The 144,179-nt window shown below is 35.8% G+C and overlaps 5 protein-coding genes and 1 long non-coding RNA gene across 8 annotated transcripts in view; 2 read left to right on the forward strand and 4 right to left on the reverse strand.

The window, feature by feature from the left end:
* Window positions 1–6,040, reverse strand: part of LOC129254011 (uncharacterized) — a 23,614-nt gene extending 17,574 nt beyond the window's left edge. Inside the window, exon 1 of one of the 2 annotated variants that reach the window (XM_064095123.1) lies at window positions 5,497–6,040. The gene's annotated coding sequence lies outside the window, so the exon portion shown is untranslated. The remainder of the gene's footprint in view (window positions 1–5,496) is intronic. The other variant, XM_064095124.1, reaches the window with a different exon arrangement.
* A 2,405-nt stretch (window positions 6,041–8,445) lies between these two features.
* Window positions 8,446–26,643, forward strand: LOC129254007 (RING finger protein 151-like). Of its 2 annotated transcripts, XR_010292651.1 has the most exons (6): window positions 8,474–8,913; window positions 17,959–18,328; window positions 18,559–19,024; window positions 19,368–19,564; window positions 24,232–24,734; window positions 24,801–26,643. XR_010292651.1 is itself a non-coding variant. In XM_064095125.1 (5 exons), exons 2-4 carry the CDS (start codon window positions 18,158–18,160, stop codon window positions 19,556–19,558), a joined length of 828 nt encoding a protein of 275 aa, XP_063951195.1. In that variant the 5' UTR covers window positions 8,446–8,913; window positions 17,959–18,157; the 3' UTR covers window positions 19,559–19,564; window positions 24,232–26,643. The 2 variants fall into 2 exon arrangements, 1 of the variants encoding a protein (XP_063951195.1); XM_064095125.1 differs by having other exon boundaries at window positions 8,446–8,913; window positions 24,232–26,643.
* Window positions 26,644–28,086: 1,443 nt separating this feature from the next.
* Window positions 28,087–73,256, reverse strand: LOC129254009 (protein virilizer homolog). The gene is made up of 32 exons (XM_064095126.1): window positions 73,010–73,256; window positions 65,348–65,460; window positions 63,599–63,731; window positions 62,557–62,722; window positions 61,174–61,905; window positions 60,405–60,616; window positions 58,706–58,842; window positions 57,573–57,795; window positions 55,262–55,343; window positions 53,289–53,499; window positions 51,305–51,563; window positions 50,630–50,733; window positions 50,084–50,196; window positions 48,704–49,063; window positions 48,004–48,153; window positions 46,960–47,151; window positions 46,360–46,445; window positions 45,613–45,759; window positions 44,579–44,750; window positions 44,123–44,259; window positions 43,268–43,467; window positions 42,379–42,540; window positions 41,057–41,162; window positions 40,156–40,388; window positions 39,099–39,387; window positions 38,179–38,430; window positions 37,395–37,507; window positions 36,762–36,838; window positions 35,504–35,673; window positions 34,522–34,733; window positions 32,178–32,501; window positions 28,087–30,030 (listed from the first exon to the last, which is right to left on the reverse strand). The coding sequence occupies exons 1-32, from the start codon at window positions 73,052–73,054 to the stop codon at window positions 29,940–29,942; spliced, it is 6,003 nt and encodes a 2,000-aa protein (XP_063951196.1). The 5' UTR covers window positions 73,055–73,256; the 3' UTR covers window positions 28,087–29,939.
* Window positions 73,257–79,548: 6,292 nt separating this feature from the next.
* On the reverse strand, window positions 79,549–101,969 carry LOC129270772 (uncharacterized). The gene is made up of 12 exons (XM_064095127.1): window positions 101,795–101,969; window positions 101,385–101,569; window positions 92,688–92,877; window positions 91,068–91,101; window positions 89,964–90,046; window positions 89,602–89,655; window positions 87,988–88,155; window positions 84,166–84,295; window positions 83,866–83,956; window positions 82,706–82,810; window positions 82,148–82,277; window positions 79,549–80,761 (listed from the first exon to the last, which is right to left on the reverse strand). Exons 1-12 carry the CDS (start codon window positions 101,852–101,854, stop codon window positions 80,723–80,725), a joined length of 1,269 nt encoding a protein of 422 aa, XP_063951197.1. The 5' UTR covers window positions 101,855–101,969; the 3' UTR covers window positions 79,549–80,722.
* Window positions 101,970–108,143: 6,174 nt separating this feature from the next.
* Window positions 108,144–116,719, reverse strand: LOC135153314 (uncharacterized). The gene is made up of 3 exons (XR_010292772.1): window positions 116,493–116,719; window positions 116,078–116,268; window positions 108,144–109,680 (listed from the first exon to the last, which is right to left on the reverse strand). It is a non-coding gene; the product is annotated as an uncharacterized LOC135153314 (long non-coding RNA).
* Window positions 116,720–130,208: 13,489 nt separating this feature from the next.
* LOC129254005 (mRNA (2'-O-methyladenosine-N(6)-)-methyltransferase-like) overlaps window positions 130,209–144,179 on the forward strand; it is a 20,422-nt gene continuing 6,451 nt past the window's right edge. Inside the window, exons 1-14 of the mRNA XM_064095128.1 lie at window positions 130,209–130,312; window positions 133,664–133,937; window positions 134,215–134,405; window positions 134,965–135,116; window positions 135,659–135,813; window positions 136,588–136,735; window positions 137,772–137,855; window positions 138,648–138,747; window positions 139,354–139,516; window positions 139,834–140,009; window positions 140,777–140,863; window positions 141,521–141,705; window positions 142,321–142,414; window positions 143,487–143,587. Coding sequence (XP_063951198.1) covers window positions 133,673–133,937; window positions 134,215–134,405; window positions 134,965–135,116; window positions 135,659–135,813; window positions 136,588–136,735; window positions 137,772–137,855; window positions 138,648–138,747; window positions 139,354–139,516; window positions 139,834–140,009; window positions 140,777–140,863; window positions 141,521–141,705; window positions 142,321–142,414; window positions 143,487–143,587 — 1,901 coding nt within the window. The 5' untranslated portion in view covers window positions 130,209–130,312; window positions 133,664–133,672. The remainder of the gene's footprint in view (window positions 130,313–133,663; window positions 133,938–134,214; window positions 134,406–134,964; window positions 135,117–135,658; window positions 135,814–136,587; window positions 136,736–137,771; window positions 137,856–138,647; window positions 138,748–139,353; window positions 139,517–139,833; window positions 140,010–140,776; window positions 140,864–141,520; window positions 141,706–142,320; window positions 142,415–143,486; window positions 143,588–144,179) is intronic.

Here is a 144,179-nt window from a genome sequence, read left to right on the forward strand (position 1 = left end):
ACGCTTGGGTTTTACCCAACTATAAGGCCTGTTTTATCATGATTATACTTGTCAATATGGTCAAAAGCAAAACTGTGAAATAGCGAAGTAAAATGGACAGTTTCGGCGTCGTCTTTGAAGTCGACGAACAATTCATCCGTGCGACACTGTTCTTCCAACGAAGGAGACTGGTAAGAATTTAAACAAAATAATGTTGCATATTGTTTGAATGCTGAATACAATAACCGAAGCTTCATGTTATGCTATAGGTGTATTGTAAGAGAAGTTGCAATTGTAGTAGCCATATCCCTTTTTGTTTATATCTATCGGCTCGACCGAAAATATAAATTCCTACATTAATTCTCATTTATATATCAGTTGTATGTTTTTATGATATAATGATAATAACAACCGCCACCACAAATAATAACAATTAATAATACTACTATTCATCATTATTATCAGCATCGTCGTCGTCATCATTATCATCATATTCTGCAAGAGCGCAATGTGATTCAGACAGTAAAAAATAATGCTAGTCGTTCAGATATATTGTTCTAAATCAAACTTCTAAATGAAATCGCTTAAACGGCAATCATATGCCTATTTTCTCTTCAATCATATTTCTTTGAATTAAAATGAATCTATTACAAGATTTTTGTTTTACTGTTTCTCTATCATAACAAGTGGAGCGCCTCTGGCACTATGACCTGCATTACGCAATTCAATACAACAGCATTGCTGGCTTTGAAAACTAATAAAAAATAATTATTCACAAAAATCACTATTCATACAGTGATACGATACTATGTTCATTGACCCTAAATGACATTTGACCTTGATCATGTGACCTAAGACTTGTCAGTGATACTTGATTACCCCTATGTCCACATTTCATAAACTATATCCATAAACTTTAAAAGTTATGACGGCAGTTTAATAATTACCTCCAACATGGCCAAAGTTCATTGACCTTAAATGACCTTTGACTTTGTTCATGTGACCTGAAGCTCGCACGAGATGTTTAGTGATAGTGATACTTGATTACTCTTATGTCCAAGTTTTATGAACTAGCCCGATACATTTTCAGAGTTATGGTAATTCAACGAATACCCCCAACACTGATGGCCAAAGTTCATTGATCTTAAAGTTAAATGACCTTTGACCTTCAGTTGGTCATGTGACCAGAAACGCGCACATGTTGTTCAGTAATACTTGATTACGCTTGTGTCCAAGTTTTATAAATCAGATCCATAAACTTTCAAAGTTATGATGGTAATTCAACAAATACCCCCAACTTGGCTAAATGTCATTGACCTTAAAGTTAAATGACCTTTGACCTTGGTCATGTGACCTGAAACTCGCACAGAATGTTCAGTGATACTTGATTACTCTTATGTCTAAGTTATATGAATCAGATCCATAAACTGTATGATGGTAATTCAACAAATACCACAACTTGGCCAAAGTTCATTGACCCTTAAAAAAATGAAATTAAAAACTATAGCCCTTTTAAATCAATATTTACACCTACTCACAAAAGGTCATAATATTCATCAATTTGTAATTAAAAATAAGTGAGATCTTTAAAGGGGGTGAACTGTATGTGGTCTCTCATGTGTTATAAATACATAGTCTTAAATATACGTTTTCAGATATCTACTAATACTACAGAGAATAAATTGACCTATAATTATATTTGTATAGAGAAACTGAAATGATTTGAAAGGAAAAATAATTATTTTGCTACTTGGTAACATAATCAATGCGGTTTAAATGTTTTGAGTAATTAATTAGCATGTTATCATTCAATTGGGTCTATATTACTAGACTACACTAGCATTATGGGTCAGGAAAGTGGTCTGGTATGAGAAGTTGAGGACTCGAGATGGCGCTATTAGTTTCTGCTGTAAATGTAAACAATCGATTGTATATTCTCATCATTTATAGCTACGTAATTCACAATTCATTATTCTTAGCAGTGGTTGCCCACCCCCCCCCTATTTTTCTTACTTTCCTGAGGGGGGGGGGGCACAAAGTTGTGTATTATAGACCTACAGACAGTGGTTGTTGTTTTTTATTTTCATTTTATAATGTTGGTAGAGGGCCTTTATGCATTTCGTCGATCTCTCGTATTATTTATTATTTTGAAATATCGTAGGGCATTTTCTTGTCGTCTTTCTTCTGGATTCCTTGGATATGAAAGCAAGGAGAGATTCGTTTCGATGATCCTAAAATTCTAAACTATACATTCGCAGATATGTTTTGAAAAGTCCATGTTGTTTTGTTAACAACGTGTTTTATTTTATATTTATTTATGTATCATTCATTTAAAACATGGTATATATTTTTCAAATGTAGCCTAGAGAATAAAGACCCAACCCCAAGAAAACTGGATAACCCCGGATATTTTGGAGACTGAAAAATGTATGCAAGTTCGGTGAGGAGATTCAACAGAATCTCATCGAGACCGCGAAAAGCTAATAATTCAACCGAGTCGAGTTCACTTTTATCTCTTGATTTTATGGTCAGTAGGACCAGGGGTTACCAAGAAATAAGTGTATTTTATTTCGAGTGAAGAACGTTGTTTCTTTGTAAATTGTATCAATCAACGCTCTGTTTTATTTCAAGACTAATGTGCAACACATAATTTTAGGTTTTTATTGTTTTTCTGACAAATAATAACTGTCAAGAAAAAAAATATGATTCAACCATTCATTATTCAAAGTAATTAATTTTTTTTCTTACTTTTTGGCATTTATATATACGTTCCCTTTAAATAAGTCCTGGATACAATTTGCAATTCCATGTATATTTCTTGAGACCTATGGAAAGTACATGTTTGTATTTACATCAGGGTGTCATAATGTTTCACTGTCGTTATATTCTTGTTTGATCGCAACACTCCATGTGAATACCTGCACATTATTGAAACTTAGATTTTTAGGGGGTTTAGTAAGGTGACGTCACAGTACTCTTCTTTTTTCGTTAGCAGTTTCGTCCCCCCATTCCCCGGTCGTGAAAAAAATTGCCGCCCCTGCATAGCAAAAAAAAAATATGGTGTAGATTGGTGTACATAGAAAAACACACCAGTCCGGTGTTAATATATTTTGGTGTTCGACGGGTGTTATGTAACACTCGTGATTGTTACTTTTACACTTGTTGGTGTTATGTTCAAAAGCTAGTTTGTAATGTTACACCTTAGCAAGTGGTCCTACAGGAACACCAACTGGTGTCATTTATTTCAACACCCAAGTTTTTACACTGTGCTAAAAATCAAGGTATAACTTTGAAGAGTACAACTTTTGAGCATAAATGTTTTTTTTTTTTTTTTTTTTAAGTAATTTCTTCTCATTATTTCAAGTTTAATGTAACATGTTACTAGTATTGGTCCATTCCTCCTCTACTCGATTGATTTCTCTTCATCCTTTCCTCATTTTATAGCAGATGTGTAAATCGCAATAACTACATAAAACCAGAAAATATGTCAATATACAATCAAGATTCCCAATCAATAGTAAAGTTACTATTTGTTTCTACAAGATTACAATTGAATATACAGTTGAAATAATGATTGTTATTTTTTTTGTCACAGAGACCAGCATAGAGACTATACAGACTAAAATTAGCCAACGGTGACAACAAAGGGTCTAAAGGTCATCATCAGCCGGAATCGCACTGATACACGGGTATTACATTTCCACTGTCGACAATGCATTGAAAGGAAGTATACGCATGCTTGTTATATTTCCCGGTAATAATAACTTGCTGTAGTGTGTGCCAAAGTGTAGTTATACAGTATACACATAACACATTTCAACTTTGCTCTGAAGTAGGCCTACATTGATCGGCCTCAAATGACTTCTTATAAAAAGAAATGTATGATTAACTACCATTTTAAAAGTTTTGAATTTGGCATTTCAGGAACAATATTCCAATACAAATAGAAATAAAAGATAATAAAACTTAAAGGTCAAGTCCACCCCAGGAAAATGCTGGCTTGAATAAATAGAGAAAAATCAAAACTAGCACAGTGCTGAAAATTTCATCAAAATCGGATGTAAAATAAGAAAGTTATGACATTTTAAAGTTTCGCTTATTTATCACAAAAAAGTGATATGCACAACTAGGTGAGTCAGTTGATGATGTCCATCACTCACTATTTCTTTTTTTTTCTCTTTTTATTCAAATCAACTTTTCGTTGCGGTGGACTTGTCCTTTAATATAACACTATACTACTACTGCCACTACTCTATACTTTTACTGCTATAGGCCTATTTCTACTACTACTACTACTACTACTACTACTACTACTACTACTACTACATATACATACATACCGAGGTTTTTACCTGACTGCTAAGAAAGCACGAATGCCTGTGAGCAAGCAACCAGGGGACCGACGGCTTAAGGTCCTCTCCGAGGGACCTGGTAATGAGGATAAATGCCTTGCCAAAGGGCACTAGCGCATCACTTGGGAATCGAACCCGGGTCACCGGAATCCGAAACCCCCGCTCTACCGACTGAGCTATCGCGCCTCCATTTACTACTACTACTACTACTACTACTTCTACTACTACTACTTTTACTACTACTACTACTACTACTACTACTACTACTACTACTAGTACTTAACTACTACTTCTTCTCATTCTCCTACTACCACCACTACAACTACTTCAACTAACTACATGTAACTACTACTAGTCTACTACTACTACCACCAATTAACTTCTACTAATACTACTAGTACTACTACTATTACCACCAACTACTACTACTACTACTACTACTACTACTACTACCAACTACTACTACTACTACTAATTCTACTACAACTATTACTAATACTACTATCAATAAAACTACTACAACTACTACTACTAATAATAATAGCATTAATAATAATAATAATAATGATAATAATAATAATAAATCTTGATAATTCTTCCTCTTCCAGTTTAGTTCATACGAACAATATTTTTACCAAAAACATGAAAAACTTTAGTTTACCTACTTTGTGGTATCAAATTTTATTAAGAAATATCTGCCCCCAAATTGGTGATTAAAAGCATCAAGAAGTAACTGAATTATGATATATGCCCCTCCACTAACCCCTCACTCTCTCTTTATAGATACAGAATAACAGTGGTGTAATGAGCCCAAAAAATTGAGGGGGCCAGAAATGGCAAATGGGGCTGAATTTATAAAAAGTTGCGAGCGAGCGAAGTGAGCGAGCAAAAAATTTGAACGAAAGGATCATTATAGCCTAACTAGTACTAGTAATAAAATTAAAATGACAGTAACGTTTTAAAACATGAAATTTAAAACTCAGTATGTGATATCTCAACGCAGATTACTCTGATGTGAAACGGATTGACTCATTGAGTTGGGACTGGTTATTGAAAACTAACTGATGTTTATCACAATTTTGCAAGTAATGTGGTTGTAAATAAATCACACACGATCGAATGCCAGTTTTTCCAAGCGGAATATCTCTCTCTCATACCGTCTTACCTTTCAAACAAACAATAGCGATATCGATGATGAGATCGGGTTAATGACTGACCTTTTCCGCCCACCGGTCACCTAGCTAGAAATCGAGGTGAAGTCCGAATTCGAATGAAACAAAATGTTTTAACTTGATGATGGTTGTTGAGTCACAAGCAATTGCAATGTCAGCAAATGTTCAGAGATGAGTGATCTCAACGACTGCAAGAATTTCAATTCGACGCAATAACAGCAGCAAATTGCACCAAATTGCTGTGGTTACCCGATTCTGTGTTGAGCGATCAGAGCTGATTCAAGTGTTTCTTCTCTACGAGGACAACGTAGCATCTAAATTTACCATCGTCTCTGAAATAGTTGGGCTATATATTCTCAAAAATGCACGAATGAGATAATATCGGAGGTTACGTATTTCCTGCTATGTTCTGTTTTGTAAACAGACTAGTAGAACATTACTCCTAGGAGTAAGATATGTTGTACTCAACGAGTAGTCGACGTGTACATTCGCCATGTATAAATACGTGTAGGGACTTCCCATAAGCAGCAAGAATCCCCTTTCCAGCATTCGTAATGGGGAAGTCCCTATTTCAGAAACGTGTTTATAGAGGGCGCTGTTAGCGATGATTCAATGAGAATGTGTTTAACAAATATAAATAAATAAATAAAATGGCCCTTGAAAGTATGGAAAAAATCCAAAAAGAATAAGATATTACCAGGGATTAATATAGGTTGGAAAAAAAATGAGATCACTCAATAGCAATTTCAAACTAACACGGTCGAACGTGGCAAGATCAAGGTCCATTTTGTCATGTCATAATTGCATATCGGTTTTTTATCCGAAGTGGATCTTCTTTTGGGGCAGTAATAGAAAGGTATCCCAGATACTCTAATGATAGGTATTCATAAACTCTATAGACATGATAGATGTCGTTCCTGTTGATTTGAGCCATTTTCCAAGTCGAAGTCCAACCTTTCTCCGAATCTGTTTCTGAGACGTTTTATTGTTCTTCTTTCGGAACGTGGCTAACAAGAAGGGTTAAATTTCTCGGGACCTTTAAAATATGCTGCCCTTTCCAATTAAATGTTTGAAAACAAAAGAAAGCGTCAGAACTAACCATTCGAAATATTCATTATCTCAAAGGAGACCTTTAGTATTATCATCATAATTATTATTATCATTATTGTTATTATTATCATTATCATTATTATTATTATTATTATTATTATTATTATCATTATTATTATTATTATCATTATTATTGTCATCATCATCATCATCATTATTATTGATGCACTTTAGGTTATAAAATTGTATTCGTATTTCACTCTTCGTGAATTAACAACGAAAGCTTGGAAAGTAACATGATAAACATAATATACAGGGGCCGCGGAAGTGCCCCCCCCCCCCCCGACTTTTTCCAAAACCGTGTACAAAAACGTAAAAATGACCATATTATGATTGTGATTTTTTGCATGGTCAGCCCCCCCCCCCCCCCCCCACTTTGAAAACCGTTCCGCGGCCTCTGATATATTCCTTTTCTACAACTGGCTTATTTCCAGCTTGCAAACTAATTCTCAAAGTAAGAATAACAAACTTAAGTAGCACATGTTATGACGAGTTTTTGTAATGGAATATGATGTGCCAACAAATCTGGCTTGGTAAGCCCTATTTAGAAAATATTATACAACGGTTGATTTCCGCAGTGCATTCCCATCAGTCAATACTTATAAAGCTTATGTGTTCATAAATCATAAATCACTTTTTACAATTTTTCGTATTATTGGCATCATTTTGACTGGAATGGATGAAGTAATACTAAACTAGCTTAACAGAAGGAACGTTCAGAATCGAATGAAAATAGCAATTATGAAATTATTTCGGCTTTGAATTATTTTATGAAACAGCTATGTAAAAAAAATATGGAAATGAGTGAGTGCATCATGCTATCATTTTGATTTTAAGCTTTTCCATAGATGTTTGTAAAGTTTTTTTTTTTTTAATAATAACTGTAATATGTCATAACTTTTCAATCCAATATTTGATCAAGTGTAATACTTTTTTGTTACAATGTTTCTCTTTGAATTCAAATCTTCTTATTGGAAAGGTATGTTGCATTTATGGACATGTCCTTTATTTGAAGTAAAATTTTTGTTTATGTGATATGACCTTAAATTATTTAAGATATTTGAATGAACAAGTGAGGTCACCCCAAAAGAATGAAAACAAACGTCTCTCAAATTCCCTCGAAATCTCGTCTATCCTTATGGTGGATATCAAAAATTTCAAATGAAAATGTGTAGTGACCTAAAATATTATTCAAATATATCTCAACGAACCTTGATCATGTTGATGTCATTCCGAAATTAATAATAATACAATCTCGCTACAAATTCAATCAAATTTCGCTCCATTTTAATGTCAGGGCTCCGTAACACAAAGATTAATCGCTAAATGAACTGACCAATCAATATCAATGTTACATGCGTATTTGGTTTAAAATACTGACGAGGGAATAATCAGTGCGCTTCTTTCATATTTGCAATCCATCGCAAACCTTTGTGTTACGGAGCCCTGGTGGGTGTTTCATAAAGCTGTTCGTAAGTTAAGAGCGACTTTAAGAACGACTGGTGATCCTTTCTTGTGTTAAATGGTATATTCAGTGGCGATGGTTAAGCGCGTAAGAAAGGTTCACCAGTCGTTCTTAAAGTCGCTCTTAACTTACGAACAGCTTTATGAAACACCATTCATGTGACATGGAGTCCCGCATCGAGTAATATACAGTTTTTATTCTGAAAGTTCTATTTTGGAAATAATGTATAATGTAAGGTATCAATCCAGTGTTAAAGAGACCACACCCTGGGGTAATACTTTGGTATAAAATGTGTTCACATTTCATTTGGGGGTTTCCGCGTTGTGGGGGGGGGGGGTATTTTCCTTTATCAGCATAACAATAGCGCACCCTATGAATAGCACAGAAAATGCGTTACGTCAGAGGGGTGTAACAATGGACCGCAAACAGTGGCTAATCCACACGTTCTTCTATTCACCCAGGGTCGATGCCTTATTGCGAATCCATAGAATTATAGTGAATATGAAAACACGCCTTTTGAATGCGTTTTACATTCCATTTCTGCTGGAAAGTGGGGCTGCCAATATAGGACGAAAATAAGGACGTTAATTTTGTTTGTCATGAATCCCGGGTCATGAATATTGGCCTAATGGATCATGCTGATTGATATACTCTCGAGTTCCCGATGTTATGACGGGCAATCTGTTTTCTTATAAGTTAGTGATTGGTGTAACACACGTATCGGGATCCATGTGATGTACGACGTCCTCAGGTCCTCAGGCTTTTAATGGTGCTGGAGAAGTTTTGTGACAAGATAAACTTTGACACCATCGTAAATTCTTCTATAACATACAAGGTAAAATCAACGATAACATAATTATGCCTAAACATGCTAAATGTATGTCCATATAATTATGTAGAACTTAGATCTATATTTCCAGTGGGTGTCTACATTGCGTTTGTCTGCCTTATTTGGTGGTGATTGATCTTAGAAATCAGTGTTTATGATGATCCCGGGTGGCACAATGATAGACGGGATTTGGTGGAGGTAAGACTATGATAATTTCTATACCGAGTATGCCAACCTATGTGTTACTGAAACTTATTCTAGAGAAATGAAATAAAAGTACTGTGGACACGTTGAAACACAGAAACCATGACCTCCCTCGCGCTTCGAGTTATTATTGATTTATGTCGTGGCACTCTTTTTTTTATGACTATACTCAAAGTGATTGCCCCCTTTTAAACTCTGAATATAAAACATTTCCAGTCCGCTTACGTTCACATTAGTGAACTGGTGAAATATGTCTGCTCTTTATGGATTCCTAAAAACAGTCCTTAAATGGCCCTTTTTCTGGTCGGAATATCCACAAATTTTCAGCTCGCGCTCTAAATTTTTGATTGGTGAGATACGTATGGTCTTAGCGAATTCTTAAAAACAAGCCTTAGAATGCCCCTCTTCAGATCTGAATTTCACAAATTTTCAGCTCGCGCTTCGTGCTCGCAATATTTGATTAGTGAGATACATATCATGTTCAAGATTACAATGACTTCTAAAAGTGCTTCATGTGCATCGTTGTAATTCTACCAAAATCAGCATTATGGTGAGATTATGAGATATGTATGCTCTTCATGAATTCTTTAAAAAAAAATCCTTAATACAACCTTTTTGGGGGTTAACATATAAAAAAATTTCAGCTCGCACTTCGCGCACGCATTATTTGTTTAATGAGACAGGTATGTATCATGATTACAAACATTTGCTTATAATATCCATTTTTTTTAAGGTCTGAATATCAAACAAAAGCGGCTCGCGCTTCGCATTCGCATTATTTGATCAGTGAGATACATATCTGTTTACGGCATACATGTAGTCCTTAAAAATCTTAAAGTCTCTCTCAGCATTTTATTGAGCGCGCTTTGCGCGCCCAATAAGTGTAAGTGACACGATTTTTTTTGTTGGTGCCCCCCCCCATGCCGTTACCCAAGGTACGCCACTGGGGAAGGGGTCGAGAGAGGTTAGAAGAGGTGGTTCTTGGAGGATTCTATGCTTGTCCCGTATTTGGATCCCTTTTTAGGTTCTTCATAAAATCATTTAAGGTTCTTGAGCTCACGTAAAAAAACCTTTTTGGGAATCTTTTTTCTCCAGGGTTCCTTTATCCAATTCACTCCTTTTGTCTATGAGTGTAAGAAACTTATTACTTAATGTCACTTATGTCAAGCTGTTCGTATTTAAGACTAGCATTCGATCTATTTCCATCATAAATTCTCTCTCGGTTAAGGTCAAGTTTGGGGTAGGGTATATAGCCTGTCTCCCATGGGTATTTCTCCTGAGAGCAACTTGGGCCAGAGGTCATTCACATCATACATTCTCCAAAACACATACCTTTACGTGCTTTTCCGAGGGAAGCGTTTCATGGACCTTTTCGTCAGTGAAACTGTTCAAAAGCTACTGAAATCCTTGGATCTGATTGGCTGAGAGCAACTTTTTTCCACTGGAAATCATTGACATGACGTCTCGTGAAAAGGGTCACCTGATCTAAAACCCGGGCCATAAACCATAACACATAGCGATCTAGTTGTGGATTTTATTCTCTATCATGTCTATACCAGCAGCAATGATGCTGAGTGGGTGTGGAGTGTTGTTGCCATGTACACAGGATGGAAAACAGCAAAATAGTTTTGCTAGGGATATTTGATGAGAAGATATTATGCCGAATGATATCTTGTCTGGTTTGTTCCATGGCTGTTCTGATTTGGTGATGATGATCCGTCCTCTCCTCATTATTTTGCTTCACAGCAGTTGCCAGGTAAGCGCTGCATGTTCTATAGTTTCTTCATCTCCATCATTTACATTTTCGAATTTCAGAAGTCATTGGTAGGCCCATGCATGGCCCTATATATTCTTCGCTCTGCGTTTTGTGAGATGAAAAATGTTTTGTGTTTTAAAGGTCAAGTCCACCCAAGAAAAATATTGATTTGAATCAATGGAGAAAAAAATCAGACAAGCATGATGCTGAAAATTTCATCAAAATAGGATGTAAAATAAGAAAGTTATGACATTTTAAAGTTTCGCTTATTTTTCACAAAATAGTTATATGCACAATATAGTCACATGCAAATGAGAGAATCGATGATGTCACTCAATAAAAAAAAAAATTCACTATTTCGTTTGTTTTTAATGTTTGAATTATACAATATTTCAATTTTTAAAGATTTGACAAGGAGGATCAACTTGACTGAACATTAAAATGTTGAACAATGGTAATTCCACATGTTCAGGGGGAAATAAACTTTGTTTCACAGGACAATGAGGAGAAATTTAGAATATTTCCCAAATATTTCATATTTCACATAATAAAATACAAAAGAAATAGTGAATGAGTGATGTCATCAGCTCCCTCATTTGCATACCGATCGGGATGTGCATATAACTATTTTCTGAAATCAAGCGAAACTAAAAATGTCATATCTTACTTATTTTTCATCCGATTTTGATGAAATTTTCAGTGTTATACTAGTTGGATTATTCTCTTTTTATTCAATTCAAAACTTTATGTTGGGGTGGACTTGTCCTTTAAGTCTACAAAGCTATATACTTGCCGTACGATCTATGGTTCTTTTCAGATGATGTTATTGACAAATATCTGAATTCAAATTCCTTTTCAAACTCAATGAAAATGGTTATGGTTTATGAGGCGCCGAATGTACCAATATTATATAGAACAATTATTTGTTATATAATCATTATTTATTAAATAATAACTATTATTTATATATAATTTACATTTTATTTGTAAATAACTACTATTATATAAAATATCATTTCTAATTATTTATATATAATTCCAAGTAATACTTCATTATTTGTAAATAATAATAGTTCGACATTCCATTATTTATAAATAATGATTATTTGTTTTTCATTATTTATAAATAATGATTATTTGTTTTTCATTATTTACAAATAATGATTATTTGTTTTTCATTATTTATAAATAATGATTATTTGTTTTTCATTATTTATAAATAATGATTATTTGTTTTTCATTATTTATAAATAATGATAATTTGTTTTTCATTATTTACAAATAATGATTATTTGTTTTTCATTATTTATAAATAATGATTACTGTATTTGTTTTTCATTATTTATAAATAATTTGTTGAGTTTTCCATTATTTATAAATAATGATTATTTGTTAAATAATGAAAACGTCTACTTCATTATTTATAAATAATTTTTTCGAGTGCACCATTATTCTCATTATTTATAAATAATCATTATTTAATGTTCGAGTTTTCCATTATTTATAAATAAAGATTATTTGTTAAATAATGAAATATCTACTTCATTATTTATAAATAATAATTTTGTTTCAATATCCCATTATTTATAAATAATCATTATTTATAAACAATTTTTACAGTTTGCCATTATATACAAATAATCATTATTTATATACAAATAACCATTATTTATTAAATAATGCCATTATTTATTAAATAATGCCATTATTTATTAAATAATGCCATTATTTATTAAATAATGCCATTATTTATTAAATAATGGAAAACTCGCTATAACATGCAAATGTGGGACCGCCCATGATATGAATATTCATGATGCGATTTCCTTTTTCGTGATTTTTCTTCACAAATTTTTGTCCATTTCCTCTTCATAATGACATTTCTTGAAGCAATTTTCTAGGGATATGGTCTGATTGTAATATTCTTCATTTTCTATATAACTTCGTCTTCGTAGAAATATCAAAAAGTGTAATTTTATACGATTTTTCCTACAGTTCACAATCCCCATAGGCGCGCGTGTACGGTAGGGACAACCGGTGAATCGACGGAGTGCTCTTCATCGAAATACTACGTTGGTTGGTCCCCGGAAGTGGCGGGCGGAATTTAGCCCGAATCCTCGATGGAAGTCGATCAAGTGCATATGAGCTGAGAGAGTGAAATATCAGTGTACTTGTACAGGCCCTTCTACTTTTTATAAATATTTCTTGTTGCTTTTTTTGTTAAGTTAATTTTTCCTGGTGTAGAGATAAGTTTCAGTTCTAATAATGCACTTCAAATACATTTTGGAGCGTCTGTTTGAGGCGTTTGGGGCGATTTCACCCTGGCCCCAAAATGCTCGCAACGACAATACGGGGGCATGATGACCCCTAATTTTTTAAAAACTTATTTTTCTATTGAAAATTATCACAAAATTCACCAAAAGTGTGCACGAAAGCCTTCGTATTTCACTTTTAAAACTCCAAAAAGTGCCCAAATGACAAGCTTGGTCGCTTCGCTGTGTCGCTTTCAACTTGAGAACGTTTACGCGTCTGCTTCCCCCCCCCCCCCCCCTCCTCCGAAAGAAATTCTGTATACGGCCATGCTCTAAAGAGCCTGGCACATTGATTTATGTATACTTTCATTTTCATTATTTTTATCACATTATCATCATGGCCTTACACAGAATTTTTACCGGGGGGGGGGGGGGGGGAGCAGCTAGGACGCGCGTAAAGTTTCTCAAAAAAATCTTGAAAGCGAGACAGCGACGCGACCAAGCTCAAATGACAAGCTTGGTCGCTTCGCTTTTTCAAGATTTTTATGAGAAAGTTTACGCGCGTCCTGCTCCCCCCACCCCCCCCCCCCCCCGGAAAAAATTCTGCGTATAAGGCCATGATGATAATGAGATAAAAATAATGAAAATGAAGTATACATAAATCAATGTGCCATATGCTCTTTTGAGCATGGCCGTTCACAGAATTTCTTTCGGGGGGTGGGGGCAGACGCGCGTAAACGTTCTCAAGTTGAAAGCGAGACAGCGAAGCGACCAATTAAGCTTGTCATTTGGGCTTGGTCCCGTGGCTGTCTCGCTTTCAAGATTTTTTTGAGAAAGTTTACGCGCGTCATGCTCCGGCCCCGGCCCCCCTGGAAAAAATTCTGCGTAAGGCCATGATGATAATGAGATAAAAATAATGAAAATGAAGTATACATAAATCAATGTGCCATATGCTCTTTTGAGCATGGCCGTTCACAGAATTTCTTTCGGGGGGTGGGGGCAGACGCGCGTAAACGTTCTCAAGTTGAAAGCGAGACAGCGAAGCGACCAATTAAGCTTGTCATTTGGGCTTGGTCCCGTGGCTGTCTCGCTTTCAAGATTTTTTTGAGAAAGTTTACGCGCGTCATGCTCCGGCCCCGGCCCCCCTGGAAAAAATTCTGCGTAAGGCCATGATGATAATGAGATAAAAATAATGAAAATGAAGTATACATAAATCAATGTGCCATATGCTCTTTTGAGCATGGCCGTTCACAGAATTTCTTTCGGGGGGTGAAGCAGACGCGTAAACGTTCTCAAGTTGAAAGCGACACAGCGAAGCGACCAAGCTTGTCATTTGGGCACTTTTTGGAGTTTTAAAAGTGAAATACGAAGGCTTTCGTGCACACTTTTGGTGAATTTTGTGATAATTTTCAATAGAAAAATAAGTTTTTAAAAAATTAGGGGTCATCATGCCCCCGTATTGTCGTTGCGAGCATTTTGGGGCCAGGGTGAAATCGCCCCAAACGCCTCAAACAGACACTCCAAAATGTATTTGAAGTGCATTATTAGAACTGAAACTTATCTCTACACCAGGAAAAATTAACTTAACAAAAAAAGCAACAAGAAATATTTATAAAAAGTAGAAGGGCCTGTACAAGTACACTGATATTTCACTCTCTCAGCTCATATGCACTTGATCGACTTCCATCGAGGATTCGGGCTAAATTCCGCCCGCCACTTCCGGGGACCAACCAACGTAGTATTTCGATGAAGAGCACTCCGTCGATTCACCGGTTGTCCCTACCGTACACGCGCGCCTATGGGGATTGTGAACTGTAGGAAAAATCGTATAAAATTACACTTTTTGATATTTCTACGAAGACGAAGTTATATAGAAAATGAAGAATATTACAATCAGACCATATCCCTAGAAAATTGCTTCAAGAAATGTCATTATGAAGAGGAAATGGACAAAAATTTGTGAAGAAAAATCACGAAAAAGGAAATCGCATCATGAATATTCATATCATGGGCGGTCCCACATTTGCATGTTATAGCGAGTTTTCCATTATTTAATAAATAATGGTTATTTGTATATAAATAATGATTATTTGTATATAATGGCAAACTGTAAAAATTGTTTATAAATAATGATTATTTATAAATAATGGGATATTGAAACAAAATTATTATTTATAAATAATGAAGTAGATATTTCATTATTTAACAAATAATCTTTATTTATAAATAATGGAAAACTCGAACATTAAATAATGATTATTTATAAATAATGAGAATAATGGTGCACTCGAAAAAATTATTTATAAATAATGAAGTAGACGTTTTCATTATTTAACAAATAATCATTATTTATAAATAATGGAAAACTCAACAAATTATTTATAAATAATGAAAAACAAATAATCATTATTTATAAATAATGAAAAACAAATAATCATTATTTGTAAATAATGAAAAACAAATTATCATTATTTATAAATAATGAAAAACAAATAATCATTATTTATAAATAATGAAAAACAAATAATCATTATTTATAAATAATGAAAAACAAATAATCATTATTTGTAAATAATGAAAAACAAATAATCATTATTTATAAATAATGAAAAACAAATTATCATTATTTATAAATAATGAAAAACAAATAATCATTATTTATAAATAATGGAATGTCGAACTATTATTATTTACAAATAATGAAGTATTACTTGGAATTATATATAAATAATTAGAAATGATATTTTATATAATAGTAGTTATTTACAAATAAAATGTAAATTATATATAAATAATAGTTATTATTTAATAAATAATGATTATATAACAAATAATTGTTCTATATAATATTGGTACATTCGGCGCCTCATAATGGTTTGCGAGTTAATTATGCTGGTGGGATTTTTTATTTCTGAGACCATGGACTAACTACCTACATTGATGGGTGCATAGAGTCTACACCCATAATTATGTACTTGGCTTTTATCGGCCGTTTTCTATTTTCTCAACCAAGGGTACTGTTGATCGAAGCACCCGGTTTGAAAATTTTGATATTAATTAGGTATAATTAGTATTAATTAATCAATTGTCAATTATGTTCTAATGATAGAGATAAAACAATTCAAATACATTATTGCATTGATAATAGGGGTAATCTGTTTAGATTCAAATGGCACTTGACATCATTATGTTAAAGCAGAAATTAAGAGAGAGAGATTTTCATGAAAGATATTTTATTGCATAACTTTTTTTCATCAGATCGAAAGTTGATGACTGTCCTTTTCGATCTCAGGAATCCATTTATTTGTGCCTAACGCCTCACGAACAATTCCGAGGTATTTGACATGTTAAGACAGAATAAAGATAATTGTAGAACTCTTAGTTTTGTATACAAGCCTGCCCAGCTCGAACAAACATTATTCTTGATGCTGTTCAAAGCAACTTAAAGAAGAATAAACATGACTTTTGCCCTTGTTATACATCGGTAAACTGGTTATAACACTGATGAGTGTAATGTAAAGTTTGTCGACAAGATTATTATCGCAAAGGTCAGAATGACCACATAAACGAAAATGGTCCACGACATGTTACTTTCAAAATATTATTATTAATACACTCTATATAGATATATTCTTATATCATTCTTAGCCCTATCATAGTCCTTATTTTTCTTATACTATTACAAATGTTATGTGTTATGATTATGAATTATTGTTATTCTTTAGTAAAGCAGCTGCAGTAGGAGTAGAATAATCATGATAACAATATAGTACGATATAGTAGATATAATCTCATTTCATCGAAATAGTTTGTTTCCTATATACTTCTCAGGTAAAGATTATAGATTATTAATATTTAACCATTCGAAACGTTTTTATTTGATTGAACGAGGTTAGGAAAGAATTAATAAACGTGTAAATTTGTGTTTCATAAATTATACCTTTATTCCTCTGACTGTGTACGAACAGCTGCGCCTAACCAAATTAATCAACAATATTTAATTACGAAATAATGCACAGAAGATAACGATCTAAAAAGCAAATTAACCATGGAAGTAATTTGACCACGAATTTGACCTCCATTACTGTACACTCATAATCTTTCGAATCTTCAAACATTTCTGTGATGAGTAGCAGTAGCAATAAATCGGGAGGCTGAGGGCAAAACTGACCTGAGATATCTTTTACAAGCAATTAAGTGGTGAATAATGGTATATTCATATCTCATTTACAAGCTATCAAATGGTATCAATTTGATTTAACTGCTTTTGTCAACATAGTTGTATATTGAGTTTTGATGTGTACTTATCTGAATAAGTATTCGACATTATGTAGGTCTATTTTCAGAAGTCGAATTACTTCTCTTCGCGTTCGCATCGTTCACTTTTTTGTGTGTGGATAATTTTCATCAACATTATGTATACGGCTGTGAAATATTATGTTAGTATGTATATTCAGCAGATAATTGTGAAATTCTTTCACCATGAATGTTGGGAATTATTTGTGAAATTTTTTCTCTGATTAATTCATTTGTGAACTATTTGTAATATCTACAGGCGAGGGGACAAGGCGATTTCAAGCTTCATTTTTTCTAATGTTTGTGAAAATATCTCGGCTACTCACAATTTACCAGAGTATGCTTTACCGCACAGGTTTTTTTTTATTGTATTTACATAATATTATGTTCTATGCTCACAAAAGTCTCACCACTCCTAATATAATAATGTGAATCAACACGTTGTGTTTGTACTTTTTAAAAGTTTCTGTTATGCTATACGCAGTTGATGATGTCGAAGTAATTGCTGTCTTCTAACCCCCCCCCCCCTTCCGTTTATTTCAGGGCGTGGTCTTGGCGTGATTCAGGTGACACTCATCGTCTCGTTGACGTTCCTCCTTGCGACACCAATGGTATATCTCGGCAGTTTACACACTGTTCATTGCCAACCTCGTCGGGATCAACTGTGAAAACTGGTAGCATTCCACACCAGCCTTCAAATAGCCATCTTGCCAGCCCTGGTTTCATCAGATCTGATCTGGCGATGGGTTACGACCAGGATCGATTTCTAGGACCAATCAAGGATGGTCTCATGTGCAGCATCTGTAAGGATGTCCTGGAGGAGCCACTACAAGCTCCGTGTGAACATGCCTTCTGTGCAACATGTATCCATGGCTGGCTTGTCCATGAGAGAACGTGTCCAGAGGATAGACAGGTACGTCATCAAGGACTTGTTCATACATGTATGTAGCGCCAATATCACTAAACCTATAGATTCACAATAATCATCTGATGTATTTTCTGTTTCATTTCATGAAACATATTGCTTCGTATGTAATCCTTCTTTGTAAGCCAACTTAATCACTGTCGCAAAAACCAAAGATTATCCGAAATTTAAAAACAAAGTACTCAAAACTTCACATTTCCCTTATTTCATTTCCTTAGAATCTTGAGGAATGTGACCTTCGACCTCTGTTCCGGTACATGCGCAATGACCTGAACAAACTTCGACTTCGATGTGTGAATGCCGACAACGGTTGCTCTGAAGTTTGCAGTCTTGAAGTCCTGAGCAGACATGAAGCAGAATGTTCCTTTGGAACCGCCGAATGCCCGAACCGAGCACGGGGTTGTGAAGAAATTCTGGAGCGTCGTCTATTGGATTCCCATTTAGCCAATTGCAGCTACCGTAGCTCCAAGTGCCCAAATGGCTGTGGGCTAACCATTCTCAGCTCAGAACTCGAATCCCATAACTGCGTGTCTGAACTTAGAACCGAACTTGAGCTCTTGAGATCGGAGATGATATGTAAGCAGGAGGATCTCCGACATGAGATGCAGTTGAGGCTTGACTCACAGAGAGCCCATATGGTTGAAAAAGTGGGCACCATGCACCAAACGATGGACCAACTCAGAGGTATAAATCACACAATCCACCCCCATGACACACCCATCATCTCTCTCTTTCTCCCTTCGTTTTTTTTTCTTCAAATTTATACACTTGAACATTAAGCCATTTCTTTTCCAAAGTCTTTATTTCTTTTCTTCCTTTTCCCAATTGTTTGTTTGTTTCATCACTTGAAAAATAGCCAAGTCACGATGAATAAAATTATGCTTTTATTTTTAACCTCGTGTAAAAAAAAATCTTGATGAACAAATACATTGATATAGCCTTTCTTTAACATACCAAGCAGCTACAAACATCAGTGAATGTGGATTTGTCTTTTAAAAAGGTTGTTTACGTTTTTTTTTCTTCAAAGGAGACATCACAAGTCTCCAGCATGAGCTCCGTGTAATGAACGCCCTGGAAACCCAGAGGAGACAGCACATGGAGGCCCTGGAGCTGGAGCGGAAGGAGCTGAAGGAGCTCCTTAAATCTATTAACGAGGGAGAGACAGCTCGTAATACGTGTAGGGTGTGTAAGAAGACAGAGATGGTTACGGCGCTATAACATAAGGTATGATACCATACTCTTTAAAGGTCAAGTCCACCTCAGAAAATTGTTGATATGAATCAATAGAGAAAAATCAGAAAAGCACAATGCTGAAAATTTCATCGAAATCGGATGAAAACTAAGAAAGTTATAACATAATAAAGTTTCGCTTATTTTCCACAAAATAGTTATATATGCACAATTTAGTCACATGCAAATGAGAGAATCGATGATGTCCCTCACTTACTTTTTCTTTTGTTTTTTATTGATTGAATTATACAATATTTCAGTTTTTACAGATTTGACAATGATGACCAACTTGACTGAACCATAAAATTTTAAACAAGGGTAATTCCACATGTTCAGGGCAGAATAGAACTTTGTGTTACAGGACAATAGTAGAAAATTAAAATATTTCATATAATAAAATTCAAAAGAATTAGTGAGTGAGTGATGTCATCAGTTCACTCATTTGCATACTGACCAGGATTTGCATGTATCTATTTTGTAAAATTAAGCGAAACTTAAAAATGTCATAACTTATTTTACATCCGATTTTGATGAAATTTTCAGTGTTGTGCTTGTTGGATTTTTCTCTTTTTATTCAAATCAACTTTTTGTTGGGATAGACTTGTCCTTTAATGGTCAAATACACCCTAGAAAAATGTTGATTTGAATAAATAGAGAAAAATCAAACTAGCTTAACACTAAAAAATTTCATCAAAATCGGATGTAAAAAAGGAAAGTTATGACATTTCAAAGTTTCGCTTATTTTTCACAAAACAGTGATATGTACAAATCGGTGACATGCAAATGAGACAGTCAATGATGTCCCTCACTCACTAATTCTTTTGTTTTTTATTGTTTGAATTATACAATATTTCATTTTTTTAAGATTTGACAATAAGGACCAACTTGATTGAACCATATAGTATTAAACAATGCTAATCCCATATGCTCTGGGAGGAATTAATCGTTGTTTCACTTGACAATGAGGACAAAATCAGAATACTTCATGTTTCATATATAAAATACAAAAAAAATAGTGAGTGGATGATGTCATCAGTCTCCCCATTTGCATATCGGCCAGGATGTGCATAACTGTTTTGGGAAATTAAGTGAAACTTTAAAATATCATAACTTTCTTGTTCTACATCCGATTTTTATGAAATTTTCAGGGTTTTGCTTGTTGAATTTTTCTCTTTTTATTCAAATCAACTTTTTGTTGGGATGTACTTGTCCTTTAAGATAACATTATTTCACTCAATGTGACTTGTCTCCATTTTTGGTTGATACGGTTGATAGATCTAAAGTATATACATTATGTTATATCTTCTGTAGATTACTTTGTGGATAAATTATTTAGAAATGTCGATATTACATAATGATGTTTACTGTTTACCGCGATGAAATGAATATATTTCAACTCAACCTTAACTTCATATTTACGTTCTATTTGTCGATATTTTCAGTGTTGTAGGCCTGCCTGTTCGATTGTTATCAAATTATTCATTTTCAACGTGACATTTCTGTAGTTTTCTCATTTCCAAGTTTACTTGTTCTTAGAAGAAAATAAACAATAAACAATAGTTGCCCCAACTTTGGAAATCATGTGATTCGTATCATTATTGAACTCAGAAATGTACTCCAGTATGTTTATTTACTGTTCTAGTAACCACGCAACCCCATTTCAGAATGGGTCATGTTTAAAGAGGGCAAGCATAGGGTGAGCTCAGGAATTCTCAAACTAAATCACCAAAGTACTTATAAAAAATGTAAAATTTGTCTAGTCTTATATCCAAGGCTCTTATGCATTATTCCCTAATTCATCAGTTAATAGTATTTATTAGTCTTTTTTTTTTCTTACTTTGTTAAATTTTGTAATAGTTTTATATCGATCGTGTCTGTATATCGTCTTAACTTAAATCATTCTCCAATCGATTTATTTGTGATTTTTTTTTCTTCATCTGATCTCTTTGACTTAATGTAATACTTGATTTGTTTTATTGTGTATTTTTAATTATTTTGTCTTGGTAAGTATGTACCGTAATATAACACAGCGCATGTTTTATTTTCTTATACAAGTACATGGATTATGTTTGGATTTAGAAAAAGAATAGAAGTAGAGATGAGAAGGAGAATGAGAAGAAGGAGAAGAAGGAGAAGAAGAAGAAGAAGAAGAAGAAGAAGAAGGAGGAGAAGAAGAAGAAGGATAAGAAGAAGATGAAGAAGAAGGAGGAGGAGAAAAGAAGAAAAAGAAGAAGAAGAAGAAGAGGAAGAGGAAGAAGAAGGGGAGGAGGAGGGAGAGAAGAAGAAGCAGAAGAAGAATATGAAGGATAAGGAGAAGAAGAAGAAGAAGAAGGAAAAGAAGAAGAAAAGAAGAAGGAGAGGAAGAAGAAAAGGAGGAAAAAGGAAGAAAGTAAGAAAGAAAGAAAGAAAGAGAGAAAGAAGGGAGAGGAGGAGGAGGAGGAGAAATTCCCCTCCCCCTCCTCATCTCCTGGAGAAAGGGATAAGATAAACATGATAATCAGAAGAATGTCTTTTAAACATGTATTATACAGGTAACATAGGCCTTATACACATGTTTGTGAAATGTGTTTTACACCCTTGGTACATACAGTATATTGTAACAAGATATTACGACAACTGAGCTTGACATCTTAGATGAAACTCATTTTCAAAAGAAGGCTACACAAAGATGAAGTACCGTGACATCGAATATCCAGCCCGCGTCTGTCTGTAGTCTGTATGCTTCAAACCCCCTTGTAGATTCCCAGACAGGCATGCAATTTTATTTGTCACTTTCAAGAAAATTGCAGCTAGTTTTTCAAATTTGTTTTAGCCCATCTTTGTCTTTGACTGAAATATGAGTGAATATGCGTGCACAAAGTTACTTCATCCCCCCCCCCCCCCCCTCTATATCTCTCTCCCTCTTTCTTTTCGTTGCTAAGAAAATACATTCACGTAGTAAGTCACCCCGTGAACTTTTATAATTAACAATCGGAACTAAAATCTCCATATTTCCATCAATATTTTGTTATCCCATCATTAAGTTTCTGGTAAATCTCTTCGATATAGGCCTATAACAATGTGATTCGTTGTTTTGTTGGCTTGTTTGTTCGTTATTTGTTTAAAGGACAAGTCCACCCCAACAAAAAATTGATTTGAATAAAAAGAGAAAAATCCAACACACATAACACTGAAAATTTCATCAAAATCGGATTGTATGAAATATGAAATATTATAATTTTCTCCTGATTGTCAATTGAAACAACGATTTATTCCCCCCTGAACATGTGGAATAACCATTGTTCAATACTATATGGTTCAGTCAAGTCGGTCCTTATTGTCAAATCTGTAAAAAATGAAATATTATATTATTCAAACAATTAAAAAAAAAAATAGCGAGTGAGGGACATAAATAAACGAAACTTTAAAATGTCATAACTTTCTTATTTTACATCCGATTTTGATGAAATTTTCAGTGTTATGCTAGTTTGATTTTTCTCTATTTATTCAAATCAACATTTTTCTGTGGTGGACTTGACCTTTAAGTGTATTTTATTACTTGGTGTGTTTTGGATTGTATTAGTTTAAATCAAACTGTGCACAAAACTATGCACAGTCGTTATAATGTATAGCTGCTTAGATTTTCTGTTTTATTGATATTTGTCACGATCAACATCAAAATGTTATGACATTGAAGAATACAGAGTAACCGTCGTGTGGGGTATAAGCTTCACGGGATCAACGCGTCAAGAATATCTAATATAAATGGCTTACAATTTGCCCAGGCGTCGAATGTCATGACATATTACCCCCCCCCCCCTTCAACAACATTGACGCTGTAACGTGATTAGACCTCTGTTATGGTATTTTGTAAGTGATCCATTCATGTTTTAGTCTAAGAAAGGAACAGAGCGACTGAGGCTTCGATGAAGTGAGTGTAATTGTGTTAAAGGGAATCCTTATTAGATGAGGCTGAACATTAGGTAAGAATAGAAAACCGGAATAGAAAAACACAAATGGACGTCTTACCACCCGTGAATGAAATATTCATGGAAGGAAAATTTGAATACAAGTTGCTAATAAGGCCTACATATCATGACGAATTTTGAATTTTATTTAAAATCAATAAGATGATTTGTAGGAATTAGTGTAGCTGTATTTCATTACTAATTCATTGTGGCTATCAATATATTTATTGATAAACAGCAATGTCAATACATGCTGAAAAGGTAATGCTATTAGAATAGGCTATGCAAGCATTGTGGAATCAGTCTTCTTGCTTTTTTTAATTAAAGTTTTTTATAATGAATGAATAATTTATTTTGACAGGCCCAAAATAAATGACCTAATTTTCGAATGAAAAGATAATCATTCTCCATATGGTATTTTCTCTCAAAAAGTTAATTTAAAAAAGACAAAATCAACCACTCCCCCCCCCCAAAAAAAAGAGAGAAATCCGGATTCTCGCGGAGAAATAATAAACATTCATCGTAACCAGGGGTCCGTAACACAAAACTAAGCAATGATCGTAGAACCTTATTTTTTTACGATAGATTGTATTGGCTACAACATACAATCAATCGCAAAGATCAAGCGTACGTTTAATCGCTTATCTTTGTGTTACGGGACCCAGATCCACTCTGATTAAATATCTCTTCTTACATTCGTCTCTTTTCATACAGATCTACACCAAGACGTCAGACCAAAAGAATTGCCAACAATCATTCATCTAGAAAGCTACCTGCTGCCTTATATATATTTTTAGAATCGTTAATACCTCAATCATAATTGTATAATATCTAAATTTGATTATATTGTTAGGCCTATATGCATCAGCAATTAAGAGACTCGATGTGTTTCAGCTATATTTCATTCAGAAAGTTCATGCAGTTCGAAGATGTAAAAGATCGAGAGTGAAAGGAAAGAAATGCAAGATTTTTCCATAATTGAAACCCGAATAAACTTGCAAAATATTGATATTAATACGAGGAGCATTTCATCAACATTTCTGTCCGACAAGTTGTCAGATCTGACAACATTCCTTGATTTTGATTGGCTAAGAAGCACTCTTACTATGGTAACTGTCGGATAGAACAGGACTTGTCGGATAAAACGACCGACAAGTCCTGAAACGCTCCCCAGATCTGGGGCCCGTTTCATAAAGAGTTGCAACTGGTGTAACTTTGCCATTATGGCAACTATCATGGTAACCTTTATTTTGATTGGCTACTGAGCCCTGTTGCCATGGTAGTTGCCACAATGTCAAAGTTACAACAGGTGTAAGTCTTTATGAAACGGGTCCCAGATTAATATTTCACTCGCAATAAAAGGATGACTACCATAATTTTAGTTCAATGCTTTAAGTCATGCTGTATCGCACAAGTCACATTCAAAGCATTTATTTGTAAAATTTTCATGATATATAACTACATACATGTAAGGTACGAATTCATGATAACTTAACAGGTTGTAAACAAAAAAATGAGAGCCTGTTCTAAAGCGATCTGTATTTTGCACAAAATGGAGACAAATGAATTGAATGTTTAGTTGTTTTTGTACATTGAACTATTCTTATTCTACGGTTGTTATTGTGATTAATATAGTGTGGTGAAGGTACAGATTTGGTACACCTAATCATTATTCAATATGTTGCTTCTTTGCTTGATGTAATACCAACCCCCTCACCCTTCACTCCCTGACCTACTCACAATGCCCCATCCAGCTAGGAAGTGTCTGTCATTAACGTGAGCATATTTTATTCTGCTAGAATTGTTCAAAAATTAGGAACTTCCGATCACAAGTCATAGTCATGCATTATAAGCGACATATTTGCTTGGGTTATAAATAGAATTGTTTTTTTTAGATTTCACGCCTATATTATTAATGGTTGTATTTACTCCTATCATTATTGTAACAGTTTGTTTTTAATGTTCCCTTATGTTATTTTCTTTATTCTCTGGGAGAAAGATTTTATCCACCCCCCCCCCCATTTACACACTCTTCACTTCTATCGATACTTCTACAAATTTTATTACATTATCATCCCCTCTCTCTGTATCTCCCCTCTCTCTCTTTCTCTCTTTATACATCTCCCACTCCCCTTCTCTTTCTACCTCCTTACACCCCCCCCCCCTCCTCTTCCCAATTCTGTATAAACTTATTCTTTTCCCCTTTTTTACGTCCTAAGTAAATATTATCATTATCACATTATACAAAGGGATAAGAGGAAAATTCGGACCTCGTAATCATCTATATATACTATGTCACCGATGTATTGCGGTTTCTAATAATAAGCATATTATAAAGGCCATCGCAAGGCATAGTTTCATAAATAGCAGCCGTATTCCGGAATGGTTCAAATATCACAATGACTGAGATATTTTCTGTGCCAAATTAAAGACGATAAACAATGTAAGTGGTGCTTCTGACTATCTATTCAAGTCCATTTTGACATAAAAAATGAGAACATAAACGAACTTTTTTTTTCGAATATCAAAGAACAACAACGTTATAAATTTGAAGGTTTACAATGTGTGACGTCTCATGCGAGAAGCCCCGCCGCCCCGATATATCTTTCTCTTGTTTGAAAATGAATGTTACATACGCATTCATTTATGATCTGACAATGTTTGAAACGCGAGATATTTAGTCATTTGAGTCGTTAATATCCTGGCATTTATATTAATTGACACGATAATGTGGGAGATGCTCGCATGAGATGTCAAAATAATCGCAAACCTTATTAAATCATCTGCTTTTAAACCCAACTTGAGGTCAAAGGGGGTCAAAGTTGAGTTACACTCTGTATTACCGTATGCCTACCGGCGAAACCCACTGCAGACCGACCAAATACATTATGTCATTAAGAAAAATATATTTTCGGATCGGAGTTAGTTTGGTGTGTGTGCATGACAGGATGTGCCTCATACTTTCTCTTGTTATTCATCATTAATAATTATTTAATCGTGAAAAGATTTATTGAAATGTATGTTTGAATGATTATATCAGTGTGAAGTTTTCTACTGTATTCATTTAATTAATTCGTGACGGTGCTTGAAATTACTATTTCAACAATAAATTATTAGAAACAATTACATGTGTTTGTATTCGTCCGTCTTGTTTTTTTTTCAGGTGATCCGTTTGCGCTTCACTTATCTTCTCGCTATCTTTTCTTTATTCTATTTATATAAATTAAATATGAAATCATATTGAATGCTGCAAGACCCCCACTCACCATAGCTTCTTTCCATTAAACGAAATTTCGAAAAGTTTATACTGGTTTATTTCTCACGTGTCAGCCCCTGGACATCCAGGTTACTGAAGATCAATAATGGTACATTTCAATGGGATCACTGCGATTTTGAAGATGTGTTGCAATAGTTTTTAGGTCACGTGACACTTAGCCCGAGAATTGCGCAATGCAGTAAGAGCGCGATATACCCGATATGCAACTGCTCGGCTCAAGAAAAGTCGGCACCCGTCCAGTCCACCCCCACTCTCTCTCTCTCACTCACATATTTTCCTTCTATCTTCGGGTAAACCTCTTTTTTCATTTCTGCTTCTCTCTGTCTCTCTCCCTCCACGATCCCCAGTTTTTGTTATATTTTTATTGCTGTCACCCCCCCCCCCCCCTCGATTCACACCTTCCTCTCGTGTTTCTATCACTACACTGCAATCTTTACATTTCTAACGTCATATTTCGTGGATTCATTCAAAGAGACATGGTATATCCACTAGTATCAATCTCTTGCCTGCTCTATTGCATCAATTTCGTGTTTAACATTTCCTAATCATCTTTTATGGAGGGGTGTGGAGAGAGAAAAGAAAAGTGATTTGAGGATGGAGATCAGTTAGCAATAAAAAAAAAGAGTTTAGAAATGGAAATGTGAGAAAGATCATTAAAATGGAGATGGAGGAAGAGAGAGGCAGGAGGGTGATATAATATATCACAAATAACATAGGGAAAGACTAAGAAGGATGTAGAAAAATGGGAGAAACAGTGGCGGCATCAGAAATATTAAAGTGGTGAAGGGCTGGTTACTCTACAATTTTGTGCATGTGGGTGTGTGTCAATTTCAGAGAGGGAGGGGAGTCCCCTCCTTGGTGCTACCACAGGTGAGAGAGACAGAGAGCATGAACTATTTACATTCCGATAAAAAACATGTCCATGAGTGAGAAACAAAAATCTAGCGGAGACAAGAAAATACTGAATGTTGAGTCAATATAATCTAGATTCTAGAAAGTAATATCAAGAAGGTCAGGGGCAGATCCCCCCTGGATCCGCCAGTGAATAAGGTGTTTCATCTAAAATATCAATGCTGATTTAAAGGTGGCAAAGTATGTAAATCTCAGCTGATTATCAAAAGAAAATTACAAGGTATTGTTATCAATCACTGAAATGGTGCCATTTCATTGGTAGAGAGAAATATTTGTTATCGATAAAAAATGTAGGGAAATATGCCATGAGTCCCTAGATTAATCTACTAAATGATATTACAGACCGCACCAAAGGATAAAAACAATTGTACTCTGTAAGATCTCATGAAAAAGTGTGATTTTATTCTTGGTCAAGATTATTTACAAAATAATCACAATTAATGTACTGACATTTCAATGTGCTCACAAACATGTTTTGTACACATACAGCAGCTAACACAGCTTTCAAATAAAAAAAATCAAGATCATTGAATATTTTACAAAAGACCAAGGGTTTTTATGTACAACAACCGATTCAAAAAATAAGAATTAAATGGGTGCATGTCTCAAGCTGACAAGCTGTATAAGAATAATTGCATTTATCAATCATAAGCATTTTATGACATCTCTTAGATCTGTGAGGATATGAGACAATCATATAAGCTGTCTCACTTTTAAGTGTATCAGGGTGTGAATTGCAATATAGGTGCAGGTAAATGTGTTGATATATCATTAACACATCAAATGTAATCTTAAATCTTCATATCATTATATATGACACCTACATGAAGATCACAATAGTGTTTATCTTTAACCCTAACAAGGTTTAAAAAAAATCCTGTTTTAATGTCAGATAAGTCAATTTATTCAATTTCAATTAATTATCTCAGATTTCCTGTCGATGATAAACATGTAAACCAACATATATATCTCTGAAAATCCACGCTTTAAATCATATCATGATCAACATCACATTGATACTATACTTGAAATGGTTCAAACGACAAAGTGATATTTGCATAATGTTTGATTTTGTGGTTCCTTTCATATATTTTTTGGTGCTGCATGGGCTGGCAAAACACCAACAAACTTACATTTAGCCAATACAAACAGATAAACATTAAATGTATTGTGTGAGTTGGAAAATGACATTTAAACTCAATCTATTCATAGAAAAGAAAAAAGAATTGCTCATGAACACTCCCCCAAGGTGACTGTTCACATCAATCATTCACTATGTCACTATTCTCTTATGCCCCCTTAGCAATCATATAACACTATCATGAGATTTATCCATCAAATTAAGAGCATCTTATATACCGGTATGTAAGATAATGTGATAGACATGTCTTGTTACAAAGCAAAATAACAAATTGGAAAGCTATTCATTACATGTGAATGGTATACGTGTCATTTCCCAGTATTCAAAGCCTGAACCTGGCAAAGCATCTTTCCTGACATTTTTCAATCAGTTGGGGTTTCCCACATTACATGATACTATTGAAATATGAAGTAGTAACTGCTCTTTAATTTCTAAGATTACAGAATAGTGCATGTAGAAGCTAATTGAGGCAACAGCAATTTTGAGAAGTGTCTCAAGTTTGTTGATCTCTGTGCAGAGTGGGACGTGCTGTCAATCCATGTGTGATGGCCCTCTTCAAAGAAGTATTTTATTGTGTTGATCTTTGCAGAATAAATGATGTCAACTGTCTGTTCCACTTTTGTACAAAGAGGATTGTGTTTCAGTTTATTGATATCAACAATAATAATAACATATATAGCGCTTCATACTCAAGTTTCTAAGTGCTTTACATTGTAATTATTATTATCCAGTCATACGATCCATCACTGTTCCACACATAAAGTGCACCATCTCCACGCCCTGGGGAGTATCCTGGCCAGGCAACCGTTTATCGGTGCACACATGTCAATCTAATCACACTGACTAACACATCCTACCGGGTACCCATTTAACACCTGGGTGGAGAGTGATAAACGTGGATAAGTGCCTTTCCAAAGGACATTAGTGATCTCTCTGTAAAGCAAGTTTGTCATATCACAGTTTACTAAATTTTCTAGTAAAGGGGTGGCTTAGTCTGCTATGGCACTCATTACGTCCTTTCTGTCTGCAGGTTTTCCACGTCTGCTACAATCATCTGAGCAGTTATTATCCTTGAGAGCTGTCTTTGTTGATCTACCTGGTGAATGATCGACTATGTCTGCCTTGGTTTTCACGGCTACCTCCTCCCATCCTATTCCCTCGCATCGGCTTAGGTGTCAGGAACCTTATATGAATCAATGAGACAAAGTAGAATCAAACAAGAACATTTGTGAATTATTTCATTTTATAAATTGACTGAAATCATACATGCAAAAGAAAGTACACTCAGATAAGATAATGGCCCGTATTCTGATAGCAGGTTTAACTTAAACCCAGGTTTAAAGTTGTGGTTTAAGTATGGAAAGCCAATTGTTACATAAATCACTAACAGTAGAGATATCATACTTCAGCTCATTTGGCTCTCAAATCATTCATAACTGTCTAGGAAGTATAAATAGATGATTGTCTTCACCATTGATGAATCAGGAAAGAGCACAGTAAACATAAGAAACATACAACTTAATAAAAATTTTGATACTTTTGGCTTTCAATACTTAAACCACAACTTTAAACCTGAGTTTAAGTCAAACCTGCAATCAGAATACAGGCCAATGAGTTTAAGGCACATCTAAAGTTACATTACTTAAGAAAACAGAAATACATTTATGACAGCCAACGGTGACACTAACTGATTCTTTGATTATATCATATCTGATTTTAAAAACTTCAATATTTATGGATCATCTAATCAAGTGACTCTACACTGAATCAGAATAAGTTACAAAAGCAGATAATTTTATGTTATACAAAGGTATTTAAACCACACTTTACATATTAGGAGCAAAAAACAAAAAAAAGTAATAGGGAGTCTGTGACATCATCCTCTCTTTCATTTGCATACCGACCACATTTACCATATCACTGTTATTTGATTAAAAAAAATTGAAACTAAAAAATGGCACAATTTTCTTATTTTACATATGCTTTTTGATGACAACTTCTGTTTTATGCTTGTCTGATTACTTATAAATTTATTCAAATCCATATGTGGTGAAGGTATTCTTGGCCTTTAAATGGATAACAACTGCTGGTATTTTTTAATACATTCCCAGACTACACCACTTCTTAACTTAAATCTCCAAGAAATCGCTCTTTCTTCAAGAAATAGTGCTACTCTGCCATAAATTCTATTTCATAACATGATTTACTCTCACAGACCAACCCTTTTGCCTCTCTACATTTGCTTTCATTTGCTAAGATAACAGTTTTGTTTGGCTCTGTCCCAGCTACGTAAAATCCCCAGCAGTGAAAACATTTCATAATACAAAAACCATGCCGTCTCTGTGAACTTCACATTACAGATGTTTTCAATCCCAGACATACCATAATGATGCATATGGGGAATACCCTAGTCTAAAAATAGACTGGAATGAAAGGTACACAAGTTTCTCAGCTTGAATTGCTGATGGACAGACTAATGAAGATATATCTTTACTCTGACTCCAGAAGAATTATCTTAACCCACTGGAGACTGATTTCTCTGTAAGACATGTTCTCCATGGACTCCAGCGCATATATATGCAGAGTCGGTCTCTAAAGGGTTAATTGTTCTTGAAGCTTGATTAGGAAATATGATATAATCAATGTATTTTCCCCTGATTCATTCTACTAATAATCACTTGGTAGATGGTAAGGCTCACTTAAGTAGCACTTGTAACATTGGGAATTACTGCTTATAACTATTTAAAAAAAAACTATAGCAGGAGAATAGATAATTATGGAGCCTTCCTCATAGGCAAAGAAATATGAGGAATGTCTGAACCAGAAGCTGGAATTTGGAGATTTCAGAAGCCTGATTCATGCTCTCAACAACAACATATTTCAAAGGGGATAATAATAAAAAAAGAGAGAGGATATATTGCTTAAAGTTTCATGAAACTCGAACAGAGGATAAAAGTCAGAGTTTTGACGATTCTAAATTTAGAATTTGTAATATCACACGCAAGCAGCTGCCCTTTATGTCATGTAATATGGATTCAATTAATTCCCATTTTTTTCAATGGTTCATAATTTAAAAGATTTGTCTTATCTAAAATTATGTGTCTGGTGACATAATGAATGCACCAATGTAACCCAACATTTTCTGAGAAGATGACATTTTATGGAATTTATTTCACATGACATATAGTGAAGCTGCTCGCACAAGACGTCAAAAATCTAAATGATAAAAAGCTGTTACTCTTTGATGGATTTTTACCAACCTTCACTTATATGTTCCTTTTTTTTCTGAACTTTCCTTTTAAATCAGTCAGTATTTACATCAGTACTCACCTATTTCCACTATCCATGCCTCCCCATCTCTCTCCACCACCTTGTGAGCTGCTGGGTCTATACCCCCTTCCACCACCTCCACCACCACCTCCTCCTCGTCCACCTCCTCCACCACTGCCACCTGCCCCTCGTCTTGGGCTGAAGGGTACCCTTGACATGCCCCCGCTACCACCACCACTGCCACTACCGCCCCTTCCTCCTCTTATTCCTCCACCACCCCTGGGGCCACCGTGGGGCTGGTAACCCCTGTCGTGACCCCCTCCGCTCCGGTTGTACGACTGGTCTCGTGGTCCCATCCGGTTGTCTGGTCCACCATCAGAGCGACTGGTATGAAAGAGAGAAATTTTGTAAACAAGGAAATTTATTTTGGTGAATGTGACTTTTCGTCTGGCATTCACTATAGTATCACATACTCTCAACCTTTGCTATATTGCTAGGCACGTCATCGCGATGTATTTTAAAAGTGCTACGTATGAGCGAATACTATTATCATTTTTTATTTATATAATTCTTATGAATACAGTGTATTAGATGCCAATCATTTGCTTGGTTGTTTTTTAACATAAAAATGTTGTATAAATGTAAGAGATCTAACAAAAATATCAGTGATTTCTTTTCTTCTTTCAATAACACACGACTTAAGGTAGCATAAAGGGGAAAAAATAAAATATGGGCAGGGCAATGCCACTTCATAAAGCTCTCAAAATGGTTGCCATTTTGCTTTCATTGCACAACACATGTAAACTTCCCCAGTACCATCAGCTTGTATGGAGAAAACATGTCTGTGCTTTATCTCAACATGCCTATATTACTAGTAACATTAATGTTGTATCCAGTGATTTTAAAACCACATTTTAAACCTTGTTTGGATTGCGAAACTGGGATAGACACTCTTGAACAAACAAAAAAATATATTACTTAGGCAAGAATAGCACACTGGTATGGATTGTATATGGGTGACGCTGCAAAATGTCAATGTGTGACTGTTCAAAGCACAGTGTTTGCACTTTTCAGATACATGATGTCGTAACAAAACCCAATACTTGTCATGAAATATCAGCATTTTCACAATAATTTGACCTCCATTCCAGAGTTTGATAATTTGCTGAATCATTAATTAAATTGAATTTGCAGTTTTTTCACAAAAAGAACATTCATTTGATAGACAGAGAATATTGCATTCTCAACTTCTCTAATTTCAACTAACAGTATGTATTCAAATGAACAAGCATAACTGCGTGAATAAAGGCGACCGCACACCTTACGATTGGTCTGCGACCCGATTTCAGAATACAATGTAGAAGACTTTGATGCTAATATTGAGACTTGGAATATCTTACTGTGTAATGTTCTAAATCATCGTACGAATACCTATGTTCAAATCTGTGTCTATGCTATCATCCTTCTAAGAATAAAAGCGAATTTAATATCTAGTCGTAATGACGTCATAGCAGTCGTACGATTGGTTACGATTTGAAACTAATTTGGCCTTTACTCCAAAATAATGGCTTGCAATCTTTCAAAATGGTTATATTAGTATTCTTTCAATTAATTTTAACCTCAAATAAAATGATATGTTCCATGCACATTTTCAGAAAATGAGCAAAATGCGATTTGTTCCAAAATCGGATCGCGAACAGTCGTAAGGTGTGCGGTGGCCTTTACACATTGACATAAGGATAGCATTTCATGTGGCATTTTCTCACGGATTTTCATACAAATTTTCTCTCAACCAATCACATACATGGATTTTACTAGCTTATAACAGCACAGCTGTCAGTAAAAACTGAAGGACAAAACATTCATGGAATGCTCCCTAGTTCTAGAAAGAAGATCATAATTATAATGGATAATATAGAGCAATAATTACCAGTTATCTGTTATTTTCTTGCTATTTCATTTATTGATTTGTTGTTTATATGATTGACATTAGTTACCTCTTAAAAGTTGTACACTTATATTCATTCTTTGTTTCTATTTACATTTATTATATTGTACTTGTTTTATTTACGTTCTGTTTAAATCGTAAAGTGCTTAGAAACTGTATTGTATTAAGCGCTATATAAAAGCTCCATATTATCAATTATTACTAACTTGTTGGGACAAGTGAAATCATGTATTATCAATTTCAAAACTTTAATCTGGAAAATGTTCAAGTTTCTTTGATTTTTACAATGATGATTCGTACTCACAAACACTCTGGCCCTCTAACACAAACCTTCGCAATTAGTTGGACAGTTTTTATGATAGATTTTACACTGTGGTCAATGCAATCAATCGTAAAAACATATGCTAGGATCTCTGACTGAGCTTTGAGCGAGGGAGCCCACTGCTATTCTCTTACCTCCTTTGGGGGAATCCCCTGGGTCCACCTTCAAAGGGCCTTTGCTGTCGATTGACCCACTGACCTCGACCACGCCCACCTCGTCCCATCGGACTACCATCATCTCTTCTGTAATTCGGTCCATTCCACGATCCTTGGTTGTTATGGAAACCACCTCTTCCTCTCATCCCGCCCCTCTGGAAGTCACCTCGTATGCTCCTTCCTGGTGGACCCTGATGGATAGAACGAAACATGAAACTATCATCAACCCATTGCATGTTGGATATGGATGATCACAGTACTAAGTCTGTTAAAGGGAATTACTGAATTCAGTAAAGGGAAGAACAATTTACAATCTGAATATGGTTCAGTTTGGGTCATTCTAAGTACCAACATAGACACACATAAACTCATATATTTTTTTTCAATTTCCAAGTGTTCATTTGTTAATATTCTTTTATTTCCATAAGAGAACAAAGAGGCCCGTATTCTGAAGTCAGGTTTATCTTAAACTCAGGTTTAAAGTTGTGGTTTAAGTATGGGAAGCCAAAAGTACCAAAATTTTTATTAAGTTGTATGTTTCTTATGTTTACTGTGCTCTTTCCTGATTCATCGATGGTGAAGACAATCATCTATTTATACTTCCTACACAATTATGAATGATTTGAGAGCCGAATGAGCTGAAAGTATGATATCTCTACTGTTAGTGATTATGTAACAATTGGCTATCCATACTTAAACCACAACTTTAAACCTGAGTTTAAGTTAAACCCGACTTCAGAATACGGGCCAGAGAGTTTAATGTTGACAATTACAGACAACCTCACAGCGAATCATACTGAAGATATTCATGAAGTACCCTTTATAACTATGTTCCTAAATTTACGGCAACAACCCATAAATAAATTTCAACTTTATTTATCATCACTTTAAGGATAAATACAATACTGTACGATTATAGATTTTCACACTTCTGGCAGACGATGAAAATACATTTACTTACTCTTTGTGATTTCTGTTGCTGTTGTTGTTGCCCACCTGTATGATCTTGCTCTGCATTCATGAAATCATCAACATGCATTGAGGGCGGTCTACTGGTATTCTGAGCACGCTGTCGGAAGAGATCGTATCCACCACGCCCTCTTCGACCAAAATCTGGTCTTCCATAGCCTCCTGACATGGTAACAAAGAGATTTAGAATTGTAAAAGTCATGTTACAATGCATAGCATCATCTTTTAGTCATGTGATCATGTCCCAAGTTGTGTGACAAAATGGTCACTTTCAGATCTGCAACAAATGTTGATGAAATGACTGAGGTGGCTTACAAAAATCAACAGCCGGGTCTTTTCTGCAGTAATCTCGCAAGCGGCTTTTCATAGTTAACCTCACATCCCATCATTGAAATTCAATTCGGCTACAGGAAAGACGCTGCAATGGCTTTTGCAAGAATCCCAATATTAAGGCACTATGCGGCTTTTGTTTCTCTACGATGAAATGTAAGGATTCACAGTGAAGACACTTGCGGGAATCCTGCAGGAATACCCAGCCCTGGGGTCCGTTTTATCAAACTTGTCACAATAATAAATATACAATAGCAATTAAAAGCTACTGAAATCCTTCGATCTGATTGGCTGATAGTAAATTTGTTATTGAAATTGTGCATTTGTAATCATAACTCTTCATGAAACAAGATCATGACTTTGGCAAGGTGTTCTTATGTCCTGTAATACAAAGACACATAATCACTTGTAACTCTTTCATGGTTCCCAGCTTTTCAAGAAAACAAAATTCTCTGATTTTTCCCTGATGAAGTTTAAAAATTCCCTGATAATTATTTAAACCCATTCCCAGTTTCGCATGTTTTCTAAGTTGTTGCAATGAATTACACATATTTTCAGTGTTAGAGGCCTTATTTAGGTCATGTGCTACAGCTACCAGTACTTGTACTGCAGTCAAAGAGGCTACACTAAAAAAAAACCACCATAACCAGTCACTCAATGTATGTTGTTTTGATATGCAACAAAATCTAATGAAGTATGACTGAATACCTTGCTTTTGACTTATGGGCCGATCAAAATTCCCTGATTTTCCTCTCATTTAATGCATTTTTCCCTGATTTTTGCCTGACTCGCAAAAAGTAAAATAATTTTCCCTGATTTCCCTGCTGGGCTGGGAACCTTATCTTTGGTACATGTCTTACCCGACTTACGAATGATATTCATCATAAGATAGATCATGGGGGCATGATCACGATACTCACTGTGTGCTCGACGGATTCCACTCGCTCCTTTGTTCCCTGAACTGAATGTCAGAGGGTTGTATCGTCTGGTCAAGCCCCTGAATACATAAATCACAGGAGAATTAAAATACATAGCTATGAAAATATCAAGTTACATTTGACCGCATTGACTGCAATATTCAACAAACACCTTTTAGTGGAGCAAGTGAATTAGGCTTTTGAAATCATTTATATGAAATAAAATTGAGCACAGAGTGACACAATATTTCAAATTAATTGTTGAAAGAAAATGAGAAAAATTGTTTGCTAAAGCTCAATGAAAATGTAGACTGGATTTATTAAAGAGTGAATATAAACATAATATGAAATAATAAAATATACAACTAATAACAAAAAGAAAATCAGGTGATCAATGAGAATTTCCATAGTACTTCTGGCATAAAAACACAAGATATGTCTAAATAAGACTTTTTTTAATTTCTATGGATTACTGAAAAAATAAAATACAATTCAATGACTAACTTTTTCATAATTCAACATTTATTGTAATTTTCCTGCTTTTAAGAAAACATTTCTTTTTGTCAGCACTAGACCTGGCTTAGAATCTAGACATCACAAAGTGAAATGATTCAAATCAAAGATCATGTGACATACCTCTTCTTCTTGTCAGGTGACACATCTTCCACACCAAGTCCCTTTGCAAGTTCTGATTGAAGGTCAAAGTTTGGCAATAGTTTGGCTCTGATCTCTTCCAGGTCACAGCGAACCTGCATACCGAATGAAATAGGGTTCATCAGCATTAACAGAAGAAATACAAGTATTATCCAGGGGTCATGACATTAAGGCCCGTATTCTGAAGTCAGGTTTAACATAGACCACGGTCTAACTATGTGCAAAAATTATGGGAAGCTAAAAACTCCAAAATTCTGCTTATATTGCATATTTCTCATATTTACTATTTTGTTTCCCTTTGCTTTCATAATGAAGAAAAATACTTCAATTATCACTCCCAGACATTTATGAACAATTTGAGTATCAATTGAGTTAATAAATTGGATGTGAACTAAGGATTTGTGCCCCAATTGGCTCTCCATAATTGAACAACAACTTTAAACCAGGGTTTAATTTAGGCCACAGGCCTAAGTGTCTTTTCCTATAAACCAAACCATGTTTCAAATAAAACGTTAACAATAACATACTACCATTCTACAGCAAATTAACTCTCATTAATAAGATCTCATCATTTCAGTAGCTTCTAACTTGCCACTAATAAGAAGTTTCAAGAAACATAGACATGGGTTCCTGTAACACAAAGCTTAGCAACTGATGCTCGAATTGATTTTCATGAATGATCGTACATTGTAGGCAATGCAATCAATCATATAATATCATTTTATATTCAATTGCTAAGCTCTATGTTACCTAGCCCTGTTCTTACCATTTCTGGTTCGGTATCCAGCTCATCGAGGGAAGGCAGCCCGATCCACATTCCCGTGGTCCCCCGCTCGTCGTCATCCTCCGTCACGTAGAAGACAAGACGGCCGTTGAACTGGTCATGGAGGGTCAAACTATCGGGTAGCATGGAGTACGGTGGGTTGGATAGCTTGGTTTCAGGGTTGTCTAAGGCTTGAAGGAGAGAGGTCACGGTGTCCAGGAGATGCTCCATCGTCTCATCGTGCTTACAACAATCCTAGGTTAACAACAAGAGAAAGGTAATGGATGTTATGGGCAACTATGCTAGAGCAGGGGTAATAATTTGAAGAGTTCAAGTGTGTCATGGTTGACAGATGTAAGCCTAAAAACGAATCCACTATCATTTTGATAAAACTGCCCTAAAATCATGAATCAAATGGTAAAAGAATGTAAGAGTTACAAGCAATATAAGAATACATTAATTAATGATATTAAAGTAGATATTTGTTGTTATCAATTCACTAATAATTCATATTTTATTAAATACTCTGTTGTAAAGTTGGACGCTTTTATATTTAATGACCATTAAGTTTTGTTAATGTAAAACAAAAGATTAAATTCTGACATGATTAACTTTTAACAGTCCCATCCACTCTCCATGATTTTAAGTCTCATTTTCCCTTAGTTTTAAGAGATTGACCAGGCTGAAAAATACATGAATGCTTGTAAGTAATCAGATAACCAAATGAGTCGCGTCTTCAAGGAGCTGACAATGAAGATAAATGTCTTATCAAAGGGCACTAGTGCATCAACTTGGTTTCGAACCTTATTCACTTACTGATAAAATCACTCCTTTAACCAACTGAATTTTCAACATTCCTTTGTTATAACAATGAACTAATCAAAACTTAGTTATCAGTCATTCCAAAAGACAAGTCCACATACCACAAGAATCTTCTCCAACCTCCTCAGCGGGTGTGCAGCATCTTCAGACCACCTCAAGGACTCTCCCAGCTCCGTGACATCCATGGCTAGTGTCCTGTACCCTCCAGATCCTGCAGCTCCACCTTCCTCCCCCATACTTGTCTCCTGGTCTCCCTCCCTGGAGAGGAGGAGGTGGAGCAGGTCCAGTGTGTTGGACAGGGTGGAGAGGTAGTCAGAGCTCTCCCTACTGAAGGCCTCTGTAAGACGACCCAGGAGACTGTGGAAGGCTCCAGGTCTCTTGTCCAATGAGCTGATGATCAAATGCAGATACATACTAGTGATGAGTTTCATTTCTCTTAACACAGTTTTATTTCTCAATACATCTTCACATAAGCTTGGTAAATAAACATTCAAAATACTGAACACATAATGCCTAAACAAAAATACATAAATGGGGGATGATCAATGTGCTATTCTGTCATGGTACCACAAACCTCTGCTACATTTTTGTATATGAGGTAAATGGGACATAAAGTGCCAAACACAAAGTCCTTGTTTGCCAAATGGCTAGAAAAATCTTTCGATAAATCAAATTCTCAAAGATCAAAATATATCAATCAAATTGTGCACACAATGCTGGACAAAAATCAATTAACAATGAGCGGAACAAAAAAAACTCCCCAAAAGTAATCAACATAAATGTAGCAGTTTGTCAATTCAAGTTGAATATTATAAATATTCCTAGGTTTGTTGTGGCAGCTCTTCTAGCCATGTCAGAGTAAGCTTGAACCCATTGAATACTGAAATATGTTCACATCCAGAGATTTTGTACAAGGATTGCCCTATTCTCGATGCAAGCTTCTTCTTCTTGTCGGGTCACTACACAAGACCTGTCCAGTGGAGGGTACAAGATCTGGCTTTGGGGTTAAAGGACTCCTGGGGCCCGGAACACAAAACTTAGCAATGATCGTAGAACACTTTTCTACGATTGATTCCATTGACTACACTGTACAATCAATCGTGAAAATCAAGCGTATGATCAATCGCTATTGTTTGTGTTACCGAACCCAGATCTAACCTCTTAAGATGGAAGAAGCCATAGTTGTGATCCAGGAGCATGGTCAGCATGCGAAGAGCTGGGAGGATGCTTGCGTAGGAATGGTTAGGACAGGTCACGTGATCCAGCAATGCTCCGCAGACCATGTCCATGTGCTCCCTAGAGGGCAGGCTGCAGGATAGATGTTCATTCATCAGCATGGTCTCGGAGGACATGAGGGTGATCTCAGGGTCACAGATGGACTGCAAAAAGGTCTGTCGATTACAAAATGTAGAATGTGACAGAGTAAATATATCCATTACCATCAACATGGCCAGCTATGCATGCTGCCTTTCAGGGGGAGGGGGGGGGTGGGGTTCTCGGCTTTAATAATCCATTCCTCATTTCTTATTCTTCTTATTTTCACTGATTTCTGAGGCATTATACAACACAACTAGTGAATATTCTTTGTCATGCAATGGTGCAATATTTTGCATTCAGTGAATAAAAGAGACTTTAAATTCGGCTATGCCTCACTGAATAGAACATCTTAATTTCATCTTGTGCAAAATCTTGTACAATTGTACTCGTGAATATTCACTTTTTACTGTTGAATGCTTCTTACAAAGAGAATGTTACTCATTTCACATCTTTTTCCAAACACCTTAGGAATTTAATCTCGTGATAAACTGCCAAGCGATATCCTGTATGAATCCCAGTTCTATTTCCCCAAATCAAACCACTATGGCATGCATGACACAAAATACAATTATTGCATAAAAACGACCATTCCCTGCTATGTTATGCACACATGTCCACCCCCACCACACCACCCCCGCACAGGAAGATGCCTGAGATTCAAGGCGAGTTTCCTTGCCATAAAATCAAACTACATAACTTGATGATGTGCTTCTATTATTTTCCTTCTCTAAACGTCACTTACCACTATGCATTCTTGAGCCTGCTGGTGGGTAGACGCTCTATAAGGCTCATTCAATAACATCAGTAACCGTGGCAACACATCAACAAACTGCTCGTCGCCCTTTGCACTAGTAGATAAACAAAATTCAAGTAGTAATCAGTAATATATCATGAATCGATAAGTAAACTCTGCATCATAATAAAAGAGACTTGATGTTTTGATGTTAATCTAAATCAATCTTTACTAAATATTATCAATCTATTTGAATCCAACTTGGGCAAATACAATTTGAGGTTGAGTGTGTGAGGGTGTTCCTTTATACAAGTATAGATGACAAAATATAATATATACATCTTAAATTTCTATGAATCTTAAACAAATAGCATGGTACTACAAGGTCTGTTCAGTGCCCTTATCTGCATAAAGGTTTGGCTGCAGTGCCATAACACAAAACAAACACAACATCTTGATATAGGATGGAATACAGACATGCTTTTCAATGCAAAATTGACTGGGAATGAGACTTTACCTTTATGTCTTCCTAATTCATTTGTGTGTCATACTCCGTCGAGTGCTCATTCAAAAAACTTTCATTATATTAACCTTTTGAGCTTTATTCCAATTTTGGCCCATCAATTATTCCTTTGTATAGCTGAAACACCAGATAATTAGTGATATTGCTCTAACACTATCTAGTAATCAAAACATTCTGGTTATAACACCACTGCTGGCATTTCTATTTGTCAATAAACTATCCTACTTACCTGCTATTCCTCAAGATACTTCCACATTACATTTTTAATACCTACAAAATCTCATTTAAAACCTGGCAAGTTGAACAGGCTTTAAGATTATGTAGCTCTCATCTCCTTTATTCTTGTATATTTTTCTACTCAGTATATGTTTCTAGAAACTATCTCTACTGCGCAATGAGCATCTAAACAAGTCCAAGGATCAAATCCCACCACAAGTCTCGTGTTTATCTACATTTGCCACTCTCCACCCAGTTGTAGTAAATGGCTACCCGAAAGTAACTCCTTGAATGCTTGAGCACCAGATCAGGGTAACCATGCTACAGCTAAAGTAAAACTATGCAGCGCTTTACTAATGTTTCATATTACTACTTTTTTTAAAATCATTATATTATTATTATCATTGTTGCTGTTGATTTTATTGTCGTTATTATCATCATCATCATCATCAAAATCATCAAAATCATCATCATCATCATCATCATCATCATCATCATTATTATTATTATCACCATCATCATCATCATCATCATCATTATTATCACCATCATCATCATCAAAATCATCATATCATCATCAATATCATCCTACCTGGATCTTGAGAGCTGTAGGAATGCTGCCTTGATGGCCGGTTGAGAGATGAGATAGACCAAGAGAGTCAAGACTCTAGCAGCATCGGCATTACATGGTCTTTCCTTGTTACTACCTTCATCTCTGGGTTCAAGGCATGACAACAGAGCATGGAGATAGGACCTGGAACAAACAGAAGAGGAAAACTAAGAGAAGTAATTAAAGAGCTCGAGCTCGTTCCTGCGGTGACGCAACATTTGCTCCTGCGACATTTGCTCTGGTCTTATACCTCAGAGGGCATAGGTTTAGAGTTAGGATTGCCATGGAGTTTTTGGTTCAGAATAAATTTTAGATAAGGATTAGGGATAGTTTTTGGATTTTAGGTTTTATGTTTGGCTTAACGGGCAGATTTTCCATCGGAGTAATTGTCGCCGGAGCAAATGTCATGGAACCATCCCTGCACAAAGGACATTTTGGCTGTGTTTAAACGTTGGCCATCTGGTCCCTAAACAAATAAAAAATCTTCATCGTAACAGACTAATAACAACACTCATATGAATTAGGTAGAATTATACGGAATGCGGAGTAGCACCTTCTCTATTGATTCAGTTCCTCCGCTGTTCAGAGATCGGCGTGCGACATTTTTTCATTACTACACAAAAGAAATGTAACAAAGTTACAATGAAAGGCAGGATGTCCTCATCTTGTATTGCTATTTGTCTAGCACATGGTGATCAAGATGACATTAAGCAGTGCTAATGCAGGTGTAAGAAATGGCAATGGATGTAGCTATTCTACTTATTTGAATTTCTATGAGCACACCTAGCCATATCCCTTACCCAATCACTGTTTCGCAATAATCGAACAAATAAACCTAATCCTAAAATTGTGATGATCCCATTAAACTGACCTGATGACCAACAGAGCTGTCGAGCTAGCTACATCAGCCAACTGGCAGCTGAACCTCCTTAGGAAATGATGAAGGAGTGGAGAGCTGGACAGGGAGAGCTGTCCAAGAATCTTCTGAATGGACGCAGTCTCTGAGTGGAGATGAAGGCTCCATAGACGACGGAGGTTGAGGGCCTGCTGTACTTCCGACTCAGATAAACTCTTTAATATGTGAGAATAGATTTGAGAGTTGGTTTTAACTATTGAAACATTGATAACAGTTCTTTAAAGAGATATCCCCAAAACTCATAAAAGATTATGAAGAGTCATTTTCAGAATTATCACATGGTCATGGTAATAGAAACCCTTCTGTTAGATTTAAGATGGCGAGTTGGATTTACCTGACTGGAATAAATGCATGTGAATTTTTGTAAAGTGTAAAATAAAGAAAGCATGAATTCATTTCTTCACTTTTGTAAACACATCTCTATAAAATGTAGCGGTGTTACACCATCGTCTTTCGAGACAAACAGATACTACTACTATACACATCCCGAATGGCATTTTCAATCACCACTGATTATTTTATTTTTCCTATATTCTGTATCAAGCAGAATACAAACATAAATGTGTGTTTAGCTGAAAATGCCGAGATTAAACATTGATAAGACTCCGAGTCACATGGCCATCAAAGCTTTTGTCATTATAAAATAACAACAATATCACAGAATATGAACAAGAGGTGGATTATATCAGATCCGCTACACCCTACAATAGGTACCCTGACAGACGGATTACCACAATAATATTTCAAACTAGTGTCTTACCATATGAAATGCATTCGCAACTATGGTGGCTTTAAGAGTAAATCACATACCTCTTGTGTCTGCATAGGAAGTGGGAGTGGCAGCAACTCGCAGAGAAGTTGTAAACCACCAATATAGGCAAAAGGAGCCGAAGGGATGTACTCCAACAATGTGTGCAGCATCCTAGTCCAGCAACTCTTGGCAACGTCTGTAGGTAGAAAGGGACAATTCATCGTCATTTGATAGTCTATTTAGCAGTCAGTAATAATATTTCTTATATGCTAACTAGGATTCTGTAGCATTGACTTGCCCCATTTTTAGCAGAAGCTATACTACTATGTTTGAGGGCAATTCCATTGAAATAATAAACCAGTTTGAAGTCAGACTCACATTTTTCTTGATTCTTACTTCACTTAATAAACTACTCAAGCCATGATAACTTGATTGAGGATTATACCTGTCATATGAAGCACAAAGCAAGGATTTTTTTGTGTGTGGGGGGGGGGTGAAGAAACCATTGGTTTTACCTGCTTCTGTCTGGTCCTTGATCTCTCCCATGGGCTTGGTGAAGGTCATGAGAATGTCAATGATACCAATCTGAATGTCGGATGCTGTGTTGCTAAGGATGCCGCTGGTAGGAGCAGAACAGATGACGGTGTGTAGGAGGAGCAGGTTGTTCACCAGACGTTCATCACAGTACTGCAAGTATATTGATGATAAAAGAACATAATGACGTCGGGACCTGGACTTGCTACGGAGGCAAATAAATCTGGACTCTGTCACATAGAGCTTTGCAATCAATGGTTAATTGGAATGACCAATCAAGCTCATTGTTACATGCACATTCTGACCAGGAACCAATCAGAATGTTTGCACTTCATCACGAACCATTGTATTACAGGGCCCTGAATTATGGAAGGCTCAATTATAGAATGCCAAACACTTTTTAATTCTACATGACAAAGCATGGCACTCAAGAAATGACATTCACTCATGTATACATCGTCAATTTAAACTATCGGTGTGCTCCTCTTGTTCGTCAACTTACACCCGTCTAGAGATGAAACTGTGATATTACTGACTTTGCAGATTTAGTATTGATTTTTATCACCCAAATTTAGGGGCATCATATGCAACACACAATGTAAAGTAATCATTCCAAAGCATTTATACTTTTACCAGGACTCATTCCAACTGGAATACACCTACAATTAAATTGCATTTAGTCTATTTTAGAGGTACAATTTTAAGATGCAAAGGAATGGTATTGGAAGCATGTAAATTGTATCTGATTCATTTATTGCAAGTGAACAGATAATTAAAACTTAGAAATAATTTTTTTATATAGATTTCAGTACCCATTAGAATTTATGTTGATAAATGGACACAAATATCCATTTACTACAGAAGTAGACACTACAAAAGTGAATTATCAGAAAAATTGTATTCCCTTTATGGATAATAGTAGGCATACATATTAATCAAGAAAGAATTAAATACAAAGTTCATCCACGCTTTACATATTGTAGTCCCACAAAATCTTTATATTGTTGCAAAATACCTGTGTATCCGTGTGTTGTAATAACTGTGTTAGCATGCTCTTGACAAGCTTCAGTAGACAAAGAACAATGCTCTCTAGCATATGGGTGTGGCCACTAGCAAGACTGATCCCTTGTTGCCATGGACGCAGCATGTAATCAGACACTTTCTGTAAGTATGAGAAGTGGGAAAGGGTCTAACAACAAGTTACTACAACCACCTGGGTAATGTGAAATATTACATGTAAGATGTGCATTTCGTAGCTTGTTTGAAAATAGCAAATACTGTTCCTGCAACAATAATAATAATAAAACAATATAATAATAATAATATAGGATTTGTATAGCGCACGTATGCACCTTGCTAGGTGCTCAAGGCGCTCCTATATTACCCCGGCTAAGCTAGTCTACCGATTCCGGTGCGCACAGCTTTTTGAGGATTACTTCCTGCCGGTACCCATTTGCCTCACCTGGGTTGAGTGCAGCACAATGTGGGTAAATTTCTTGCTGAAGGAAAACACGCCATGGATCGGAATCGAACCCACGTCCTTCCGATTGAAAGACGGGAGTCTTAACCACTAGACCATGAGCCCCCTCCACCCATAATGGATACGAATCAATAAATTTGACAAGATTTGTCAATGCCAACCAAGAATTGGAATTTTGAATCAAAATCTGAAGGAAAAACAACAATAAAATTCTTCAGAGAAGTTGTTTTTTTGTCCATTCAAATGGAAATAATATAGATTTGACAGATAGAACACACATACCTTCATACAAGTAGTGAAAGCTGACAGTGCTCCTGATGTAAACAGCTGCATTGTGGCAACCTTGTACCTTAGGTCAACTTGTAGTCCTGAATAAAAGAAAGAGAAGAGGCAAATCTGAATTTTCATGGTACAAACCAATAAATTGTGCATACAATATGAAATAGCTTCCATTCTCTTCGGCTCTACACTCCACTCTCCTCTTCCGTCCTCCATCCGTTCTGTCCTCCAAACCCCCTCTTCCTATAATAATACATCCACGTGTCTGTTGGGAGTGTTTCATAAACATTTTTGTCTGACAAGTTGTCAGATCTGACAACTTTCCTTCATTGTGATTGGTTGAGAAGCACTTCTACTATAGTAACTGTCTGATGAAATGGGACTTGTCGGATAAAACTTCTGACAAGACTTTTCATGAAACGGTCCCCTGGTTCTCTAAAAATTACACTCTATCGCTATCCCCATCATGATCTACCAATCACTTTCTAATCATCTTCATACATAACTTTTCATTCATTTCATTCTCATCAGTTTTCATGATAATTAGATTTTTCACCACCTCATATCAACGCATCACCTGTGATAACCTCTTTAGAATCCTACCTTTTTCAGTCATGACCTTCGGTGGGCAAACTACATGAAGCAATGTCCTCAGACATGTAAGGATCCCAGGAGCTATGTTGGTGAGATTACTTGTCATTTGGGTCATGTTGTGATTGAGGTATTCAACCATGCTACCGATGCAGCTAGCGTCTAGCTTGATTGTCTTCAAAGGCTCCACCCACTTGTGAACAACTAGATCAAAGAGAGAGAGAGGGGGGGGGTGAACTTTATGAATATTGATTAGCCTCTCAATACTACATGAAATATTTGTTTACAATGATATTTACATTCATGAACCGGAATACTGCTTTGGTGTTATATATATGTAATGCTGTTTCCTTGTCGTGTACATAATTCTATGATAAACAGTATAAAACGTAACTTACTGGTAAACTTGCATCATTGGTACCTAACATGGTAACATAACCAACTACCAATCATAATCAAAGCTTCATAGGAAGTTGCCACTGACAACAATAGCATTAAATACAACATTTTTACTATAATGTAAATAAATATGAACTACCTCCAGTGATATTCCAACCCTAGCTATCTTACCCATATATTCTTCTTCCAAGTTCTACTTTTGAATAAGGCATATCTATGTATGAGCGTATGTGGAGCGTTGTGGCCCAGTGGATTAGTCTCCGGACTTTGAAACAGAGGGTCGTGGGTTCGAATCCCAACCATGGCGTGATTTCCTTCGGGAAGAAATTTATCCACATTGTCCTGCACTTGACCCAGGTGAGGTGAATGGGTACCCGGTAGGATTTTTCCTTGAACGCTTTAGCGCCTATTAATATGGCGGCTCAGCTACAGCCGGGGTAATAGTATGATACCAAGTATCAAAGCGCAACTGAGTATATGCACATAGTAACTGCGCTGTATAAATGGACATATTATTATTATGAAAAACATTTACAAGCTGGGTAAAACAAATCTTGAACAACAAACTACTAAACCTACCGAACTCGACTGCCGCAAGGATACTTGCGCCTGGGTTATCTTTACACACATCAATGGTGGTAAAAGACATAAACTTACTGTGTTCTTCTGTGCAGCTTTCTAAGAGGGCAGCAACATTCTTATGCATGAATGGAATGTCTTCAGAGTATTGTACAACGAACGTGAGTAGCTGGGCTGCGTAGCCATAGGTTGCAGTCTTCTTGCTGGTCAGCAGGACTTTCTCATCTCCTGGATAAGGCAAGGCATAAAAACGAACACACTTGATTTACTTCTAACTTTAACCAGATTTCTCAGATGACCTTGCAAGGAAACCCGAACACATCCTCATTGTCAGTTCACACATAAAACTTTATTTTTATTACAGAACAGTTGCCCAGTAAGTTCAAATCAGAAAAGACATCCACTTAGATTTTATCATGTTTAATCACATGGAAAGTCAATTTTAAAGCATAGAATATGCCCTCCTTAACCCTTGCACCTCCACTTGCCCTTTTAAATTTTGGTACATAAAGACTGGATAATGTCAATCTTAATGCAGCATCATTCTAAAATTCAAAGCTCACAAAACTGTAGTGTAATAGCTCTATAAACACTTTAATTGTGCATTTACTATGAGATGTCAGATTTAACCTCTCATGCAAAATGCATTTTATAGTATAATCTAATATTTCATTCAAAAATAAATTCAAACTTTAAAAATTACTAATGTTTAGATTCACCCAAACAAGATACAAGCTTTGACAACACCAAAGCTATTTTTTTCAAATCTAATTCTTACCTGCGTCTCTTGTTTCCATGAGATGAGCAAGAGGCAGAAGACATTCCAGATTATCAGACATACAGAAAACCCTAGCCAAGGCCTGCCTGCCGTGGGGGCTGCTCCCCGCCATCATGTATGCCCCACTCAAGGCCCCCAGCACTCCCTCGTTCTCGACCCGGGTCAAGAGGTCGTTGGAGGTCATACGGTGCTGTTTGACGAGGTCAATGAACTGTAGTGCACTCAAGGTGTAGACGAGGCGGAGTCCTAGCTGCTGAAGGCTGGTTTCAAATTCAGTGGATTCCTCATCGTCATAGTTACTCGTGAGTGCTTGGAAGAGGGTCTTGCAAGTTTCAACTTCAGTGAACATGTACAGGAGACCTGTTTGGTGGTGATGAAGATACATTTTTAATAGATGTTCATAAGAATAAATGGACACCTCGAAAGATGCTATTCTGAAAGGCTGAGCCCAAGTTGTCTAAGCAATATATGTATCAACTATTTTATTTCACAGTGAAGATCGAATCAGATGTGGCTCAGATTTGATGTACAAATGTGAGGAAGGTCTCCAACCATAGTAATTCATGTTTGATCTTGAAATCCTTTCTTGATTTGTTGTAGTAGAAATCAACTTTTTTTGCCAGTGTTACAAGGACATCCAATTCTTATATCATTGGCAAAAGATTGTCTGGTCTGAAGTTGCAACACTCATGATGTTTAATCAGTAAACCTTTGTGGGACACCATTATTGCTGAAGTAATCATTGGAAGATATTTTCCTACTTTAAATTTTTCAATTCTAGCTGTTCACAATTACACACATCTTCACGTAAGACTGTATTAGAAGATCCAATGGAGTTGGAGTGAATTTCATTTAACCCTAATCCAATTTTGACAATATTACAAACTTTGCATTCAGATACTCTTTGATACCAAGAATTTTAAAGAAGAAAGAATGAATTCTGACTTTAACCGACGTTAACAAAAAACAATTAGAATCTAATTTGGAATCCAAGAACAGGGTACCAGTGGTGCGAAACATACAGTAGAGTTTGGATTCTAAAAGGGAGGGGGGTGGGGCGTTATGAAATTTGATTGTCCCAAAATTGCTACATATTCTGATTCATGGACCACTTTAATCTTACTATGAAAATGAAGTGACAATTGACCCCTCCCCCTCCTTACCATTACCCATCCCATACTACCAAAAAGTGATGACTCAGAGCAAAACTGACAACATAGCATCTCTATCTAGCCATATGACACTACACTGATAGTTCCTTTGAGAATAACATGTTATTGTGATACATTGTAATGTACATCCTCTTCAGACAATTCCTTTCCAAAAGCTACTTCATCCACCACCCAGGAGTACTATTAGTATGGACACTGTCCAGCTTACCTGGCCAATGGTCAAGTATGTCGGTCAGGATCTCACTGATCATACTACTCAATGTCTCATTGGATGACGTGACAGGACAGGAAAGCAGGAGCAGCAGGCTTTCCAACAGACTTCTGAAGGTGGAAAATGAATGAACAAGACAATTTAATGGCATGTCTTCATATTAGTACATGTTTCTTACCAGGATATTACTGATAATGATAAAAATACTTATACAGTATTGCACTTGACTGTCTACTGGCTCTACAGTACATGAAACATGGTTACCCTAGCTTTAGCAGAGTGTATCTGTAATAAACATTCAGGATGCATGCATTACCTACTTTATTAAGGTAAGGAAAGCCATTGTGCTTTACTTGATCCAAGAGTAGTAAATGGGTACCTGGCAGAAATAGCTATTCCTTACGATGCAAGTGCGCCAGGATTTGAATCAGTCTTCCTCTTCAAATAACTCATCTTTTTTGCACTGTTTTATAGAATAGCCGCATGCTTCGGGACATTTCATATTTGAATAGGTGGGACTAAACAAGAAAAATAAAAGACTACCTGTGTTTGAACATATGGCACATGACAGGCCATGGATCTGGTGCTGGTAGACTGTTGATTGTTACCGAGGTAGGGAAGAATGGTAGCTTGGTTTGAGGTTGAACCTGAGTACAAGTCAAAGTAACATATATGTCAACTTTACTAATAAATGTTTACATATTTTCATGACACCACAACAAGAATTCCATCTACCTTTACTAAATTAGAAAAATATTCATCACATTTAATAATCTGGAATATGATTATTTTTCCTCCTGTTTCACTACAGACATAAAATATTTTGATCTCTCTGCTGCATTTCACACCATGGTGTTTTTGTACATTGATGATTAAGGCTCCAAAATATGAGTCATACTAATCATGATCAGCTAAACAATGAACAAACTTTGACTATACAATCAAATTGGTGTAATTTGATTGAATTTACATATGTGGGAAATGTCAGTTCTGAGGCAATTTTTTTTTAAATAAAACAATGTAAGATAATCAGCCATATTCTCATTTGTCTACTCCTAAAAAATATCGTTTGAATGGCAGTTCAGATAGTCTTGAAAACCTGTCTTTATAACAATGACATTGTATGAAATGCAGTACAGAAATTCCTCTCCAAATTGTCTTCTAAGCCATGCACCAAACGAGTAGCCATCTCCCCTGCAACCATTGGTCTACACTTACAATTGACTGAGGAGCAGTCCGGATGATCTTGAGTAGCTCGCTGAGGAGCCCGATCACCTTGTCGACGTCGCCGCAGCTGATGGACGATGCGTCCCCATCCATCCTCTCCTCCTCCAGGCTACTGGCGTCGACGGTGTCGATGGTCTCCTCCACAGCCTCCGTCTGGGTTTTGGCATCGCCCTCTTCGGCGTTCTCTTCATTGCCCTGATAAGAGCCTGCTTCCATCTCAGCCTCTGGAGCAGGCACTCGGTCAGCAATGCTGAAACAGCAAAACAATTCATGACTTTTCTCTTAGAAATCCCTCCAGAATATACATAGCTATTAGTCAGCTTTGTAGGGGTCTGATTCTGATGATCAAACCTAGGTTCAAACCTAGTCTAAACCAGCATTTTAGACCTCACTTGGACCTCACTATGGAAAGCTGTGTTTCATAATACTTCTTCCATATCCATGGCAAAGATATTATACATTCATTAATATTCATATTTTTCCATTTTTCTAATTTCATGACACGCTGCAGGATTAGAATAATTTTTACTTGGTGAAATTCCCTGCTAAGAACTGGCTTCCATCTCTGCCTCTAGAGCAGGCACTCGATCAGCGATGCTGGAACAAGCAAAACAATTCATGACTTTTCTTTTAGGAATCCCTCCAGCATATACATATCTATTTGTCAGCTTTGTAGGGGTCTGATTTCTAGAAGGTATTCTGATGATCAAACCTCGGTTCAAACCTAGTCTAATCCAGCATTTTAAACCTCACTTCTATGGAATGCTGTGTTTCATAATACTTCTTCCATATCCATGGCAAATATATTGTACCAATTCATTCATTAAAATTCATATTTTCCCATTTTTCTCATTTCATGACAGGCTGCGGGATTAGAATAATTTTTACTTGGTGAAATTCCCTGCTAAGAACTGGCTTCCATCTCTGCCTCTGGAGCAGGCACTCGATCAGCGATGCTGGAACAGCAAAACAATTCATTTCTTTTAGGATTCCCTCCAGAATATACATAGCTATTTGTCGGCTTTGTAGGGGTCTGGTTTAATGACTTAGATGGTATTCTGATGATCAAACCTAGTCTTAACCAGCATTTTAGACCCCATTTCTATGGAATACTGTGTTTTATAATACTTCTTCCATATCCATGGCAAATATATTGTATCAATTCATTCATTAATATTCATATTTTCCCATTTTTCTCATTTCATGACATGCTGCAGGATTAGAATTTTTACTTAGTGAAATTCCCTGCTAAGAACTGGCTCCCATCTCTGCCTCTAGAGCAGGCAAAACGATTCATTTCTTTTAGGATTCCCTCCAGAATATACATAGCTATTTGTCGGCTTTGTAGGGGTCTGGTTTAACAACTTAGATGGTAATATTCATATTTTCCCATTTTTCTCATTTCATGACACGCTGCAGGATTATAATAATTTTTACTTCGTGAAATTCCCTGCTAAGAACTGGCTTCCATCTCTGCCTCTTGAGCAGGCACTCGATCAGCGATGCTGAAACAGCAATTCAATTCATGACTTTTCTTTAAGGAATCTCTCAAGCCATTAGACAGCTTTGTAGAAATGAGATTTAACACCTTGTTGAGATTTGAAGTGTGGGTGTGTAGTTTAATTCAGATTGATAGACTTTCAGGAATAGAGAATATTATCAAGATATAAATGGTTGAATACCATTTATTAGCCCTCCTAAGGAATGATGAAGCCCAACATTGCAATCTATCGAGGATTCTTGTTCATGTTCAACAAATAAGTTGACTGATTTTCAACATTTGCACTTCTATCAAGAAAACCAATCCAGAAATAATTATCCCAACTAACGACTCAGAGTTGTATTCTGAAGGCCTAAAAATATATCACCCAAGGTAAGAATGAAGTTAGAAGATTTTTTTTTCTTCTGAAAACGGTCATCCCTGCTTGAACATTCTTGGCCTCTGCAAAATAAACCAAAGGTGATATCTACATACCTTTCTGAAACCTCCTTTAGATTGGTCAAGACTTCATAGAGGTGAAGCTTGCTGAGAAGCACGGCTGCAGCAGTCACGACCCGGACAGTCTGCTCTGAGAGAAGGAACTTGACCATCAGTTGGTACCCTGATGGGCCCTCCTTCTTAGTGTCTTGGTGTACCCCAAGGAATCTCTCAATGCCCACCTGCCACTTGGTGGCGCTGTCCATGGCTGCAGGAAATGAATCATCATGAAATTTAGACATTAGAAAGTTAACTAAATTAGAATGGTAGGGGAAAACACAGTTCTGCACATTACTTCGGACTAACATGCCGGATGCCGAATAGACTAGCTTAGAGGGGATACATTCATGATGCCAAAAAAAGCATGACTTTGATAAACAAGTGGAATGCCTCTGGCCGTCTCACCTGCATCACGCGATTCAATATAGCAGCAGTGCTGATTTTGAAAACTACTATGACTCGCACAAGATGTTCAGTGATACTTGGTTACTCTTATTTCCACGTTTTATGAACTAGACCAATACACTTAAAGAGATATGATGGCAATTCAACAAATACATGTACCAGCAACGTGGCCAAAGTTCTTTGACCTTACATGACCTTTGACCTTGATCATGTGACCTGAAACTCGCACAGGATGTTCAGTGATACCTGATTACTCTTATGTCCAAGTTTTATGAACTAGACCAACACACTTTCAAATTTATGGCTGTAATTCAACAAATACCCCAATTTGGCCAAAGTTCATTGACCCTAAATGACCTTTGACCTTGATCATGTGACCTGAAACTTGCACAGGATGTTCAGTAATACTTGATTACTATTATGTCCAAGTTTCATGAATCAGATCCATAAACTTTCAAAGTTATGATGGTAATTCAACAGATACCCCCAATTTGGCCAAAGTTCATTGACCCTAAATGACCTTTGACCTTGGTCATGTGACGTGAAACTCATGCAGGATGTTCAGTGATACTTGATTAACCTTATGTATAAGTTTCATGAACTAGGTCCATATATTTTTCTAAGTTATGATGACATTTCAAAAACTTAACCTTAGGTTAAGATTTTGATGTTGATTCCCCCAACATGGTCTAAGTTCATTGACCCTAAATGACCTTTGACCTTGGTCATGTGACATGAAACTCAGGCAGGATGTTCAGTAATACTTGATTAACCTTATGGCCAAGTTTCATGAACTAGGTCCATATACTTTCTAAGTTATGCTGTCATTTCAAAAACTTAACCTCAGGTTAAGATTTGGTGTTGACGCCGCCGCCGCCGTCGCCGTCGGAAAAGCGGCGCCTATAGTCTCACTCTGCTATGCAGGTGAGACAAAAAACAAATATGCTCTCCTCAAACAAGTATTAGTGTATACCTAATTGAAGAAATACATGGAATATTATCAGCCCTTGTTTCAAAGTATTTTGTGAATACATGTAATAATTGAATTGATGAAAAACAATACATATTTTTATTTTACAAATACTTGTCAGATTTGCAAAAATGTGCTTAGGGCTTGTTTTCATTGGGTGATAAGAAAGCAAGAGTGCCTGCTAGTAAGGATCCAATGGCTCAAAGTCCTTTCTGAGGGACTTGGTAATGAGGATTAGTCTATAATAGTGCATACAGGGGTACAAAATGGATGTCAAATCCCAGATTAACCAGTAATACCATTCCCCTCTAACAAGAAACCCTCCACGCCTCATTCATGATATAAATCATGGAATCTTTTACCCAATTACACGGATGAACTCCACAGGAATTTCATTTGCGAATTGCAGCATCAAGTCTGAAAAGCATCATTGAGTCATAAGGCCCTATAACATAAAGCTTAGTGATGATCACAGGGCTGAGTTCTATGATTGAATGCACACAAATATCAATGGAATTGATCATAAATATAAACCTCACAATCAATAGCTGATTTTATTGTTACAGGGTCAAGACATTAATTGCAAAGCACTCACCTTTGATAGCCAGCAGCTTGAGAGATGAAGCCATGTGGTCTGTAAAGATGAGCTTTATCAGAGCTTCCTGAATACCAGCATCCTACAAAGAATACAAACAGATCTTGATTTTATTACAAACCCTTGATGGGCATTGCCAGAAACTCACGTTCAATTGCAATTCAATCGTAAGTCCCAAAATCAAGCATGATGCGGTGTTGCAAGAAAGTCAAATTGCGACTGAATGCAAAACAACTACCAATTCTAATGAAAGGACTTGCACTTGATTAGCCTTCATTTAAGAATGATTGTAATTTTCTAGCAATGGCCCAAACAAAGTTGAACATCCATTTACTTGACCAAATAAAAAAAAATAATACCCCCACAAAGCCCAACAAAATCAGAATCAACATCACGCATTTTCCAAATAAAATAGAGAGCGAATCTCTCTTTGTATCTACCATACGCTTTCTAAATTTAAGAAATTTAAGAAATAAATGTGGGTCTTTCATACATATATATAAAACTTTTGCAAACAACTCCATTATGGAAGGTCAAATGTGAATCTCTCTCAAATTTTAACTGCATCACCTCAAGTAGACAAACATGTATGCGGATATAGATTAACACTTATAACACTCAAACATGTAACAGAAAAAGTTACATGAGATATACAGTGCGTATAAAAAAAAGTTTACACTTAAAAAAATCATATAAAATTATACATTTATAATATCCTGAAGATTTTTCCACATTTTAACTTTGGTACAGATCCATTTAAAGGTAAATGCTAGTTTTGGTAACGATATCAAAATGAGTTTGTACAGAATCCAATGAAATGACTACCAAAGTGTCTGTTTGTATAAATAAAACGTATGTGCCAAAGGATTCTGGAAGAAATTGTGTAATTGCTGAGAAATCAGCAAATAAGCACAGGATTCGGGTAGAGCGTCGGGCCCGACATTCAAAGCAATAATTATACACTGTCCCACGTGCGCTTATCTGTGTTGGGGATCTTCAGTCTGAACATTTTTCAGCATAGATTTCAAGATTTCACAAAGTTCAGTTTATGTAACTGTACCAGATCTAGATCCTCGATGATATACTGACAATTAAGCCTTGTTTTACAGACTTTCTCGTGAAATCAGTGTTTACTGCAACTACTAGAATTTCTCTTTAAGCAAATGACGTTGTAACTGTCGAAAAATATTTCCGCGTAAGTGAGCACCACTTACTTTTGAAAAGTTAGTGAAAAATGATTTGCGCAGAACTTTGAAATAGTTATGCGAATAAAAGTAGACCTTAATCATGAAGAACATGTTGAATTTAGCTAGTAAAATTGATTTGAAGATATCTTTTACCTTTTTAACATGTTTCCTTGCCCAAAACACTTCGAAGAGTGCATTGCGCCCCACCCCACTCCCCCACACACAGAGGCCATCGTGACGATATTTGCTTTACACTGAGCTGTGATTTACATGAAATGGCTTAGGCTTGATTTTCATTTTGTTAATCATTTTCAAGCTTGGAAAAAGTGTGAAAAAGCAAGTATTAAATGAAAAATGAAATGTAAACCCACTTTAAATGATAAAAATTTAGTGGAAAAATGCTGGAGATGTCCGATATAAACTTTTGTTCAGACTTAGTTATGTGCTCAGATCCAGCTGGCACAAAAAGGGTAAAGGTTGTGCTTAAAGTGTTGAAATTTCAATTTGGGTGGCAAAATTGTTACAAAATGCTTGAATGTATCAATTTATTAAAATTGACAAAAAGTGCAATGAGAAATGTATGAGAAATGTTTCGCAGGGTAAGTTTGATTTTGCCCTTTCCCCTTGACACAGCGTGAAAACAAGCATTTCTGCGCAAACAGATTTCTTCGAGCTTTACAAAAATGGACAGTGCTCACTCAAGTGTAACATTCTGTCAAAACTTTTACTTTCATCGGATAGATGAGACCCAAACCCAATATTATATGTGAAAAAATTACCCACATGTTGTATAGTTTTTAATTCCCAGGGCTTTTTCAAAGTGTAAATTTTTTTTTGATACGCACTGTAGAACTTCACATTATAGCATTTATAAAGTCATTTGTATCTTAGCAAATCGTAGTAGCTTAATAAAACATTTCCAAATGCAGTTCTTTCATGTATTGCCAATGTATATACATGAGAGTAATGGCTTTCTGGCAAGAAAAAATATTTCATGAGGAAATTTGTCAGAAAACTGTTACAAGCTACTAAAACCATAATGAGTCCATGTCTGACAAAATAATTCACAAAGCAATATCCAGCAGTCCTCATTGTTTATCTCAGTGATTGGCAATCTCTCTTACCACAAAGATTTTAGAGACAGATGGCCCTAGCTCACACAAGTGACACGTCAGCTTCATGCCAGCCTTCAGCTGTCTGATGTTGACTGCTAAGGTCTGCTTCATGGCTACCTGGTAGTCTAGCGCCTCTAGGGTCCAGCTAATGATGACGTCCAGAGTGTCTTGACCAACAAAGGCCAAGCCAGGGTCAAGGTGGGAAGGAAGGTCTTCAAGAGCTGACACCCATCTATGAATGGTGACAGAATGAAAAGGGAGAAACTTTGAAGTTATGTTATATTTAGATCATAAATGTTTCAGAAATTTCCTTGCCGTCTTTACGTAATTTCTGCACAATCTCACATAATCCTCACCATATTCGTGACAAATAAATTGAAGTAAATTATTAAAGATTCCAAGCCATCTTTTGCACGCTAGATATAATCCAGTGCAAACAGAATCTGCACAATTTCTAACAAATAAAGGGCCTCCCCTTCAGCGGGATCATCATTGGCTTGAAGAAGCCAATTGATAACTGGCAAAACGATGCAATAGTGAGTGGTCTTTCTATTTTTTGAACAACTTTCTTTATATTGTTGATTGAAGCTTTTTCACTTAAATGACACACATCCATCACATCCCGATAAGGACTTGAGTTTTAATATTTAAAGGACAAGGCCATTTTTCCATGAGGCATATTTGTATATATCAGAAAAACGATGGGAAAATTAAAAAAAGGGAAAATTAAAAAAAGGCAAACAACAAATTAAGAAGGCCAATGAGAACAACGTGAAGGCCAGTCAACAGGACACACATCTGGTGGCCTTGGTTCATGATCTTGGCTGTCAAGCCTATGATCAAGCCAAAATAGGCACGCTTGTTGTCCATGTCATAATCAACAAAATTGTATAGTAATATTTTTGTAAAACTTACAATTTAATTGAATGTGCTAATTTATGCATAATTTATACATGAAATCAGAATTTTGCTCTAAATCAATAAATGAAGGTCCAAATATCACACTTTGGGGTTCAGGCACTCTTTGTAGACTTAATATGTCAACCAATATGGAAAAGTATAATAATATATCCAATGTATTTCATTCAGATGTTGTGTTGAAATATTTTGTGACTAGGACTTATCGCACAAAGCTTTCTTACTTTGCATTGTGGTCTGAATCTTTGAATTCCGTAACTATATCTTGAATGATTGTGGTCTCATTGGGTACATCGCTCGCCTGGTCCTCAGTCTTCTGTTTCAGCTTCTCATAATTCGTCATATCAAGGTCACTGAAAGTCTAAAAAACAAATATAAACTTGTTTACTTCATAATTACCATCAAACAAAGTGGCATGTATCTTGAAAAATACAATAAACCAAATATAAGTAGTCCACACTTATTAAGTCATTGACATATATTGTTATAAATGTTGCTGGGCATTTAACACCTTTTATCTCAAAAGTCCAAAAGTTTTGGGAGCAGCACAGAAAATCATTGATTGTAGTATTATAACATGAGAAGCAACCTTCTTTTGCCTAGAACGAGTTCTCTGCAGGAATTAGGAGACTAGTTTTCAGACAATACTAGCCTAAGTTACAAACATCGCCATATGATACAGCTTCTTCTCAGCTGCCCTCTAAATTCTCAAATTTTGAGATGCAAGGTTTTAACAAGGTTACAGTGAAAAATAATCACACATTCTTCAATACAATCAAAGGCAAAGGACATGAAATTTAAGTAGAAAGTGGCAAAAGTTGATTCACTACTAGCCAACAGGACACTGGTATAGTAACAGAACCCAGATTCAGACAATGAGTTCCACATTCCTTACCATTGATATTTACCATTGATATGTAATAAATATTGATTTATACCATCACACAGATCATCCTTATCATCATCACCATTATCATTATGACAATCGTCTTACTCTTTCTAATATCCCCTTGTTTTAAATGTACCTGCACATTGTCAAGAATTCTCCTAATATCCTGTCAATTAATATGTCGTCACAATCTCTATCATTGGTACATGTGCATTACAGACTCTCCCTCTTCCACTGTCCTCCCTTTTTCCACTTCCGTGTACTATCCTATCTTCACTATTAGGCTCTTTCATTTATTATTTTTTATGCTATATTGTGTTCATTGGTGTTCATTGTGGGTTTTTTCACTTTTAAGCTGGTGACATCATATCCCAACAGCTGCCCCATATGCCATGTAATACATTATATATTATAAATTACAGTTCATTACAGTTCATGATGACATTGTGTACATTGGTGTGCCCGCTACAAGCTATTTGTCTCATATGCCGGTATTCTGGGGAGTGTTTCATCAACATTTTCATGCGACAAGTTGTCAGATCTGACATCTTTCTCTGATGTTGATTGGCTGAGAGGTACTGTTACTATGGTAACTGTCAGATAAAATGGGACTTGTCGGATAAAACGTCCGACAAGTCCTTTCATGAAACGCTCCCCTGAAGTCAGGTTTAATTTCTAACTCTGTGCAAAAATTATGTGAAGCCAAAAGTGTCAAAAATTTTATTAAGTTGTATGTTTCTTATATTTACTATGCTCTTTCTCGATTCTTCAATGGTGAAGACAATCATCTATTTATACTTCCTAAACAATTATGAATGATTTAAGAGCCAAATGAACTGAAATATGACATCTCTACTGTTAGCGATTTATGTAACAATTGGCTATCCATACTTAAATCACAACTTTAAACCTGAGTTTAAGTTAAACCCGACTTCAGAATATGGGCCCTAGAGTCTACATAATATTAAAAAAAACAAAATTAAGAGAAAAATATATATATGATAAAACAGTTCTATTAAACAGGAAGTACATACCTTCAGAGGCACCAGTTCATGTTGAAAGGGGTCAAAGGACTGTATCTCTGGCCAGGATTCATCTTCAAGCCCACCAAGGTCAACCCCAGCCAAGAGGAGACCACGTAAGCTATCCACACTGTCTTCCAGCGCTTCCTCATCGCTCAAGATATCCTCATAACCCTGTCCTACACTATCTGTGTCATCGTTTTCTTGAGCAGACTGTCTCTCTCCTAACAGATATAAAATAATGATAATAGTATAGGGCAAATAAATAGATGATTATCTAGTTGTCTATTAAATTGCGCATGGTATATCAACCTGGATTTATCTTTGGCTGCTGTTAAAAGTGCTTGGTGCATTCAATAAATTAATCCTGCCATGTATCCATTTACCTCATATATACATTCACCAGTGCAGCACAATGGTGATCGATTTCTTGCAAAAGGAAATTACAACATGGCTGGGATTCAAACCCATGACCTCTGTTTCAAAGTCTGTAGACAAATCCAGAGGGCCATTACGCTCCACAATAGTATAACATGTAATCATGATCTTTTTAAAAAGATGTAGATTTTAGTACTGGCCATTTGACTTTTATGCCTAATCCAAGACACATCATTTATTTGAAATGTATTGATTTTTCGAGCTTCCATGCAAAATATTCAAAGATAGTATACCACTTCTAGTTCAGACAGCTAATTTTTGCCTCATTATGCTGCTGGACAGAGTACATGTGGAGGATCAAACACATTCAATGAAATCCATTATTTACATATAACACACAAACCTTCTCCCATGGCTTCAACATCCTGACGTGGATACCTCCTTCTCTGTGATGGCACTTCCTCCGGAGAAAGAGGTTCAAACAGTTCAGCCTCCTCCTCTCTCCTCCTTCCTTCTTCATCTTCATCATCAACTCCTGCTCCAGGCCTTTCACCCTTGTCTCCTTCCTCCCTCCCTCCTCCCTCCAAATAGTCCGAGGAGGAATGATCAGGTTCTCCCGGTGGTGTCCTGGGTCCACGATGACCTCTCTGCACCCTTTCCCCTTCCCAGTCATCTTCGTTCCCTTCTTCCCATTCAGGCTCCCAGGTGTCGGTCAGCTCCCATCCCTCGCCTCCGTCCCCATGCTCTGGAGCGGGTCCGGCTCCCTCTGCCGCCGGTGGTATCACCCAAGGATCCGTGCTTTTCCAGTCCCCTCTTCCCTCCCCCTCATCCCTTGGCCACATGTGTCCTTTTCTCTCGTCGACCTTAGAGGGGTCCTCCCACGTCTCGACTCCACCCGTTGCCGGGTGGGGTGGCGATGGAGTCCTAGGCCCCTTCTTGGGAGGTGGGAGGGGTTGCGGCATGGGAGCTGGGGCTGGTATGTGTACTGGCTCCGGTACGGGTTCAGGAGGTGGTGGTTCAGTGTACCTGGGTCTCTTTGCATCCTGTTCATGGCTCCAGGAATCCCACTCTGCTGGTTTAGATTGGTCAGGGGCTTGGTGGGGCATGGGTGGTTCAGGAGAGATGACAGCCTCAACTGAAAAATTTTCAAAAAGTTCACGATAAACCAACAGTTTCCTTTATGTCAACATGTCCCTCATCAAATGAAAATTTTAAATATAAAACTACACCCCAATTTACTCACATGATAACGAGGTACTCTGAACAAAAAACATGTAAGAAAAAAAAAAGTTTTATGTGATTGCCAAATCATGAACAAAAACTTCATGAGTAGCAGTTCAAAGAAGAGAATAAAGGCCATTTCTCAAAAGAAAATAATAATATTATACATAACAAACAATACAATAAAAACAAATTATACATTAATGAAGGGAAAATCTGACTCTGGTAATTACATAAGCTGTGTAAAAGAAGTCAAATAAAAAACATCACCATCTCATCACCATGTGATCACCTATATGCTTCTCTAATTTATTTCTTTTCCTCTCAAACAACTTTCAATTTCGATTGTTTCCCTAAAGGGATGCAATTTTGACAGAATTATCATAAGCATAATATTTCATATATTCTGCAGTCCTTCATAATTGTGTAAAACTGGGGAAATATTAAAGACAGTATACTCAAATTTTCAAATAATCAAGCAGATTAAACAATCAAACAACTAAATATGAACCTTCAGTTTAAAAACTTACAAAGTCTACAAAACAAGAAAATCAAACTGACTTACTTGGCCTTTTAGTAGGTGGGGGAACCTGTTTTGGTGGTGGAGGCGGTGGTGGGGGAGGTGGAGAAGGGGACCTCTCTGGTTCTTTACCCCTTGAAGCTAGCATACCTAGGACCATGAGGGTAAGCCGCCCGTACCGACCCCTTACCACCATGCTCTCAGTCGCAACCTGCAGGTAGGAGTTACATTATTCTATCAAAATTACAATACGCTTCACAATAATATAGCATATAGAATACATCACTTATCTCATTTTAACAAATATACATGAATAATTATCATGTTAATCACTGGCATAAATCCTTGTGTCACCACACCTAGATTGTTAATGGGGAATGATCTATCGTTCCATCACCCCCCCCCCCCCCCCACCAACTTGAATAGCATGATATCACGGATTTACGCCTGTGATGTTAATTCACACAACAACGTATGAACTATATTCATACATGAATAAATGAAATGAATATTCATAATATTAAAAAAAAGAAATGATATACATGTACTTCAGTAAAATATTCTGTTATAATTTCAAGTTTATAATCTTCTACATTTTGAGCAGTAAATAAATGAAAGTGTACCACACATACATGTAACAGAAATTATCCAAGTCGATTCAGTTTCATTAAATAGATGCTAATGTATACCCTTTCATTTCTATTATTTATGTACATACTTATTTGGGTGAACTTGAAGTATGACATAACACGCGTCATTTAATTTTCTTGATGCGATGATAATACTGAAAATAACTCATAAGGCTACACATTTATTATTTTCCTTCAAATATAAATTTTATGCAAATTATTTGTGTGCAGAAATATAAATAGGAGTCAAGGCAAAATGTTTGTAAGTTCTGTAATTGCTGAAAATAGTGACCATGTCAAGTTGGACAAAACAAGAATTCAAACATGTTGGTCAGATGTACACTTATCAATTAATGGAAACTTGGGGAATTGATTTTCCCAAATTCCATATGAATCGCATGCATCCATGAACAGAGCTGCTACATGACAATTCAATAGAATTAGATATGAGATTTTACCTGATTTTTAGGGATGATCTGAATGTCACTACCCTCCTTGTACTCCAATGTGCCGAGCCTCTCAAATATTGCACTGGAACTCTTCATCTTGTGAACAAAGGTTTCCAACTTAAAGCTGTGAGGACTGGTTTGCCTGACAATTGAAATGGAAATTAATAAGAATCATAATAATATTCTAATTTGTGAAGTGCAAGTACAGCTCTAAAGAGTGCATGTGTGATTTTCTTGCTGTCATTGTATATCTCATTATTTTGTCTTGAAATGCAATGGCATTTCCTGCAGCTTTTATGCAACAAGTTCCTCATAGGCGACACTCCATGATAAAGAGCAAATACAGCGCGTCCCAAAAAAAATGTCCCTCTGACAGAGGGTCGAAATAATTTCAAAATGTGGTAGTATTCTCAATTAAATGTACAAGGGTAGAAACTTCATTTCATAATCTAACTTCTATGAAAATTTCATTGGTCTCGCTTCAGCGGTTTTGAATATACACTTTGTTACGTAACAGCGGTGCATTTTAGCCCATTCCAAGTTTGCAGCATTATTTCTTCATTGTCTATGGCATGTTAACCCCCAATTTTACATCCAGGATCTGAGCATGGACACTTACCTAATCCTATCCAGACTCTTCAAATCATAAACTTGGGCATGTTCAGAAGAACAAGAAACTTTAAAAATTAAGTTTTTTATGATTAACATGATTAAGGGGAATCAGTGCACCAACTTGAAAGAACTTGTGAATGATTGATGAGTAAAATGAGGTGAACAATGAAGGGGAATCAACAAGTTACTCTTTGCGTAAGGGAACTTTACCAGTGAAAAAAAAATTCACTTGACCTCAGTAGCTTATTAAATAAAAAAAAGGGTAATGGAAACGGGAATGAATTATTTTTTGAATTAAGCATGAAACAGACATGACCTGTTGTCTCCATCTCTGTATCTGTTATTATCAAACATGAAATGAACTGTCAAATGCAGTTGTCCTTCAGAACATGCTCAATATTGTGATTTGATGAACCTGTTTAGATCATGGAGATTTCCCTGGTCAGATCAGGGAATTCCCTCATCAGAATGATCAGTGGGAATTGATGATGCTCGAAAGTACAGAACATACAGCATTGCTGAATGCATGTAAACTTGGAATGGGCTGAAAAGCACCATTGTTACATAATAGACTGAGTATTCAAAACCACTGAAGCGAGACCAAAGAAATTTTTATAGAAGTTAGAACATGAGATGAGCTTCCTATATCCACACATTTATTGAGAATAATTCTCAAGTTTGGAAGTGATCCAGCCTCGTATCAGAGGGACATTTTTTTTGGGACGCGCTGTACATCATTGACTCTTTACAAGCAAGTAAGCATAAAAACAGCCTGTGGCTTTTTCCTAGCTCTGTACTAAAATTACGCAAACGAAAATAACCTTTCACGTGACATTGTAAAGCCAATTATCTGAATATTGTTGAATTTTTAGGCCAAATAAAATTTTTGGTCGAAAATAATGTTTTTGTACACTGTATTTATTAAAAGAATTTTTTAAACAAAAATTCCCAAACATACTTTCAGGTGCCATGCACAAGCATTTCCAATGTATATCTAATAATGCTAAGTTTTGCTTACAAAAAGCTTTAAAATGAATAGGAAATTTCATAGTTCACTCATAAAGCAACATGTACTTTTTTTTCAATTAAAGTTGGGGCAAAGGCTACAGAATTTTTGAAATTTTGACTCGATGGGAATGAACTTACCCCATTCCAGTGTCATCATGAATGCTAGGATGGATGCTAAACCCCCTGGGTATCACCCTCACTTCATGGATACATACAGGCATGGAAAACCTTACCAGATCCATGTTCACCTCCTACAATAAAGACAGATATCAGATAAAAACTCAAACGGCTTGAAATTAAGCACAATAATACTAAGTCTCAAAGATGTAAGACAATCGTAAATCTCAAACAAGCATATAAAACTTGGTGAAATCCCCATCGTGTCCAAAATTGGGCCAGAGCTGGGATTCAAAGTAAACTTCATGCTTCTGCATATTCACACAACACACACCAATCTCATTATTTTACAACATGCATTGTCACTTACCACAGAAAAATCTTTGATTTTGACCTCATGAACCTAGATCTGTTCTGACTTTTCTTCTCGAAATACAACTAACCAAAAATCTGTCTTTCAAATTCAAGGAAACACAAGCAACCGCCGAGTTACATTACAATTTTTTCCACATACATCAGGGTGCTACATAACTTGTTAGAAGCACTTGCCCAGTCCGGCAAGTAAATTTCTAAATAGTTGGAAAATACTTGCCCAAAAATACATTTCACTTGCCCGAAAAAAATCCTTCGAAATGTTTTACCGCTTCAAAAGAAAGTACTACGGTTTTGTATACCATTGCCCCTTTCCTCTCTTTTTAACGTGAACTATTGTACCTTGTAATATTTTTTTTAAAAGTTATTTTACCTCCTATGACCGAAATTGGTGTCAATACACCATTTGATTAATTTTCTCTCTCATATATTTTCATGTGCTTTTGTATATGACCGTGACACAAAATAAAAAGGGGAATCACTGAAAATAACTAAAGAAGAAAGAAGGAAGGAAGGAGGAAGGAAAGAAAGAAAGAAAAAGATAAGGTGAACGAATGGGCGAATGAAAGGATGAACGAGAGAAAGAAAAAAAGGAAAGAAAAGAGATGAATGGAGAAGGAAGAAAGAATAAAGGAAAGAAAAAGGTTTCCTTCATTCTTTGAAATTAATAAAGAAAAAGGGAAAGAAAAGAATAGGAAAGGAATGGAAAATGAATTACTGGGTGAAAGAAAGAATGGAAAGAAATAAAAAAGGGGGAAAAGTAAGAAAAAGGGAAGAAACAGAGAATGAAGAAAAAAAGATCCTGCATTTTTTTGAAAGAAAGAAAGAAAAAAAAAAAAAAAAAAAGAAAGAAAGGGGAAAACAGGAAAGAAGGAAATAGCAAAAAAAAGGAAAAAAAGGAAAGAAGAAAATAAAGAATAAAAGAAAGGATGAAACTTTAGTGGAAGGAAAGAATGAAGTGAAGAGAGAATTAAAAAAAGAAAATAATGGAAGGATGGAAAGAAAGAACAAAAAGAAAAAGGAGAGGAAGGGAGAAGAAAGCAAAGAAAAATTAGAGGAAAGAAAAAATGAAGAAATTTTAAAAAAAGAAGGAAAGTACATGTAAGAAAACGAAGGAAACAAAGGAAAATGAACAGAGAGAGAAAAAAGATCGGGAAAGAAAGCTAGGAAAGATTGAAAAGATAGATGGAACAAAAAAAGGCAAGCGAGAAACATAGAAGAAAGGATGAAGAAAGAATAAAAGAGAAAGAAAGAAAAAAAGAAAGGAAGGTAGCAAGTAAGGATTAAGGAAGGAAGAAAAAGAAAGAGGAAGAAAGCTCAAATTTGAAACAAAACAAAAAAATGCAATCATCAAACAAAAATCTTGCTGAAAAAATATCTAAAATATATTTTTTAAATTGTTGGAAAAATAAACGTTTTAGAAAAAAAATTCACAGAGAAACATTCACAAACTTAAAAATCAAATGAATCATCGCGGCATCGTAGACTTGCACGCATCTTTCTTTCCACTACAAAACTCAATAACTTGCTCCTCAGATCACATCACCAAATCAGTAATCTGAGAATCCATATAAGTATATCAATTTCCCGCCGATTTTGTGATTATTTTGTTGGAAAAACTATTTTTCATGTGAGCTTGTTCACTTAGATTTGGAGTTTGATCGGGATAGTACAGGTGTGTACAGCAGCATGGAGATCCATGCATGCCTGCCACACAGGCTGGAGGCTGGGCGCACCAGCCACATGTATGTATGCTGACTCTGTGTGTGTTTTTGTGTGTAGATCACAAAAAATGTTGCAAAGTGGCTTGCAATTTGAATTGAGGGAAGTTGTTAACTTGTTTTTTTCTCTCTTTCTTCTGTATTTTTTAGTGTGAAGTATTGGGAAACTTTGTAAAATTTCATTTCACAGTGAGAATTTTGCTTGCCCGATTCGGACAAGTATTTTTGGTCTTTACTTCAAAACACTTGCCCGACTCTAACTTTTACTTGCCCCGGGCAATCGGGCAAGCGCTTATGTCGCACCCTGCATACATGTAGGCTTAAGTTTGGACCTAACGTTACATCTAGACCTAACCTAATGTTAGACTTACATGTAATTTTATTTTGTTGATTGTTGGGCTTGGCTTTTTGTTGTTGACATTTTTATCATTCATAGAAATTCATTTTAATTGCGCATTATCATTTTCATTGGGCCTATCGCCAGACAGAACGGCCATTCTGTGCTTTGGGAACTGTTCACCAAATCAAAGTTGTACCTCCTTTCAGCACGATATTATAAAGAAACCTCGCTTCGGCGATTTTCAAAAGAAATGATGCGAATTGCTTTGTTAACAATGTGAAGCTCTTCACACAACTGGTTCCCTCTTTCCTCGCGCGATATTCATTGGGCCCAGATTTTCAAGTTTTCAGATGACATCGGCGATTCCGCACAAGGGTTTAATTAATCAAATGTGGAATTATAATTTTGAGATTAATCCATCTACCCTGCATTTCCCTGCTCTTCAAAACCACTCTGCCACTTTCACAATGGTGAAAAAAAAATGATCACAAAATTGATTAATTAAATAAATCACAAACAAGATATATATGAAGATCAATCATTTTAATAAACTCTTGGTTCTACTCATGAAAATTGGAACCAGCTTGTACAATTCTGGATAATTTTCCATAGCTGGTTCCTATTTAAGGAGTAGATAAAGACAGTTTACAAGTGATATTTCTTTCATCAGAATCACCACTGATGAAATAAATCTCATTAGTAATCTGTCTTTATCTACTCTTCAAAACAGAAATAAGCTATGGAAAATTCTCCAGAATTGTACATGTTGGTTCCCATTTTCACGAGTAAATGAAGACAGTTTACTACTGGTGAGATTTATCTCTAAGAATCGTCACTGATGAAATAAATCTCACTTATGAACTATAAATACTCTACTCTTCAAAATGGGAACCAGTGTGCGAAACCCTATGGAGAATTTTCCACACTGCTTCTCATTTCAGCAGGAACACTATATTACTCTACTGTACTCGCTGAAATGGGAACCAGCATGTAAAGCTATGCGCCACTCATTGCGCATGCAACATCTATTGCAAAATACACACTCTGTGTGTGAAGCTGTGACTGCAGAGTGACATTATGATTCCTATTCAATTTCTTTCCACAGAGGCTGCAATAAATCACTAAATGCAGAGAAAACCAGCAACTCTTTGGCCCGTATTCTGAAGCCGGGTTTAACTTAGACCATGGTCTAACTCTGTGCTAAAATTATGGGAAGCCAAGAGTCAACATTTTTATTATAATGTGTATTTCTTATGTTTACTGTGCTCTTTCCCCGATTCTTTGATGGTGAAGACAATTATCTTATTTATACTTCCTAGACAATGGGGGATGATTTGAGAGTCAAATGAGCTGAAATATCATATCTACTCTTAGTGATTTGTCACAATTGGCTATCCATAGTTAACCCACAACTTTAAACCCGAGTTCAAGTTAAACCCGACTTCAGAATACTGGCCTTTGGAATTTTGGTGTTATATTCACTTTAATTTCATATTTTCCTATTAATATTAAGCACAGGAAATACTATTTCTTAGCATGATAAATCAAGTGCCTAGCTTTAGAACCCCTTAGTTCTACATCGGGCGGCGAAATCAAGGTGTTCGGAAAACATGTCGGGATTTTCGTATTTATGAGTTTAGTGATAGTTTGTTCTTGGGTAAGGATCTTCAGAATATATACCACAAATAAGTGAAAAATAATTTGTAAAAAAAAAAATTGGCATAGTTTATCGTTTTAATTAATTCTTGTTTAAAAATGAAATCAATATTGTAGAAATGTCGGAAATGAAGTTGTATCCCATTTACCGGTACATAATTTAGATATAGCTATAGGGCTAGATCCTTTAGAGGTAGACCAAAACTTAAAGCTTTGGTCTCTGTTTGGTTGTTCCACTGAACTCTGTTGGCTCCACTCACCAATTTTTTCCCAAAGTTTTAATTTTATTTTTTCCTGTTTTGGTGCATTTCAGGCAAAAACGGAATATTATCTCTATTTGGTCCAGTTCTTTTTATACATTTTTATGAAATAAAGACAAAAATCGACGAGCCCCGTCCGGGGGATTTTGCATTGTTAACCCCCTAATCATAATGGTGACTGCACAGCCGTCTGTGTACGAGGAGAAATAAGAAAACTTAAAAATGTTAAAAAACTCCTCGAAACACACGGCGCGGCTGGCAGCTGTCTAGAACGTGTAGAAGTAGAAATCTTGGGGGCGAACATTTCTGGGTTTTTTGCGGTACACCCACATGAATGGGACACAATCCCTTGCTCCGTGGAGAGTAAGCACATGGGCGCTAGTGTAGTTTTGCACCTCCCCGTTTAATGGTTTTCAAACATGTACAATCTCACCCTAAATAATTCACAATAAGCTTGTAACCGATTTTGCAATCGGCAACCGATTCCATTCGATTTCACAACAATCGGCGATCACTTGCCGATCTTTGATCATGCCCCTTGAAGGAAAAAATCGGATATAAAAAATCGGCATACCTGTAGATCTAGTTACAGTGCGGTCAGAACATATTTCAAGATTGTTCTTGCAGAGGTGCTAGCTATTTAGAGCTTTTTAACAATCGAATAGTTCGAACAATTGAGATTCCTAGAATGTCAGAAATGACTCATAAAAGGTTGACCTACTTATGATGACCTACCGGTAGCTGCGCTGACTGGTATGGCAGGAGTGTAACTTGGAATGAATGTATTGTATAATATACAAACAATGAACATGTACTTGTACTGTGTTTGTCATTTATCCCGCCCATGAGTGCACACAATGGCCAATAGCAATGGAGTTTGAGAGCTGTATGTGACTGCATGGGTGCATGAATGTGTTGTATGCATTATGTATGCTAGTGCTTATGCTGATAAATCCCGCCCATAAGTGAATACAATGGACCAATAGCAAGGGAGTTTGAAAGCTGTGTGTGACTGCATGAATGTGTTGTACGCATTATGTATGATAGTGCTTACGCTGATAAATCCCGCCCATGAGTGAATACAATGGACAAATGACAAGGGAGTTTGAGAGCTATGTGTGACCGCGTGGGTGTAGGAATGTATTGTGTGTATTACGTATGCTAGTGCTTGCGCTAATTTTTGTCATAATCCCGCCCATGAGTGCACACAATGGCCAATAGCAATGGAGTTTGAGAGCTGTATGTGACTGCATGGGTGCATGAATGTGTTGTATGCATTATGTATGCTAGTGCTTATGCTGATAAATCCCACCCATAAGTGAATACAATGGACCAATAGCAAGGGAGTTTGAGAGCTGTGTGTGACTGCATGAATGTGTTGTACGCATTATGTATGCTAGTGCTTACGCTGATAAATCCCGCCCATGAGTGAATACAATGGACGAATGACAAGGGAGTTTGAGAGCTATGTGTGACCGCGTGGGTGCAGGAATGTATTGTGTGTATTACGTATGCTAGTGCTTGCGCTAATTTTTGTCATAATCCCGCCCATGAGTTCACACAATGGACGAATAGCAAGGGAGTTTGAGAAATGTATATGAATGCTGGGTGCATGGATGTGTTGTATATGCTAGTCAATGCCCTGCTTAAATCCCGCCCATAAGTGCACACACGGCCTAGGTACGAATAATAGCAAGGGAGTTTGAGAGCAGTGTGTATGGATGTGTTGCGTGTTGTATGTATCATGTAAGCCATACTTGCAGTGATATATTGTCATTAATCCAGCCAGTGAGCCAACTCAAAGAATAGCACTGTTAGCAGTGTCAATCAAACCCACCACGTGCACATGCCAAAAGGTAGTGTAAAGAATTTTGCGCTAGCCCGTTGAGTCTGGGCGGTTCCAGTTCTCGGCTATGCCACAAAACTATCTTGTATTGTGTGAATGCTTGCGCGCATTGCGTAATTCACTGATATTGTTGAGTGGGTGGGTATACAAAAAGATCGATACTGAGGCGTGACTTAACTTTTCCCAGAACTGATTCGGAGAAATGATGTACCAAGTAAGCTATTATAACAAAATGGGTGTACTTTGGAATGGTTATTGGGCGTGGCTGTAATCACATATTATAATGAGCGAACTTAGCTGAGCTCAGCTTCACATAAAAATACTTATAAAAGATGTCCCGCCGATCGTTCATTGACCTGTGATCTACGAGAATTATTTTCCTTTGCGACTGCTCGGAAGATGCGTCATTCGCTTATCTTTCTTATAAAAATCACTCATTTTATTGTTAAGCAGTTAAACCTCAAAACCCTTTAAAAGCATGTTCCAAACGATCGCGCATGTCGACTACTTCCATTCCTAAACATTCGTCTTTGTGACTTTGTCAGGAAGATGCGCGCGACCGCGAACAAAATGTTGATGTATTCCTTTGTTTTTAAACATCGCCGATTCGATTTTCGATTCGATTTCGATTTTAGAAGCTTAACTGCCGATCCGATTTTCGATCTGATTTTTGATCCGATTTACAACATTAATTCACAACCTAAAATACTTGCATCTGAGCCTCCAAAGTCCAGTAGAAGTTGAATATTTGCCGTTTTGACACTTTTTTACAAAGTTTTACACCTATTTCGGAATCACTCGGTCGCTTGATCAAGCTCAGCGCTGCACATAAGCAGTCGGTACGCGTACAGTACGTACCACCTAGTGAAGTGCAGTATTACGGTAGTGGTTTTTCACATTTCTTATTTCATTCAAACAAGCACACATACGCACACCCCACACACACCTTCACAGTGATTCACACAACAAACATCAACCACTCTGCACAACCACTACCGTAATACTTGGTGCAAGCTGAAAGAGGGGAAAAAATCTTTTTGAAGATACCATAGAAAAACTCGCTCTTCTTGCACGTCACTAGGTGGTACGTACTGTACGCGTACCGACTGCTTATGTGCGTGCAGCGCTGAGCTTCAAGCGACCGAGTGATTCCGAAATAGGTGTAAAACTTTGTTTAAAAAAATGTCAAAACGGCAAATATTCAACTTCTACTGGACTTTGGAGGCTCAGATGCAAGTATTTTAGGTTGTGAATTATTTAGGGTGAGATTGTACATGTTTGAAAACCATTAAACGGGGAGGTGCGAAACTACACTAGCGCCAGCACATGTTGGTTAGTGAATGATTTTTACTCTCTAAGAGCCTCCTGTCTGGCTACTCCAGCCCCATCCGCACCGCGCCTCGCCGGCCGTCGGCCGCGCCTTGCATAGCCATAGGCGGCGGAGCTAGCTTATTGCCGATTGCCAATGCCATGATTGGGTGGACTCACCTCACTCGTTTCGTGGGTTAGCGTGTCGAAGAAAAGAACCTCCATACTGCAAACGTTTCAAACTTGATCAAGGTTCAAATCTTCAAATTCTTTCTGTAGTTGTTCAAAACCAAATCAAGAACAAGGTGATTTTGCAAAGGAAGGATAATGTCAGAAATTTGCGAGTCATTCTGTATTTGTTACTCCCTGATTAGGACGACGGGACTCGGTAAGGCGGCCATGGCAAAAAATGTTATCGTTACTGTGTCTTTAACTGTGTCAACGAAAATGGGGAAAATGGCGATAGTATTAGACAGTGATGATAGTTGTTTTTATTTACCATTTGCAATTTGCATAGCATTTATTGTTAAAAGAATACCCAGCTAAGCACTCCCTTTGTTCTGTGTATATACATTGTATCTACATGTGTGTAAACCAGTGAAAAAAAGAAGAATTTCTTTTATGGACAATTAAGTTATTCCATTCAATTCAATTCAGTTCAATAGCAGAGGGAAGCGCCAACATCCCCCGGAAAATCCCAAGGAAGAACAGGGGTATTTTGTAAATACCGCTGAAATGGGCCATCCTCCATGTTTGACAGGATTTGTATGATTTGTTAAATTTGAACATATATATATATATATATATATATATATATATATATATATATATATATATATAAATGTGTGAAGTTATACATGTACTAAGCTTTGGCAACTCTTTTATATTTAAATATTGTGTGAAAGAAATGGATGAAGAGAACAATGGTAGGCGTAGCTTAAATCAAGGTTCCCCAGAGCTATCTACCCTTTTTGGAAAAATTGGTGATGCCGAAAAAATGTCTCTGCCGGGAATCGAACCCGGGCCCCCAGCTTTGAACGCCGGTGCCTTAACCACTAGACCACAGAGACGGGTTAGTGGCTAGGGCGACCCCGATCCAATTGACCGTCAGATAGACAGATTTTCGACACCATACCAATTATGAATTATCACCAAGTTGAATATATTCCATAATGACAAATTAATGAATGAACAGATAAATAAATTAATGAATAATAAATAATTAATTCAATTAAAATAATAATGATATAAATGAAAAAGACATACCTGTAATTACAGACTATTGTGATAGTTAAGTATATTCATATATATGGAATAAATACAAACAATGCAAGTAACTCATCAATGATCTTGCATCAAGTGTGTGGTTATGATGAAACAAGTACGTTTGTAAATGCTTTTAAATATTGTTACTAACTTTAAAAAACAGAAACCAATTCAAACATTATTTTAAATACACTAGAGTGAGGGGCATGATCCTCACACTTTTTTTTAGGAAACCTGGGACAATTTTTGCAAATAGATCGTTAGGCCTTGTCCCATCATGCCCATTAAATGTACGTTGAGTTATTGATAACATTGATCAAATCAATGTCCTGAATAACTCTCAAAAACGAAGAGCTAATTTAGCTAGTGACTGCTGATTTGTCTAGTTCAAATTCTTTTTGTTCCTTCTCATTTTTTCTATCCTGCATATATACGCATACATGAATAAGTCGGCAATATTTTTTTTTTTCATTTCCACGGGGGATCCACACTTTACAAGCTTTGCTATTATAGTGGACCCCCCCCCTCATTTCCATTAATTGCATTAGTGAACATAATAATAATTTAAAAAAAACATTCCAAATAGAATGAAATTTTTTCAGAATTTAGAATGTTGCATTATCTCTGAATAAAAATTTAAAGGGCATATCCTCCCCATATATGAATGAAGAGAGAAAATATCATTAATATAATTTTATCAAAATCGGATGTAAAATAAAGTTATATTATGACATCGCAAAATTATGACATCATAAAATAGTTAGCTGCATATTCTGGTCGTTATGCAAATTAATGAAAGGAATGATGAAATATGAAATAACTTAATTCACTAAACATAAACATGCTTCATTATAGTAAAATCTGCAAAAATTGAAACATTCTTTATTTCCTACCATAAAATCACTAGCGTACCTAAGGGGGAGGGGGCAATTTTTTTCTGGTAGGAAATGTTCTTTATTTGCGGTTGAAGACTTTTTTTTTTTTTTTTTTTTTTGCTTGTCAAATTTTTTTCTGGTACGAAATCCTTTATTTGTGGTTGAAGACCTTTTTTTTTTTGGGGGGGGGGGGGGCTTGTCGAATTTTTTCGCGGACGAAATATCCTCCAAAAAATTTGCCCCCTTTTGGAAAATCCTAGGTACGCCGCTGCATAAAATACAAAATAAATAGTGAGTGACATCATCCATACTCTCATTTGATATTACGTTGGACATGTTTTTCTATTAAAAAAATAAAAGTTACAACTTTCTTTTTTATCTCCGATTTTGGTGAAATTTTCCGCATTATACTTGAGTTTTTTCTATTTATTCAGATTCACTTTTTTTTTGGGGTGGACTTGCCCTTTAAAGTTTATTCAAAAATTTTCGTGTCTGCAGTCTTTTTATTTTGATATTTGCATCATCGTGTTATTTACACGTTTTTAGGGGGAGTTACAGTGTGATCTGTGATAGCATCATTCGTCCACTCTATTTTGGATAATAATAATCCTATTCTTTCCCACTAACATCTTACCTCTAAACATCTCACCGTTTAATCCTCATTTATACTTGTTTTGATATATAAAGAAATATTTTTCCTTATTTGTGAAGTGTTTTTTTTTTCACTATTGATTAGTCACCCTCATTTTCCTTTGTGAATATAATATGCACATAATTTTAAACGAGTGCAGCAATTTTTAAGACCCACTCACTACCTTTAAAGGTGCAGACCAGGGCCCCATCTTACAAAGAGTTACGATTGATCCATGCAATCAATAGTAATTCTATGGAAATCCATCAGTGTCATAATATTTTCTACAGGAAATTTGCAAAATGTCCTTTGTAAACAAAGGAAAACACACCAAATTGTCAAGAAATCAATGACTTTATGGATATACATTCATATATAGAACAATTTTTGAACAAACATGCATTTCATGTGTTGACTTGGCTGGCCTCCCATAGTTGCAATTGATCGGATCAATCGCAATTCTTTGTAAGACGGGGGCCAGATGGCACAATGGGAGCACCTTTAAGGTTTAACTTTGTACCTTTCAGAGAGGTGCAAAGTTGCACCTTTCCAAAAAGGTACAAAGTTGCACCTTAAAGCTGCACCCAGTGTGACTTCTGGTCTGCACCTTTAAAGGTGCAAACTCGGGGGGGGGGCAAAGTTGAATCTATTTTTTTAGTGTACAGACCCAAAATTGCTCAAAAACGTGGATTCGTGTACAAATCTAATGCAAATAGTTTTTTTAGCCCAAATTCATAAATGTATCATTATTTTTCCTTTTACTGATTAAAATCGATCAATTTCATCTTGTTTATGGTCAAAATAAATTCCCCGACAATCTCAATTGGAAAAAAACTTAACAATTAAAAACAAAAATTCGAAAAACAAAGAATTAGGCCTACATAAGAAATTTAAAAAATAATAAAATACATGAGAAAATAAATGAGATGTTTAAATTTTTAAAAACGCATTTGATCAGATTCCTATATGTGAACCCAAAATTAGCATTTTAGGGGCAATATTTAGTTCATCAGAGCACCCTTTTGATTTTATGCATAAATTAGCAAAATAACCATAATTTTTTAGATTTTTCGCAGAATTTGATCTTATAGTTTTGCATATTATGCCAGGGGTAGCGCGTGCCAATTTTCGTCTCAGCCTCCCCCCCCCCCCCCCCCGTCGTCTTAGGCGACGAAATGGCCCAGTCTATTTATATTAGGGTTAACGTGCTGATTTTCCATCGGAGCGATTGCATGTCGCCGGAGAAAATGTCATGGAACGATAATAAAGAGTAGGAAAATTATAATTTGATTTGATACGAATCTGTTCGCATTTTTTACGATCCATGCATATTTCATAAGCCCAAAATTATGGAAGAAATCGATACCTGTAAATAAAGACAATACACTCTAATACATGTAGAAATAGTATTATTTATTTTCCGATTCGAAAAATCAAAAACAAACACAACGATACAGATTGGCTTACATATTTACAGTTTGCATAACTGTAGGAAATATAAACGAGCTGGATTACACTCTTAAAATAATTGGGCAAAAAATGCCCAACTTTTAACCAACCCTGGGCAACATACTGTCCACACAACTATCGGTTAAAATCTGTGCAAATTGGGTAATAAAAACTAATAATTGGGTAATAAATTTGCTCAACTGGATAATAACTGCCTATAAATATATATATATATTTATATACGAATATGCTTCCAACATACATTACCCAACACAGAGGACAGTATGTTGCCCAACATCTATCTGCTGTGTCAAAATGCTGTTCTGCAATGGGGGTACAGTCAAGAAAAGAACAGAGGTAAAAATAGAAGGAAATGAAGTGAAATAATAATGATAACAATAATAATAATAATAATAATAATAAACAATAATAATAACAATTATAATAATAATAATAAATAATAATAATAATAATAATATGGTCCATTAATATAGCTCAGTTCCTATATGCATATATTCTACTGCGCTTGATACTTGGTAATTACCATGGCTATTAGCTGAGCCGCCATTATAGGCGCTAAAGCGTTCAAGAAATAAATCCTACCGGGTACTAATTCACCTCACATGGGTAGGGCCCTGGGAACGATTTTATTGAGTGGGGGTGCTGAAGTAAATTTAAAAGGAAAAAAAAAAGTTTTCACAACCAAAATGGAGATCAAATTGGTCCCGAGAAATTTGGAAAGAAAAAGAGTTCGTTTTGGTTATATTTTTTAAAAACATTTTTACACATCTTCCAGAATACCTGGGGGTGCTGCCTATAGAGAATAATACACGCAGCACCCTTAAGGTAATTTGGGGGGGGGGTGGCACCCCCGCTTCCCAGGGCCATGCACCTGGGTCGAGTACAGCACAATGTGGGTAAATTGCTTGATGAAAGAATACACGACATGGTTGGTAATCGAAAGCACTAACTGAAAGTCGTAACCACTATTACGTATAGGTATATACGAAAGATCATAGATACAATTAAATGAAATCACGACCCTGTGAAGTGGGGATGCTGATATACCCAGGGGGTGCTGCGTGTGTTACTCGTCTTGGGCAGCACCCCCTGGAAATCTGATAGGTATGCTGAATCAGAAGAGCTGAAATATAATCAGAATCACCTTCGTTTTGTAGTCAAAACCTTTTTATTATTATCAAATACTAGTATTTATTTGACCGAAACCACCTTTATTCTGAGCGAAAGCCTTTTTTATCAGTATTGTTATATTTCAGTTTAGCCTTGTTATATTTTAGTTTTTATTATTGCACTTTGGTATTTCGTTGATAAACACAACCGTCATCGATTTAATACTTGATTTCCAATCATAGCTATTTACATTGTGCGTGATTATCCATTGATCTTCATCAAAATATTATTTCACGGCTCCCAAGACAAAATCCAAGTTAGAAATTAGCAAATATTATTGATACAACTATGCGCATAATAACATGAAAGACTTGTAACTTTGTATCCCAAAAATTATGTACATCTTCTTTTTTTTACAATGTATTTACATAATAATTTTGTAGAAAAATAGAAAATGCTGCCACTGGTTGCTTCATTTAAAAAAACACATTAATCTCTCTATATGCAATGACAACATTTATAATAGACATAGAATATATGACATAATAAGACAAATTATTAAATTGCTTTGATGAAAGACCCGTTGGCATATCGTTGCGTATAGACATATAAACCTATACGACACTGTATTTACATGGCATTTCATAATGGGTAACATTTTTAACATTACATCACTACTTCAACTGTCATAAGAATTGAACAAAATAATGAATGCATTAAAAAACATATAATTTTTTGTACGAAATCAGCAAGAATTTAGCAAATAAATACATTGAAATACACAATTTTGTAGACTTATACCTATATACGAAACTGTATTTACATAACATTTCATAATGGGTAACATTTTAAACATTACTTCACTGCTTCAACAATATAATACAAACAAAATCAGTTAGAATTCAACAAATTAATACATTAAAAGACATAATTTTGTAGACTTATGCGTAGACTTATACCTACGGTATATACGAAACTGTATTTACATGACATTCCATAATGGGTAACATTTTAAACATTACCTCACTGCTTCAACAATATAATACAAACAAAATCAGTTAGAATTTAACAATGAATACATTAAAAGACACAAGTTTTTGTACATACATGTTATATACATACAGGTTATATGTGTATGTACTATGTAAGTATTATTATTTGAAAAGACAGTGAAATATTCGCTCTTTGATGATGACAGTATGTATGATGTCAAAAAAGACCGTGAAATGAGGATAACTTGGAGAATAAAAAATCTAAGTATGTCATGAAGATTTTTAAAAAAATAATGAAAATATACATTGAAAAAAAATCATCCTTTTTTTCGAATTTCATCATTCAAGCGTGTGCTTTGACACATTTCTTTTTTTGAGAGAGAGAGAGAGAGAGATATAGAGTATATATTGAAAAACTAATGACAAATCTCATTTTAATACCAGTTATGACTGTCCATCTTTGGACGATCTGTACAGTATGAAAATAATAATAACAACAACAATAAAAAATAAAAGTAATGATAGCAATAATAATAATAACAATAAAAATAATAATGAAAATGGCAATAATGACAACATTATCAGAAAACGATATTAATCATAATAACAAGAATAACTTGAAACAATAACAACCGATTATGATATCAGATAGTCCTATAGGCCCTTCACAAAATGTCGGAAAAGGGCATAGAATTCGAATTAAACAACAAAATGATAAGTTTTACAAAATGCGGTAAATTGAATCAAATTACTAGTACATTAAAGTGCAATTATTGCATTTTTTCCGAGCCTATCTATACTGTCTTTTAATTCTTCCAAGTTATTTCCCCTCAATATTTGACTTATAGGAAAACTGGTCATATGGATATTTTAGACAGAGATTCTACTTGCTACCTGCGATCACATATCGATGGTTTCGATGGTGGTTCACGGCGGTTTGTATGACTAGTAATTAAAATTAAAAAAATTAAAAGTATTTCAATGAATTATTTTTAAATTCAAGTTTTAGTTTTAAAGTCAAGTTTAAAAAAATATTAACACCAAACTCACAGGTAGATATTAAAACAACGCAATGTCACTATAGAATCATAACACTATACAAAAATAAACATATGTAGGAAATTAGATTTTCATATTTGCATATTTTTTGACGTCACTTATTATTTTGGACCCGTCTTTGTTTTTCATAGCACATGTAGGTAAATATTATAGAAATCTTACTGTTGAAATTTATCATTACTTTAACTAAAAACCTATACCCGATCATGTTTGTTGTTTTAGTATCTTCTTGTATAAATGTGTGAAATATCACATTTGACAATCCGAATTTTTCCTGGCTACTTCCCTTTTTGTGGGTACTGTTTATACTTTTAACATGGTTGTGTTGAGGCAGCCTTAGTTTAAAATGGCAGTGATGTGACGAGCTGAGGCATGATGAGTTATGTCATCTCACTGAACCATCTAGGATTTTGATGGGACTTAGCATGGTGTAGGCTAATTGGCATTCCCCACGGTGAATCAAATTCTGAAACCTCACTAATAGTCTTTATCAGCATTGATGAAAACGCCGGAGAAATTCGAGGTTAATCTAGAAATGAAAATAGATTTAAAAATCATTTGTATCTATTGAAGAAAACACCTCCTAGGTTGTATAAAAATGTCCAATAGCCAGCCCTGGGGTAAATTGGCTTTAAACTCTAAAAAATATTGGGTGAAAATGCTCCATGAGGGTAATTATGTGTCCAACCAACATTGGACATTTCCTTTGGGCATTTTTATCTATCCAGTGTGATGACAATTTTGCCCATTCTAAAGTAATTGCTGCTTATATTTTAATCTTAATGGACAATATATGCTTCCCGCATTGGGTAAAATACTGCCCCAAATTGTTTGGGCACACAATTACCCTCGTGCTGGTTAAAATTTTACCCAATATTTTTTCACAGTGTAGTTACTCATACGAATGCTAACTTGAGAAAGATCTTATAAGCTTATTGAATGTGCCCCTGAATTGAAAGTGGTCTCAAAGTGAAGTGACCACATTGAAATATACTTCCTCGTGATATTAAACATATCTCATAGGTTATCACAAATTTCGAGATAGTTCGACTTGAAAACACAATTCTACACTGTTTCAGCCGAAAATTTGCAGACAATATGGTAAATGGCAGAATTCATTTTCACGCAAAATCCTATTTTACTTCAATGAATTTGTCTAGAAAACTGCTTAACACATCCTATACTAGACAAAAAAATCGTAAGTCCAAATGTTTAAAATAGGCCTAAACTTTACTTTTGATAATAAAAAACTAACGTCCACATATTAGACAATAACTTCGAAATTTTCTGTGAACATAAATAAGCAGGGAATAACTGCAATAAAAGGATCTTTGTATATTGATACAGGTCATGAATCTAAACTTACAGAACCTCAGAAGAAAACAATTTCTTACGTTGGCCTAATGTGTGAGGAGAGTTTCTACTAAGGTATGAAATGCGGACTAAATAATTTCAATTACTTTAACTATTGCCAATATGATGAACAACTTTGCGAAACTCCACTACTCTTTGGATAACAGGCATTTTCTCTTTTGTATGTTTTGCTTTTAATCTCTTCTCTACATAATGTTACTCTCATTTTTTCACAGTTACGTAGAACGCTTTCAAGAACATAGGAAAATGTATTTTCAAATGCCCTTCATGATAATGAGCGACCAAGAAGTCTTTGTCGAAAATTATTGGTGAAACAAAACAGCAGTTACAAACGAAATATTTGCAATCGTTCGTCAGCTCCGAAACTTACATGTAGAACGAAACTGCTTTTTCCTGTTCATCAATAATATTTTCGACAAGGACCTCCCAGCTGTTCATTATCATTTGACGGGCATTTCCAACACGTTAAATAAGCACATCGTTCGAATGCCATTTCAGTGTTTTATTTTTATTTTTACTATTTTACTATTTTGTTACAAACCTTGTCTGAATTCACACGATTGATACAAATAAGAGCAAAGTCCTTCCCCGTGTTCGTAACGTCGATGTCATTTATCTGCAACAATTGATCACCAGCATTCAAATACCTCGGCAGCCTGGTAGTCTCAACTCTGATTTGAAGGGAAAATGAGAAAATCCGCAGTTGAATGATTAAAAAAGAACAATGCAGACCATCGTATGAAGGGAAATAATAGTTGGATTAATAAGAATATTTGAAATAAATGAATAAATAAGTAAATAAAAAATATAAATGAATAATAAAAATGAAAAGTAATATCAATAAAAGAAATAAAGAAAGAAAGAAAGAAAGAAAGAAAGAAAGAAAGAAAGAAAGAAATAAAGAAAGAAAGAAAGAAAGAAAGAAAGAGAGAGAGAGAGAGAGAGAGAGAGAGAGAGAGAGAAAGAAAGAAAGAAAGAAAGAAAGAAAGAAAGAAAGAAAGAAAGAAAGAAAGAAAGAAAGAAAGAAAGAAAGAAAGAAAAAGAAAGAAAGAAAGAAAGAAAGAAAGAAAGAAGAAAAATAAAATATTCATATACTTACATGATATTTCCATCGTTATCACGAAGGGAGATATCTCCAAGCATGTACTCCTCTTTAGGAATCTGCACGCTTACCCTCATTTCAACTGATGATACTGATCCGTCCCTAAGATAAGATCATAACAAATTTTGCTTTACATGCGAATTTTTTTGGGTCATATGCATGTGCTTCTTATAATTTTTTTTCTTGTAAAACAATGGATATGTCAGCACAATAATAAATGTTCTGTTTCAGTGCGTTTGGTATGTCCTATATTATTGGGCCATTATCCCTCTAAAATCAGGTTTATACATCATTCTACATTTCTGTTTACTATTAATGCAAACAGAAATTTGGCCCCTTTCATGACCTCTCTCACCTTGCCAAAGCAAATAGTTATTTCCACACTATTCTATTGCCAGGCTCTAAAAACAAGAAAAACAATTTTAAAAAGGTAAATTGTTGGATGATCTGTTAATCCAACCAACCTGAGACTAGGTTGCATTTATACCGATTAGTATATTCAAAAATAAATTTTTGCTATATTAAGAAAAATATGATAGAAATTCCTCAAACTATAAAGAATAGATATTCATGAAAAACTCTTGTATCACACATTCACTTAAAAATATATATCTATTTGAAATTCCATATATTATGTCACCTTTGGCCTTACTACGATTTTAAATAAACTGCAAATATGATAAACTATGCACAAACAAACCTGTAATGACGATCTGCGCGAAACTATTCCCAACAATCAGCTACACAATACATTTTGATTTGATCGAGTATAATGATCAAATGAAATTTATAAGTGAACTATCCAATAAACCAAATTTTCAATTTATGCAGGGCCTTGGAACGGTTTAGTAGGGGGGGGGGGCTGACCATGCGAAAGATCACAATCAGATTTTTTTTTCATTTTTGTATACGTTTGTGGAAAATAGGTGTGGGGGTGACCCCCCCCCCCCCCGCCCCAATTTTCTAGGCCCTGTGTAGTCATTAATTTCAAAAGTGATTTTCACTTTTGGTGGATTTATTAGCGAACTTTAAAATAGTTTCAAAGTGAACTGAAAGAAAGGTAAAAGAGGGATTGTCATCTTTACTTTCTAATACAGCAAAATATCATAAATTGTCAATATTCATTGAAATAGTTAAACAAAACAAACGAAATGTACTTTTCATAGATCGGTCTGCATCTGTCTTTTCCAGCGTCACATTTAGCTTCAAGCTCTCGCCCATTATTATCAGGGGTATACACCTCGTCGTCTATAAGAAATAAGAATACACACATTATTATTATTAATATTATTATAATTATTATTATCATCATCATCATATTCATATTCATCATCATTATCATTAAAGGCATGTCATAATTACCATCATAATATTATTACCATTGTTTTCGGTAGGCCTATATCATAATAATCATGATAATAGCAACAAAGAAAGGACAGTATCTGAAGTTCACTCACATAAATGATCGTCAGCTTGCGGTTGTGGCGATACCTTTACTACTTGCTTGGGTTTGCGCTCTTTCGGGGGTGGCATGGGGCGTCTACCTTTACCTCCATTTGTGGAAGCTACAGATCTTTGATCGACGCCCTGAGATAGTGAAAAAAATGCATAGATAGAAACATTAACGATGTGATTACAAAGTTATGATCAAAAGAGAAAAATCTATTTACTAGCAAGTGAATCGCCTCTGGCAGTCTCACCCCGGGGAGTCTCACCTGCATTACGCGATTCGATATAGCAGCTATCAAACTTGTTCACAAACGAAAACACTCATATCAGGGGCGGATCCAGCCTTCGCCAAAGGGGGGGGGCGGAATTTTTTTCAGCCATATTTTCCCCGACCGGCCGCTCTAAGATGATTTTTGGTTTCTTCGAAGGGGTAGTCCTAAAAATCACTTCTTAGCTTTATTCTTATCATGGACCAACTAGATTCATGTTCTTATAGATCAATATAAATATATAATCATATCATAATTCGTATTTATATAATGCGAGCGCGAAGCGCGAGCTGAAATTGTTTGACAATTTTACCCAAAGAATGGAAATTCTAAGCACTTTTTGTAACTTAAACAGAATAGATATATAGCTAAACAATTGATGCGAATGCAAAGCGCGAACTCTATTCATGTTTTGTAAATCATGAAAATGATGAGTACTTGGTGATCTTCCTTACATTAATAATGTGAGCGCAAAGCGCGAGCAGAAAATTTTTATATACGTTTTTAACTGATCGAAAAGGTACCTGCTTGCACTTAGCCATGAAGACGTTACATATTTCAACAATCAAATAATGCGAGCGCGAAGCGCGAGCCGAAAAATTTTGACATTTCTACATAAAGAATGGAAAATTTAAATCAATTTTTGTAATCGTAAACGGGATAGCTGTATAACTAAACAATTGATGCGAAGCGCGAGCGGAAAAAATCGAGATGTAGACCTAAAAAACGGGACACCCTTTTCATGTTTTGTAAAATCATGAAAAAAATGAGTAATAGGGGATCTTCCTACATTAATAATGTGAGCACAAAGCGTGAGAAGAATATTTTTGATATCATGATCTGAAACTGGATAATTATTCAAACAGAGAACAAATTGAGTATCTGAATAAACGTGCGCGCACGTGTTTCATATTTAGACCAAGAATTTAGGCACTCTAAATATCTTTTATCATAAAAATCAAAGCGAGCGCGAAGCACGAGCTTAAACTATTTAATATTCCGATTTGAAAAAAAGAGTCAATTTCAGATTTATGTTTCACTCACTTTGTAGGAAAATTATGAGGTGGATATGAATGGCACTTAATAAAGAGCTGATTTTTCATTATCATTATTTTGAGTTTTGACATAGGACTGGGACATCCTTAGGTCATGTCATCATATGAAAATGATGGCTATCTTCCTATTCCTCTTACTAGGCGCGAGATGAAACAAAAGGGACAATTCAATTAAATATCTTTTTCATTAATGCCTAATGACGGCGCGAAATCTGATAATATTATGGCCTGAAAACTGGACATTTCAAGCACTTTTGTTATTATAAATATGATGCATCAGTTAATATATTTTTAACTATTAATCCGAGCGCAAATTGCGACCCAATATAAACTTCTTATAAACTGTCATGAAAAGGGGATTTTAAGTAGTTTCTTGTATAATCAATATTGTGACATACATAACTCGCCAATTCAAATGCGAGCATGCAGCGCTAGCTGATTCGTTTTGACAATCAGACTTGAAAAGGGACATTTTGAAAACTTTATGGAATACAAGACAAAATAAAGTTTATATACCACTGAAGTGACGTGAATGATTCTTTTAAGTTATTTTCCAAGTCTCCCCTTATTTTATTCAATCGTCTTCCTCCTCTTTTTATTCTCCTCTTCCCCCTTTTTTTTCTTTCTTTCCTTTTTTCCCTTTTTTTTGCTCCGCCAATAGGGGGGGGGCGGGCCCCTCGCCCCCCCCCTTGGATCCGCCTATGCATGTGATAATAAAATAATATGTCCATTGACCCAAACATGACCTGTGACCATGATCATGTGACCTAACACATGTGGAAAACAATCATTCATACTTGATTGCCCATATGTCTATATTTCATGAACTACATGTATAGTTCCATAAACTTTCTAAATTATGATGCCAATTCAACAAATATCCCTAACACGGCCAAAGTTCATTGACCCTAATTGATCTTTGATTTTGGTCATGTGACCTGAAACACATACAAGATATATATTCAGGGGTACATTTTTACTCTTACATGTATGCCCCAAATTTCAATAACTAGATCTATAAACTTATTCCACAAATACCCCAAACATTAGGCCTATCAAAGTTCGTTTACCCAAATCGACCTTTGACCTTGGTCATGTGACCTGAAACCCACACAGGATGTTCAGGGATACTTAATTGCTCTTATGTTTAAGTTTCATGAACTAGATAATTTTTCGAAATTATAACGACGTTTCAAAAATTAACCTTGGTTAAGATGTCGATATTGCTTCCCCCAACATGGTCTAGGTTCATCGACCCTAAATGACATTTGACCTTTTAAAAGCAGAATGTTCAGTAATACTTGATTACCCTTATGTTTAAGTTTCACGAACTAGGTCTATATACTTTCTAAGTTATGATGACATTTCAAAAACTTAATCTTGGTTAAGATTTCAATGTTGACGACGCCGCCGCCGTCGGAAAAGCGGCGACTATAGTCTCGCTCTGCTTTGCAGGCGAGACGAAAATGACTCACTTAGTTAGAGAAATTACATATTATGCATGACGCACCTTCTCATTTAAAAGATTTTTTACTCGTGTCCTTGCTTTCACCATCGTTGTTTCATTATTCTCTTCATTATAAAAAATGCAATATTGAGTAAATAATCATTCATTAAATGATATTACAATCTTATAAATGATGTTTGTTCGTTTTTCATTTATTTATCTATGTTTTTTTTTTAATTTTTACTGCAAGTACAAGCCTGAAATTTTTTAGGTGAGGAAACACGTTACGTTACGTTAGTTAGTTACGATTAAATAAAAAGTTATTATTCGCAGTTTCGCACTGAAAAGCCGAAAAGTCCCGATAACAGCAGAATATTGTATCATTAAGCAATATGCCTACGTCATTGTAGGCACAGGGAAAAAACGGGAAAATTTTGAAATGCAAATGCAGATGAACGACCACAATAGAATTATGTTTGCCATAATAACATTATTGACTTTCAGTGCCTGCTGTCTTGTTTGAATGATCTTACAGAAAGGCTGAATTTGAAGTGAATATTTCATGAATGGGTGATGAAAAAGGTGTGTTTAAAGAGTAACCGTTTTGGAAATACCCTGGAAAAACATATTTAGGAAAATAATTGCTTGTTTAATGTTTAATAATAACCAGATGCACCGAACCACTCTGTAACATTACCCTAGCTTGTTAGTAATATTCTATTTTGTTTTTGTTTTTTTCTTGTTCCGGACGGCGCGTAGTCTGGTGGTTGTGATTGCTCTTTGTGAGTAAATTTTCATCTAAGAATTGGGAAACTCATATCACCTTAAAATGATGACCGATCATACATGAATTGGATTTTAAGACCAAAAGAATCACTGCACCCTATATTATTTTGCATAAATCCCTTTAATACTCTTTTCAAACTTTCCGAAGCGTCGTTTGTAAAAATATGACTCTAATATAATTATTTTCCAGTACCAAACATGACAACGATCTGATCCTCGCTGACATTTGTAAATGTGATTTTAAAAAAAAATTAATCTTATTTCTGGATTTACCTTGATTTGTTGGTTTTGATGAGGCTCCGAGGGTGCAGCTTTAGGTGGCTCGTAACCTTTCTTTGTTGGAGGACGCAAAGCCTGCTTTCTTGGAAGCCCTCGGTCTTCATTTGACATTAGTGGCAGGGGCTGGCTTATTACTTCTTCATAGGGGTCTTGTTCCACATGCTGAATAAAAAAGGCAATATTAACGAGACCCTATTCTAATATATTTATCAGCTAAAACAATCTAATTTTTTTTAGATTTTATTTATTCTTGACTTGGCCTTTTGTCGTCCACTATAATGCTGAAAATTTATCAAAATCTTATAACAAATAGTGAAGTTATTGAATTTTAAAGTTTAGCAATATATTGTGAACATATTATGCACGTCATCATGAGAATTCCTTAGGGGGCTGATGATGCCACATCCCCAATTACCTTTTTCTTAAATATGTTATTACATGTAATCATAATTGTTTCATTTGTTTTCATACATGCGTGAATGATAAGTTTCCCTTGCAATGAAATAAGTTGTGGTAATAGAAATCTAATACACTAAGTCAGTTTTCATTCCAATTTCTGGGTTGAAGGAAAAAAATTGAATGAAACCTAATTTCATATAATAAAATACAACTGAACAAGTGGGGATATGACATCATCAGTTTGCTCATTGAATATTCATAAAGACCTAGAACTGTTTTACCTGAATAATGCAAATCTTTAAAATGCCTTAACTTTGTTATTCCTTGTCCGATTTTACTTAATTTTCAGTGTTTTGTTTGTCTGACTTTTCTTTATCTATTTAAAAAAAAAAAAATCATACTATTTTCAGCCTGGAGTACCCCTTTAACTTCGGCTGGGTGGATTTAATCAGTCTCATTTTGTTCCCATGATCATGATTCCAATGAGCAAAGCCAAATTTTCTGTTATAAAATGCAGGGAAAGTATGTATGTTTATTGTTTGTAAGGCATTCATGTTTGTTTGGAACTGCAATGCATTACCTCATATGTATATATATATATATATATATATATATATATAGATATATGTGTGTGTGTGTGTGTGTATATATTTATATGTATGTATGTATGTTTGTTTTGTTTGTTTTATTTTGTTTGTTTTATTTTGTTGATGTTGTGTTTTGTTTTGTTTTCGTGTGTGCTTTATATACAAAATCTTTATTCAGATTATTGTATACTTTCTAAGAATAAACATAGAGACTTTTTTTTTTTTCTTCTGTATTGTCTTACAAAATTTGGAGGAATGAATATACATATATAAGTACTTTTTTTTTATTATGGGATAACCTCTTCACTTAAAAAAGTCTGTACTTTTGATTTTTCATCATACAATACGGTATTATTATACAGTAAATACATGTGAAATTACGAGGTTTTTGTTATTGGTATTATGGGTTATGATAATATTTGTTCGAAAAATTTATATCAAGATGTATATTATTTCATATGTTATATTGCTGTATAAGTGTACTTCACTTTAATTTGCATACATGTATTTGATTTATTACCCTTGTACATGAAAAATGTAAAAGTATCTGAATAAAGGCTAAAAAAGCAAGAGAAAAAAAAAATGTATATGTATGTATAATTTGTCATACATTTCGACTTACCTTGACAATTTCTTTGTTCACTCCTAGGGGTTGATAATTTTCCTCCTGAAGTTGCTATATACAATAATAAAATAACCAATAAATTGAATGCATAAAAAAAACTTTCATTCATGGATGATTGCACAGAAAGCCCTTTAATAATGGATTTCATTCAAACCTTCATGAATTTGTAATGTTTTTTTCTTTCAAAGTGAAAACTTTGTTTGATACGCACTAGAGTGGGCCCACCAGTCCCGTATCCAAAAACGTGTGCATGCACATGAATATGAAACACTTTACTGAACATCATTTCACAATACGTGTAACTAGAAATTACCTTGATGATTGTTTGTTACTCTTTTTAGATTTTCAATGATGCTTACCTTTAGCTCGTGTGCAGCCAAATAAGCATCACGTTGTTCGGTAATTTTAGGGTCGAAATTGGAGTTTTCATAGATGGGTTCATCTTAAAGAGAATAAAATATTGAGATATCATTAAAAGTTAGTCAAAATTATTTTCTGTCATTATTTACTTGGAAAATGAATAATTTAATGAAAGTCAAGATGATGTTTCGGTTGTGCTAAGCTTGGTACAAGGTATCTCATTTCTCCATTTTATAACCAAGCGCAGCGAGCAAGCGCTTGGTTAGTATATTGAAATTGGAAAACACGAACTATCAAGTATAACATTCCTTCATTTGGTTACACTTCGTAATTCCGAAGGTTCGTAATTCCGAAGGTTCGTTATTCCGAAGTTTCGATAATCCGAAAACGAAATAAGGTTCGATGTTCCGAAGGTTCGTTAATCCGAAAACGAAATAAGGTTCGTTGTTCCGAAGGTTCGTTAATCCGAAGACGAAATAAGGTTCGTTGTTCCGAAGGTTCGTTAATCCGAAGACGAAATAAGGTTCGTTGTTCCGAAGGTTCGTTGTTCCGAAGGTTCGTTAGTCCGAAAACGAAATGAGGTTCGTTAATCATTTCGTTTTCGGATTAACGAACCTTCGGAATTACGAACCTCACTTCGTTTTCGGACTAACGAACCTTCGGAACAACGAACCTCATTTCGTTTTCGGACTAACGAAGCTTCGGAAATACGAATGTATGCGCCTTCATTTAGGGTTTTTGTGCAGTAAATTGCCATTGAAATGGCTGTGTTTAAGAAGCACACTTTGGTTATCATAGTTACAGACGCCGATCGAGGGATTCATGAAGAAATGGGCAGAAAATGTTAACATTTTATGAGCAATTTTTTTTTAGCAGATTCAGTCATTGGTATGGTTCGACAGGAATTTAAAAAGGAATTTCTAGAGGGGTTGTTAACCCTCTCATCAAGATTGGCGACATCCCAAGTACAGTGGCGGATCCCATGCTGGCCCTGTGCGGGGGGCCCTGTTTGTCAATTCTGATCCGCCGCTGCCCAAGTGTGCCAAAACTTCATGAACATCGAATATTATTTTCATGATTTGTAATAAAGTTTTTGGTCTTACCGTTGTTTTGAGAAACATGAAGCAATGGCCTTTCCTGTTTGCCGAAAAGAATAGGGAGAACCCATGAGATATAGTGAAGTGAAGTTGAGTTCAAAATAGTACGTTTGAATTTGTTATCAATACATTAGCTTTATAACGAATTATATTGAATTCAGGCTATATGGGTCAATAAATTTATGTAAACAATTATTTCAGGACTAATTTAAGATAGAGACAAACAAGATACTCCACAATTAACGTTGCTCGCTCCTCGTTTGCAGCTTCATACCCATTTAATAATAACACAATGGGTCATGCACACAAGCTTTTTTAAAGGTCAAGTCCACCCCAGAAAAATGTTGACTTGAATAAATAGAGAAAAATGAAACTAGAATAACCTTGAAAATTCCATCAAAATCGGATATAAAATAGGATTTTAAAGTTTCACTTATTTTTCACAAAATAGTGATATGCGCAACGCAGTGACATGCAAATGAGACAGTCGATGATGTCCCTCACTTACTATTTCTTTTGGTTTTTATTGATTGAATTATACAATATTTCATTTTTTTACAGATTTGACAATAAGGACCAACTTGACTGAAACATAAAGCATTAAACAACGAAAATTACACATGTTTAGGGAGGAATTTATCGTTGTTTCACTTGACAATGAGGAGAAAATAAGAATATTTCATGTGTTATATAATGAAATACAAAAGAAATAGTGAGTGGATGGCGTCACCAATTTCCTCATTTGTATACCGATCAGGATATGTTTATAACTGTTTTGTGAAATTGTACGAAACTTTAAAAAATGTCATAACTTTCTCATTTTACATCCAAATTTGATGAAATCGTCAGTGTTATGTTTGTTGGAATTTTCTCTTTTTATTCAAATCAACCTTTTATTGGGGTGGACTTTACAGATTCATTTGATTAGAACCAATAAGAACACTCGCTAGAACGTGTTTACCTTGAGAATCTGTTGAATTAGGCAAAACTGGCTGTATAGTCTACATATTATTTATTTTATTATTTGAAAAGCGACGTGATGGGGGGGGGGGAGGGGGCGTAAAGCAGAATCTAAATTCGATCAAAGAAGGTTCCTTCAATTGCCGCTAAATAGAACCATAAGCTGGACAAAGTGGTAAATCATTAAAAAATGTTGGGCAACATACCTTCCACACAACAATTGGTTAACGCTTTGTCCAATTCTGGCCGTAGTTTTAAACCAATAATGTGTGCTTTGGGTGAAAACTACACAGCATTGGTTGAAAACTACCCAGAGTTTGATAATTTTTGTTAACCAATTATTGTGTGGACAGTATGTTGCCCAACATCTTAAGAGTGTACAGAAGACCCTGCATCCAGACCTAAACCTTATATGTAACTTTATGTATGTAAAATTTTGAAATTTTCTTTCTATATAAATTATATTTGCCGTTATACAAGCCGAGGAATTTCTTATAGTGTATGTTTCTGAATATTCCGATAAAATAATATATATAAACTTATAGCCCTACTGAGTCTCTACCAAAACTTCAAAACCCATTTCGTTCGATCTGATCGTTATTTTGTGGGTTTTTTTTTTTTGTTTGTCTGTTGTTGCTGTTTTTTTGTAAATAATGATTTTCATACTTCGTGAACCATTTTCCGAAACATATCACCGGGGGCTGCTGGAGATGAATGAAATATCCTGGCATTGTCTCGTTGGTTATTCCTTGGCATTTCTTGAGCTGACCTGGGACGGGGTTTGCTCGGGGGTTTGCTCTGTTCACTAGACTTCATCAGTCCCTCTATCGTATTGCTCCAGGCTTCCATGTCCGATCTGTGCGTGGGTAAAAAGATTTTCAGGAACGTAGAAACTACAGGGGCCGCGGAACGGTTTTGAAAGGGGGGAGGGGGTTGTCGTGCTAACCATGTATAAAATCACAATCAGATGGTCAATTTTACTGCATTTTCAAACGGCGCCCGGGGCAAGTGCTAAAATTGCGCCCCTTTAAAAGTGTGTATGTGTGTGTGTATGTGTATATATATATATATATATATATATATATATATATATATATATTTATATATATACCGTAAGGGCACTAGTATTCAACCCGTTTGGAGAGTTTCCTCAAATATATAGAAATATAAAATTTACATGAATTTCAGACCCGTCTTATTTCCAAGAGCAAATGCTGGTTATTTCTTTTCTGTTATTCTTTTCTTCAACCCGTCGACTGTGTGCGCGGGCGATCGAATTATACGGCGATGGTTTTCGGCACTAGTATTCTATCCGTTGGCACTAGTATTCAACCTAGCGATGAAAGATGGCCCTGTCTCTCAATCTGCCCTTTTGAGACCATTTGAGACCATTTGAGATGAGACCAAACAGGGAATTAATGAAAGCCAGAGACTTACATAGATATAGATCTAATTTAGCGATCCAAACCATTTTAAGATTCGCTATCTATCCTCACTAGGTTGGAAATCTGACTTTGATCGATAATCCCTCCTCAGTTTTAGTAAATATCAATGTGTAATTAATATCAATGAATAGATCACTTAATTTTCTTTAAAATGATACCCTACACGAGATAATTATGGTTCACATGGAGTTGCAGTGCCGTGAAATGTGGGGCAAGGTCAAAATTCAAAAGTTGCAAAATGACACAATATTGAAAGTCACTGTTCTTTTTTCCGTGGTGATGAGTTTCTCAGCGCTTTCTTTTAATATTTTTCATCATTAACATGGAATCAAACACACCTCTGGAACAAGCAAACACATAACAAACAAACAAACAAACATGCAAGGGTATTTCAAACCACGACTCAAACCATACATAAACCACAACAAAACGTAAAAAATGAAGCAGGGGCTTGATTTGAATGGATCTTCATCTCTACTGACACAGACAAGAGAATCATGTTCTGTATTGACCCTTCATGACTATTTCTGCTCGTTTTGCAGCTTTTCAATTCAGACCTCATCCAACACTTTTGAATCCTGCTCATTTCGTGATGGCATGATCATAACAAGCATGGTATCATTTTAAAGAAAATTAAATGGTCTTTTGAATGACATCAAAATGCATTGTGTAAACTTGGGAGTTGGGAGAAATTGATGGCCAAACTCAGATTTCCAAACCATTTTTGCTCGTTTGGCAGCTTTTCGATTCAGACCTCATCCATCACTTTTGAATCCTGCTCATTTCGTGATAGCATGATCATAACAAGCATGGTGTCATTTTTAAGAGAATTAAATGGTCTTTTGTATGACATCAAAAATGCATTGTGTAAACTTGGGAGTTGGGAGAAATTGATGGCCAAACTCAGATTTCCAAACCATTTTTGCTCGTTTGGCAGCTTTTCAATTCAGACCTCATCCAACACTTTTGAATCCTGCTCTTTTCACGATGGCATGATCATAACAAGCATGGTATCATTTTAAAGAGAATTAAATGATCTTTTGAATGATGTCAAATATGCATTGTGTTAATTTGGGAGTTGGGAGAAATTAAATGCCAAACTCCGATTTCCAAACTTTTTTTTTTTGAGGGGTTTATATACACTCTAAACAAGTGGAACGCATCTGGCACTCTCGCCTGCATTACGCGATCTGATATAGCAACAGTGCTAACTTTGAAAACAGATATTGAATAATTATTCACAAAAAAAAGCACTCATACTTGATTAACTTTATGTCTATATTTCATGAACTACATGTGTAGATCCATAAACCTTTTAAGTTATGATGCCAATTCAACAAATGCCCCCAACATTGCCAAAGTTTGTTGACCTTAAATGACCTTTAATCTTGGTCATTTGACCTGAAATGCGCACAGGATATTCAGGGATACATGCAGTGGCGTACCGTGGGTCACGGCATTGGGGGGGGGGGGCACCAGCAAAAATTTCGAGTCACATAGGGAGCGCGCAAAGCGCGCTCAGTTGTCAGGTATACTGACCTAATATAGATATTTTAAGGACATACAGTGCCATTAAACGAATATGTATCTCACTGATTGAATAATGCGAGCGCGAAGCGCGAGCTGAAAATTTTTGATATTCAGAGCTAAAAAGGGACATTATACGCAAATTTTTTGTAATCATGATACGTAACTGTCTTGCTAAACAAACAATGCGAGCGCGGAGCGCGAGCTAAAATTTTTGTACATATTGACCCCAAACAGGGAAATTTAAGGACTATATTTTAGAATCCATTAAGAGTATAAATATCTCACCATAGTCATCTAATGCTAGTGCCATCCTTTGCTGATTTTGTTAGAATTACATCTAAGCCCAGTCATGAAGCACCTTTTGTAGTTATTGTAATCATGATTGTCATACGCATCTTACCAATCAAATACTGCGAGCGCGAAGCGCGAGCTGAAAATTTAGGTAATTCAGACCTGAAGAGGGGCATTCTAAGGCTTGTTTGTAGGAATTCACTAAGACCTTACGTATTTCACTAACCAAATGATGCGTGCGCGAAGCGCGAGTTGAAATTTTTGTATATATTGACCCCAAACATAGATATTTTAAGGACTATGTTTTTTAGGAATCCATTAAGAGTATACATATCTCACCATAGTCATCTAATGCGAGTGCCAAGCGCTTGCTGATTTTGTTAGAATTACATCTAAACACATGAAGCAATTTTGAAGTCATTGTAATCATGATTATCATACGCATCTCACTAATCAAATGCTGCGAGCGCGAAGCGCGAGCTGAAAATTTAGGAAATTCAGACCTGAAGAGGGGCATTCTAAGGCTTGTTTGTAGGAATTCACTAAGACCCTACGTATTTCACTAACCAAATAATGCGAGCGCGAAGCGCGAGCTGAAAATTTTTGATATTTTTGATATTTTTTTATATATTGTCAGTTGTCACTACATAAAACAATAATAACTCGAATTGCGAGGAAATATATTAGTACAACATGATTATATATCTCGTTAAACAGTCTATGCGAGCACCAGGAACAATGAAGACACAATGAAGCAAATAATGTTTCATAAAGTTATGAAAAAAATGCTTCTTATGTAATATAACATAACATAACATTATTTCTTTCAATAATTTCTTCTTTCCCCACTACGTTTCTCTTCCTTCTTCCACCTTTTTCTCCTTTTCCCCGTTTTTTTTTTTTTTTTGCCAGCCGATTGGGGGGGGGGCACGTGCCCCCATGCCCCCCCCGTAGTTACGCCACTGGATACATGGTTACACTTATGTTCAAGTTTCATGAACTAGATCTATAAACTTTTAAAGTTATTATGACAATTCCACAAATGCCCCCACATTAATAGATACAAAACAAATACCACAGCAATAATAAATAAATCAAATCAAATTATCAAAGTCTGTTGATCCTAAATGACCTTTGACCTTGATCATGTGAACTGAAACTTGCACAGGATGTTCAGGGATACGTAATTGCTCTCTTGTCTAAGTTTCATGAACTAAATCTACAAATTTTAAAAGTTTTGATGACAATGCCACAAATACCCTCAAAATGGTCAGAGTTCGTTGACTCTAAGTGACCTTTGACCTTCGTCATGTGACAAGAAACTCAAACAGAATGTTCGGTGATACACTATTACCCTTATGTCTAAGTTTCATGAACTAGGTCTATACACTTTCTAAGTTATGACTACGTTTCAAAACTTAACCTTTGTTAAGATTTTTATATTGATTACCCCAACATTGTCTAAGTTCATTGACCCTAAGTGACCTTTGATCTTGATGATGTGACCAGAAACTCATGCAGGATGTTTAGTAATACTTGATTACCCTTATGTCTAAGTTTCATGAACTAGGCCCACATACTTTCTAATGATGACATTTAATTGGTTAAGATCTCAATGTTGAATAAATACATATATATATATATATATATATATATATATATATATATATATATATAAGTAAGTAAGTAGTGATATACTGCAATATCCAATAGTGCTCGACTGTGTAGGAGCTGAGTATAAATAATAATTTATTGGTTGGATTGCTTAACTATACAGACTGTTTCACCCTAAGGCTCATCAGCGACTGATTAGTATGAAGAACACTTTTTTTTTTTCTTTTTTTTTAAAGTGTTCTTCATACTAATCAGTCGCTGATGAGCCTTAGGGTGAAACCATAGAGGTATGGTGAAACAGTCTGTACGACTAGCGTAGTTAAGCAATCCAACCAATAAATTATTATTTATATATATATACATATATATATATATATATATATATATATATATATATATATATATATATGTGTGTGTGTGTGTGTGGGGGGGGGGTGTGTAGGTGTGTGTGTGTGTGTGTATATATAAACGAAGATTACTATAATAAACAAAAGGGGGAAAAGAAAATTAAACCTGATCAAACATTAAACTATTTACTGAGAAGTTGGGTTTTATACCTCCTTTTAAAAACATCTAATGATGGACTATATTTATTAACAGAAAGTGGTAACTTGTTGCAGATAATTGGTCCTTTGTAAAAATACCAATTTAAAAAAACATGATGCATCTCTTTTAAAAAAATATGATGCGTCTCTAACTAGTGCGAAGCGCGAGCTGAAAATCATTGATATTCAGACCTTTAAAAAGGAACATTTAAAAGACCCTTTTTAAGAATTCATAGAGATTATCTTAATTTTTAAATCGAATTAAAAAGATGACGAAGCGCGAGCCTAATTTTTTGCAAAATTAAGATCTTAAGACTAAATATTCAAAGAACTTTTTGTAATCATTAGCATGATACACATTTCAACAATTTATGCGAGCGCAAAGCGCAAGATGAAAATTATTGATTTTTAGACCTGAAATCGGAACATATTAGGAAGAAGTAATAACACAATGCTATCTATCTAAGCAATTAATGCAGTGAATTATCGGATGGTCTAATACCACTTGGTCTACTTATCAGTTCGTCCAACTTCACATAGTTTAAACTCATTTCGTCTACAACCAGTTCGTCTAATATCCGATTCGTCTAATTCCCACTTGGTCTAATTTTCATTTGGTCTAATTCACACTTGGTCCAATGTCCATTTATTCTAATAAAACATCTTTCATTATTATTTATTTGATCTAGAATTAACCAATGTGGTACGGGTTAGTTCTGGTGGGCGCAAAACCTCACCGTGAAGGACTATCGATGACGAGATAGTCGCTCATCAAATGAATTATTCTAATCAAATATAATTCTTATAATTAGGCCTATATATATTTTTTTTTTTTTTTTTTTTTTTATAATTGCAAAATTTTGAAAATATCTGATTTATATCTGTACAACCTTGGTATATTTATGTTCGAACTTAAGAATGACAATTTACCAGATGCCTTTGCGCCATTATTTCAACGCAATTTCATTTTACATTCCCATTCAACTAGACAAGCTAATCATTACCACCTCCCACAAACCCGAACCGTTTTTGCTAATTGCACTTTTACTACAACAGGACCCAAATTCTGGAACAGCCTAAACAACGAACTGGTTGATAGCCCCTCTCTCAATTGTTTCAAACGCAAGCTTAAATTATACCTCCTAGAGAGGTACAATGCTGGATCGTACTGATGATTGCAAATTATAATAATAATAATTATAATTATGTTTTTCTATTCTTTCTTTCTTATTCTTTATTTCTATTATTTATCCCTTGACTCCCCCTCCATCTTTTCGGTCGTTTTCCAATTTCATTTCATCCTACTATTGTTATTCTTTTTCTACTTCATTATTTTCTGGTTACTTGATGCCTTTCGATATATTTTGTGTAAAACATTCTATGTAATAAATATGTATTCCGTTTCCACATTTGTTCGCCCAAAGTAACAACTTATATTTTCTCCCAATGGGAGCCTAATTTTCTACAAGCTCTGCTTTTTATTTAGGCTCCTCACTTTTTTACTTTTTGTAGTGTACCTTATGTTTGAATACTTATGTTATATATTTATTTTGATCTTTGATACACTATGTTTATGAATACATTTGTTATGTATATTATGTTATTCGTTTTTAAGAGTGGAATCAATAAATGAATGAAAATGAATGAATGAATATATCGATCACATAGATGATAATGAAAATTTACTCATAATCATTACATCACCGCATGCACATTTATAGAACAATAAGTTGGGGAACTTGTAGCTTATGGTCGAATGACGGGTTTCATCAGAATAACATTATGAAGAAAGGAACGAAATATAATGTAATTGATTGTGTGGATACGTATCTGGTAAACATGTTCATGCCTCTTTTAAATCATTTTGCAGACCTTTATCAATTATCACCACAGAAGTCATTAATCTTACATATCTTCTCATTCTGTTTTTTTTTGTTCTACTTCTTCGCCTCCTCCTTAAAATGGATTGCAGGGTTCCCAGCCCATCAGGAATTTTTTTAAACGTTTTTTCAGTCAGGGGAAAGCAGGGCATATTGCCTCAAATCAGGGAAAATGCCTAAAATGAGGGCAAAATCAGGGAATTTTGATCGGCCCAAAAGTCGAAAGCACGAGAGGCAATCAGATTCTGTTATATTTTGTTGTATATTAAAACAACATTCATTGAATGGCGTGTTTTGTTTTTATAATGTAGCCTCTTTTACTACAGTACAAGCCTGCTCTGGTACATATAATTAAAAACAATAATATGCCTATATACTTGTAAAAAAATAATACATGTAATTCACTGCAACAGCTTAGAAAACATGATAAACTGGGAATGGGTTTAAATAATTATCAGGAAATTTTTAAATTTCATTAGAGAAAAATCAGGGATTTTTGTTTTCTTGAAAAGCTGGGAATCCTGATTGGGTTAAGCAAGCCGTTAACTAACTACAGTAGATCATATACATAGAGGTGGATAAATAAATTTAAAAAAAATCATATTTTTTCACCTCTATGATCGTATATTTGCGTTATTTTACAGAAAAATAGCAAATTTTATTGTTTTTTACCAAAACCTTCAAAAATCCCCTGAAACAGACAAAAAAATATCCAGTTTGTTTAATCCCCCAAATATTTTTTTCATCCCTACTGGCTTTTGAAACTCCCCATATTTTTAAAATTTGGGGATGGAAATATACGTCAATCTAACTGTACTCCAATATCGAGGGAGCGCGTGTGCAGATTCGAAGCCGGCGCGCGGAAAGTAACTTTAAAGTAACTTTCACCATAAAATTGAAAACAAGTCACCATGCAAATTTTACAAATTAGACCAAGTGGCATGTAGACGAAATGAATGTTAGACTATCTGGAAATTAGACCAAGTGGAAATTAGACCAAGTGGAAATTAGCCGAAATGGAAATTAGACCAACTGCACATTAGACCAACTGAATAATGGACCAAGTGAGGATTAGACCAACGGACCAACTGCAATATAGACCAAATGAGGATTAGATCAACTGGTATTCGACCAACTAGTATTAGACGAACTGGTATTAGACCAAAAGCAATAAGACCAAGTGACAATAATATACATTAGACGAAATGGCAATTAGACCAAATGAAAATCAGACCAAGTGACGATTAGCCCAACTGGGCATTGGACCAAGTGGCTATTAGACCAAGTGGTTATTACGCAAATTGGCCATTAGACCAATCGGCTATTAGACCAAGTGGTCATTAATTAGACTAATTGGCTATTAGACCAAGAGAGGATTGGACTAAGTGGGTTTAGCCCGATTGTTATTAGCCCATCTGATGAATAGACCAAGTGATATTAGACCAACCGTAAAACAAGCACCAGGGTTGGGCTGAATTTTTTTAGATATACTTACCTGAAAGGGAAAATTTTAAGGACTATTTATAGGAATTTATGGAAAGGATGCATGGGCGAACTGGAGTTGATTTTTATACATCCTCCCCTAAAAGGGACATGTTAATGACTGTTTGTAAAAATTCATGGAGGATTTCAAATCAGTGCGTGATGAAAAAATATGTATTTCGGAACTGTAAGAATTAATGAAGAGTAACGTAAGAAAATGTAAACATGCAGCTAGAGACGAAAAGTTATGATATATGCATTTAAAAAAAGAATATTTAAAGGACTGAAATTCATGAAGAGAATAAGTATATCTCTAATCAAAAGTTGTCACAAATATTCATCCATGTGTAAAGACGTGCAAGATATTTCTCAAATGTGTTGGAAACTCCTGTACCGTGGCATGATGGTATGAGGAGATCTGAGAAATAAACTATCTGGTCATGCTGGTAGTAGGCCAAGTGGATAGGCCGACAAACTTATCAACACAGTACATATTTTTGAATGGTTTCAATCTATTTTTTTATCATGGTGCACACACTTTCGAGTTCATGCATGGATTTTCTGTGTTTACAGTACCTGCTATCAAAGCTGAGGAATTTCAAATCATCTGTGGTTTCGACACCCAGAATGTTGTCACGGTAATTAGGATTCAACGATACAATCTCAGAACACATCTTCCTCGGGTCTTCTGACACCTGAAGCACGGTCTTGTCAGGGGCCGTTTTGTATATGGAGACTTCTCCAAGTTTATAACCGCCATCCTGAAAAGGAATACAAAAGGGAGAAAAGGGTTAAAACAAAGGCGTGAATTTCAGCATTGGTCGTAAATGGCCCGTCTTGAAAAAGTTTTTTTGTCTACTCCTGAAGGAAAATCCAGACACTCATTGATTTCAGACTTAAAAGGTATGGCCAATATCCATTTTGATTATAAAATATTCCTTAAATGAATCAAGGTATTCTCAAAGATTTTTTTCAGATATACTCACCTGTGACGTATCACTCGTATAGTGAAGGGTCTGTTTTAGCTGAAATTTTGATAAAGACATTGTGTTGGTGTTAACAGCACTAATTTCTCAAACTCGATATGTAACTATAAACTGTTAACGATCTAAATTGAGATGCAACTTGAGAAAATCACGACTCGGCTAATGGTTATATAGTCTATCAGTTGAAGAAAAAAAATCCCTCGGTTGCGCAAGCATTCTCTAAAAAAAAAATCCCATTCACCACGATCCCGCCCCCGCCCAGACAATAGTTTAGTTGTCAATTGTTTTCTTTATTTGGCCCATGATCTCCATGTAAATAAACGCACGACAATGACCTTGTTGGTGAGGAACATTTATTTTAATACAGCAAAACTAATTTTAAATTACCAAAAGTAATTCCCAGGTTGAGACCAGGGTTACGGCTGCACACCACTAAGTACCTGTCATATCGGGGAGTTCCCATTGACGTCATTCATATCACATAAAATCAATGATGCACATCTGATCATTTTTTATCACATAAACATGAATTAGGACTATTACTTCTTCAGATAAATTCAGTTAAGTAGTATTATTTGATCCTTTTAGTATTTTATGGGGACATTATAAGTTGCCCAAGAATACCTATCCTCACTATCAGTGGCATATAACTACGGGGGGCACGTGCCCCCCCCCCCCCCTCCGCCCCCCCCCCCCCCCATCAGCGGGGGAAAGAAAGATAAACGCGTAGTGGAGGAAGAAGAAGAAATTATTCTATATTTTATCATATCATAATATTTTATATGTTGTTATATATATTATATTATATCATATTACATAAGAAATATTTTTTTATAACTTTATGAAAAATAATTAGCTTAGGGTCAAAGTGTTCATCACTCCTGGTGCTCACATAGTCCGTTTAATGAGATAAATACACCTATTCAATGGAATTAAATGATACCAAAACATCCAATTTTCAAGTCAATGTACACCAAATATATGTCCTCTCACTTCGAGTTATCATGTAGTGGACTATGCTTCTTTTCATGACTAATTAAAGTGATGGACCCTTTTAACTTTTAAGGTCTCAATATAAAACATTTCCAGTCCTTGCTTACGATATGCCTACTCTTCATGAATTCCTAAAAGCAGTCCTTATAAATGCCCCTTGCATCTGGTCTGAATATCATGATTTTTCAGCTCGCGCATTGCGATCACTTCCTTTGGTCAGTGAAATACGTATGCACACTAAGAAAAATAGGTTCAACTTTGCACCTTTAAAGGTGCAGACCAGGGCCCTGTCTTACAAAGAGTTGCGGTTGATCCAATCAATCGTAATTCTATGGAAATCCATCAGTGTCACAATTTTTTCTCCAGGAAATTTGCAAAATGTCCTTTGTAAACAAAGGAGAACACACCAAATTGTCAATAAATCAATTAATTTATGGATATACATTCATATCTAGAATTTTTTTTGGAACAAACAAGCATTTCATATGTTGACTTTGCTGGCTTTCCATACTTGCGATTGATGAGATCAATCGCAACTCTTTGTAAGACGGGTCCCAGATGCCACACTGTGGGCGCACCTTTAAGGTGCAACTTCGTACCTTTTTGGAAAGGTGCAACTTTGCACCTCTCTGAAAAGTGCAAATGAGCGAAAGAGTTCCATAAATTGTGTACCCCGTCAAAGAATAACAGTAGATTGCCGAGAACCGCGGTTTGTTCACTTCAGATTTTCTATGGATTTTTAAGAGTTGCTTACCTTGCTTGGGACTCGAAGTCACCTCGTTGTAACTGCATTCAAGACATCTTCCTGCTATGCTATGCTAGCGAGAACCACGGATACCGAAATGGGTTTTTAGCTATAATGTGCTGATAGTTCGACTAGTCTAGACTTATACCGGTCACATTTACTCTATGCATGGCAGCCGTACGGCGAGTCGAAAACAGCCGTTTTATTCAGTTATATTCAAACCATTATGTAGCTGGTACAAATAAGATTAAAACGGCTGTTTTCGACTCGCCGTACGGCCGCCGTAGAGCAAATGTGACCGAGGTATTACAGACCCTTTATGTAGCTGGTACAAACAAATGTTAAAACGACTGTTTTCGACTCCCCGTACGGCCACCGTAGAACAAATGTGACCAAGGTTTTATAGTCTTTTTCCCGCAAAGTTGCACCTTTCTTGTTCTTTTATTTCTTGTGGTCTTAATGAATTCATATATACATGTACACTCTAAAAACACTGAGTAAAATTTTACCCAATATTGAGTAAAAAGGGAGCATGCATGTTTGCTGGGCTATTTCAACGCAACATTGCGTAAAATTTACCAAATATTACCCAACAACATGCATGTTCCCAATTAACTCAATATTGTGTAAACCTTTTTTAGAGTATATATATATATATATATATATATATATATATAGTGTGTGTGAAAGAAATGGATGAAGAGAACAATGGTAGGCGTAGCTTAAATCAAGGTTCCCCAGAGCTATCTACCCTTTTTGAAAAAATTGGTGATGCCGAAAAAAATGTCTCTGCCGGGAATCGAATCCGGGCCCCCAGCTTTGAACGCCGGTGCCTTAACCACTAGACCACAGAGACAGGTTAGTGGCTAGGGCGACCCTGATCCAATTGACCGTCAGATAGACAGATTTTCGACACGATACCAATTATAATTTCCTTCGTCGGGTGAAGATGGGTTCGATTCCCGGCAGAGACATTTTTCGGCATCACCAATTTTTCCAAAAAGGGTAGATAGCTCTGGGGAACCTTGATTTAAGCTACGCCTACCATTGTTCTCTTCATCCATTTCTTTCACACAATATTTAAATAAAAAAGAGTTGCCAAAGATGTAGTGCATGTATAACTTCACACACACACACACACACACATAAATATATAAATGAAAGAGTTGCCAAAGCTGTTGTACATGTATAACTTCACACACTTTCTCCATACGTGTACTGTATCAAAGCAATAGCTTTGATCCAGCTGAGGCATGGCGGCTTGTCATTGTTCAAAAACCCACCTTCACCCGACAAAGAAAATTACAATTGATATAGTGTCGAAAATCTGTCTATCTGACGGTCAATCGGATCGGGGTCGCCCTAGCCACTAACCCGTCTCTGTGGTCTAGTGGTTAAGGCACAGGCGTTCAAAGCTGGGGGCCCGGGTTCAATTCCCGGCAGAGACATTTTTTCGGCATCACCAATTTTTCCAAGAAGGGTAGATAGCTCTGGGGAACCTTGATTTAAGCTACGCCTACCATTGTTCTCTTCATCCATTTCTTTCACACACACTATATATATATATATATATATATATATATATATATATATAGCAGGTTACTGAACAGAATGATGGCACAGTGTTGGAAACTTGTTTCATGGAAATTTGTTGAACCAGTTTGAACAAACCAATAATGATAAGATGTTGACAAGATTGGAAATCGTATAAGTTTGGAAAGATGTTGGAAATGTGACGATGGTACAACGTTTGAATCTGGTTCATTGCTTGGTACAACGTTCGTCTCGTTGGCAATACGCAGGTGCCCCAACATTATGCAAACATTGGATCAACGTTGGCATAACTTGATCAGGGCTCCGTAACACAAAGGTTAACGATTGATCTCTAATTTGAAAGAACAATTCTGATTGGTTCTTTTTCCGTCTACTGTGCAAAATTCGCACGCAAGGATGATCTTGATATTCCATTTCAGTTAGCGATCAATCGCTAACCTTTGTGTTACGGAATCCTGGAATTATACAGTCATGAAAATTCATTTCAGCAGTGAATGACCAAAATCTCAGCTAATATAGATATAATAATTATCGTGTTGATGTTGAATTATTCCACCATGAAAAGTTACACACAAGTATGGAGCTTTATTACCATTATCATTCATAATAAAATAATGATTTGTAGGTGGAATATTCAAGGTTAAATACAGGGATGACGGAACCGGGGGAGGGGGGCAGGGGGCACTTGTCACCCCCCCCAAAAAAAAAAAAAATAAACAAAATCCAGTATTGAAAAATTGCCCCTTTTCAGAATGAAAAGTGCTTCTTTTTTTTAGGTCGGAATGTCAACAATTTTTAGCTCGCGCTAACAGTTTGTGATGGGTAAGATATGCATCCTATTCATGATCACTAAAAGAGGTCCTTATACAGATGCCTTTTCAGGGTCAGTATATGAAACATTTTAGCACGTGCTTTGCGCTCACATGGTTTACGTAGGCCTTATGATATTTTGTAAGAATAAAACTAAGATGTACTTAAAATTTAAGTCTTTAGTTATAGGAGTAGGAGTTAGGACTACCCATATAAAAACCAACAACAAAATATACTTTTAGCAGTGTTTAGTGGCAGATCGGGGAAAATCTGGATAAAATTAATTTTTCGCTCACCCTCTCCTCCTGTAGCAAAAGCTGCATCTGCCTCTAAAGTGATAAAAAGAAGTGTGACCGGTCGCTATCTATTCAACAACAAAATCACTTAAAGGAAAAGGATGCCCCATTATTAGTTATAAGCGCCATGACATGACCATAAAGCGATTTCTAATCTTTTTATACTGAATATACATTTAATCTGTCAGATATATCTTCAAAAATGTTTGCTCAACGAAATTACTACGAAACACACAGCTACTGCGGGCAGAAACGCAATCTGATATTGCAAATACATATTTGCACAAAAATGCCAATGTTGACAGATAAGTGACCTTTTGGGGCTTTGCCCCACCCCCAATCGAAAATAGGTTCCGCCGCCACTGGTTAAGATATAGAAAATTGTCATTAACCGTAGCCTGTCAAGTATCGCAAATCAATGGCAAGATTTAGTGGGTATGTGTAGGTTATTAGGATTAGGATGCAGAATTGTAAGATATGATAAGGTGATATGGAGTTATTGGAGTAGGGGATAGAAGTGTAAAGATGAATGTAGGCGTACTTCATCTTGAAACCAATATGTTGAAATGACGTTGGCCTGCAAAGTTAATAAATGATGTTGGGATGATGTGCAAATATGCAGTAAAAACAGAAATGTGCCCCCCCCCCCTTGAAAGTGAAGACCTCTTTTTTTTCGTGGACGAAATGTCCTCTTTGGGGGTGTTGGAAACCTTTTTTTTTTTTTGCTTGTCAAATTTTTCCTCGGGAAAATGAGCCCCCCCCCCCTACTTTTTGGAAAATCCTAGATCTGCCCCTGCTGTAAAATGATATCGCCCCAACGTTAGACATTCAGTATTGGTCCAACATTATTAAATGATGTCGGGATAATGTTACAAATGTACATAGTCCAACATCAAAATTTGATATTGGTCCAAGGACACAAAATTATTGACGTTGAGTCGGCGGACATTTTAACATCAGCCCAACGTCAATAAATGGCGTTTGGCCAACGTTGGAATTAAACATATGTTCAACGTTATTATATAAATAATGTCAGGACAATGTTGCAAATGTTCATACGTACTACTTCACAATTTGATATTGGTCCAAGGACACAGATTGACGTTGGGTCGGCGGACATTTTAACATCAGCCCAACGTCAATAAATGGCGTTTGGCCAACGTTGGAATTAAACATACGTTCAACGTTATTATATAAATAATGTCGGGACAATGTTGCAAATGTTCATACGTACTACTTCACAATTTGATATTGGTCCAAGGACACAATTGACGTTGAGTCGGTGGACATTTTAACTTCAGCCCAACGTCAACAAATGGCGTTTGGCCAATGTTGGAATGGAACATAGGGCCAACATTGTTATTTGATATCGGTCCAATGTCTCAAATTGATCTCGGCAGACATTTTAAAATTAGCCCAACATTAATAAAGGACTTTGGGCCAATTTTGGAATTATATGCACAGGTCAAACATTGTAAATTGATGTTGGTTCGGCGGACATTTTAACATTAGCCCTACGTCAATACATGGTGTTGGTCCAATGCATCAACCACTGGCGGTTCCAACGTTGACCCAATGTAGCTTTGCTAGCTGGGCAGGATCAATCCCACTCCTGACACCACGCGTGACGGACATCGATCCAACTTTTGGTACATACGGTTTTCTTGTCAGTCTGCCACCGTGCCTGTCAGTCCGTTGCGTCTGTTTGTTCAAAATATATGACTGTATGAAATGGACTGGTTACCAACCATCACCAACTGTCAACTCTCATCTGTTTTCTCGCAACAACCCTATATACTGAATCATTCATCATTTGAAATTGATCACCTTTCGCATCTCGCTGTGAATCAATCTCTCATTCGTCGACCATTCATTCACCAGCATTAGTTCTACACACCAACAACTTATTATCTATGTTACTCAAAATGATATAGTCCTTAGTAGCGTTATGTCAGATTGTTACCTTTAATTACTAAAAAAAAAAAGTTACGGGAATGACTAAAATTCACCGCAGCATTGGTTCTACACACTAAAAAATTGTCATGTTACACTGTAAAAACTGCGGTGTTAAAACTGACACCAATTGGTGTTAATAGAGGACCACACCCTGAGGTGTTAAAATTACACCCTAGAGATTAAACATAACACCAAAGAGTGTAAATGTAACAACAAAAGGTGTTGTAATAACACCTATAGGTGTAAAACTAACACCACCAATTTAACACCGGTGTAAAATAACTGGTGTGTTCCTCTATGTACACCGGTTAACACCACAGTTTTTGCTGTGTACTCAAAATAACATAGTCCCGAGTAACGTTATGTCAGATCGTTACCTTTAATTACTAAAAAAAAACCTGGTGAACACAACAGAATTAGAGGGAATGGGTGAATTATGTGCAATGGGAAACGTCTTCTTTGAAGTCGATTCCTCGCACTTAAACGTTTCTAAAAAAAAAAAAAAACTCGATAAGCCAGTTACATACTGGAATGAATAAAATATCTAAAATAATTAAACTAACTTTGCTAATCGACCTGTTCTTCCAAATAAAACAACTAGATCATGCATGCTTATACAACCTTTCTAACAAATAATTAATAAAAAAACCATGACAACTCCAACATATTCATGAAATATGCGAATTTTTATTTATTCACAGACCCCGCACCCGACACATGCAGACCCGTATTCTGAAGTGAGGTTTAACTTAGACCATGGTCTAACTCTCCTAGATTTATGGGGAGCCAAAAAAATCAAACAATTCTGCTAATATTGTATATTTCTTACATTTGTTGCTATTTTGTTTTGAAGAAAATATTTCAGTTATCATTCTAAGACAGTTATAATGATTTGAGTATCATAAGAATTAATAAATTGAACATGTACCACTACTAGAGATTTGTGCCCCAATTGGCTCTCCTTATACCGGAGTTCAGAATACGGGCCTTACGATTTCCGTATAGTCTAAGTTTCCATACCCTATATGCTCTCTAATAAAACAGAATATATTTTATTACATCTACATGATTTGAAAAGCGACTTGGTGGGAGGGGGGCGTATATCAGAAATTAAATTCGATCAAAAGGTTCCTTCATGCCTCTAAATAGAACCCTTAGCTGGTCAAAGTGATATATACCTGCGTATCTAGGATCCTGCGTCCAGACCTAAACACTTTTATACATGTATAGGCTCTATAACTTAAAAAAAATGTTGAAACTTTATTTTTCTATTTGCTGTTATACAAAGTAACTAAGGAATTAGGATAAGTGTATGCCTATAAATATTCCAATGATGGAGAGGAACGAGAGATCTATGTATTTCTTAGATGTCCGAACTTCGGATAGAATTGGTGACCTTATAGCTGAAGAAGACCGAAGTTGGAGGTAGAGTGCCTTGGTAGTGCGTCTGCTCTGTGTAAGGTCAGTAATTGTTGGTTGATCATTTTCTTATCATTGAATTTAGTGCCCTGCGCCAGGATTCCATGTCCGACCTGTGCGTGGGGAAAATAATATTCAGGGACGTATAAATGCAGGGGCAGCGGAACGGTTTTAAAAGTGGAGAGGGGGTGGCTGACCATAAAAAAATCACACATTTTACGTTTTCTACAGTGCGCTTTTCATTTGTTCCGGCCCTAGACTTGGGAGGTAGGATATCCCTGTAAACCCCTTAGAAAAGAAGTTATGACAAATATATAAATATACCAGGTATAGGATGGTCAAGAAAACAAAGGTTTGCAACTGCACCTGTAGGCCTAATTTAAGTCCACACAACATGTCAACTTCAGTTCTGTCTCATCACATCACACGAGTCTAACCAAATTTTTGATAACCAGTTCGTCTACTATATTTGGTCTAATTGCCGATTAGTCCATTTACCACTTTGTCTATTTCTATAGGACTACACCATTTTCGTCGTATATGAACTTGGCCTAAACACCACTTACAAACTTAAAATGTTGGGCAACATACACTCTAAAAAATATTGGGTAAAAATGCTCCATGAGGGTAATTATGTGTCCAACCAACATTGGGCATTTCTTTGGGGCATTTTTATTCATCAAGTGTCTAAATTAATTGCTGCTTATTTTTTAACATTACGGGACAACAATATCTTCCCGCATTGGGTAAAATACTACCCCAAATTGGACTCATAATTACCCTCGTGCTGGTCAAAATTTTATCCAATATTTTTTATATTGTACTGTCCACTGTGTTGGGTAAAGTATGTTGGTAAAAAATATATATATTCTGGGCAATTATTATCCAATTGAGCAAATTTATTACCCAATTATTAGTTTTTATTACCCAATTTGGACAGATTTAAACAATAGTTTCTCAGGGTTGGTTAAAAGTTGGGCATTTTTTGCCTTACTATTTTAGGAGTGTAGTTTATGCGATTAGATCAACTGTCTACGAACCAAATTTCCTTTTGATAAGTAAAAATGCATGATAATACATAAACGAAGTGGATAGACCTGTAAGTATTTTTCGACTAAAGTTAGACCAAGTGAGTATTAGATCAGGTGATGGTTGGACCAAAAGATAATTAGACCAAACTGATAGTAGACCAAATGGCTTTATCCATGATGGTGTTATACGATCTGAGAAACAGAAAATCTACCCATAGCAGTGGTGGATTTAGGGGGGTGGTATACATCCGGCCCGTGACCCCCCCCCCCCTTTGAGAGTCATAGCAAATGTTATCAATGGGGATATGTCGTTCACACAATTTTTTTTTGCTTGTCCAACTTTACGTTGAACAAAATAAGCCTATATACCTTCAATTTTAGTTAAACACTTTTTCTGCTTGTCAAATTTTACGTTGAAAAATAATTATTATTATTTTTTAGTGATTCCTCCTTTCTTTGGCCTGTCAATTTTTCGTAGGGAAAATATTTGCCCCCCCCCCCCATTTCAAGAATCCTCGATCTGCCCCTCATCACCAAATCTTGATTTTAATCAATAGAAAAAAATCTAACAAGCATAACACTGAAAATTTTACCAAAATCAGAAATCAGATGTAAAGTAAGAAAGTTACGGCAATTTAAAGTTTCGCCTATTTTTTACAAGACAGTTATATGCACATCTCAGTGACATGCAATTGAGAGAGTCCATGATGTCCCTCACTCACTATTTGTTTTGTTTTTTATTGTTTGAATTATACAATATTTCAATTTTTACAGATTTGACAATTAGGACCAATTTGACTGAGCCATAAAATATCAAAACAATGGTACCACCCGTGGTACCACATGTTTAGGGAGGAATAAATTTTTATTTCACAGGACAACGAGGAGAAAATTGAAATTTCATAATAAAATACGAAAGAAGCAGTGAGTGGTGTCATCAGTCCCCTTATTTGCATACCGAGCAGGATGTGAATATAACTGTTTTGTGCGAAATTTACAAATATCATAACTTTCTTATTTTGCATCCGACTTCGATGAAATTTTCAGTGTTGATTTTTTCTCTTTTTATCTAAATCAACTTTTTTGTTGGGGGAGACTTGGTCTTTAAGGATTGCAATCTGGAGATTATTCCATCGAACTATCGCGACAATTGCGTCTCCATTACAAGACTTTCTGCCTTCTTGTCAGGCGCTCGGCGTTTAAAGGGATGGTCCGGGCTGAAAGTATGTATTATTTAATAGATAGAGTAGAATTGACTGTGCATAATGACGAAAATTTCATCAAAATCGGATAACAAATAACAAAGTTACTGAATTTTAAAGTTTAGGAATATTTTTGTGAAAACAGTCATCATGAATATTCATTAGGTGGGCTGATGATGTCACATCTCCACTTGTTCTTTTGTATTTTATTATATGAAATTAGGTTTATTCAAATTTTTTCCTCCAAGAACTGGAAAAATTGGATTGACAACTGATTTAGTGCGTTAGATATTTATTGCTGCAACTTATTTCATTATAAGGGAAACATACTTTTCACACAAGTATGAAATAATGAAAAAAATTATGATTTTATGTAATAACATAAGAAAACGGAAAGTGGATATGTGACATCATCAGCCCACCTAATGAATATTTATGACGACTGTTTTCACATAATATTGCTCATCTTTAAACTTCAATAACTTAATTATTTGTTGTCCGATTTTGATGAAATTTTTGGCATTTTGCTCAGTGAATTCTACTCTTGTATTAAAATATAAATATTTTCAGCCCGGACCATCCCTTTAAGAATTGAGAAGGGTAATATTAGCATCATAATGTGCAGGGCCTGCTGGGAGATCAATTCATAAAAACTGAAAAATGGCTATACCCTTGGTATATTAAAAGTATTATTATTATTATCATCATCATCATTATTATCATTATCATTCGTATATACGACAATCAATTTTACCATCATTATTATGATCATCATGTACTCCCTCCTTATTACGATCACACTTGTCATATGATTCATCATGAATATTATGCTAGTCAACCATGAATTATTGGGGGTGATAACACAGGCCACCCCCGAAATATTGAGGGACAGTGGCGTAACTACGGGGGGGGGCATTGGGGGGGGGCACGTGCCCCCCCCCCCCCCCAATCGGCTGGCAAAAAAAAAAACGGGGAAAAGGAGAAAAAGAGGGAGAAAGGAAGAGAAACGTAGTGGGAAAGAAGAAATTATTAATTTTGTATTATATTATAATTATGTTATATTACTGTATATTACTTTTTTGTCATAACTTTATGAAACATAATTTGCTCAGGGCCTGTGTCTTCATTGTTATTGGTGCTCGCACTGTCTGTTTTAACTAGATATAATAGATCAAATATTTTTTCGGAATACTATAGTTTTCAAGTATATTTGAGAGACGTGACGTTGTCAAATCAAGTCAACACCAAATATGTTTCCTCGCACTTCGAGCTATTATTGTTTTATGTAGTGACATATGCTTCTTTTTCATGACTACTTAAAATGATCGCCCAATTTTAAGGTCTTAATATAAAGCATTCCCTGTCCGTGCTTACGTTCGCATTAAAGGATTGGTGAGATATGTCTGCTCTCCATGAATTCCTAAAATCAGTCCTTAAATGTCCCTTTTCTGATCTGAATATCAAAAATTTTCAGCTCGCGCTTCGCGCTCGCATCATTTGGTTAGTGAAATACGTATGGTCTTAGTGAATTCCTACAAACAAGCCTTAGAATGCCCCTCTTCAGGGAGTCTGAATTTCCTATATTTTCAGCTCGCGCTTCACGCTCGCAAAATATTTCATTAATGAGATGCGTATGATAATCATGATTACAATGACTACAAAAAGTACTTCATGTGTTTAGATGTAATTCTAACAAAATCAGCAAGCGCTTGGCACTCGCATTAGATGACTATGGTGAGATATGTATACTCTTAATAGATTCCTTTAAAAAAGAGTCCTCAAAATATCCCTTTTCTGATCTGAATATCAAAAATTTTCAGCTCGCGCTTCGCGCTCGCAGCATTTGGTTAGTGAAATACGTATGGTCTTAGTGAATTCCGACAAACAAGCCATAGAATGCCCCTCTTCAGGTCTGAATTTCCTAAATTTCAGCTCGCGCTTCGCGCTCGCAATATTTGATTAGTGAGATGCGTGTGTTAATCATGATTACAATGACTACAAGTGCTTCCTATGTTTAGATATAATTCAAACAAAATCAGCAAGCGCTTGGCACTTGCATTAGATGAATATGGTGAGATATGTATACTCTTAATTGATTCCTAAAATATAGTCCTTAAAATGCCCCTGTTTGGGGTCAATATATACAAAAATTTCAGCTTGTGCTTTGCGCTCGTATTGTTTGTTTAGCGAGACATGTATGGTAACATGATAAAAATTTGCTTATAATGTCCCTTTCTAGGTCTGAATGTAAAAAATTTTCAGCTCGCGCTTCGCGCTCGCGTGATCAGTGAGATACATATCCGTTTGATGGCACTGTCCTTAAAATGTCACTTTTAGGTCAGTATACCTGGCAACTGAGCGCGCGAAGCGCGCTCACTAGGTGATTAAAATTTTGTGATGGTGCGCCCCCTTCCCATGCCGTGACCCACGGTACGCCACTGTTAGGGGATATCCCCCACGTGATCGACACCCACGATACAAACCTATCAATATCTGTTTGTTTGTTGTTGTGTATTTTTAAATCGCCTGATGCACATATCAATATCTTCGATAATTTCCATTTCATGCATAGATTTCTTGTGCGTGTTTCCATCATCTTATTCCAAAGCTGTTATTGTAAGCCATCTTTGGTCTTGATGCTCATAATGTCGAGGAGCCCACAATATACAAGCTTTGCTTTTTAGTGGGATCTTCCATTTTCACAAATTATAAATCACAAATCCTTTACACATGATTATTTTGTATGTATAACTTTCTTATAACATGTCTTTTTCAAATTGATTTTATGACCTTGGTATATTTTTTATGATGTTGACATGTTATGCATGATTGTATTTATTTGATTTATATTTTGTTGAAAATGAAATAAATGAAATGAAATGTTGTGACGTTTCTGATTTCTACGGATACCTCGATCTTGCCAAGGGTCGCTTTGTATGCCACACATTATCAATCATCAAGTTATTTGAGGAACACCTCGAAGAACACAAATCTGTTAAATCAGTCAAATTGACTAAGTAGTCAGCTGGGTGCAACTGGTATGCTTGTCACATTTCTGACATAATATTCTAGTTAGAAAAACTTTGGTTCTAGTAAAATACGACTAGAAAAAAGTCAAATATATTGCTAGAATAACAGTTGCACCCAGCTGACCCTGTTAGTGTTGACTGATTTGTTTTTAGAGTGAACATTGCACCAATGGACTGCAACTGGAATAATTGTCATACAATACTTATTATAATTTAGGCCTTTTCATCTTCGAGTTGTGCAAGACAATCTACGATTTATTTTGTGCATGCTTTACATAGTAAAAAAAAATTGCACGTTATTTAAGCCTGTCACTTTAACAACAAGTTGTTTAAACTTTTTGTAATTGTTTAAACTTTTTAAACAACTTGTTCAAAAAGTTTAAACAGTTGTTTAAAAATCAAAACAGTAGTTTTTAGAGTGACAGGCTTAAAAAACATGCTTAGAACTTTAAACAGCGTTTTACAGTGTATAAAGCATACATGACACAATTAAACGTGTAATATACAACTGAAACTGTCCATTTATGATATAGGGATGTTACCCATGAAATACCTGAAATTATATTTTCTAGCATTTCTTGAGGACATTTGCTTGGTTTAAGTTGCTTTTCAACTTCTCTTTGTGGGTTGACTGCAAGTAATTTAACTCATTTGCCACCAGGTACATGGTCCCCTTTTCACCTTTTTTCCTTGAAAGGTGCTATTTTTAAGCTGCTGCTTATAAAAAGGCAAAAGAAACTCCACGGATTCGAAACCTGTAACCAATAAGTTATGGTACACATTCTATGAAAAAATCGGCCTGAAAAATTTGGGCCATTTTTGTTATACAGCCATGAATATTTTACAAATTTTGCATTTCCCCTTTTTGGAAAATGCAAAAAAATTGCGTCACCCCTATTCCAAAAAATAGAAGCTTTCCAGTCTTTGATTTAAATTAAATTGCTATAAGTTGACGAATTCAAGGTCTAGCAGGTTGTTCAAAAGAGCCTATTTTAGGGGGTGGGGTAACTTTGAATGGAATAATGATACAAAAATTAACCTCATTTTCGTAGTCCTCTACTTAAACCTCAGAATATAAAAGAAATCCGCCGACCCCCATCTTTCCACTTTTTTTATAATCTGCCTGATTCTCTCAAACAGTACAGCTCTTAATGATATCAATCTTTTTTTTTTCAAAATCGCCTAGTGCACACATAAATATCTTTAATACTTTCGAGTTCATGCATGGATTTTCTGTGTTAACGGTACCTGCTCTCAAAGCTGAAAAATGTTGATCTATCTTTAGTTGTGACACAGAGAATGTTGTCATGTTTACTATGATGTACCAATACTTCTATCTCAGAACACTTCTTTCTCGGGTCTTCTGACACTTCAAGCACGCCGGTCTTGTCAGGGGCCTCTTGGTATTCGGTGGGATCTCCATATTCATAACCACCATCCTGGAAATGAATACAAAAAGGGAGAAATGGGTTAAAACAAAAGACATGAATTTAAACATTGGTGGTAAATGGCCCGTCTTGAAAAAGTTCTTTGTCTACTCCTGAAGGAAAATCCAGACACTCAATGATCTCATACTATGACTAATATCCATTTTGATTATAAAATATTCCTTAAATGAATCGAGGTATTCTTATTCTAAAAATATTTTTTTAGATATACCCACCTGTGACGTATCACTCATACAATAAAGGTTTTGTTTTAGCTGAAATTTTGATAAAGACATGGTGTTGGTGTTAACAACAAACTGAACATGTAACTATGAACTGTTAACGATTCAAAATGAGATACAACTGGAGAAAAACAGACTTAGGGTTATATAATATATAACCCTAAGTGCATGAGAGACTATATTTTATATAGTCTCTCACTTGAAAAAAATCCCTTGGTTGTGCAATCATTGCATTTTCTGAAAAAAATCAGGGATTTTTTTTTCAACTATGCACCACGTTCCCGCCCCCGCTCCGAAAACAGTTGTCATTGTAGTTGCTTCTCTGTTGACCATGAGTTCCAAGTAAATAGACGCTCGACAATGACCGAATTCACAAACAAGGATACTATACTCCTTTTTCTACAGCAAAACTAATGCTAGATTACCAAAGATAATCCCCAAGTTGAGACTGGGTTCCAACCAATTGCAATTATGCTTTGTTGAACGGTGTTGTTCATTTCAATGATAAATTATGATCCCAAGCGATTCGGGTATTCATGGACTCAAAATATATTTCTAACAAAATAAACATAGGCCAATGGGTTCACAATGTTCTGTATACGAAATGCTAAATTACTTATTTTTATGAATATATAGTGAAGCAATTCAGCTCATAACAATGATATAGCTGAACCTTTGAGGTTACTTAGTAACTTGAATATCGAGGATTTATTTCTTCGAATGTACATGTAGAGAGTGTTTAAACACTTCTACACATTCATATATCAAGTTTTTAATATGCTTATTGATTGTGATCCCCCTCTCTCTTTTATGTGTCATGATCAGTACCATATTATTTGGATTGAGTATGCACTCATCAATGTGGGTTACCATTATTGAAACAAGGTGTCTATTTATCATCTTTACTATTGATCCTTTAAAAGAGAAATTCACCCTCATGATAGGTCGGTTTAAATATAAGCAGAAATTTAGAGAAAGAAATAGAAGAATAAAAGGGGGGCTCGCCCTGACAAAAAGCGTAATGTCAAAATAGCAGAAAATTATTTCAAAATTATTGGTAAAGGTTTGAGGAAAATCCATCAAATATTTTAAAAGTTAATAGAAATTTCATGTTGTATTTTTGACGTCATATGCGAGAAGCTTCCCCTTACAGTGAAGAAAGAAAATAAATGAAATGTAATTTTCTCATGTAAATCTTTAATTGCTTTTATTGTACCTTTAGTATATCAACAGACAAAAAATGTAAACATCGTGAACAATTAAACAATATACAGTTTATTTCATATATGGGGCAGCTGCTCGTTTAAAACGTCCCAAATAAGAAAAAAAATTGTAACAACTTTCTTATACTTTGATGAATTTTACTCAAACTTTCACCAGTATTTTTTACAACAAACTTTTTTTTCAGGGTGAACTTCCTCTTTAAGAAAAAATATTGGTGAAGCTTTGATGAGAATCCGTCAAAGAATGATTTTTTGATACACTATATGTATTTATTTTTTAATTTTCAAATATAATATATGCATCTTTTTTTAATATATGATTTCTTTTTAATATAGTAAATGTATCTACAAGAATATTTATATTAGGATGCAGCACTCTACAAGCTCTGCTTTTTAGCAGCCTCCTCCATTTCCAACCTGTTCATGTAATAATCTTGATTATAATTTTTATACATGGAAATTTGAAATATGTTTTCTTGTTTGTATTTTGTATGTCCGAATGTACGAAACAAATTGTGATTGTTGGAGATGGAAATAAACGAAATTAAAATTAATGAAAAGAATAAGAGTGTTTGCAAACTGTATTAATTTGTGACGTCATATGAGAGCAGCCCCCCCCCCCTCCCTCCATATGCTCCATATCTCCATATACACCTTTATAATCAAATCTTGAAAGGAACATGATGAATAAAAATATCGTATAAAAGGTATGAAATTTATGATAATCCCCGAACAAATAAAATAACTAAATATTTTTTAAAAAGAAAATTGCATTTTGGGGAGAATTCATGTCACGAGACACACTGTAAAAAATATTGGGTACAATTTTAACCAGCACGAGGCTGATTATGTGTCCAATCAATTTTGGGCAGTATTTTACCCAATGCGGGAAGCATATTGTCCAGAAAGGTTAATAATAAGCAGCAATTACTTTCGAATGGGCAAAATTTTCATCACACTGGATAAATAAAACTGCCCAAAATAAATGTCCAATGTTGGTTGGACACATAATTACCCTCATGGAGCATTTTACCCAATATTTTGTTACGTCTGTGACGTAACAAAAGTCCGTTATTCTTGGAAGGAATTTCATCACATTTTCACCATCTTTTTTTTTTTTTTTTTGGGGGGGGGTATTTTTCTGCCTTTTAATTTCTTTATAATTTTTTTAATATATGTACAGGCCTAAAGTTTAAGTTGGTGTAATTTCATAGTAATATACTAGTATAGAATTTGATTTGATTTGATTTATTTATTTCCGTTTTACAATTGTACATAATATGATGAACATAACATAACAAGGTCGAAAATACTACTAGACAAAATATAATATATATAACATAATCATAAATTTAAGGAACACAATTCAGTAAATAAAGACTATGACCTCTATGAGTGATTCCAAAAGAGATGAAGATGCTTTTAGTCTTTTAGATAGAAATCCCCCCCCCCCCCCCTCCCCTCTCTCTCTCTCTCTCTCCCTCTCTGGACTAAAATCTGTTTTCCACCAATAGAGGGCCTCATGCTAAAAAATAGATTTACATGTATTTGAGCCACTGAACTAGAAATACGTATCTCTAGTTCAGTGATTTGAGCGCACTGATGAAAAAAAAAAAAATAATAATAATAAAAAACGGGTAAAAATCACAATAAAACCCGGGGAATAAAATCATATTGAAAGACATGGCTTTTAATAATTATCTATGATTTTATTTTTATTTTTGTCCTCATAACTCAGTAAACATGCTTTCATAATGCTTATAAGTGTATTTAGTTAGCTTGCGGGTCGTAAGATACTAGATTTAACATCAAAGATTGAATGGTTTATGAGTTACACGAGTTAGAACTCGTTTTTATACTCTTATAAGAAGAGTATAAATCTTGCTCCTTTTCCCCTCTCTTATATAGTTTCCTTATTTTATCCCCCTTCCTTGCCTGTTTTCACTATTTGGGAAACCATAGGGGTGGCCATATATCGTCACGACCTCTGAGACAATTATAAGCAACAAAAACCGCCTTTTGGCAAATAAAAGTAGGGGAAGGCGGGGTAAGTTGAGCCCACTGATTTGAATACTATCAGATCAGTGGTTGAGCCATTTATTGCTTTTTGCATGTTAGGACCGATATGACCTTGTAGAAATTATTATTTGGGAACTTTTTTTTTACCAATGTGTAACTTTCTACCCCCACACTGCAATGCACCGTCACCTTTGAAAAAAAAAAAAGAAATGTCAAATGGCTCAACTTGCCCCACCCGTGAGCCGTCTTCTGGTGGTAAGTTGAGCCACAAAAACTATGTACAAAGGCTATGTGGCGAGAATTAGCGTGACAATTTTTTTTTAAAGTCTTACTTCTATATAAGTACTAAAATCCTCTTTACTAAAACATCTGTCTTGTGAATTCAGTCCTTTCTACCTGCATATCACTTGCTTTGTAAGGCTCGTTTGTTTTATACATACATTACCATACAAATTTCCATGGCTCAATTTGCTCGATATGTTGGCTGGTTCAACCTACCCCAGTCCGAACTTCACGTGATATTTTCATATCCACACACTACGCACCCATCATGTAAAAGACTATGACGAATGAGGATCCATACCTGGACTATCAACTTATCTCCTTTTGGTAAAATGCACTTATCTATTTGATATTTTCTTACTTTTTTTTGCTGAAATTTGTATTTTTCCCTCTTTAAAACTATTTTCTGTTTCAATGTTGAAAACAATGTATTTTGGGTTAATGGTTATGCAATGGGTCATCATGTCACCATCACCACAAGTCCTGACCCAGTGGCGGATCCAGGCCGGGGGGGAGGGCACATCCAGCCCGTGCCCCCCGCCCCTGCCCCCCTTTTGAGAGCCATAATATGCCGTTTTTACCCAAGTGTGCACTGTAAAAACTGTGGTGTTAAAACTGACACCAATTGGTGTTAATAGAGGACCACACCCTGAGGTGTTAAAATAACACCCTAGAGATTGAACATAACACCAAAGAGTGTAAATGTAACAACCATAGGTGTTGTAATAACACCTACAGGTGTAAAACTAGCACCACCAATTTAACACCGGTGTAAAATAACTGGTGTGGTCCTCTATGTACACCGGTTAACACCACAGTTTTTGCTGTGTGCCTCCCCTTTTAAACTTTGCATGTCAAATTTTCCGCGGACGAAATGACCTTCAATCTTAGGTGAAACTTTTTTTTTTTAATGTGCCCCATCTTTTGGAAATTCCTCGATCCGCCCCTGGTCTGACTCATTCATTATAGGCCTGGGGTGGTGGCTCAATTTACCCACCCTTCCCCCACATTAATTTAAATTAAGATAAATGCCTCAGCATCGATCGCGCACTCAGCTGAAACCCGGAGCTGAATAGAACCCGGGTATCCGATAACTGGCGCTCTAGTATCGAACGAGTATTATGCAATGTTGTGATGTATTATACCGAGGTTTTTACCTGACAGAAGCGGATCTAGAGGGGGGGGTTGGGGGGGTTGCAACCCCCCCAAAAAAAAAAAATCCGGGGACCATTTTTTTAAATCTTATCTTTTTTTTTTAACTTGTAATTTTATTTTATTCTATTTCTATGTATTTATTTCATTTATTATTATTATAATATAATTATTATTATTATCATTTCTTTTTGGGGGAGGGGGGGGGGGTTGGGCGAACAAATGTCACAGAGTCCCTTGCCCCCCAAAAAAAATTTTCCCTACTGTGGGAGGGGGGACACCCCCTCCCACACCCTCCCCCCTCGCTCGCTCCGCTCGCTTGGACTCGGTCGCTACGCTCCCTCGCATACCACCCCAACCCCCCCTTTATAAAAAGCTGGATCCGCCCCTGCCTGACTGCTAAGAAAGCACGAATGCCTTGTGATGTATCCCTTCGTATAATCCGGACTGCTCCAACAAAAATAACTAAAACGTCATATTTTTAAAGAGTTTTGATCGGATACAATATGGTGTAAGGGGCAAAGTTCGTTTTGAAAATTGTTCTTCTTGGTCGGGGATTTTTCGGGAGGGGGGAGGGGGTGTTAGTAGTGGTCCAGTAGTACCTATACCCTCAAACTGCCCCGCCTATGTATTGTATAGGCCTACTCATCACATTATATGGAAATGTGTTTTATAAATTTGTTCAAGAGTGAGGTGCAAAATTTAGACTATAGGTTAGAATGCATTTGTTTGTACATTATATGTAAATATTTATGCATTACCTTTTGGGGAATGTTCAAATTGTGGATGCTCAGCACTCAGCGTCCAAAATCCACAGTAGGCCTATCTGCACGGGGAACGTTTCATAAAAGAACTTGTCGGACGTTTTATCCGACAAGTCCTGTTATTGATTGATTGATTGATTCTTTATTTCCATGCAAAAATAAATCATACAACAGAAAATATATTGACAATATCTCATGGTAAAATAACAATAAACAATCATTGCATGGGAGGGAACAGTCATAAGCACAAGGCTTGAAAAGGACGCCCCTCAAGAAAGACTACGGCCCTGAATAAAATCAATATAAGTCATATTTAAAAATTACAGTAAAAGCAGGGCCAAAAGGAAAACACATCAAGCATGTCAAGAATAAATCAAATGATAATAACACACCAGTCGCGTATCGATTAATATTACTATGTTTAACATAGATACGTCGTATAAAATAATACAAAAAATAAAGTATGCAATATGATGAGTCATGAAACTGATGATAGAACAATATCTTAACTCAAATAAGTGCTAATAATGGAATGCTTAAACTCAAACTTAAATTTGTTCAATGTAGGAGCACCACGTATTGTTAAAGCTATATCATTCCAGGTATCTGGACCAGTATGTCTTATTGACCTATGGGCTAAGGCAGTTAGCGGATTTGATAAATGTAAATTTGTTGAGGTTCTCGTAGGATAATTATGAATAAACGAATTCAAAAAGAACATATGATCAAATGTTAATGGTAATTGGCGACAGTGAAACTTAAACATAAACAAAGCAATTTGAAATTTATGTATATCATCAATTTTTAAAGTCTTGAAACGGTTAAAGAGGGGACCAGTATTTTCATAAAAACCAGCGTCGGCACACAAACGAATAGCTTTCTTTTGAAGTAAAAGGATATGGTGATTTTTTTATTTGAATGAGCCCCATACTATACTCCTTTTTTTCTACAGCAAAACTAATGCTAGATTACCAAAGATAATCCCCAAGTTGAGACTGGGTTCCAACCCGAATTGCAATTATGCTTTGTTGAACGGTGTTGTTCATTTCAATGATAAATTATTATCCCAAGCGATTCGGGTTCTTTAATGTATTCATGGACTCAAAATATATTTCTAACAAAATAAACATAGGCCAATGGGTTCACAATGTTCTGTATACGAAATGCTAAATTACTTATTTTTATGAATATATAGTGAAGCAATTCAGCTCATAACAATGATATAGCTGAACCTTTGAGGTTACTTAGTAACTTGAATATCGAGGATTTATTTCTTCGAATGTACATGTAGAGAGTGTTCAAACACTTCTACACATTCATATATCAAGTTTTTATATGCTTATTGATTGTGATCCCCCTCTCTCTTTTATGTTTCATGATCAGTACCATATTATTTGGATTGAGTATGCACTCATCAATGTGGGTTACCATTATTGAAACAAGGTGTCTATTTATCATCTTTACTATTGATCCTTTAAAAGAGAAATTCACCCTCATGATAGGTCGGTTTAAATATAAGCAGAAATTTAGAGAAAGAAATAGAAGAATAAAAGGGGGGCTCGCCCTGACAAAAAGCGTAATGTCAAAATAGCAGAAAATTATTTCAAAATTATTGGTAAAGGTTTGAGGAAAATCCATCAAAGATTTTAAAAGTTAAAAGAATTTCATGTTGTATTTTTGACGTCATATGCGAAAAGCTTCCCCTTACAGTGAAGAAAGAAAATAAATGAAATGTAATTTTCTCATGTAAATCTTTAATTGCTTTTATTGTACCTTTAGTATATCAACAGACAAAAAATGTAAACATCGTGAACAATTAAACAATATACAGTTTATTTCATATATGGGGCAGCTGCTCGTTTAAAACGTCCCAAATAAGAAAAAAAATTGTAACAACTTTCTTATACTTTGATGAATTTTACTCAAACTTTCACCAGTATTTTTTACAACAAACTTTTTTTCAGGGTGAACTTCCTCTTTAAGAAAAAATATTGGTGAAGCTTTGATGAGAATCCGTCAAATAATGATTTTTTAATACTTATATGTATTTATTTTTTAATTTTCAAATATAATATATGCATCTTTTTTTAATATATGATTTCTTTTTAATATAGTAAATGTATCTACAAGAATATTTATATTAGGATGCAGCACTCTACAAGCTCTGCTTTTTAGCAGCCTCCTCCATTTCCAACCTGTTCATGTAATAATCTTGATTATAATTTTTGTACATGGAAATTTGAAATATGTTTTCTTGTTTGTATTTTGTATGTCCGAATGTACGAAACAAATTGTAATTGTTGGAGATGGAAATAAACGAAATTAAAATTAATGAAAAGAATAAGAGTGTTTGCAAACTGTATTAATTTGTGACGTCATATGAGAGCAGCCCCCCCCCCCCTCCCTCCATATGCTCCATATCTCCATATACACCTTTATAATCAAATCTTGAAAGGAACATGATGAATAAAAATATCGTATAAAAGGTATGAAATTTATGATAATCCCCGAACAAATAAAATAACTAAATATTTTTTAAAAAGAAAATTGCATTTTGGGGAGAATTCATGTCACGAGACACACTGTAAAAAATATTGGGTACAATTTTAACCAGCACGAGGCTGATTATGTGTCCAATCAATTTTGGGCAGTATTTTACCCAATGCGGGAAGCATATTGTCCAGAAAGGTTAATAATAAGCAGCAATTACTTTCGAATGGGCAAAATTTTCATCACACTGGATAAATAAAACTGCCCAAAATAAATGTCCAATGTTGGTTGGCCACATAATTACCCTCATGGAGCATTTTACCCAATATTTTGTTACGTCTGTGACGTAACAAAAGTCCGTTATTCTTGGACGGAATTTCATCACATTTTTACCATCTTTTTTTTTTTTTTTTGGGGGGGGGGGTATTTTTCTGCCTTTTAATTTCTTTATAATTTTTGAAATATATGTACAGGCCTAAAGTTTAAGTTGGTGTAATTTCATAGTAATATACTAGTATAGAATTTGATTTGATTTGATTTATTTATTTCCGTTTTACAATTGTACATAATATGATGAACATACATAACAAGGTCGAAAATACTACTAGACAAAATACAATATATATAACATAATCATAAATTTAAGGAACACAATTCAGTAAATAAAGACTATGACCTCTATGAGTGATTACAAAAGAGATGAATATGCTTTTAGTCTTTTAGATAGAAATCCCCCCCTCCCCTCTCTCTCTCTCTCTCTCCCTCTCTGGACTAAAATCTGTTTTCCACCAATAGAGGGCCTCATGCTAAAAAATAGATTTACATGTAATAGATTTACATTTAACAAGCGTATATGCCTCAATAATAAGACCTTTTTTGATATTGAATTATTTCAGAAAGGTATAGTTAAGGTCTCGGATATAATAGTTGGAGGTCAATTAAGACCAGTTTCATACTGGTATAATCAAACATTTTCATCTGAAAACTTGCTCAAAATTCAAAAGATATTTTCAGTAATAACAGAAGAGTGGATACAAGGTGATTTTATGGAAATGGATACAGATAACTTTGAAATTCAATTGATGATACGTGGGCATGTTCAGAAACTATGTGATATAAAATCTAGACGAATATATGACTACTTCATTGAAAATTTTCAAATTGATTATGTATTTCATGTTACAGATGGGCAATCTGAATATGATTTGGGAATGGGGGAACTGAAAGAAGTATTTCTGAGACTGAAATGTGCAATGCTATGCAATAAACACAGAGAATTTCAGTACAAACAATTACAAGGGGCTGTGTACACGAAAAGGGAACTTTTTAAATTTGGTTTTGAGACAGATAATTTGTGCTCCTTTTGTAAAAAAGAAGTTGAGTCTTACCAACATTTATTTTTTTATTGTCCTGAAGTTAAGCGATTATGGGAAGAGATGAGTAAAATATTTCAACTGAATGAACTTGGCAGTGACAATTGGAAAACAATTTTCATGGGGATATCTGGAAATACTACAAGAGTAACTTTAATAAACTGTATTGTATTCTTAATCAAGTATATTATTTTTAGTTCAAGAAAACAGGGAATATTGCCAACCGTACAGAAAGTGGCACATTTGGTTAAAGAGTATAGAGATACGGAATATCAAATAGCGTTTAAAAAGGGGAAGCTGGGGGTGCACTTAAGAAAATGGGAACAAATCAATGCACACCTTTCTTAATACTAATGGATGTATTGGTTGCTTCATTTTGTTTCTGTTTTGTTTTGTTTTGTTTATTTGTTCAAATACAAATAGTTACACCAGAGCAGGATGCATCGTGTGTGGGTGTACGTGTGTAGATGGATGTGTGAGTTCTGTGATGGGGAAGAGGGGGGGGGGAGCTGTGGGTGGTTGTGAGTTTGAAGTGAGCTTGTGTGAGTGTCTGGGGAGAGAGATGAGGGGGGAGGAGGGGATATGGGGGTAAGGTGAGTGTGTAGTGACGTTTTTTTTAGGATAATAATCTTCCTCTAATTAACCTTTGAAATCTTTTATCCCTTTTTTTCTAAATCTATTTCTTGTACAATTAATATGTTCAAAAGAGATTTATTTTCTATTCAGGGAAAAAGTCATCTTTTGCAAAGTATTTTTTTTTTGTCGATTGAGATGGGTTTTTTTTTTTTCTCTGCTTTCACAATGTTATAGAAGAAAAACTTGGCAGTTTTAATTTTATTTGTAATTTGTAATCATTTCAAAATATTTGTAATCTCATTGATATTGATATATTTATTTGTTTGATTGTTTATTGATTGTACATTGTATACATGCAAAGAATCTATGAATTGTGATTGTAAACTTGATTTGAAAGAGGAAGAAAATAAAATATTATTCAAAACAAAAAAATGTATTTGAGCGCACTGATGAAAAAAAAAAAAATAATAATAATAATAAAAAACGGGTAAAAATCACAATAAAACCCGGAGAATAAAATCATATTGAAAGACATGGCTTTTAATAATTATCTGTGATTTTATTTTTATTTTTGTCCTCATAACTCAGTAAACATGCTTTCATAATGCTTATAAGTGTATTTAGTTAGCTTGCGGGTCGTAAGATACTAGATTTAACATCAAAGATTGAATGGTTTATGAGTTACACGATTTAGAACTCGTTTTTATACTCTTATAAGAAGAGTATAAATCTTGCTCCTTTCCCCTCTCTTATATAGTTTCCTTATTTTATCCCCCTTCCTTGCCTGTTTTCACTATTTGGGAAACCATAGGGGTGGCCATATATCGTCACGACCTCTGAGACAATTATAAGCAACAAAAACCGCCTTTTGGCAAATAAAAGTAGGGGAAGGCGGGGTAAGTTGAGCCCACTGATTTGAATACTATCAGATCAGTGGTTGAGCCATTTATTGCTTTTTGCATGTTAGGACCGATATGACCTTGTAGAAATTATTATTTGGGAACTTTTTTTTTACCAATGTGTAACTTTCTACCCCCACACTGCAATGCACCGTCACCTTTGAAAAAAAAAAGAAATGTCAAATGGCTCAACTTGCCCCACCCGTGAGCCGTCTTCTGGTGGTAAGTTGAGCCACAAAAACTATGTACAAAGGCTATGTGGCAAGAATTAGCGTGACAATTTTTTTTTAAGTCTTACTTCTATATAAGTACTAAAATCCTCTATACTAAAACATCTGTCTTGTGAATTTAGTCCTTTCTACCTGCATATCACTTGCTTATAAGGCTCGTTTGTTTTATACATACATTACCATACAAATTTCCATGGCTCAACTTGCTCGATATGTTGGCTGGTTCAACCTACCCCAGTCCGAACTTCACGTGATATTTTCATATCCACACATTACGCTCCCATCATGTAAAAGACTATGACGAATGAGGATCCATACCTGGACTATCAACTTATGTCCTTTTGGTAAAATGCACTTATCTATTTGTATTTTTCCTTCTTTAAACCTATTTTTTGTTTCAATGTTAAAAACAATGTATTTTGGGTTAATGGTTATGCAATGGGTCATCATGTCACCATCACCACAAGTCCTGACCCAGTGGCGGATCCAGGCCGGGGGGGGGGAGGGCACATCCAGCCCGTGCCCACGCCCCTGTCCCCCTTTGAGAGCCATAATATGCCGTTTTTACCCAAGTGTGCCTCCCCTTTTAAACTTTGCATGTCAAATTTTCCGCGGACGAAATAACCATCAATCTTAGGTGAAAACTTTTCTTTTTTTAATGTGCCCCATCTTTTGGAAATTCCTCGATCCGCCCCTGGTCTGACTCATTCATTATAGGCCTGGGGTGGTGGCTCAATTTACCCACCCTCCCCCCCCCCCCACATTAATTTAAATGAAGATAAATGCCTCAGCATCGCGCACTCAGCTGAAACCCGGAGCTGAATAGAACCCGGGTGTCCGAAAACTTGCGCTCTAGTACCGAACGAGTATTATGCAATGTGATGTAGACCTTCGTATGATTCGGACTGCTCCAACAAAAATAACTAAAATGTCATATTTTCCAAGAGTTTTGATCGGATACAATATGGTGTAAGGGGCAAAGTTCGTTTTGAAAATTGTTCTTCTTGGTCGGGGATTTTTCGGGAGGGGGAAGGGGGTGTAGTGGTCCAGTTGTACCTATACCCTCAAACTGCCCCGCCCATGTATTGTATAGGCCTACTCATCCCATTATATGGAAATGTGTTTTATAAATTTGTTCAAGAGTGAGGTGCAAAATTTAGACTATATGTTAGAATGCATTTGTTTGTACATTATATGTAAATATTTATGCATTATATACCTTTTGGGGAATGTTCAAATTGTGGATGCTCAGCACTCAGCATCCAAAATAGGCCTATGTGCATGGGGAACGTTTCATAAAAGAACTTGTCGGACGTTTTATCCGACAAGTCCTGTTATAATAATAATAATAATATAGGGTATTTATATTGCGCACATATCCACCTTGTTAGGTGCTCAAGGCGCTCCTATATTACCCGGCTAAGCTAGGCGTTCATAGCGCACACAGCTTTTTAAGGAATTACTTCCTACCGGTACCCATTTACCTCACCTGGGTTGAGTGCAGCAGACTGTGGATCAGTTTCTTGCTGAAGGAAATTACGCCATGGCTGGGATTCGAACCCACGACCCTCTGTTTCAAAGTCCGAAGACTAATCCACTGGGCCACACTCGCTTATCCGACAGTTAGCATAGTAACAGTTTCAGTTTCAGTTCAGTTTAGTTTATTTCACTTCCATTTTCTGATAATAAACAAAACAAACATATATATACATAATTATGTATGAATGTACATAACTGAATAAGTGTCATAAGAATACTCCAATAACTATTTAACAAATTTGTGGGAAATAGTCTGAGTAAATATAATTATTTTTGTCCCAAACATATTTTGATGATTAGACAAATTATAGATTACAGTATATTTAAGCATGTGAAAATGAAAATGAGGGACTTATTAAAAAGCAAAGCTTGTAATGGTAAGTCCCTTGGGATAAATTTATAGTAATCTTAATCCTATGTAATTAAAAGTAAAGTAGGACAATCTAGACCATATATGAAGAACGTCAAAATAGGTTTGAATAACAAGGGAAAAAGGGGGGCAGTAACTACATAAATTAGGGGGGGAGAAGGGAATATAAAAAAAACTGGGGGGGGGAGAACAAAACAAAAAACAATTATGTGTCCAGCAGAAAAGGGAAAGGGGAGGGGAAAGAGAAATAGGGTCGAGAGTCAAGTATCGTAGAAAAGATAAAGCAATTCATATGTGTTATACATTGTCCTCATTAAAGAATGAAAGTTTTAGGTGTTTTTTGAAGGTGTTTATATATATTTCTATTTTGTTTAAGGCTTTGATGAATACCATTCCAGTATTTGGGACCTGTGTAAGTGATGTTTTTTTTGTGCGAGTGTGGTTCTAGTCAGAGGGGGATGATATTGATTTTGTATAGCTTGTCTTGTAGGGTAACATTGCTTCTCAGCTCAAAATCAAGAGAAGTTGTCGGCTTTGACTACTTGTCAGATGAAAATGTTGAATAATAATAATAACATTTGCAGGGCACTTTATACTGGTGTTTCAAAGCGCACAGGTTGGCAGATTATATTAATATACAGTCAATCCATTAAAAAAAGAAAAAGAAAAAGAAAACAAGTTATGAGTTATGATGCTTAGTACATGTATTTCTAATACGGTACTGCAACGAGGAAATACACTTTGGAAACGAGGTTGCTTATCCAAACTCAGGATCTCCCATAATGCTTTGCGTAAGCTTGCCAAAATGGCCGTTTCAGAGAGCGTCACACATCAAATCAACTTTGAATAAAACCTCTGATTTCTCAATGACTTGTAGAAAATTTCATCTTTTTTGAGGTAATTTCATAATGTTAAACATCTCAAGCATGTTTTGTCATATATTTTAATAATTTTAAGTCTTTTGTCGTTGAATTATCGGTGTTTAAAAAATGCCCAGGTCAATGTCAATGATTTGAAGTGTTATTATTTTGCCTTGACGCCGAGCCCCGTCGGCGCAGGGCAGTTCAGCAGGGCGTATTTCCCCTCGGCCTCGCATGACTCTGGGTCTGCTCGTCGGGCAAACGCTGCGGGCCGACGATCGCGGTCAGCTCGGCGTTCATCATGAAATTTTATTGGGCATTAAAGGAAAATAAAAACCCAGCCCTGGCCCTGCCCCGGGCCCTGGGAAGAGAACAAATTAATCATGACTGAGACATGAATGATGACTGTCAATGTCATGACTGTCTGAGTGAGAGTGAAGTTAGCAACAATTGCAAAGGCATGCCAGTTGCCTCGGCCCGGGACTCTCGCAAAGTACGGAATTACGCGTGGCGCATTTTTAGCACCTCTGCGTCACTGTGAATTGCGCATGACCCTGTATAGGCTATAATATGAAATAATCCTCAAGTCCTAAAACAATATAAAATAATAAAGATTAAAGATTAGGCCTAGACCTAGACAGCTGGCAGCCGTCTGTTTCGAGGAGTTTTTCAACATTTTTTGATTTTTTTAATTTCTCCTCATACACAGACGGCTCGCTAGCGTGCCGCCGCCATTAGGGGAGGTACAACGTAAAATCCCCCCGACGGGGCTCATCGATTTCTGTTTATATGATAGAACTAAATATAAAAAGAAGCTTACCAAAATGAAGCTTGAGATTCCCTCTTGGCATTAATTGCCATTAAAGTGGTAAAAACTCAATTTAAAATGAACAAAAACAGTGACTTACCTCGGCTGTCGTGTAGCTCCCAATTCACTCGTTCCTCCGAAGTCGATATTGTACACAAACATATGCCGGTGGGAAGAACTTCCGGGTCAACTGCTTATCGAAACCGTTGGCCAATCAGATCATCTCTTTTACGTCGGGTTTATGAATACTGAAATTCTAGATGTTTTTTTTCCCTTTTCCTTTATCTCTTTCTCTTTCGTTTTCTCTCTTTTTTGTTTTACTGTTCTTTTTTTATTTTTTATTTCCCCTTTTTTCTTTTGTTTCTTTAACTGCTCCTTTCTTTTCTCCTTCTGTAATTATAATGTGTGACGTAAAGGTCATGGGGCGGAGTCTGACTTTCGTCGTTACCAAGATGGCTGCCCACTAGTCCGAGTCGCAAGTGTCAACTTTCAGAGTTAATCCCCTGATTGCCAGTTTTAAAGCGGGAATTTAGGGTAAGAAACTGTCGTTACTTATACATTTTCAGCTATAGCTGCATATGTATGAACTTTTGGTGGAAAATATCGCGGTATCGAGGAGAAAAACAAGAAATTAGCGGTGGCCATTGAGCCCCTGTACAGTCGACGGTTTAACTTCGGTCTATGTATTTGGTGAGTGGAGCCAACGTAGTTCAGCGTAACAACCAACATAACAGAGACCGAAGCTTTTGGTCTAGCCTAGACCCTACTTAAAAGTTAGAGAAATTCCATTTAACTAATGAAAAAATAGCAAAGTAAGTAGATCATGTTTATGTGCGCACGAGTAGTATACTTATTTTGTGCGTAAACATCGCGGTGCCCAAGCGAAAATCCATGATCTTCATCATGCAAGCCTATATCTATGGCTTCAGTATGCTTTGGGCACTGCCCTGCACAGGTCTAATAGCACCACACATCGAAACTTCATCAATTCAAGTTTCGAAAACGATCCATAAAAAAATGTGGCGAAATGTAAAATGAGCTATCGGATTCTCAGAATCATTGATAGATTTGAACGGATTACATTTGATTTTGAAGCTAAATTTTGTATCAAAATCTGGTTTGAAATCCAGCTGGCTACAAATTCTAAGACATCATGGCGCTTGGCTATCGCTGTAGTTTTTATATTGACTGTTATTAGCGACCAAATTCTTGCAAACGCACGGGCGAGCTGCCACTGGCAGAGCTTTTGGTCGGTGACTTCTGTCCACATCAAAACAATGGTGATAACTGATTGAGCGAAGCCTGACTGAGAATTCAAAGGACGATATTGAGATCAAAGTTTCCTGGCTGAAGCTTGATGTGGCTGAAATTTCAGGTCAATGATCAATTAGATATATATTTGACAAAAATTCAGACAAGAATAAGCCAGGTGAAGAACAGTTTTCTAACCTCGCCAGGCCGGTACAAACTGCATTAGCACCCCAAAATCCCCTTTAAAATTTAAGATTTAAGAAGTGGGGTCACCGAAAAAGTGCTCAAAATTAAGAAATCTGTGGCTTTTTGTTGGCATGCTGTTTTGTTCCAAGTTTGCAATCTTTCTTGCAAAGTTAGGATCATATTTTCAAAAAGACACATCAAAATTAAAACCTTGCAAGAACTCAACCGCATTGAATTTGCATCAACGTCATGCTTTCAGGTTTCCTTCATTTGACTGGCTCCGACTTCCGAGTGCTATGCGGAGCAACTTTCAGGCTGCATATTGCATCTAGTGCAGCGCAGTAAGCGGCTCTCACACACATTGACATGAAAGCGCTATGTCGAAGGAAGGGCATGAGCTGTCAAATTGCGGCCGTAAAACATGGCGATACACTTAAAGAATTTGTGGGATATTGATATGGAAGTTGAAAATAAGCATTGCAAAGAAAATAGACAAATGTATTCAACAAACTTTGACGCAAATTTCATATTTTTTTAAAGGCATTTTTAGAACAAAAATATTGCAGAAAAGCTTCACATGTCGAATGTCAGGCAGGTTACTATACAGGTGAAATCTCTTTGGAAACTTTGGACTTGGAAGTTTTTAAAGATCTCTTTACTTTTTTGTTTATCCTGTGAGTTGAGGTGTGTAGTAAAGCAAGAAGTAGTCAAGCGGAACAGCTGACAAAGCAGAGACTGAAGCTTTCGGTCAAGTTATGTTAAGCTTTTCTGTAATATTTTATGTTCTAAACTTTTCAAAATATGAAACTTGCACCAATGTTTGTTAAATATTGCTTGGCCTACTTTTGATTGCAGTGTTTATTTTCAACTTACATCTCAATGTTTCATAAAATTAGAAATTGAATCTCCATGTTTCATGGCCTTGATTTGACAGTCCTCACCCTTCGTTCTACGTAGCAAATTTTGCATTCAAAATTCAATGTGTGATAGCCATATGTCTAAAATTACTTCCATGAATCTGTAAGAGTAAATATCATTGGTCAGTTCACTGGGATTCAGGAATCAATTCTTCAAGTAACCTCTATGATTTATACAGTGTGACTGAGAAGTGGCTCTCGCTCCTTTCTTACTCCTCACTCCCAGATCAGCATCATGGACCTGTCAAAACAAGGGTCCAACAGGCACACCTTGCCACCTGTCAGTGTGAGGCAGCAGTCTATTGGACACCATTTTGCACCTCACCTGTCATCCCCACAGCCTAAAACTCCTGTGCCCCAGAGTCCAGCTGTTGCTCCAGGCAAGGGCAACGGCCAGCAACAGGGTCCGTTTCAGCAGTTCCCCACGCACCATGGGCAACACCAGTCAGCAGGACCTCCACCATCGCATCAGCAGCAACCACATCAGTCAAACATCTCTGGTAACTGTCTTTTATTTGTTTTGCATTTACCTCGAGTGTAAATGTTGAGGTTCTCATTACCCAGATGTTATCAGAATAGTTGCAGCAAAGATGATAGTCTACAGTACTCCAGTAAAATGTTTCATGATCTTCAAATGTGATACACACCACCATGGATACATTGAACTGTAATTCCACTATTAACATGTTCGTGGCCTTGAAAGTCAAAGACTGGTTTGGTTTTTTTGGTTTTTCTTTTTCACTTTCCTTTTTTTTCTTATTCATTTCCAACTTGCAGGTGCCACATCTCCTCCTTCTCAGATGCCCCATAGCCCCGATCCTTCCCACGATCTTCCCATGGAACTACTTCAAAAGGGATGGCGTCGATTCTGGAGCAAACGCGAACAACGCTGGTACTTCTTCAACAAGTTTACCAACCAATCCATGTGGGAGATGCCTCCCATTGGAAGCCCAGCAGGAGCCAGTAAGGTATGTTTATTCATACTCGATCTCACTTCTGCTCACGTAGAGTACCGAAGTGTGACATCATCAATTTTCAATTTTTGCATGTCCGCACATGTTATGCCATATTTTGGCAGAGCATGCTAAAAAAACCTCACAACCCAAATTTGCTGGGAATCGGTCCATGGGGCCCCAAGATATGGCCTCATGAATACATCATTAGCCCCATTGAAGTCAATTTATATGGCCTGGTTCCTAACATTTAGAACCAGGCCAATAATACGTTGACTTCAACGAGGCTAATTATGTATTCATGAGGTCATATCTAAGTCCTCCAGTGATTGATTCCCACCAAATTTTGGTAGAAAGTGTTTTTCATCATGCTCTACCAAAATGTGATATCAAGAATGCGGAAATGCAAAAAAAAAAATGTTGTGACGTCTGTACTTCGGTACTCTATACCGATCATGTGAGGTAGTTGTAGCTCACTCCACACCTCTCAAGCATACAACCCACCTCTGCATACGATCCATGTTCTCTCACAGAATCACAATATAATCAAAATGCCATGTCCTTATCCAAACAGCATGATCCTTTAGGGATTCAGATCACCGAGGGCAAGGCTCCACATCCCACCCCTCTACCGGCTGGCTCCCCAGGACTCGCCCCTGTCAGAAGGAAGTCTTCTGTGGATGGTCACCCTCTCAGTCCAACTATGAGAAAGGATATGCTTAAAGGGTACGTGATCTTGAAAAAAACGTAAAATTAATTGAACTCTATCTTATCCAGGCATCATGACAATCAGAAGAATTCTTAATGGTTTGGTGGTATGCTTGAAATTGTAATGTGAATATCTTGATGTATGAATATCCGATTAGTCTGTAAAGCTCCTGTTTGGGGATTTCAACCTAAATACTCCACAAGTTATTCACCGCTGTTAAAGTATGTGTATGTGACACATTGATAGAGTGAAGGGCCTTTTCACCTTAGTTAATGTCAGCTGAATTTGCTTGTTCTAAATGTGTGTCCGAAAAACTTGTTGAAAGCTGGTTGGCTGACATTTAGGTTCATTAGCAATGTACAGATCATTTGAATACTGAATTTGAAGTCTTAATTGCGGGGATATATGTTCACACAGCCACAAATGAATGGCCTTGATAGCAAACCAAAGATAGGTTAGGCACTAGTAGAACATTTTGCAATCTTCAGTAATTTTTTATATACAAGAGGTGTGAAATGCAAATAAATCACTAAGTCCTGAATATTTATTCTTTTTGCAGCCTGTTTTGGGATTTTACTTTGGAATCAAATGCCACAATGCAAGAGCGATTTCCCTGTACCATGCCTCCACCACACAATGACATGGAATTGATGAGAAATGTGTTGGTCAGTAAGCTGAGACAACAGTATCAGGAACTCTGCTCGACAAGAGAAGGTAATCATATTGATCTTTCTTCCACTGTGCGTAACTTGATATTTGCAAAATAAAATGACAATTAGATATATGATTGAGTGTGGCGTAATGGGTGGTTAGGGTTTGTTGTAACCTTCTTGTGATATTGTTTACTGTGTGGAAACATTCCAAATGGTAGTTATTTGAGGTAACTCTTTCTTCAATTATACTTATATTATAAGTAATTGGTTACTAAATATTCATTATTGATTCTTGCTTCTGATGTTATGTTTGGTTGATTTATGTTCAATTAGATGAAACTTTTCAGATGTATGTAAAGGGAAAGAATGATTCATTTTCAAATTCTTATGCTTCTCTGGCCACAAATACCTGCCAACTACATTAAGCAGCTTTCTATTCAATTGTAATAGGCATATTCAATGTTTCCATTTGGCTTAGTACTATTATATTGAAATGATCTCCCCTGGTTTGTGTCTCTATTACTTGTGTATCATAGATTATATTCTGAAATGTAGTAGAATTAGAGTGAACCATGATATTCTGAAATGTAGTAGAATTAGAGTGAACCATGATTTGTTTTCTAAAGATCATGCTTACATCCAACCGAATACAATTACTTCAGTAGCTCATAGAACTGTAAATTTTCATTGAAAGCAAGTTTGTGAAACCTGGCCCTGACCCACTTCACTGAGAAGCCCATCATAGGTCAATCTTGAGAACACAATGCAAGGAGCAACTATTTTATTAACCTGTCTATATGTTTTCTGATGATATATTTATATTTTTTCTCTCTAGGTATTAATGCACCCAGTGAATCGTTCAACCGCTGGTTACTTGAAAGGATGGTTGTGGATAAAGGCAAGGATCCTATGCTACCAAGCCAGTGTCCTGACCCAGTATCACCTTCTATGATGAGAGAAATCATGAGTGACATTCCAATCAAGTATGTAGGCCAGGGCCCCATCTTTCAAAGAGTTACGATTGATCCAATCAATCTTAATTCTATGGAAATCCATCAGTGTCATAATTTTTTCTACAGGAAATTTGCAAAATGTCCTCTGTAAACAAAGGAGAACACACCAAATTGTCAACAAATCAATGAATTTATGAATATACATCATATCTAGAAATTATTTTGATCAAACATGCATTTTATATGTTGACTTTGTTGGCTTTCCATAGTTGCGATTGTTCAGATCGATCACAACTCTTTGTAAGACAGGGCCCCATCTTGCAAAGAGTTACGATTGATCCGATCAGTCTTACCTGTATGGAAATGCAGCAATGTCATAATTTTTTTTAACAGGAAATTTGTGCAATGTCCTGTGTAAAGAAAGAGAAGCACATTGAATTTTCAAGGAAACAATGAATGTATGAGTATACGTCATATCTATAAAATATTTTGAACAAAAATAAATTTTAGACGTCGACGTTGCTGGCTTTCCATAGTTGTTGTTGACTGGATCAATCACAACTCTTTGTTATGCAGGGCCCAGAGTGTCTTAGTACCTTTCAGTAAGTAGTGATTAAGATCCCTTGTGCCTGGGGAAAACAATGTTGCCTCTCATAGCGGTGCCTGTATCTTTATTTGAATGTTACTCAGTGTCATCTCTTCCATGAATAAATGGTCAGATCAATGTCTGTACCTTTTCCTTGAAATACGAGTAACGGACTTGTGGGCTTCATAGAACTTTTTCTCCTGCATCTATGGTTTGTATTATTTTTTGGAGAAAGATGTATATATGATGAATGCTAGTGCCCACCGCAAGCAAATTGAGCCAGGAAGAATGATGAAAAATGATGGGGAATAATGAGTGATGACATTTCTTTCTCTTTTGAATAGATTATGCAAAGTCATCATTGTAATACTTCATTTGAACAATTTACAAAAATTGTCATGTGTAATAGATTTGTTAATTAGAAGGTATTATTCTGTATTTTAGAATTTACTTCATTTTGCTATGCTATTTAATTTATAGGTTGTACAGGCCGAATCTTCATTCTACTGCCAGGAAACTTCTTTCCAAGTATGCAGAGGCTGCAAAGAAAATGATACAGTCCAGGTACGATACCCATTTGCATCTAGATAAAATAACCATAGATATTTCAGGTAAAACTTTGGCTTGAGTAATTTGCTTAACCAGAAAATGTTTTTGTCCTTATTAATTACAGGTATAACATAATTTTAACAGTTTTTTTGTCAGCTTTTTTTTTCATGCTATAATTGACACTGTAGATGATGAGTCATATTATTACTTGGTCGTAAAATTGTTATAAAGCAATAATTGCTTGGTGGATAAATTAGCTCTCAAATTTATAAACGGAATCCCCTCGAAAGAAGAGCTGAAATGAAAAAAAAGAAGTCCCCGAAAGTTACAAAATTTTGCCTCCTGAATTATTACTCAAGAAATACTATGGAGCCCCCTAAAAAAATTTCCCTCATTCCATGACCAGTGAAAAAGGCATGAATGTTAATTAGCATTTGTGGCATTTTTAAATGAGCAAAGCCCTTGTCTGGTATACCTCTGAAAATGTTCAGATTGTCCAGAACAACCAGTGACTTTGAAAGTCTTTAAAGTTTGATTATGTGAATAAACAGGTCTATCACTTTCCACATTTGTTTATTTATCAGAATTTTTGAGTAGCTTTCTTGAAATACTTGGGGAAATATTTCATGAGGCATCTTGTCAGTAATTTGGACTGAGAATGGTGATGATGCTACCGACATCTTTGCATATGGTTGGGTTAACACAAACACAATAGTTAAAGTCACTGACAAGACACTTGATGAAATGCTTCCTTGTTTGTGGTTACAAACCAGTCATGAAAGCTTTATTTCTTTACCCCCTCGCCAGGCCTGCTTCATCAGAAAGCAGAAAGTTGGTGAAGTGGAACGCTGAGGATATCTTCACGTGGCTACGAAAGCAGCCAAACTGCACCATTGACGAGTGCATGGTACATAATCGTTTGTCAGTGTGAAATCTGTGATTGGTGAAGCGTAGTTGCATGGTAATAAAGGGAATGCCATTTGTTGGCTGCTGGATGAACACTTTGGCAATTGAAGAAGAAGCAGAACTCATTGAATGAAAATTATTGAAGTATAGGGTAAATGGAAAACTTTCAAAAGCAAATGAAAGAAATAAAAGGAATTACGGTTGTAATGTAGAAGCATCAGTAGTAAAAGCAATGGTAGTGATGGTAATGGTGGAAGTAGTAGCGGTAGTAATAGTGGTAGTCATAGAAGTAGTGGTAGTAGTAGTAGTAGTAGTGGTGGTAGTAGTAGTAGTCATCTTAGTAGTGTTAGTGGTAGTAGTGTTATTACGAGTCATCTAGGATCGGATGGCTGTACTTCAATACTTTATGTAGGTTGCCTTTGAAAGGCCCAAAACATGTATACAAATCTCTAATTCTGGATTCATGGTCCAACTCGAACAATTAAAATACTCATTAGTTTGATTGTTCAAATGATTCTTGTATTTTCATGAGAATATATTGTTATGTTGATATGTGCATCCCATTCTGAATTATTTCAATGTTCATATTTTAAATTTCATCATCCAGAAACGGCTGACTTACCTGAAGGAGCAGTGTGGTCCCCATCTTTGCGAGGTAGCAAGAAGTTCCATTGAGAACATCTGTGCCAAGGTATACACCCTGTCCTGTGATACATGCGCTAAGCTCCAGAAGAAACACTGGGACATCCTTAGGGAACACCATATTGAAGGTCAGCAATGTATATCAATATGCTTGATTTTATATTTATAAAAATTGTTTTTTTCATCTTCTTCACATGATTCAACTCGATTTTAAACTGATTAACTTGCATTTTCTTTTGTAATAACATAGATTACCTTTTGATGATTATTCAACAGGAAGAATTGATAATGAAATCAAGCTTCCAATTTATGTTGAATTCATTCACTAGGGGACTGAGTGTATTCCATTCTCTTGTGAGTGTTAGAAGAATTATAGTATGCACTATTGTCTTTTCCTCTGCCAATCTGAAAATTCAATGAAACTCTATTTCATTTGATGCAATAGAGCCTCCGCCGTTCACACGACCACCATCAGATAGAAAAATGCGTTGTTACAACATACAGATGGCGGTTCAGAGCCCTCGATTGCCAGCTGTAGATGTCCATGAAGAAGGTTCTGTCACGTGTCTGAGATATAAGGGAGAGATGATGAAGATCAATACGCAACATATGATGAAACTAGTAAGTGCCAATCACTTCTTTCCTTTTTACCTAACTTTGCCCAATGCTCAAAATGTATACTCTCGTTCTTTGTTGTGTTGAGTTGTGTAAGAGATTGTTTATATTTAAAAAAATGTGAACCATTGTCTATATTAGTAATCACATTCACTTGACTTCGTACCATCACCAATGTACTTGTCTTCCAGCTTGTTGAGGTTTTGTGGATATTGTCCCTGATACACTGAAGATTTTGCACAACAAATGTACAGTGTTTGCAGATGGACAACTCCCCCACCCAAAAAAAATAATAATGAAATAAATTGTCTATTCTGTCAGATATACCATAGTTAATTTGAAGTTCGAATATTTTCAGGTTCTAGGTACTTTGTAACCATATTATTCCAGTGTTGTTCTTATTTCTTTCCATGTTCATTATTTACTCTACTTATCCTTTGAATTAATATTTTCCTATCGTACATTCAGGAGAGGATTTCATTAACCTTTGTCATTCAACAAATTGTCGGACCCAACAACTTTCCTTGATTTTGATTGGCTGAGAAACACAGGTGTCTGACTGCTGTTATAGTAACTGTTGAATTTCTGGCAAGTTTATGATGATAAGCTCCCCCGTGATATCAACCAGCAAAAAGTTCAAAGAATACATTTATTGATGAAATTAGAATCCCTTGAGAAAGATTACATTTATGATCTATTCAAGCAAGACGAACTGAAATGTTACTGTAATCTATCAACATTAATGTTTTCTCTACATTCTTATTTCTCATCAGGATGCCTTGTACCAGTTCAACTGCCGAGATGACCCCACCCGACACAATTTCTTGCCAAGAGTTTGGTGCTTACTAAGGAGATATCAGGTATATAATTTTATGAATGTGAATCAGATTGATAATATAATGTACAGGCTAGTCATGGATAATATATACCCATTATTATTCACATTGTACTGGTAAGAGTTATAGTGTATAGTGCATAATTTTTATTCTTTTTTTTCTCTTTTTTTTTTGGTTCAATTGTAAATTTTAAGTTGGGAGGACAGCACCATATCAGAATCTTTTTAGTAATTGGAATAATGCATATTTCATATTAGATGTGGGGATTTCACTTTTCAGAACATCAGTCTACAATTGAGTTCATCCATTTTTATATATAAATGTGACACAAATGATAGTTGAAGACTATATATGGTGTTGGGAAGAATGAGTGGCAGATTTTAATTTGCTGCCTGCTGGGTTATTCTGTCTAATCGTCCTCCCTTTTGTAATGATATCCCCTTTTAATTTTGAAGACTGTTTGGTGTAGGAGAAAGTGAAGGCCATGGTCTTCAATGAGCCCTGCATGCAAGAGTCTTCAAAAGCACTCATTGAACTCTTTAGATGAGTCATGATAGATCGATACGTTTAACTCAATAATCCATTTGTCAAAAAGTGAAAATGATACCCATGTTTTCACTATTCATCCTTGTTCTTTCCAATGATGACCCCTGTTCCTGTCTTCTATTTTCATTCTTGAAGACCCTGTTTGGTGTAGGAGAGAACGAAGGCCATAATCTTCAAGGAGCCCTTTCCTCAGGAGTCTTTAAAGCTATCAATGAACACTTTGGAGTCACCTTTGAATGCTTTGCCTCGCCCCTCAATTGTTACTTCAAGCAATACTGTTCAGCTTTCGCCGATACAGACAGCTTCTTTGGATCAAGAGGGTGAGAGATATCGTGAAGAAAATTATTTTTTATTGTCCACTTATTATGATGCACCATCTGGCAGTTTTCACATTATTTCATCTCATACAGCCTATTTTTTAATAAAAGAGTTATTTTAGTAAATGCAAAAACAAAATCATGGAGGCTTCTTGTAAGCGTCAGAAGGAAACAGAAATCAAAATCGAACAGAAATACTAAGATCACTTGGACAGTTTCATTAGCCTGTTGGAGAAATGGTCTAGTGCGTTCCAAATTGTAGTGTCGTCAGAACAATCATCAGATCATTCATGATTTGAAACTAATATGGCCTTTGTCGCAATATAAGGCTAAATTCATTCAAAATTTATATATATGCTTTGTATTCATATTTTTGTTCAGATTCTGAATCAGATAGATTTGATTTTCCACAGTGTTTAAATGTGAATTAAAATTTTTGTTTAATGTTTGTGTGTATGTGATTTGTCTGATACCAAAATTCGATAGCAGCGGATCATACACTGTGAAACGGTACTCAGCCCTATGCCACAAATCTTTGTGTCCAACCTTGTGAATACTGTAATAGAGGAGGATGGAAGGGAATATCATTTTATTGTTGTTGTTGTATTGTATATGCAGGCCAATCTTGGACTTCTTTCCCTTCAGTGGATCATTTGAAGCCAACCCACCATTTGGAGAGGAACTCATGGAAGCTACAATCATTCATTTTGAGGTGAGGATAGTGCTTGCATTCTTATTGGCCCAAATTCACAAAGGTGGTTTTAAAAACCACTGGTTGAACCCATGGTTTATGCAGATTTCATGTAAAAATTATACTGAATGCCATGGTTATGTACGCTATTTTATTCATGAGTCCACTGTTCAGTATACGCAGGAAATTAAGCATGATTTATACAGAAAATCTGCATGAATCATGGGTTCAACCACTTTTGTGAATTCGGGCCAATGACTTTCAAAGGATCTAGGAAGATTTGATTTGATGTATTGATGTACTGTGTGGTTTAAAACATGCAATCAGAAGCATATTCTCAAGGTGATATATTCATGAATTTTACTGATTTTGATTTTGAATTTGATTCTGTACACTTGTGGAACCTCGATGGAGAACTGTTTGAATTTTCACGTCTGTGTTTTTTGAAAATCAGATAAGAACTAGGAACATATTCACAAGGATTTGTTCCGGCATAAATATAAACAGGGGCAAAGGTCCATTCACCCGCACGATTGTCAAAATATGTTATATATAAGAAGCATTTATAAGATGCAGTAGACTTTGCACCTGCAATACATAGGCAAATATTCATTTAAAAATCTGACATGGAATGGTGGAAAAATATTGAATTTCAGGCATTTCATGTGACAGCCTAAAAATGCAGCCTTTCTCATCAAAATCCCCGAATCGTGTGTGTAAAGTGAATGGGTGCGCAGACAAGGGGCAACATTTTGTGTTCACTCTGAAAATGACTGGCCGAGGTTTTTCCAAGAAAAGCAAATATTTCTCCAAAAATTTTACGAGATTTTTGGCACACTTATAAGAATATAAAGAACATTATCAATGAAAATTTTTGTGAAATAAGAAGAAGTTATATTAAATCCTCAGATAAATAGTTAGTTGCGCAGACATGGGATCCCCCTTCATTGTTTTTGTGTTTTGTTTTTTTTTCTATTAGGTTGCATATACCTCCTTGACTAATGCTATTTGTTTGCATTTATAACTGCAGGATAGTTAAGTATATTCTTATTCTCCATTTATGAATCAATATTGTGTATTTATGTGTATGCAGAAATTGTTGGAGAGAACCACAGACCCACTGTCTTTCATTGTCTTCACTCCTGATTGGAGGGATCCAATAACTAATGGACTCAAGATGGCTGAAGCCAGCAGGTAATTCTACGTAACCCATTGACTTTCTGAATCATGTCATTCCTATAGAATTTGTATAGGGAACATCCACTTCTGGTAGGCAATGTGTTAAAAATCAAAGTCACAAAGTATACCAAGTTATGTTATGGTTCAAATTATTAAACTCTCACTCTCTCGTGTGTTATCCATTGATTACTCCACTGTATTGTTTGTTATTGATATGTTACATATTGAATGGAGAATGCCCAACTTGATGTGAATGTTTGAAAACATGGAGGAAATTAAAAGCAGACACTAACCTGCTGCTGAATGGATATTCATTTAATTGGCTTGGGGACTGTAATAAAAATCGATTCATAATTTCACATGTGACTTTATAAATCACAGGAATGTTACAGATTATGTTGATATCACAGTCATTTTCATTTATCATTCATTTATCAACCTTTTTAGCCTTTAGCTCTAAGATTGAATATTCTAACATTTGTACACTTTCAAAGTATATATCATTGACCACATTTTAGAGGAGACGATTAGAAAACATTTAACACCGTATTGAAAGTCAGGACAAAACTTTGGGTCACTTTCAGGCTCTTCACATTCCAATTGTTTG

Source organism: Lytechinus pictus, chromosome 2 (assembly GCF_037042905.1).
Source record: "Lytechinus pictus isolate F3 Inbred chromosome 2, Lp3.0, whole genome shotgun sequence".
NCBI classification, from domain to species: domain Eukaryota; kingdom Metazoa; phylum Echinodermata; class Echinoidea; order Temnopleuroida; family Toxopneustidae; genus Lytechinus; species Lytechinus pictus.

Coding starts and splice junctions, on each gene's coding strand:
- LOC129254007 (XM_064095125.1), top strand. CDS start 18,158: ATGGGTTACGACCAGGATCGATTTCTAGGACCAATCAAGGATGGTCTC. Junction 18,329..18,558: donor CGTGTCCAGAGGATAGACAG/GTACGTCATCAA, acceptor TCATTTCCTTAG/AATCTTGAGGAATGTGACCT. Junction 19,025..19,367: donor AACGATGGACCAACTCAGAG/GTATAAATCACA, acceptor TTTTCTTCAAAG/GAGACATCACAAGTCTCCAG.
- LOC129254009 (XM_064095126.1), bottom strand. CDS start 73,054: ATGGAGGTTCTTTTCTTCGACACGCTAACCCACGAAACGAGTGAG. Junction 61,906..62,556: donor CCCACCTACTAAAAGGCCAA/GTAAGTCAGTTT, acceptor AAAATTTTTCAG/TTGAGGCTGTCATCTCTCCT. Junction 60,617..61,173: donor TGTTGAAGCCATGGGAGAAG/GTTTGTGTGTTA, acceptor TATATCTGTTAG/GAGAGAGACAGTCTGCTCAA.
- LOC129270772 (XM_064095127.1), bottom strand. CDS start 101,854: ATGTCTTTATCAAAATTTCAGCTAAAACAGACCCTTCACTATACGAGT. Junction 91,102..92,687: donor TTCGGAAAATGGTTCACGAA/GTATGAAAATCA, acceptor TTCGGCAAACAG/GAAAGGCCATTGCTTCATGT. Junction 82,278..82,705: donor GATAACGATGGAAATATCAT/GTAAGTATATGA, acceptor CCTTCAAATCAG/AGTTGAGACTACCAGGCTGC.